General features: G+C 43.4%; 2 protein-coding genes and 1 long non-coding RNA gene across 11 annotated transcripts; 2 read left to right on the top strand and 1 right to left on the bottom strand.

The window, feature by feature from the left end:
• Positions 1–599: 599 nt before the first annotated feature.
• On the top strand, positions 600–4,256 carry LOC118964629. The gene is made up of 2 exons (XR_005051822.1): positions 600–2,856; positions 2,990–4,256. It is a non-coding gene; the product is annotated as an uncharacterized LOC118964629 (long non-coding RNA).
• A 13,045-nt stretch (positions 4,257–17,301) lies between these two features.
• On the bottom strand, positions 17,302–21,578 carry LOC110524186 (sphingosine 1-phosphate receptor 4). The gene is made up of 2 exons (XM_021603594.2): positions 20,921–21,578; positions 17,302–20,105 (listed from the first exon to the last, which is right to left on the bottom strand). The coding sequence occupies exon 2, from the start codon at positions 19,955–19,957 to the stop codon at positions 18,758–18,760; it is 1,200 nt and encodes a 399-aa protein (XP_021459269.2). The 5' UTR covers positions 19,958–20,105; positions 20,921–21,578; the 3' UTR covers positions 17,302–18,757.
• A 27,383-nt stretch (positions 21,579–48,961) lies between these two features.
• On the top strand, positions 48,962–143,858 carry LOC110524184 (unconventional myosin-IXb). Of its 9 annotated transcripts, none has more exons than XM_021603586.2 (43): positions 48,962–49,075; positions 89,815–90,721; positions 107,379–107,473; positions 111,828–111,890; positions 113,016–113,115; positions 115,204–115,304; positions 115,615–115,744; positions 116,239–116,328; positions 116,455–116,571; positions 116,829–116,963; positions 117,051–117,172; positions 117,361–117,502; positions 117,709–117,904; positions 118,486–118,561; positions 119,563–119,655; positions 121,189–121,302; positions 122,365–122,404; positions 123,594–123,716; positions 123,879–123,959; positions 124,567–124,677; positions 126,695–126,820; positions 127,021–127,170; positions 127,415–127,572; positions 127,809–128,948; positions 129,094–129,163; positions 129,352–129,507; positions 130,436–130,536; positions 131,599–131,708; positions 134,324–134,475; positions 134,638–134,745; positions 134,840–135,010; positions 135,412–135,453; positions 136,079–136,190; positions 136,335–136,408; positions 136,529–136,721; positions 136,944–137,072; positions 137,322–137,427; positions 137,563–137,694; positions 138,905–139,028; positions 139,295–139,345; positions 140,405–140,523; positions 140,725–140,852; positions 141,218–143,858. In XM_021603586.2, the coding sequence occupies exons 2-43, from the start codon at positions 89,882–89,884 to the stop codon at positions 141,277–141,279; spliced, it is 6,483 nt and encodes a 2,160-aa protein (XP_021459261.2). In that variant the 5' UTR covers positions 48,962–49,075; positions 89,815–89,881; the 3' UTR covers positions 141,280–143,858. The 9 variants fall into 9 exon arrangements, with proteins under 9 accessions (XP_021459261.2, XP_021459260.2, XP_021459262.2 ...); XM_021603585.2 differs by having other exon boundaries at positions 48,965–49,365; XM_021603587.2 differs by having other exon boundaries at positions 48,965–49,365; positions 140,725–140,865.
• The last annotated feature ends 321 nt before the right edge of the window (positions 143,859–144,179 follow it).

Raw genomic sequence — 144,179 nt, 5'->3', positions numbered from 1 at the left:
CGAGGGTGACCCTGGGAATTTTCCTCTGGAAGAAAACAACAGCAATAATGATACTACTTACATGACATTCCTCAAACAGCAGGGAAAGGAAGTTGTTAAAAGAGTTGAGTTTGTTTTCTTTTCCCGCCAAGTTACGCCCACGAACTTGACTGTTCTAAGACACTACAGAACTTGAAGCTTTTTGGACGTTCTGCTAATCTCTGTTCTATGACCAAGGTTGAAATCAGGTGCTACTGTATCTGTATCTAGAACCTAAAAGGGTTCTTCGGGTGTCCCCATAGGATAAACCTTTGAAGAACCATTTTTGGTTCCAGGTAGAACCCCTTTGGGTTCCATTTAGAACCATTTCTACAGAGGGTTCTACCTGGAACCAAAAATAGGTTCTCCTATGGCACAAGTCAAACTCATTCCATGGAGGGCCGAGTGTCTGCGGATTCACACTTCTTCCGTGGACTTAATTGATGATTTAAGGTCACTGATTAGTGAGGAACACCTGGTTGTCTAGGTCATATTTGAAAGGAAAAAACAAAAACTAGCAGACATTAGGCCCTCCATGGAATGAGTTTGACACCCCTGTCCTATGGGGACAGCTGAATTCTGTTCTACCTATGTGAAGTGTTTTGGGACAACTTGTCTTTACATAATATATGTCTTATGTCTACGGTATGTTTCATGTCCTGTTTTTCTCTAGTTCTGGTGTTATTGGGAGTATTGATGTCCAGTAGCAATAGAGAGTGCTCCAGCCATCCCAAACAAGAACAATGTTTTCCCTCTGAGTCACTCCAAACAATGAGCCTTGACTGAACAGCTGTGTCTGCATATTCCAACCAGCCTCCACATCTGCTGCTTTGCCTGCTTCTCTCTGACGCAAACAGCATGCAACCAAAGTCTGCACAGCCATTCCTCATGTTCACTTACTTCATCAAAACCGCCTTTCGTTATGGAGATCAGACTATTGTCTTCCATATCAGTCTCATCTGTATTGCATGGTGAACAGTAGGTCATCTTTTCCCCCGGTCAGTGCTGAGGTGGTGACGGCTTCTCTCCCCTCTCTTTCTCCCTTCAGGGTTGGTCTGACTTGGGAGCAGCCAGAGGACAGCCAGAGGACACTCCAGATGTCTGGGGAGACATCTGGAGGCCCCGCCGCTGCGGGCCAGGGACGGGCACCCGGTTACGCTCGCTACCAGTCTGGCTGTGGTGGGGAGGGTTCCTGGCACAGTGATTTGGTGCACAAATATAAACGAAAATCACATTGCCAGGGATTTCCACCCTTACACAGGCAGCTCTCCAGGTGACCCAGGTGGCATCGGTATGTTCTGCCCGTCAGGGTACGTCGTTTCTGTTTCCCGATCTTGGCCCTCTATGGTCTATGGAAACAAGATCATGTAAAATAATACTCAACTCCAGATAAAAGCTGTTTTCAGCTCTCACACAGGGATTTACAGATTACTTCCTGGTATTAGCTCCTTACAAATGGGAACTGTGGGAAACTGAGCCTACTTTGGCAGCCTTTACTTATAGACATAAGGAGTGGATAGATCCAAAGTGCAAAGAGTGTTTTACCTTCTATAGAAGTCTACAAAGTACTTCCAGCCTTAGAGGAATCAATCAACGTTCCTCCAGACTGCCAGTAAAAGTCTATTTTCCTCATGTGCATCCTGTAGTGAGCAGCCACTTGCTAAAGGCACAGAGCTTAGCTAATTGGTGAGCATTGATCCCTCTTATGTGTTGTTCACAGTGGCTAAGTTCAGTGCCTGCGGTGAAATAGTTGATGCAGCAGGATGTGCTCCAAACGATGGCGATGAACGAGTACTGGCTGAGTTCTGAGATGTGAAGACGAAGGAAGAAGGTGGGAAGAGAGGGAGAGATAATGATGGAGGAGTGAGGTGTTGCGTGGGCATGGAGACAGAGGCAACAGCGGGATACAGCACGATCCCCGTAAAGAGCAGAGGAAAGAAGGCTGCTGGGGGAATGTCAGGCCAGCCCTGGCATGCCCAGTTCCACACTCCATCTCAGTCAGTCAGTCAGAGCACAGCGCCTGGCTTTGGCACTCGGCACTGGCACTGATTTATGTGGCAGAGGATGGGGCACAGCTCACCTCACCTCCTCCCCAGAGCTGAGCTGGTGTGTGGGCTATGCTGCACTCTTGTCACACTCTGAGCTGGTGTGTGGGCTAGGCTGCCCTCTTGTCACACTCTGAGCTGGTGTGTGGGCTAGGCTGCCCTCTTGTCATACTCTGAGCTGGTGTGTGGGCTAGGCTGCCCTCTTGTCACACTCTGAGCTGGTGTGTGGGCTAGGCTGCCCTCTTGTCACACTCTGAGCTGGTGTGTGGGCTAGTCTGCCCTCTTGTCATACTCTGAGCTGGTGTGTGGGCTAGGCTGCCCTCTTGTCACACTCTGAGCTGGTGTGTGGGCTAGGCTGCCCTCTTGTCACACTCTGAGCTGGTGTGTGGGCTAGGCTGCCCTCTTGTCACACTCTGAGCTGGTGTGTGGGCTAGGCTGCCCTCTTGTCACACTCTGAGCTGGTGTGTGCGCTAGGCTGCCCTCTTGTCACACTCTGAGCTGGTGTGTGGGCTAGGCTGCCCTCTTGTCACACTCTGAGCTGTGGGGCTTGGTACTTGGTATAGAACCATACCAAGCTACCATGCAACTCTGAGGCCAAATTACGAGTGTGTGGAATTCACTTTATGAGTTGACATACATGCAAAACATCTTGTGGGACAGTGGTCAACCCATTTACGTGAGGCACATTTGTGTTTGTGGTTATCTCTGTCCCCTTGTCCATTGGTCAGTTGGTTAATTGTGGGTCATTATTATAGAGTTCTTATGGCCTATTGTAATGTTGTTTTGTCAAGAGGTTTAGACCCATTTACGTGAGGCACATTTGTGTTTGTAGTTATCTCTGTCCCCTTGTCCATTGGTCAGTTGGTTAATTGTGGGTCATTATTATAGAGTTCTTATGGCCTATTGTAATGTTGTTTTGTCAAGAGGTTTAGACCTCTTGTGGTAACTGCTTAGTAAGGCCTTAAATTGAAAGTTTCTCAGGGGTTACCCATCAAATTGGCTACAGTTTGTTCTGTGGTTTCCATTCGGTCTCAATGTAGAGTGGTAGAGTTTCTAAAGGGATGGACGTGGAGGGTTTAAATACTCTATGGTTGGGGCTGTGCCCTCCTGTGCCTACTGAACTGGTATCAGTTTGAACTCTGAGTACTGGCTCAGTTCAGCAGGAACAGGAGTGGAGCCCACTGTGTGCCATTACGCCCTCCAATCAGCATGCAGAAAGACATCCAGTACCGCATTAGCCCTGCCCACCAGACCCCCAAGGGCTTGTGCCATTGGCCTTGATGAAACCCAACATTCCTGTCAGCATTAAACCCTGAGACATCAGACAGAGGCATTGCAGCCTGTGAGAGTTGAATGTCCCTGCTTCAAGCATGAATGTTTCATAACCAGATTTATCATTAGGAACTGGCAGGCAGCATGGAGAAGGTACATTGAATTTGCTGCATACTGATGCAGTTATTCTCCTCAGACTTCATGTTTATTTCAGTATGGCTTTTTTCCCCTTGACAATGCCGCAACCAAGCACACACGCACTCTCTAGCTCTCTGAGCCGTCAGAGGGCAAACGGAGAAACTGAAGTTCATTGTGCGGTAATCCAAGCGAAATGTCTGCTATGTCCATGTAATTGACGTTACCTAGAGAGCCTCATTTTCAGCTGATTGGGAATGTCTGCTATTTTACTTTATGCTCCCCTGCCACAGAGATAATGTCGCACGTTATAAATCAGGACTTTGGAAACATTCTTCATCTCAAGATTTTTCACTCGTAGGATAAAAGAGGTTCATTAACCACACGATCAATCTCAGCTCGTCCAATGGGCCGTGGATTGTAGACGGCATTTGCCGCCTCTTGACATTTTTGCAATGACTTTTAACCTTGAAGAGATTACCTGAATGAAACCTAGTTTTGTAATATGACAAGACTGGTGGATTCTTGTCCTCCGGGCATTGGTCCAAATTCATATATTTTTTTTTGTATCTATTAGGGGTAAAAACTAGCCTAATCCATCAGACAGGGGATTAACATCAAGCTACTACTTAAAATGTCGCATTTGTGGTTTCTTAACTCTGAGGCATGCTGCTCTTCCTTTGTTGTCACAGGTATGTCTTTCATGCTGTTCTGTGAGTCACCACTTTTGCTGTAAATCTCATGTAATCCTACCACAAAATCCATTAATAAAAAAGTATTACTTCATACAATGTCTGCTCTAGAATTTCTTCATTCTGAAGGTTCCCAAGGTTTTCTCTTGCTTCTATGTGGGTGTAGCGACAGATGATGATCAACACCAGCCTTTTATCATCATAATGTCATTGCTTAGGTTTAGGTTTTTACTTGGAACATGAAAGTGTCTTAAATGACACCCAAATTATTTCTCATGTAATTGCAGGTCACAGGTTCAAATCCCCACCAAGATTACACTTGATCCACCCAGTGGGCTGCCTACAACCCACACTAGAACCATAATATGACAATACACACTCTCCAGCCCTCTATATGGTCTTCCGAGTGGCACAGCGGTCTAAGGCACGGCATCTCAATGCAAGAGGCATCACTATAGTACCTGGTTCAAATCCAGGCTGTATCACATCCAGCTGTAATTGGGAGTCCCATAGGGCGGAGCACAATTGGCCCAGCGTTGTCTGGGTTTGGCTGGAGTAGGTTGTCATTGTAAATAAGAATTCGTTCATAACTGACTTGCCTAGTTAAATAAAAACATATATATATGCACAATCCTAAATGGGTTACCCAGACCAAAGACTCGGCTCTCCCCAGTACTCCTATTTTAGTTTCCATAGCAATGTCAAAGTCATTTTATCGGCCTCCTCAAAGGCTGACCAGATTTCATGATGTGGCTGCTTTATTTGGCTTGATTCTCTTTTGTTGCCCCCTCCACTATTTAATCAGGGTCCTTGTGGTCCTGGCCGTGGCAGCGTGCAGGCTGGGTAATTGGCTTAGGCTGAGCAGTACCAGCTGTGCTACAAAGCCAAGCCCCAGTCCACTCTGCCTCATAGCTTGTAAATGACAAGCTTGGAGAAAAACCACGGAATCGGGGGTACTGCCTGTCGGTCCTCCCAGCCACAGGTCACGACCTTGCCAAAACCCAACTCTCAGTGAAGAAAAGGACATCTCTTTGAAAAAGTATGCGGTGTGAAGTCATGCAAAAATTACACCGAATTTCCTATGAGTATTCTTTATGAAGTTCATATGTGCAGGACTTGAGGGGGAGCAGCTATTGGAAGGGAAGGATTTCTTCACATGTCATACCCGTGTCCTCGTATATCACCTAATATGTCATCATGCATCATCTGGTGTGTCAATTGAGCTTTACCTCAAGAATGCTTTTTTTCTTTCAGAGAAAATATGTCTTCATTTAAAATGTACGCAGTGTCATCACCCTTGAAACATCTTTCCCAACACAATTAGTTAAGTGGCAACAGTGCTCAGCCAAAAGAATAAGGAGAGGATAAAAGTCCAAACTTGCCCAGATTTGCTCACAAGGTTAAGGACAAAGTAATTGTTGCTGGACTAAGTCCAGGTTTAAGGAACGTTAACTTATTTTGAGTAATAATCTTTTTTTACTCAATGAATGAGTGAACTCTCAGTACCCTGCTCTCAGTACCCTGCTCTCAGTACCCTGCTCTCAGTACCCTGCTCTCAATACCCTGCTCTCAGTACCCTGCTCTCAGTACCCTGCTCTCAGTACCCTGCTCTCAGTACCCTGCTCTCAGTACCCTGCTCTCAGTACCCTGCTCTCAGTACCCTGCTCTCAGTACCCTGCTCAAGTTTCTCAAAACTAGGGCCCGTAGCTTTTCCTCGACAGACAACGTGGACAAGAGAATTCCTGGTCCTACATAACCTCTGTCTTGTCCTCCCCCCTACATCTTCTGATCTGGGAGCCAGACTGAAGCTATAGGGAGATCTGAGGCTGATAAAGGAGAGGGAAACAGCTGAGGAGTACATCTCCTCTGTGCTCTCATGCTCCCTTTTCCTCTCCAGATGTTTTTTCCTACACCGTGTCAGTGCTGACCTCAGCTTCTTAGAGGCCAGCTTGTGTGTGTGTGTGTGTGTGTGTGTGTGTGTGTGTGTGTGTGTGTGTGTGTGTGTGTGTGTGTGTGTGTGTGTGTGTGTGTGTGTGTGTGTGCCCTCACTACAGTTACAGTACATATTTCCAAACTTATATCAAAACTAAATCAAAGCTGACAGGACTTACAACACAAGAACAACTGAATATACTGAACCAAAAGTACTCCAATTCCTCAAGGCAAGATCCCATTGCCAGGTGCGACAGACAAATTCAATGGCAGCAATGGTGTAATATGCAAATAATGCACTGTATGGACAAGCTGTGATTACGCAGCTACGCCCTTCCCTTGCTTTGTTCTCTGTGCTGGCAGGAGCATGGTGTCAATGATCTGACGTTAACTGGAAAGGAAAAGGCAAGTGTTGTGATTGATTGAATGAGATTGTATCAACAACACTCACTAATTAGATGGCATTCAGTAATGGCTTAATGCGTAAGCCTAGTATGACCGCTGAATGCGAAATTCCTGATATATGTTCTCTGAACCACTTGGAGGTGTTTGGAGGCACTTCCAATATTGTCAGATCGGCAGTTTATGAAATCATCCATCTGAACACTGAAAAAGAACAGATAGCCAGTGACCTCCATGACACCGTCATCCATTACCTCAGACTCCAAACACCTTGAAGCTTATTTTCTCATTGCTTCTGTTTTGTTCCTTCACCACAGTCAAATCCCCTTTACCCACTTAAAATTTGCATCAGAACCATGGAGAATGATGCAAATGCTCGCACGCTCCAGACCACATCCACCTCCTGGCCTGTTGTCCTCATTTTACAGTGTAGAGAACACATCATTTTATAACTCACTCAGGTAGCTAGCATTCAGGCGGGTTCATGAACTGCAAGTGGAAAAGGAGCGGGGGAGGAGAGGAAAGGGAAGAGAAGCCAGAAGGAGTGTAGTACTGGAGCGGTTTCAGGGCCCATCGTCATGTCAGACAGTACATCATTGGCTGTCTGCTGAACACCTGGAGGCAAAGTGCTGGGTAATTAAAGAGGGCACGGCTGCGTCTGCACGCAACCACCATTAACCCATCGCACCTCAATTGGAGCAGAGAAGGGCCAGTTGTGGGAGAGAGAGAGCTGCTGTGAGTGGATTAGCCCTTGACATGTCAAATATGATACAACAAACGGCTAAGCCCTGGACTAATAAAGCCTAGAATTTTCCCCCTATTACTATAAAGTGCAGGAATTTGTATGAAGAAGTAGAGCGACACTTGAAATCAGTTGTTTGCTTCAACAATATAACAACAACAACAACTGTAAAGCCACAGAAGGCCACAACCCAGCTAGCAAACGTGGTTCTTTGGAAGTTGTCGGAACGTATGTTTTTGGTTTCACATTAGTTGTGGGAACGAAGCTATACGTTTCTTGTAAAACAGAACAGAAGTGAACATTTTGCCTGTTCCGGAAACTTACATTTTTTGGTTGCTTAAAAAATGTTTACTCTGGTTCCTTGAGGGGCGGGGGCGTATGCCTCATGGCCAACGTGACATGGTGTGATGAAAGAAACATACAGGAACTCAAATCCTTCTGTTCACCTGATTTAGAATTCCTCACAATCAAATGTAGACCGCATTATCTACCAAGAGAATTCTCTTCGATTATAATCACAGCCGTATATATCCCCCCCCAAGCAGACACATCGATGGCTCTGAACGAACTTTATTTAACTCTCTGCAAACTGGAAACGATTTATCCGGAGGCTGCATTCATTGTAGCTGGGGATTTTAACAAGGCTAATCTGAAAACAAGACTCCCTAAATTTTATCAGCATATCGATTGCGCAACCAGGGGTGGAAAGACCTTGGATCATTGTTACTCTAACTTCCGCGACGCATATAAGGCCCTGCCCCGCCCCCCTTTCGGAAAAGCTGACCACGACTCCATTTTGTTGATCCCTGCCTACAGACAGAAACTAAAACAAGAGGCTCCCACGCTGAGGTCTGTCCAACGCTGGTCCGACCAAGCTGACTCCACACTCCAAGACTGCTTCCATCACGTGGACTGGGAGATGTTTCGTATTGCGTCAGATAACAACATTGACGAATACGCTGATTCGGTGTGCGAGTTCATTAGAACGTGCGTTGAAGATGTCGTTCCCATAGCAACGATTAAAACATTCCCTAACCAGAAACCGTGGATTGATGGCAGCATTCGTGTGAAACTGAAAGCGCGAACCACTGCTTTTAATCAGGGCAAGGTGTCTGGTAACATGACCGAATACAAACAGTGCAGCTATTCCCTCCGCAAGGCTATCAAACAAGCTAAGCGCCAGTACAGAGACAAAGTAGAATCTCAATTCAACGGCTCAGACACAAGAGGCATGTGGCAGGGTCTACAGTCAATCACGGACTACAGGAAGAAATCCAGCCCAGTCACGGACCAGGATGTCTTGCTCCCAGGCAGACTAAATAACTTTTTTGCCCGCTTTGAGGACAATACAGTGCCACTGACACGGTCTGCAACGAAAACATGCGGTCTCTCCTTCACTGCAGCCGAGGTGAGTAAGACATTTAAACGTGTTAACCCTCGCAAGGCTGCAGGCCCAGACGGCATCCCCAGCCGCGCCCTCAGAGCATGCGCAGACCAGCTGGCCGGTGTGTTTACGGACATATTCAATCAATCCCTATACCAGTCTGCTGTTCCCACATGCTTCAAGAGGGCCACCATTGTTCCTGTTCCCAAGAAAGCTAAGGTAACTGAGCTAAACGACTACCGCCCCGTAGCACTCACATCCATCATCATGAAGTGCTTTGAGAGACTAGTCAAGGACCATATCACCTCCACCCTACCTGACACCCTAGACCCACTCCAATTTGCTTACCGCCCAAATAGGTCCACAGACGATGCAATCTCAACCACACTGCACACTGCCCTAACCCATCTGGACAAGAGGAATACCTATGTGAGAATGCTGTTCATCGACTACAGCTCGGCATTCAACACCATAGTACCCTCCAAGCTCGTCATCAAGCTCGAGACCCTGGGTCTCGACCCCGCCCTGTGCAACTGGGTACTGGACTTCCTGACAGGCCGCCCCCAGGTGGTGAGGGTAGGCAACAACATCTCCTCCCCGCTGATCCTCAACACTGGGGCCCCACAAGGGTGCGTTCTGAGCCCTCTCCTGTACTCCCTGTTCACCCACGACTGCGTGGCCACGCACGCCTCCAACTCAATCATCAAGTTTGCGGACGACACAACAGTGGTAGGCTTGATTACCAACAACGACGAGACGGCCTACAGGGAGGAGGTGAGGGCCCTCAGAGTGTGGTGTCAGGAAAATAACCTCACACTCAACGTCAACAAAACTAAGGAGATGATTGTGGACTTCAGGAAACAGCAGAGGGAACACCCCCCTATCCACATCGATGGAACAGTAGTGGAGAGGGTAGCAAGTTTTAAGTTCCTCGGCATACACATCACAGACAAACTGAATTGGTCCACTCACACAGACAGCATCGTGAAGAAGGCGCAGCAGCGCCTCTTCAACCTCAGGAGGCTGAAGAAATTCGGCTTGTCACCAAAAGCACTCACAAACTTCTACAGATGCACAATCAAGAGCATCCTGGCGGGCTGTATCACCGCCTGGTATGGCAACTGCACCGCCCTCAACCGTAAGGCTCTCCAGAGGGTAGTGAGGTCTGCACAACGCATCACCGGGGGCAAACTACCTGCCCTCCAGGACACCTACACCACCCGATGTCACAGGAAGGCCATAAAGATCATCAAGGACATCAACCACCCGAGCCACTGCCTGTTCACCCCGCTATCATCCAGAAGGCGAGGTCAGTACAGGTGCATCAAAGCTGGGACCGAGAGACTGAAAAACAGCTTCTATCTCAAGGCCATCAGACTGTTAAACAGCCACCACTAACACTGAGTGGCGGCTGCCAACACACTGACACTGACTCAACTCCAGCCACTTTAATAATGGGAATTGATGGGAAATGATGTAAATATATCTCTAGCCACTTTAAACAATGCTACCTTATATAATGTTACTTACCCTACATTATTCATCTCATATGCATACGTATATACTGTACTCTATATCATCGACTGTATCCTTGTGTAATACATGTATCACTAGCCACTTTAAACTATGCCACTTTGTTTACATACTCATCTCATTTGTACATACTGTACTCGATACCATCTACTGTATCTTGCCTATGCTGCTCTGTACCATCACTCATTCATATATCCTTATGTACATATTCTTTATCCCCTTACACTGTGTACAAGACAGTAGTTTTGGAATTGTTAGTTAGATTACTTGTTATTACTGCATTGTCGGAACTAGAAGCACAAGCATTTCGCTACACTCGCATTAACATCTGCTAACCATGTGTATGTGACAAATAAAATTTGATTTGATTTGATTTGAAAGTTTTCTTGGGAGATTTTATTCTGAGAATGGAAATTATAGGTTATTTGTAGGTTTTTGAATAACTTATTTAACTTGCAATTAATGTTTGAATAACACTTTGAATAACACTGCTAGCACAGATAGGACACATGGAAAGGAATTTCCTTGGTCATTAATTATACGAACACATTTATTATTTATTGTGACCTGGCATCAGTGAGACTCGAACATACAGTGCCTCCAGCAGGTATTCACACCACTTGAGTTGTTCACCTTTTGATGCATTACAGCCTGAATTTAAAATAGATTCAATATGATAATTTTTCTCACCCATCTACACACAATACTCCATAATGTTCTGAGTCACACACATTTTTATAACATTCCCAGAATGTAGTAAACACATGACATTAAATAGAAACACATGGGAACTTGTGTGGAATCTTCTGTGGGAAGAACACAAAAGAAGAGTGTTTCTTAATCTTCTCGGAACAATTTGAGAACATGACTTTAATCAGAGACATGAGGAGACAATATGCTGAGGTACTGAAATTCCAACAGAAGAATGTTATTTCTTAACACGTTATTTCTTAACATTCTCGGAACAATTTGAGAACATTACTGTTACATCTGCTCCTGCCACGCCCTCTACTGCTCATCCTGTGTCTCCTTGACCTGCCGCCGCTCCTCCAGTGCTCTCCCCCTCTCCCTCTCTCTCTCTCTCTGTGTGTGATTGTGGGGGTGGAGACAGGTGTCCTGGAGTCCCCCGCAGGGGGCAACCTGTTTCATAATCAAGACCTCTGCAAATACTCAGTCCTGCCACTTCGTAATCTCTGCTCAGTCAGTCTACGTTTCTAGCCGTTTGTCACTATTTAGATCTTGTTATCCTGTTGTGCTTGTTTTCCTTGCCTGACACGGTTTTCCTCTCCGCTACAGTTCTTCCCGCTCTGACTCTGGTCCCTGTCTCCTGTCCCACTTCTCCTCATCCTGTTACTCAGCCTTGGATTCCCCTCTGGACCTGCTTACCCTGTCCCAACCCCTCTCGCTCCAGCCTCAGCCTCCACACCTGGTTTCCTGCAACCCACCCGAGCTTCCCCTGACCTGCACTCCATCTTATCCCTGTGTTTCCATTATTACCTTGGTTACTTCATCCCAGTCTCCTCGTTTGAGTCTGCTCCGCAATGCAGGCAACTCTTGTTATTGAGCCTGTATAGCCGTTCCACTGGAGACAACCCAGCTCTGCCTAGTTGCATAGGCTCGGGAAACGGTGACTCGGCCGTCTTCTGCGACTCTCGGGGAACCTCGGGTAGCCTTGGGTTCTCTCAACAACGGGGCCGTCTGGGACTTCCTTGGACGGGCGAGCAAAATCGAATCCCCTTTCCCTCTGTCGTTCCCATAGTCGCCCATCAATCCTGATGGTCAAGGCGATGAGGGAGTCGAGATCTGTCGGTAATTACCTGGCTGCAAGCTCGTCCTTGACCTCCTCCGGGACTCCGTGTAGGAACATGTCGAACAGCGCTTCCTGGTTCCAGGCATTCTCAGCTGCCAACGTGCAGAAATCCACCGCATAGTCTGCCACACTGTGGGAGTCCTGCCGAAGCTGGAGGGCTGAAGTTCAAAGATGAGAGCACACTGAGCTAGAAACGCCTGACAGATGCCCGGCTCTCCATTAAAGCGTTCCGGGGAGGTAAGCGGGGCTCCTGGGAAGGCAGAGTGACCAGTGAGGGTGTGTTGTTAACAGCTGAGTTACTGAGGGGCTGTGAGGTTCCGTAGTAGTAGTATGCCTCTCATCCAACCCACGGAATAGCTCCAGCTAGATGTCCAACGCCCGGTCATGGCGTTCGGCCAAGGTGTGGACACCGTCCATAAGGCCACGAAGCAATTCCTCGTGCCTACCAATGGTGGCTCCATGGGAGGAGATGGCGTTGCGCAGCTGGTCCGAGGGTGCTGGGTCAGTCATGGCCAGTTCGTACTATCACGTTTCAGGTAAGACCGAGATGCAGATAAAGTCGAAGTAGTTTATTAATCGAACAGGGGCAGGCAAAAGACGGTTCTAGGGCAGGCAGAGGTCAGTAATCCAGATAGGTGGGGCAAAGGTACAGGACGGCAGGCAGGCTCAGGGCAGGCAGAATGGTCAACACCGGGGAAACTAGGAAACAGGAACAATCGAGAGACAGGAGTAGAGGGGAAACCGCTGGTAGGCTTGACAAAACAAAATTAACTGGCAACAGACAAACAGAACTCAGGTATAAATACACAGGGGATTAACGGGGAAGATGGGAAACACCTGGAGGGGGGTGGAGACAATCACAAAGATAGGTGAAACAGATCAGGGTGTGACATTAGCAGGACAGGAAAATTGTCTAATTCACACACTTATCAAGAGAACATCCCTTGTCCTCCCTACTGCCTCTGATCTGGCGGACTCACTTAACACATGCCTTATTTGTAAATTATGTCTGAGCATTGGAAAGTGCCCCTGGCTAACTGTAAATTTAAAAAACAAGAAAATGATGCCGTCAGGTTTCTTTTAATATAAGGATATTAAATTATTTATACTTTTACTTTTGATACTTATGTATATTTTAGCAATTACATTTACTTTGATATTTAAAACCAAATTAGTAGTATTTTACTAGATGACTAACTTTTACTTTGGTAATTTTCTTGTAAGCTATCCTTACTTTTACCCGCTGGGCATACACTGGTTGAATCAATGTTATTCCAACGCAATTGGCAACATATTGTGACGTGGATCAAAGTGGAAAATACATTTGACTTGAAAAAGTAATCAACCAGAACTCTTTTACCCTCATTTCAACCAGCACTGTAAACACTGAAATTAGGGTAAAACTTCAACTTAAACACATTGACTTGAAATTATGTTGAATTTACTCACTGAAGTGCATTACCCTTCATATACCAGTAGGAGTCAATGTTCATATTTCAATATACCTCTTTGTTTAGGATGAAAGCAAGATGTTGATTCAAACATACCATTTTACTACCAACATTGAAACAAGGTCAAATAAAATATGTCTAATAAAATTTGAAATTCAACATACTTTCTGCCACCCAATATACAGTGTATTCGGAAGGTATTCAGACCCCTTGACATTTTAAAACATTTAGTTACGTTACAGCCTTATTCTAAAATGTATTCAATAGTTTTTTCCCCTCATAAATCTACACACAATACCACATAACGACAAAGCATATTTTGCAAATGTATTACAAATAAAAACCGGAACTATCACATTTACGTAAGTTTTCAGACCTTTTACTCAGTACTTTATTGAAGTACTTTGGCAGCGATTATAGCCTTGAGTCTTCAAGGGTACGACGCTACAAGCTAGGCACACCTGTATTTGGGGAGTTTTTACCCATTCTTCTGTGCAGATCCTCTCAAGCCCTGTCAGGTTTGATGGGGAGTGTCACTGCACAGCTATTTTCAGGTCTCTCCAGAGATGTTCGATCGGGCTCTGGCTGGGCCGCTCAAGGACTTTCAGAGACTTGTCCCGAAGCCACTCCTGCGTTGTCTTGGCTGTGTGCTTAGGGTTGTTGACTGGGGTGAAGGTGAATCTTTGCCCCAGTCTGAGGTCCTGAGCGCTCTGGAGGAGGTTTTCATCAAGGATCTCTTTGCACTTTTCTCCGTTCATCTTTCCCTCGATCCTGACTAGTCTCCCATTTCCTGCTGCTGAAAAACAACCCCACAGTATGATTCTGCCACCTCCATTCTTCACTGTAGGGATGGTGCCAGGTTTCCTCCAGATGTGATGCTTGGCATTCAGGCCAAAGAGTTCAATCTTGGTTTCATTGCACCAGAGAATCTTGCTTCTCATGGTCTGAAAGTCTTTAGGTACCTTTTGGCAAACTCCAAGCGGGCTGTCATGTGCCTTTTACTGAGAAGTGGCTTCCGTCTGACCACTCTACCATAAAGGCCTGATTTGTGGAGTGCTGCAGAGATGGTTGTCCTTCTGGAGGGTTCTTCCATCTCCACAGAGGAACTCTGGAGCTCTGTCAGAGTCACCATCCGGTTCTTGGTCACCTCCTTAATCAAGGCCCTTCTCCCCCGATTGCTCAGGTTGGCCGGGCAGCCAGCTCTAGGAGGAGCCCTTGTGGTTCCAAATGTCTTCCATTTAAGAATGATGGCGGCCGGGGACCTCCCGAATGGCGGAGTGGTCTAAGTGCTCGCTGTGCTACTAGAAATCCTAGTTCGAGTCCAGGCTCTGTCGCTGCTGGCCGCGACCGAGAGATCCATGGGGCGGCGCACAATTGGCCCAGCGTTGTCCGGGTTATGGGAGGGATTGGCCGGTCGGGATGTCTTTGTCCCATTGCGCTCTAGCGACTCCTGTGGTGGGCCGGGCGCATGCACGCTAACACGGTCGCCAGATGTACGGTGTTTCCTCCGATACATTGGTGCGGCTGTCTTCCGGGTTAACGAGTATTGTGTCAAGAAGCAGAGCGGCTTGGATGGGTCGTGTTTTGGAGGACGCGGGGCTCTCAACCTTTGCCTCTCCCGAGTCCGTACAGGAGTTGCAGCAATGGGACAAGACTGTAACTACCAATTGGATACCATGAAATTGGGGAGGCAAAAAATGAATGATGGAGGCAACTCTTGGGGACCTTCAGTGCTGCAGCCATTTTTTTGGTAGCCTTCCCCTGGTCTGTGCCTCGACACAATCCCGTCTCGGAGATCTATGGACAATTCCTTTGACCTGATGGCTTAGTTTTTGCTCTGACATGTACTGTATACTGTGGGACCTTATATAGACAGGTGTGTGCCTTTTCAAATTATGTCCAATCAATTGAATTTACCACAGGTAGACTCCAATCAAGTTGTAAAAACATCTCAAGGATGCTCAATGGAAACAGGATGCACCTGAGGTCAATTTCGAGTCTCATAGCAAAGGGTCCGAAAACTTTTTTATTTGTAATAAATTTGCTAAATTTTCTAAACCTGTTTTCGCTTTGTGATTATGGGGTATTGTGTATAGATTGACAAGGAAAACAAATAATTTGATCAATTTTAGAATAACATCACATATATTTTTTGGGGAAAAGGTCAAGGGGTCTGAATACTTTCCGAAGGCACTGCATAACTCAATATTAGGAAGATGTTCCACATTTTTAGTATACATGGTGTATATTTCATATGTTCTCACCTAGTGATTTGTTTTTTCATTTCCACATGGAATTTTCAGTTGAAATAAATCTATGAGGCCCTAATCTATGGATTTTACAGGACTGGGCAGGGGTGCAGCCATGGGTGGGCTTTGGAAGGCATAGGCCCAGCCACTTGGCAGCCAACCCACTAGGGAGCGGACTCTTATTGTTCCCAGCACAAGGTACACCTGTGTAATGATCATGCTGTTGAATCAACTTCTTGACATGCCCTATCTTGGCATAGGAGAAATGCTCAATTTAAAGAGATGTAAACAAATTTGTGCACACAATTTGAGAGAAATAAGCTTTTTGTGCATATGGAACATTTCTGGGATTTTATATTTTATCTCATGAGCCATGGGAACAACACTTTACATGTTGTGTTTATATTTTTGTTCAGTGTAGATTGATGTAACAACCTGTTGGCCAGGTTAAGTCCATGTATTTAAGTTGAAGTTTGACCCTAATTGCAATGTTTACAATGCTGGTTGAAATTAGATGAAAACAGTACTTGTTGATGACTTTTCTCAAATCCAATGTATTTTCCATGTTGATTCCATGTCACAATGCGTTGACATATTAAGCTGAAACAATGTTGATTCAACCAGTGTGTGACCAGTGTCCTTCCTCACCGCTGTATGACTGATCAAAATGTGCTGGGCCAATTGTGCGCCGCCCTATGGGACTCCCAATCACAGCCGGTTGTGATACAGCCTGCATTTGCACCAGGGTGTCTGCAGTGACACCTCAAGCACTGAGATGCAGTGCCTCAGACCGCTTTGCCACTCTGGAGCTATGTTAATATGTTCTCACCTAGTGACAAAACAAACTGCACGCACCAGAGCTCAGACAACTCAGTACATGGCTTAGGGGTAACTTCCAGTTATCTCCCCTATCTTTACACGATGTCAAAGTCTTAATTAATGAATTAAATACCTTTAGGCGTTTCGTTTCAACTCTCACCATTGCACCTCACTCACAGATCTGGGGTCACAAAACAAAGAGGTTTTCTGGACATACTGGAAATTCAGTCATTCAAAAGAAATATGTTGCTCGGAGCCAGAAAATGATCTTAAAAGGAATACATTCTCTGCAAACATAGTTACTCTTGTCACTTCATATCTCACATGGAAGGAATCTGTACATTTTCTAATCCTAATGTCTGGAAATGTTGGCGACGTGTTGATATCCATTTCTATGCATGACTCATGAGTTAACCTCATCAGATGTTAAGTAGCTCAGAGATCACTGTTTACTGAATTCTATGTTTCTGTGACTATGCAAGCAGCACTGATGAAACTTGCCGTTGGAGGTGAAGCAACATCTTCACGCAAGCTCATGGTAACATGTCTCCACCTTGAGGTAGATGTTGCTAATTGCTTATGGGAGTCAATGGTTCATTTCCATTTACCCAGTAGTGATCCAGTAATACAACTGGACTGAGCGTTTCCGTTGCTGTGCCATCCCAGCCAAGGTTTACCTGCTTAAGAGTTAATTGTCTACATCTGCTGTTTATTGAGTTTTAATATTCAAATGTAGGTTGTAATTCAGCATGTTGCTGCCACTCGTACAATGTTCTGTTGAAAAACAGTTTAAAAAAAACTCTCTTTCCACAAGACACATATTTTGTTAAAATATTTATTTACACATTGTCAATGTACAAAATAACAGAAATATAATCCTCTTTCAGAATAACAGCAATAGTAAAGCGTTCAACAAATGTATACTCTTAAAAACAACATTATATAAATGTTTAACCAATTGAAAAAAATGTATTCAACTACCATTCTGTACAATGTACGCTGAGTGTACAAAACATTAGGGACATCTTCCAAATATTGAGTTGCTTAAAAATCCTTCTTTAACCCGTCTCCTCCCCTTCATCTACACCGATTGAAGTGGATTTAACAAGTGACATCAATAAGGGATCATAGCTTTCACTTGGATTCACCTGGTCAGTTTTTGTCATGGAAAGAGCAGGTGTCCTTAATGTCTTGTCCACTCAGTGTATGTATAAATAATATTGCATTTTCTAAATATATCTACATATTTTTTGTTGTTGTTTTTAATTCAGTTATATTTAAGTGGTGCAATAAAAAAGCACCCATTTCAATGAAAACCATCTTCACAGTAAAAGAGTATCTGTTTCAAGGCTGAAACAGTGAAACAAAAGCAGCTTCCATGGTGCATCTTTTATGATAAATCTTGAACGAGTTTGAACTCCTTTTTTAATAAAAAAAAAAAACTTTTTTGGAATGCATAAAATGAAACAGATTGGTGTTGCTCTACAGAAACAGAGAACCACAAAGATGCTCTTTCGTCAGTGTACCAGGTCCTGGGCTGATGACAATGAAGACAATGAACAAAACCAACAACAGAGAAAACCGTTAGACCTGGTTGTATCAAGGCCACATTTGGGTGGAGCTAGATAATGGAGGAACTGCATTCTCTGTGGTAACACACACACACACACACACACACACACACACATGCACACACACCAGCGGCAGTTAGTGCCCTTTCAGATTTGGGAGGACAATATTTTTCTTATGAGCTTGGCCTTATTTCTATTTCAGCATATTGGATGACTATTCCATTCATCCAGCTCAATGTAACATCGATAGGTTTAGGCTACTACATGATACTAGAATTTGCCCTATACCTACCTTGACCCACTGGGCACAAACTGTCATTAGTCATTAATATGTTGGATTCATGTCTCCTTCTCAACCAAAAATCTAAGTTAAAGAGTAAGACTAAATCAAATTAAACTTTACTTAAATAGCATTTAAAAAAATAGGACTAAATCAAATCAAACTTGATTTAAATTGCATTTAAAGTTTGATTAGATTTAGTCATATTTTTTTGACTTAGTCTGGCTTTAATTGCAGTTTACTACAAATTAATAATTGATATTTGTATTTTTAATATTTTTACTTTTATGAAACTCCCTGAGTAGGAAGGTCCCCCCCCCCTTCCTCCTCTGAGGAGCCTCCACTGACTCTCTCTCTCTCTCTCTCTCTATGTCTCTCAAAGACACACACAACTACGCCTGCCCCAGGCAGCCCGTTGTGGTCTAACCGCTTGACACAGACAGGCAGGTGGTGGTGGAGCTCAGGCGGCGGCTCTTCTTGGGGGCATTGGGTGCAGGCGGGGGACTGACAGTGAGACTCCTGATCTTATTGAAACTGTTCCTCAGGCTGCTGTGCCTGATGCTCCCGGTGCTGCTGGTCTCCTTGGACACAAAGGTGTCAGGGTGACAGAGGCCTGCCCTGAGGCAGCAGCAGCACAACAAGCCGGCAATGGCCTTCCTCAGCTCTGTGCTGCCCAGGGTGTAGATGACCGGGTTCAGGGCCGAGTTTATCACGGCCAGGGCGATGACCCAGTCGGCGCTGAAGAGCGGTGCGCACTGCCGCGACACACAGAAGAAGTCCACCAGCAGCAGGATGAACAGAGGCCCCCAGCATATGATGAACACACCCACGATGGAGATGACTGTCTTCAGCAGCCCCAGGGAGCGCTTGCGGCTGCGCTGGGAGCCCAACTTGGAGCTGCTGCGCACGTGGCTATAGATGGCGCCATAGAGCACGCCGATAGCCAGCAGTATGAGGGAGAAGATGAGCAGGGAGAAGAGGATGTAGCTCTTGGAGTAGAGTGGCAGCAGGGTAGAGCAGCTCTCCAGGCTGCACACGCAGTTCCAGCCCAGCAGGGGGAGGAAGCCGATGGCGAAGGCCACGATCCAGCACAGCGCCACCAGGCCGTAGATACGATACGTCTTCCTGGCCGACTTCTGGTGCAGCGGCTTCATCATGGTGGTGTAGCGCTCCACAGCTATCAGCAGCAGGCTGAAGATGGAGGCGGCGAGGGCCACGAACAGTACCCCCTCCCTGAACAGCCACAGAGCCGGGCTCAGTCTGAACGTCTGGCTGCCCGACATCCAGATGTTGACCACGTAGGCCGCCCCGGCCAGCAGGTCGCTCAGGGTGATATTGGCGATGCACACGTAGACCCAGCGGCGGCTGTGGAGGATCCGGGAGAGCACGGCCACTAGGACCAGCAGGTTCTCCAGGATGATGAGGACGCTGATGAAGAGGGAGAGGACCGCTGCTGAGCTCAGGCCACCCTGGCGGGGCACGCGATGCTGCAGGCGCCCTGTGTGGTTGTAGTGCTCCAGGATCACATCAATGTTAATAGCGCTGCTGTTGGTGGTGTTGCTGGCCCAGAGGTACAGATGAGAGCAGGAGGTTGAGGAGCTCAGGGAGGACAGGGCATCCATGGCTGGGTAGTGAAGGGCTTGGCAAGTCAGAAAATGGCTGGGTCGGGTTGGACAAGGCAGGACTTGGGTGAGTGTAGAACTCCTGATGTGGGCTCAGACTCAGGCTAAAACAGTCTCTCCACTGGAGCTCTGCTGTCTCACAACCCACCTAGCAAACACAGGAAGATGTTTGATATGAAAAGATGTCTGATATGCGATAATATGTTCTAAGCTGTTTGTAGGGCATAAACTGCAGGTAATGAAAATAATGTGTTTTTTGGTCAAATTGCATTGTTTATAAATGTATTGTGAAAAGCTGAAAGAAATCCCCCAAAATCCCACAAATACAACAAATGTTTAGACAGTGAGATGACATTTTGTCAGTTGACTGGCATGGATTCTCATCATAAAACTGCTTGCCTCCACTAGCAGGCATTAGGGCCATTTAAACCTCTGTGGTGCTGTTTAAACCACCATGTGGTTAGTTGAGAGGAGCAGCCAGCTGCGGCCAGGAAGGGGGTTTAAATCTGCATGTGAAGCCAACATCTTTCAAAGTTTGAAAACAACTATTTCCAAATCCCTGTTAGTAGTAATGACTGAAAAACAACATCCTACTCTCCCAAAATTGCTAAGTATTAACTGTTTTCCACTGTGGAGTGAAATAAAAAGTACCATATTACATATATATAATATTTATATAATATTACATTTATAACACACCTTTATAACCTTTACATTTCTAGATGTTCTTTTATGCATAATTAGTGTTGTAATTTGTTGCATGGGAGCAAAAGCTTGTACATGACAGCAAATACCTTGCATATTTACGGCTACAGTTAAATTAAATGTGACAATACACCTGGCTCTCCATCCCAATCATTATCTGATTGTATCATTTCATATGAATAGGCTAACACATAAAGACAAATAATGTATCCTTTTGATTTTAACACAATAAACACTTGAAGAACAAATGTCACTTACTGGTGCAGCGATGCTGTTGGTAGTGATGCGGTGTGTGGACAGCCACCCCCTATGTGGGCTGGTAGTGCAGATGTGTTCCACTCTATAGAAGCGATGAGGAAGGAAGCCCTACACTCAGAAGGTTACTCACATGACACCACACCCAAAGCGACCAACACAGACACGAGAAGCAAGAGATTATTGACACTGAGGGGGTGTTTCGTCACTGGCCAAAAGAAAACACACCAATTGTGAAATGCTTCAGAACGTGATTATTCATAGATGGATGCCACCCAATCAACGCGTTAATTGCTAAATAGATATAGGCTAATCCACACTTGCATAAGGTCACCACAATGTTGTTTTTTAAATATATACATTATATATATTTCCCCCCTGTAATTTTCCACATGTCAAAGGTCAGACTTAATCTCACTGATGTAAACACTTTTCCCATCCACTACTTGCGCCCTGCTTTTGACCGCTGCAATACTTGAATCCTATTGCTCAAGTTGCCCCATGATGATTACGGGAAGAGACTTTCATAATGTTTTCATGGTACATGTATGTCGAAGTGGTTGGACCATGATGTTTTCTAGGATGTGTCACAAGAGACTGTTTCTACTAGGAGGGCATCAGGCCAGTGTTTACAGTTGAAGTCAGAAGGGTACATACACTTAGGTTGGAGTCAATAAAACTCGTTTTTCAACCACCCCACAAATTTCTTGTTAACAAACTATAGTTTTGGCAAGTCGGTTAGGACATCTACTTTGTGCATGACACAAGTCATTTTTCCAAACAATTGTTTACAGCCAGATTATTTGACTTACAACTCACTGTATCACAATTCCAGTGGGTCAGAATTTTACATAACCTAAGTTGACTGTGCCTTTAACCAGCTTGGATAATTCCAGAAAATGTCATGGCTTTAGAAGCTTCTGATAGGCTAATTGACATAATTTGAGTCAATTGGAGGTGTACCTGTGGATGTATTGTATTTCAAGGCCTACCTTCAAACTCAGTGCCTCTTTGCTTGACATCATGGGAAAATCAAAAGAAATCAGCCAAGATCTCAGGAAAAAAATTGTAGACCTCCACAAGTCTGTTTCATCCTTGGGAGCAATTTCTAAACGCCTGAAGGTACCACGTTCATCTGTACAAACAATAGTACGCAAGTATAAATACCACTGGACCACGCAGCTGTCATACCGCTCAGGAATGAGACAATTTCTGTCTCCTAGAGATGAATGTACTTCGGTGCGAAAAGTGCAAATATATCCCAGAACAACAGCAAAGGACCTTGTGAAGATGTTGGAGGAATCAGGCACAAATGTATCTATATCCACAGTAAAACGAGTCCTATATCGACATAACCTGAAAGGGCGCTCAGCAAGGAAGAAGCCACTGCTCCAAAACCGCCATAAAAAAAGCCAGACTACGGTTCTCAACTGCCCATGGGGACAAAGATTGTACTTTTTTGAGAAATGTCCTCTGGTCTGATGAAACAAAAATAGAACTGTTTGGCCATAATAACCATCGTTATGTTTGGAGGAAAAATTGGGAGGCTTGCAAGCCTAAGAACACCATCCCAACCGTGAAGCACGGGGGTGGCAGCATCATGTTGTGGGGGTGCTTTGCTGCAGGAGGGACTGGTGCACTTCCCAAAATAGATGGCATCAAGAGGTAGGAAAATTATGTGGATATATTGAAGCAAATTCTCAAGACATCCGTCAGGAAGTTAAAGCTTTGTCGCAAATGGGTCTTCCAAATGGACAATGACCCCAAGCATATGTTGTGACATAATGGCTAAAGGACAACAAAGTCAAATCAAATCAAATTTATTTATATAGCCCTTCGTACATCAGCTAATATCTCAAAGTGCTGTACAGAAACCCAGCCTAAAACCCCAAACATCAAGCAATGCAGGTGTAGAAGCACGGTGGCTAGGAAAAACTCCCTAGAAAGGCCAAAACCTATGAAGAAACCTAGAGAGGAACCAGGCTATGTGGGGTGGCCAGTCCTCTTCTGGCTGTGCCGGGTGGAGATTATAACAGAACATGGCCAAGATGTTCAAATGTTCATAAATGACCAGCATGGTCAAATAATAATAATCCCAGGCAGAACAGTTGAAACTGGAGCAGCAGCACGGCCAGGTGGACTGGGGACAGCAAGGAGTCATCATGTCAGGTAGTCCTGAGGCATGGTCCTAGGGCTCAGGTCCTCCGAGAGAGAGAAAGAAAGAGAGAAAGAGAGATTTAGAGAGAGCATACTTAAATTCACACAGGACACCAGATAGGACAGGAGAAGTACTCCAGATATAACAAACTGACCCTAGCCCCCCGACACATAAACTACTGCAGCATAAATACTGGAGGCTGAGACAGGAGGGGTCAGGAGACACTGTGGCCCCATCCGAGGACACCCCCGGACAGGGCCAAACAGGAAGGATATAACTCCACCCACTTTGCCAAAGCACAGCCCCCACACCACTAGAGGGATGTCTTCAACCACCAACTTACCATCCTGAGACAAGGCCGAGTATAGCCCACAAAGATCTCTGCCACGGCACAACCCAAGGGGGTGCGACAACCCAGACAGGAAGATCACATCAGTGACTCAACTCACTCAAGTGACGCACCCCTCCTAGGGACGGTATGAAAGAGCCCTAGAAAGCCAGTGACTCAGCCCCTGTAATAGGGTTAGAGGCAGAGAATCCCAGTGGAAAGAGGGGAACCGGCCAGGCAGAGACAGCAAGGGCGGTTCGTTGCTCCAGAGCCTTTCCGTTCACCTTCACACTCCTGGGCCAGACTACACTCAATCATATGACCCACTGAAGAGATGAGTCTTCAGTAAAGACTTAAGGGTTGAGACCGAGTTTGCGTCTCTCACATGGGTAGGCAGACTATTCCATAAAAATTGAGCTCTATAGGAGAAAGCCCTGCCTCCAGCTGTTTGCTTAGAAATTCTAGGGACAATTAGGAGGCCTGCGTCTTGTGACCGTAGCGTACGTGTAGGTATGTACGGCAGGACCAAATCAGAGAGATAAGTAGGAGCAAGCCCATGTAATGCTTTGTAGGTTAGCAGTAAAACCTTGAAATCAGCCAGCCCTTGCCTTGACAGGAAGCCAGTGTAGGGAGGCTAGCACTGGAGTAATATGATCACATTTTTTGGTTCTAGTCAGGATTCTAGCAGCCGTATTTAGCACTAACTGAAGTTTATTTAGTGCTTTATCCGGGTAGCCGGAAAGTAGAGCATTGCAGTAGTCTAACCTAGAACAAAAGCATGGATTCATTTTTCTGCATCATTTTTGGACAGAAAGTTTCTGATTTTTGCAATGTTACGTAGACGGAAAAAAGCTGTCCTTGAAACCGTCTTGATGTGTTCTTCAAAAGAGAGATCAGGGTCCAGAGTAACGCCGAGGTCCTTAACAGTTTTATTTGAGACGACTGTACAACCATTAAGATTAATTGTCAGATTCAACAGAAGATCTCTTTGTTTCTTGGGACCTAGAACAAGCATCTCTGTTTTGTCCGAGTTTAAAAGTAGAACATTTGCAGCCATCCACTTCCTTATGTCTGAAACACATGCTTCTAGCGATGGCAATTTTGGGGCTTCACCATGTTTCATTGAAATGTACAGCTGTGTGTCATCCGCATAGCAGTGAAAGTTAACATTATCTTTTCGAATGACATCCCCAAGAGGTAAAATATATAGTGAAAACAATAGTGGTCCTAAAACGGAACCATGAGGAACACCGAAATTCACAGTTGATTTGTCAGAGGACAAACCATTCACAGAGACAAACTGATATCTTTCCGACAGATAAGATCTAAACCAGGCCAGAACTTGTCCGTGTAGACCAATTTGGGTTTCCAATCTCTCCAAAAGAATGTGGTGATCGATGGTATCAAAAGCAACACTAAGGTCTAGGAGCACGAGGACAGATGCAGAGCCTCGGTCTGATGCCATTAAAAGGTCATTTACCACCTTCACAAATGCAGTCTCAGTGCTATGATGGGGTCTAAAACCAGACTGAAGCATTTCGTCTGGTTACATTGTTTGTCTTCAGGAAGGCAGTGAGTTACTGCGCAACAGCCTTTTCTAAAATTTTTGAGAGGAATGGAAGATTAGATATAGGCCGATAGTTTTTTATATTTTCTAGGTCAAGGTTTGGCTTTTTCAAGAGAGGCTTTATTACTGCCACTTTTAGTGAGTTTGGTACACATCCATCCGGTGGATAGAGAGACGTTTATTATGTTCAACATAGAAGGGCCAAGCACAGGAAGCAGCTCTTTCAGTAGTTTAGTTGGAATAGGGTCCGGTATGCAGCTTGAAGGTTTAGAGGCCATGATTATTTTCATAATTGTGTCATAATTGCGTCTCTCTTGATCCTAGGTCCTGGCAGAGTTGTGCAGACTCAGGACAGCTGAGCTTTGAAGGAATACGCAGATATAAAGAGGAGTCCGTAATTTGCTTTCTAATAATCATGATATTTTCCTCAAAGAAGTTCACGACAGCCAATAGCTCCCGGTCCCCCACATCATAGTTTCGCTCCGCCGGGCTGAGCTTCTTCGAGAAGAAGGCACTGCTGTAGTGAAAGCCATCCTCTCTTGGAGAATGCTGCTTTTTAGTTAGCTTTGCGACAGTATCAAAAAGGAATTTCGGATTGTTCTTATTTTCCTCAATTAAGTTGGAAAAATAGGATGATGGGGCAGCAGTAAGCGCTCTTCGCTACTGCACGGTACGGTCTTTCCAAGCTAGTCGGAAGACTTCCAGTTTGGTGTGGCGCCATTTCCGTTCCAATTTTCTGGAAGCTTGCTTCAGAGCTCGGGTATTTTCTGTGTACCAGGGAGCTAGTTTCTTATGAGAAATGTTTTTAGTTTTTAGGGGTGCAACTGCATCTAGGGTATTGCGCAAGGTTAAATTGAGTTCCTCAGTTAGGCGGTTAACTGATTTTTGTCCTCTGGCGTCCTTGGGTATACAGAGGGAATCTGGAAGGACATCAAGGAATCTTTGTGTTGTCTGTGAATTTATGGCACAACTTTTGATGTTCCTTGGTTGGGGTCTGAGCAGATTATTTGTTGCAATTGCAAACGTAATAAAATGGTGGTCCGATAGTCCAGGATTATGAGGAAAAACATTAAGATCCACAACATTTATTCCATGGGACAAAACTAGGTCCAGAGTATGACTGTGACAGTGAGTGGGTCCAGAGACATGTTGGACAAAACCCACTGAGTCGATGATGGCTCCGAAAGCCTTTTGGAGTGGGTCTGTGGACTTTTCCATGTGAATATTAAAGTCACCAAAGATTAGAATATTATCTGCTATGACTACAAGGTCCGATGGGAGTTCAGGGAACTCAATGAGGAACGCTGTATATGGCCCAGGAGGCCTGTAAACAGTAGCTATAAAAAGTGATTGAGTAGGCTGCATAGATTTCATGACTAGAAGCTCAAAAGACGAAAACATCATATTTTTTTTGTAAATTGAAATTTGCTATCATAAATGTTAGCAACACCTTCGCCTTTGCGGGATGCACGGGGGATATGGTCACTAGTGTAGCCAGGAAGTGAGGCCTCATTTAACACAGTAAATTCATCAGGTTTAAGCCATGTTTCAGTCAGGTCAATCACATCAAGATTATGATCAGTGATTAGTTCATTGAATATAATTGCCTTTGAAGTAAGGGATCTAACATTAAGTAGCCCTATTTTGAGATGTGAGGTATCATGATCTCTTTCAATAATGACAGGAATGGAGGAGGTCTTTATCCTAGTGAGATTGCTAAGGTGAACACTGCCATGTTTAGTTTTGTCCAACCTAGGTCGAGGCACAGACACGGTCTCAATTGGGATAGCTGAGCTGACTACACTGACTGTGCTAGTGGCAGACTCCACTATGCTGGCAGGCTGGTTAACAGCCTGCTGCCTGGCCTGCACCCTATTTCATTGTGGAGCTAGAGGAGTTAGAGCCCTGTCTATGTTGGTAGATTAGATGAGAGCACCCCTCCAGCTAGGATGGAGTCCGTCACTCCTCAGCAGGTCAGGCTTGGTCCCGTTTGTGGGTGAGTCCCAGAAAGAGGGCCAATTATCTACAAATTCTATCTTTTGGGAGGGGCAGAAAACAGTTTTCAACCAGCGATTGAGTTGTGAGACTTTGCTGTAGAGCTCATCACTCCCCCTAACTGGGAGGGGGCCAGAGACAATTACTCGATGCCGACACATCTTTCTAGCTGATTTACACGCTGAAGCTAGAAGCTATGTTGCGCTTGGTGATCTCTGACTGTTTCATCCTAACATCGTTGGTGCCGACGTGGATAACAATATCTTTATACTCTCTACACTCGCCAGTTTTAGCTTTAGCCAGCACCATCTTCAGATTAGCCTTAACGTCGGTAGCCCTGCCCCCTGGTAAACAGTGTATGATGGCTGGATGATTTGTTTTAAGTCTAATACTGCGGGTAATGGAGTCGCCAATGACTAGAGTTTTCAATTTGTCAGAGCTAATGGTGGGAAGCTTCGTTGTCTCAGACCCGTAACGGGAGGAGTAGAGACAAGAGAAGGCTCTGCCTCTGACTCCAACTCGCTGCTTAATGGGGAAAACCGTTGAAAGTTTCAGTTGGCTGAATGAGTGACACTGGTTGAGCATTCCTACAGCATTTCCCTCCAGAAACCGTGAGAAAGTTGTACGGCTGCGGGGACCATGCAAGGGGATTTATACTAATGTTACTATCTGTACTTACTGGTGGCACAGACGCTGTTTCATCCTTTCCTACACTGAAATTACTCTTGCCTAATGATTGCGTCTGAAGCTGGGCTTGTGGCACAGCTATCCTCGACGTAAGGCGATCGTTTCCTGTATATTATGAGTACAGCGACTGCAATTAGAAGGCATCATGTTAATGTTACTACTTAGCTTCGGCTGTTGGAGGTCCTGACGAACCATGTCCAGATAAAGCGTCCGGAGTGAAAAAGTTGAATGAAAATAAAAAGTTGAGGGAAAAACAAAAAATATAAACAGTAATTAAAAAGTAAAAACCGTAAAGTTGTCAGGTGGCAAAGTAAGGTTGTCAACAAAACGCACAGCAACACGTAAACAAGTCAGACTACCTTTACACTGGCACATGTACTGATCCTTATCCCAGCATCCATCACCTTCTCATTAGGTAAAAAAATACATTGTCAAGGTATTGGAGTATTGGAGTGGCCATCACAAAGCCCTGACTTAAATCCTATAGAAAATCTGTGGGCAGAACTGAAAAAGCTTGTGCGAGCAAGGAGGCCTTCAAACCTGACTCAGTTACACCAGCTCTGTCAGGAGGAATGGGCCAAAATTCACCCAACTTATTGTGGGAAGCTTGTGGAAGGTTACCCGAAATGTTTGACCCAAGTTAAACAATTTAAAGGCAATGCTACCAAATACACTCAATTAGTATGTCACGACTTCCACCGAAGTTGGTCCCTCTCCTTGTTCAGCGGTGTTCGGCGGTCGACGTCACCAACCTTCTAGCCATCGCTGATCCATTTTTCATTTTCCATTGGTTTTGTCTTGTCTTCCTTCACACCTGGTTTCAATCCCATCAATTACATGTTGTGTATTTTACCTTCTGTTTCCCCTTATGTCTTTGTCAGTGATTGTTTGTTGTATATTTTGTGCGAGTCATGTTCTGGTGTGTGACGGGTTTTGTACCCTTTTATACGACACTCATGGAGCTGGGAGGGGCGGTGCGCAGGGAGACCGGAGGGGGTTCCCGCTCGTGCACCATCTGTGGCCGCAGAGGTCACACTGCCTGTCGGTGCCGGGTTGGTTCCTCTACGAAGCGAGGCAGCAGGCAGGGTGCTCAGGCGTCACCCCAGGTGAGCCAGCACCATTCTCACCCAGAGCCCTCTGTTGCACAACTGTTTGTCTTTGTCACTTTTCCTGAGTTTTCCCCGCATTCCCAGCATAATGCGCTCGTCGATTCAGGCGCGGCTGGGAATTTCATTAATAGAGCGTTAGCCCATAGTTTAGGGATCCCCATTGTTCCCATGGATGTGCCTTTCCCCGTTCACACCTTAGATGGTCGACCATTAGGGTCAGGGTTGATTAGGGAGGTCACTGCTCCTTTGGGCATGGTGATGCAGGGGGGAGGGAATTAGTTTTTTCCTAATTGACTCTCCTGTGTTTCTCGTGGTGCCGGGCCTACCCTGTTTAGCTTGTCATGACCCCACTGTTTCTTGGCCACAGAGGGCTCTCACAGGGTGGTCGCGAGAGTGCTCAGGTAGGTGTTTAGGGATTTCTCTTGGTGCTACTACGGTGGAGAGTCCAGACCAGGTCTCCACCGTTCGCATTCCCCCTGAATATGCTGATTTGGCTCTCGCCTTCTCCAAAAAGAAGGCGACTCAATTACCACCTCATCGATGGGGCAATTGTGCGATAGATCTCCTGGTAGACGCTGCACTTCCCAGGAGTCATGTGTATCCCCTCTCACAGGCGGAGACAGAGGCTATGGAAACATACGTCTCCGAATCCCTGCGTCAGGGGTACATTCGGTCCTCCACTTCACCAGCCTCCTCAAGTTAAATTTTTTTGTGAAGAAGAAGGAGGGAGGTCTGCACCCGTGTATTGACTACCGGGGTCTGAATCAGATCACTGTGAGGTATAGTTACCCACTAGATCTCAGGAGCGCTTACAACCTGGTGCGTATTCGAGAGGGAGACAAGTGGAAGACGGCTTTTAGTACCACCTCGGGGCACTATGGGTACCTCGTCATGCTGTAAGGGTTGATGAATGTCTTGCTGTAAGGGTTGATGAATGTCATGCTGTAAGGGTTGATGAATGCGCTATCAGTCTTCCAAACCTTTGTAGATTAGATTTTCAGGGACCTACACAGGCAGGGTGTGATGGTGTATATTGATGACATTTTGATATACTCTGCTACTCGTGCCGAGCATGTGTCCCTGGTGCGCAAGTTGCTTGGTCGCCTGTTGGAGCATGACCTGTACGTCAAGGCTGAGATGTGCTTGTTCTTGCAACAGTCTGTCTCCTTCCTAGGGTATCGCATTTCCACCTCGGGTGGAGATGGAGAGTGACCGCATTTAAGCTGTGTGTAATTAGCCGACTCCCACCACGGTAAAGGAGGTCCAGCGATTCTTAGGGTTTGCCAACTACAGCTCCCATTACCTCACTGCTGAAGGGGGACCCGGTGCGCTTGCAGTGGTCAGCTGAGGCGGACAGGGCTTTTAGTCAACTGAGGTCTCTGTTTACCTTGGCTCCCATGTTGGCCCATCCGGATCCCTCTTTGGCGTTCATAGTGGAGGTGGACGCATCCGAGGCTGGGATCGGAGCTGTGCTCTCTCAGCGCTCGGGTACGCCACCGAAATTCCGCCCCTGTGCCTTCTTCTCGAAGAAGCTCAGCCCGGCGGAGCGAAACTATGATGTGGGGGACCGGGAGCTATTGGCTGTCGTCAAGGCCTTGAAGGCATGCAGACATTGGCTTGAGGGGGCTAGACACTCTTTTCTCATCTGGACTGACCACCGCAATCTGGAGTACATCTGGACGGCGAGGAGACTGAACCCTCGCCAGGCAAGGTGGGTCATGTTTTTCACCTGTTTTGTGTTTACCCTTTCTTACAGACCAGGCTCCCAGAAGGCAGACGCATTGTCCCGGCTGTATGACACAGAGGAGCGGCCCATGGATCCCACTCCCATACTCCCCGCCTCTTGCCTGGTGGCGCCGGTAGTGTGGGAGCTGGACGAGGACATTGAGCGAGCGTCATGTGCAGAGCCCGCTCCCCTCCAGTGTCCAGCAGGGCGTCTGTACGTTCCATCTGCTGTCCGCGACCGGCTAATCTATTGGATCCACACGTTACCCTCCTCTGGTCATCCTGGGATCGGTCGGACGGTACGCTGTCTTAGTGGGAAGTACTGGTGGCCCACTTTGGCAAATGATGTGAGGGTTTATGTTTCCTCCTGCTTGGTGTGCACCCGGTGTAAGGCTCCTAGGCACCTGCCCAAAGGTAAGTTACAACCCTTACCCGTTCCACAACGGCCTTGGTTGCACCTGTCGATAGATTTCCTGACCAATCTTCCTCCTTCACAGGGTAACACCACGATCCTGGTCGTTGTCCTGTTGTCTCCTTCCTTTGTCCGGTCTCCCTACGGCCCTACAGACTGCGGAGGCCCTGTTTACACACGTCTTCCGGCACTACGGGGTGCCTGAGGATATAGTGTCTGATCGGGGTCCCCAGTTCATGTCGAGGGTCTGGAAGGCGTTCATGGAACGTCTGAGGGTCTCGGTCAGCCTTACCTCAGGTTTTCACCCCGAGAGTAACGGGCAGGTGGAGAGAGTTAACCAGGATGTGGGTAGGTTTCTGAGGTCTTATTGCCAGGACCGGCCAGGGGAGTGGGCAACGTTCGTGCCCTGGGCAGAGATGGCCCAGAACTCGCTCCGCCACTCCTCCACTGGCCACTCTCCCTTCCAGTGTGTATTGGGGTATCAGCCGGTTCTGGCACCTTGGCATCAGAGTCAGACCGAGGCTCCTGCGGTGGATGACTTAAAGTCAGTTGGTGCAGACCGTCACCACACCGGGGGACCGGGTCTGGCTCTCGACCCGAAACCTGCCCCACCGCCTGCCCTGTTGGAAGCTGGGTCCGCGGTTTGTGGGACCATTTAAAGTCCTGAGGAGAGTGAAAGAGGTTTGTTACAGGTTACAGCTTCCCCCCGATTACCGCATTAACACCTTGTTCCATGTGTCTCTCCTCAGGTCCGTGGCTGGCCCGTTCCAGGAGTCTGAGGAGCGGGTGGTTCCTCCGCCCCCTCTGGACATCGTTCGTCTCATACTGGATTCGAGACGTCGGGCAAGGGGCATTCAGTACCTTGTGGACTGGGAGGGATGTGGTCTGGAGGAGAGATGCTGGGTTTCTGTGGAGGACGTGTTGGATCCTTCTATGCTGAGAGAGTTCCATCTTCTCCATCCGGATCGCCCTGTGCCTCGCCCTCCGGGTCGTCCCCAAGGTCGATATCGCACTGCTGGAGTCTTGCATCAAGGGGTACTGTCACGACTTCAGCCTAAGTTGGTCCCTCTCCTTGTTCGAGCGGTGTTCGGCGGTCGACGTCACCAACCTTCTAGCCATCGCTGATCCATTTTTCATTTTCCATTGGTTTTGTCTGGTCTTCCATCACACCTGGTTTCAATCCCATCAATTACATGTTGTGTATTTAAACCTCTGTTTCCCCTTATGTCTTTGTCGGTGATTGTTTGTTGTATATTTTGTGCAAGTCATGTTCTGGTGTGCAACAGGTTTTGTACCCTTTTATACAATTTTTGTATATATTGGTTTTCTACTGGGTTTTTTTAGCATTTATTCAACTGCTCCGTTTATACCAAGTTCACTCTCCTGCGCCAGACTTCCCTGCCACCAGCACGCACTGTCACGCCCTGACCTTAGTCATCTTTGTTTTCTTTATTATTTTGGTTAGGTCAGGGTGTGACGAGGGTGGTTTTTGTATGTCTAGGGGTTTATATGTCTATGGTTGCCTAGATTGGTTCTCAATCAGAGGGAGCTGTTTATCGTTGTCTCTGATTGGGAACCATATTTAGGTATCCATATTCCTTGGGTATTTTGTGTGTTCTTATTCTATGTTTAGTTGCCTGTCTGCCCTAGCCATATTAGCTTCACGGTTCGTTTTGTTGTTTTGTTCAGTGTTCGTTATTGAATAAAGTAAGAATGTACGCTTACCAAGCTGCGCCTCGGTCTCCTCCATATGACGACCGTGACACGCACCTATTACAGTGTATGTAAACTTCTGACCCACTGGGAATGTGATGAAAGAAATAAAAGCTGAAATAAATAATTCTCTCTGATATTATTCTGACATTTCACATTCTTAAAATAAAGTGGTGATCCTAACTGACCTAAGACCGGGAATTTTTACTAGGATTAAATGTCAGGAATTGTGAAACTTAGTTTAAATGCATTTGGCTAAGGTGTATGTACAGTGCCTTGCGAAAGTATTCGGCCCCCTTGAACTTTGCGACATTTTGCCACATTTCAGGCTTCAAACATAAAGATATAAAACTATTTTTTTGTGAAGAATCAACAACAAGTGGGACAAATCATGAAGTGGAACGACATTTATTGGATATTTAAAACTTTTTTAACAAATCAAAAACTGAAAAATTGGGCGTGCAAAATTATTCAGCCCCCTTAAGTTAATACTTTGTAGCGCCACCTTTTGCTGCGATTACAGCTGTAAGTCGCTTGGGGTATGTCTCTATCAGTTTTGCACATCGAGAGACTGAAATGTTTTCCCATTCCTCCTTGCAAAACAGCTCGAGCTCAGTGAGGTTGGATGGAGAGCATTTGTGAACAGCAGTTTTCAGTTCTTTCCACAGATTCTCGATTGGATTCAGGTCTGGACTTTGACTTGGCCATTCTAACACCTGGATATGTTTATTTTTGAACCATTCCATTGTAGATTTTGCTTTATGTTTTGGATCATTGTCTTGTTGGAAGACAAATCTCCGTCCCAGTCTCAGGTCTTTTGCAGACTCCATCAGGTTTTCTTCCAGAATGGTCCTGTATTTGGCTCCATCCATCTTCCCATCAATTTTAACCATCTTCCCTGTCCCTGCTGAAGAAAAGCAGGCCCAAACCATGATGCTGCCACCACCATGTTTGACAGTGGGGATGGTGTGTTCAGCTGTGTTGCTTTTACGCCAAACATAACGTTTTGCATTGTTGCCAAAAAAGTTCAATTTTGGTTTCATATGACCAGAGCACCTTCTTCCACATGTTTGGTGTGTCTCCCAGGTGGCTTGTGGCAAACTTTAAACGACACTTTTTATGGATATCTTTAAGAAATGGCTTTCTTCTTGCCACTCTTCCATAAAGGCCAGATTTGTGCAATATACGACTGATTGTTGTCCTATGGACAGAGTCTCCCACCTCAGCTGTAGATCTCTGCAGTTCATCCAGAGTGATCATGGGCCTCTTGGCTGCATCTCTGATCAGTCTTCTCCTTGTATGAGCTGAAAGTTTAGAGGGACGGCCAGGTCTTGGTAGATTTGCAGTGGTCTGATACTCCTTCCATTTCAATATTATCGCTTGCACAGTGCTCCTTGGGATGTTTAAAGCTTGTGAAATCTTTTTGTATCCAAATCCGGCTTTAAACTTCTTCACAACAGTATCTCGGACCTGCCTGGTGTGTTCCTTGTTCTTCATGATGCTCTCTGCGCTTTTAACGGACCTCTGAGACTATCACAGTGCAGGTGCATTTATACAGAGACTTGATTACTCACAGGTGGATTGTATTTATCATCATTAGTCATTTAGGTCAACATTGGATCATTCAGAGATCCTCACTGAACTTCTGGAGAGAGTTTGCTGCACTGAAAGTAAAGGGGCTGAATAATTTTGCACGCCCAATTTTTCAGTTTTTGATTTGTTAAAAAAGTTTGAAATATCCAATAAATGTCGTTCCACTTCATGATTGTGTCCCACTTGTTGTTGATTCTTCACAAAAAATACAGTTTTATATCTTTATGTTTGAAGCCTGCAATGTGGCAAAAGGTCGCAGAGTTCAAGGGGGCCGAATACTTTCGCAAGGCACTGTAAACTTGACTTCAACTGTATTTTTGGCTTCCCATAAGCCGACTCCAATGGCAACATCTAGTCTTACTGGGGTCTGACACATAACGAAAAAGACAACACAGACAAAATAATTGACATTAATTACATTAATATGCAGTGTGTGTGTGTGTGTGTGTGTGTGTGTGTGTGTGTGTGTGTGTGTGTGTGTGTGTGTGTGTGTGTGTGTGTGTGTGTGTGTGTGTGTGTGTGTGTGTGTGTGTGTGTGTGTGTGTGTCAGATACACTTCCATATCAATACATAAACACAGCAAATAGGTCACATGGGGAGAGGTGTTACTTTATTTGTTTTTTTAAACCAGGTTTGCTGTTCACTTGCACTATACGAGATGGGAGTTCCATGCACTCATGGCTCTGTATAATACTGTACGTTTCCTTTTTGTTCTGAACCTGGGGACTGTGAAAAGACCCTGGTGGCATGTCTGGTGGGGTAAGTGTGTTCTGAACCTGGGGACTGTGAAAAGACCCTGGTGGCATGTCTGGTGGGGTAAGTGTGTGTGTCAGTGCTGTGTTTATGTTGACTATTAAAAACATGAGCTGGCACACACCCAGAGAAAATTATTTTATGTAGAGGTGCTGATGAATGGCAAATAAGCTATAAAAATAAACTCACACACTGTATATAAACTCCCAGTAATTTATTGGGTAAATCACCAATGTTTCGGCATCACTGTGCCTTCCGGGTCTGAATGTTGACTATGCAAACAATTTGGAATTTCCAACACATTGTTTCTTATAAAAACAAGAAGTGATGCAGTCAGTCTTTCCTCAACTCTTAGCCAAGAGAGACTGGCATGCATGGTACTGATATTAGCCCTCTGATTAGAATGAAGAGCAAAACGTGCCGTTCTGTTCTGGGCCGGCTGCAGCTTAACTAGGTTCTTCTTTGCAACACTTGACCACATGACTGGACAATAATCAATTTAAGATAAAACTAGAGCCTGCATGACTAGAGCCTGCAAGACCTCTCAGCAAAAAAAGAATAATGACATGAAGAAAACAGGAACCTTCTGATCAGATGTGTAAAGGGACCCTCCCTTTGGTTTCTCTACTACAGAGGTACAGCTATGGTTTCACACATCACTTCACCCAGCCGTGCCAGACCATACTCCTGCCATAAAGACCTACTTGGTCTACCTAGTGGGCCCCAACCACTTACCATAAGTGGCTAAAGACATCACACACTCAGTAGTCAAAAATATCATTACTGATTAAAAAAAAAAGAAACACCATCCCATTTGCTGGCTCTACATTCCAGCATTTTGGATCAGATGTTTTGTATGAGACGACAGTACAGAATGTCACTTTTTATTTTAGGGTATTTTCATACATATCTGTTTTACCATTTAGAAATGAAAGAACTTTATGTATCTAGTCCCCCCATTTGAAGGTGTCATAAGTATTTTGTAAGTATTTAGTGTATTAAAGTAGTCCAAAGTTTAGTATTTTGGTCCCATATTCCTAGCACTCTCCAAATTTGTTGGATGCATTTCCTGTTTCTTTTGGTTGTGTTTCAGATTATTTTGTGCCCAATGGGAACAAAATGGTGAATAATGTAGTGTCACATTGAAGTCACTATTATTGTAAATAAGAATAGGTTTCTGAACACTTCTACATGATTGTGGATGCTACCATGATTACAGATAGTCCTAACATGAATTCATGTTCGGGGTATGATCTTTGTGAAACCCAGCACATAAAGATGGTCAATCTGAAAATCTTCTCAATCAAGTGATGCTACAAAGGCTGTACCTGTTTGTGGTCCTAAGAAAAATTCTCAAAAAAATTCAATAGAAAATAACTGCATCTTTAAGTGTCAACAACACACTCAGAACTGTTGAAAAGACAGTCTCTGAAAATACCACTAAAACCACAATGTGGTTAGCTTACAAGGAAACTGTAACTATGAAATTGTTTACCTTCTTTCCTCAACATTCTATTTGACCTTTAAAGCTAGAGTCCTTAATTGAAACAAGCGGTCTCACTGCCTCTGTTTTGGTACAAAGCTGAGGGATGGGCCTGGAGAAATATGGCGATTCTTAAGTTCATAGACCATCCATGATATCAAAATTATAGTTTTAAAAATGTTTTGAGGCTATACAGTGTTTGTTTACATTTACATTGTTTACAAACATTGGAGCTTATATTTTGGGTTCTGATGGGGTATGACAGTTGAACTAAGCTCATGAGGCATTTATAAGTTACAGTCTTCAAAAATCAATGGGTATTTAGCATTAATTTAAAATAAAATGGATGTAGCAACTCTAAGGATTATATTTTTAGTATGTGAAACATATACAGTATGGGCAGTATGCCAAATAGAGTCGACAAGTTGCCCTTAAACCACAGATACAGCAGGATATGGTTATATTTTTGGAGGTAGGGTAATCTGATGCTAGATATTTTTGTTAAGACCAAATTCTACCTCAATTGAGCATTTATGTGACAGATGCATATCGGTTGATGACCTACTAAGGGCATTCAAGGTCAACGCTACATTCAGTTACCAATGATATAGTTTTACTTGCACTGAAGCTAGTGGTCTACCTCAGTAAATAAATCACATAATAGTTTACACCTACTGTAGGTCAATTACTGTTGATATATGGGGCAAGTACTATTATCCCACAGACTTCTATAAAGATCTAACCCGATACTAATTATTGTCTGGGAAGAGCTGCATCAACACCTGTTGGTCATTTAATAAAATTGCATCTACTACTCCAGACACAAAGTTGTAAGTGAGAGATCTTCTTTCTTCATGTCGAGTATAATGGTGTTCACACAATTTTAATGTCCATTCTGCCACCTACTGTACGGGTAGTAAACTGTTGGGGGGATGATGTTATAGAAAGAAAAAATATACATTTAAAAAATAACATCCCACTCCTTCAGTCACAGTCCATTCCAAATCAAATCTCTACAAAGGCTCAGGGGCCTGGGAAGCGGGAACATCTTAATTCAGCATTCCCTGCAATGCTTCGGCTGTTAATCCCTGCAGGACCCAAAAACCTTTCAGCCGCACCAACAATTATGTCCAGTTTCTTAGACTTCTTGTTTGGGCAGTACAATGAATCACCTGCTAAATAATCGCCACAAAAAAAAACCTTCTTTTCAATCACTAGCTATGCTTGCATTAAGTTGTCCAGTGATTTTTTTGTTGACATTTAGAACGTTTGCATAGAAAATCGATGTGTAGTTAGATATGTAGTAACCGCCATGCTTCTTCTTCTTATTAATCAGCTCGCCTCGCATTCGCTGTCAAATCGTGCAGACAGCCTCCATTCCGCACACACAGCATGATGGCACCAGCTGTTCCGGGCGACTGTGTGATCACACTCTCCGTAGCTGATGTGAGCAAGACCTTTAAACAGGTAAATATTCACAAGGACGCGGGGCCAGAAGGATTAGTATGACGTGTACTCAGAGCATGCGCGGACCAACTGGCAAGTGTCTTCACTGACATTTTCAATCTCTCCCTGACAGAGTCTGTAATACCTACATGTTTCAAGCAGACCACCATAGTCCCTTTGCCCAAGAAAGCAAAGGTAACCTGCCTAAATGACTATCGTCGGTCGCCATGAAGTGCTTTGAAAGGCTGGTCATGGCTCACATCGACACCATCATCCCGGAAACCCTAGACCCACTCCAATTCGCATACCGCCCCAACAGATCCATAGATGATGCAATCTCAATTGCACTCCAAACTGCCCTTTCCCACGTGGACAAAAGGAACACCTATGTGAGAATGCTGTTCATTGACTACAGCTTAGCGTTCAACATCTTAGTGCCCACAAAGCTCATCACTATGCTAAGGACCCTGGGACTAAGCACATCCCTCTGCAACTGGATCCTGGACTTCCTGATGGGCGGCCCCCAGGTGGTAAGGGTAGGCAACAACACATCTGCCACCCTAATCCTCAACACGGGAGCCCTCAGGGGTGCGTGCTTAGTCCCCTCCTGTACTCCCTGCTCACCCACGACTGCGTGGCCAAGCACGACTCCAAATCAAATCAATTTGATTTTTTCAAGTGCACCGAATACAACAGGTGTAGTTAAACATGTATTGCAAATATTTATCAGCACAGCATTATGACAGCATTTTCTAAACTGCAGAGGGGGTTCTTGCTATTATTTTGTATGTATTTCACCTTACAGTGAAATGTTTACTTACAAGCCCTTAACCAACAATGCAGTTTAAAAAAAAAAGTGTTGAGAAAGTATTTACTAAAATAAACTGAAGTAAAAAAAATTTAAAAATTAAATCTATATTAAAAATAAGAAAAATAACAAAACATTAAGGAGCAACAGTAAAATAACAGAAGCAAGGCTATATACAGGGGATACCAGTACAGTGTCAATGTGCGAGGGCACAGGTTAGTCGAGGTAGTTGAGTTGTATGAGTTGTATGAGTTGTATGTGTACATGTCGGTATGGGTAAAGTGACTGTACATAGATAATAAACAGCAAGTAGCAGCAGTGTAAAAACAAAAGGGGGAGGGGTGTCAATAGTCCAGATGGCCATTTGATTCATTGTTCAGCAGTCTTGTGGCTTGGGGGTAGAAGGTGTTAAAGGAGCCTTTTGGACCTAGACTTGGCGCTCTTGTACCACCCCCATTTTTACGCTGCTGCTACTCTCTGTTTATTATCCATGCACTTTACATCTACCTACATGTACAAATTATCTCGACTAACCTGTACCCCACACATTGACTCGGTACCAGTATATGTATATAGCCTCATTATCGTTATTTTATTGTGTTTTTATATATTTTTTATATTTAGTAAATATTTTCTAAAAACGACATTGTTGGTTTAAGGGCATGTACGTACGCATTTCACAGTAAGGTCTACTACACCTGTTTTATTCGGCGCATTGTGACAAATAACATCTGTTTTGAACACACACATACACCCATGGTCCAAACTGGGGAGAGGCTGAATGAACAATGAAGTTGAGCAATTTAAGATATATGTGTAAATCTTGTGACAAAGGTGATTTTATAGCCTAGAATATAATGACCAAAAACTCGAAAGACGCCCCCTTTCAAATAACTAATCATCCCGAAGCGAAGATGTAGGTCTGACTACCCACAGCTTGAAAAATGCTGACCGTCGAGCATCCCGCGGTAATGCAGCCTGCTACTCCTATGCAATGGCCAGGCTACCCCAGTGAAAAATTCATGGCACCGCTGCTGAGCAGAACTGTGGGGTTCCAAGAGGCAGGCTAAAGGATTTGCTCATTGGTGGTGGTGGTGTTGGTGTTAAGACAAATAAAAATACTCGGCTTTCAAACATCCCAGTTTTTTTTAATAGGCATACATTTGTGGGCAGGCAAATTAGCCTACTTCTATATGCGTGCTGAGGATGCTTGATTACACTCAACATGTTTTCATTGACGCAGGTTAATTCGCCATAACAAATGTCGCCCCCCAAAAAATATAGTGACATGTGTAATGGAAACGGCAGCTAAAGGAGAGATTTTCTAAATATCAACCACAATCGTATACTTTTCTTTTGTCGAAAGCGGTGGAGTTTTCTTTGGTCGAACTTTATTGCGACAAATGATGATGGAAACGGTGTTTTTCCGAATAAACGATGATTGCCGAATAGCTTCGTTTTGAAGGTATGTGATGTCATCACGTAACTAGAAACTCCACTCCACAAGACGACTGCTTGCCAAATCATTTTTTTCAACTATAAAAAGTATGTTTATTTGCAGGACAAGGACTGTCCTAAGACTGTCCTAACTTTCAAGAATGCCTGAAAGTTTCACCATGGCGATATTTTTGACACGTTATAATTATTAGAATATGCCACAAATTAGTAAATTCATTATTGCATTACATAGCCTCTAGGCTTTCGCGGGCTGTAGGCGTAAATTAGTAAATTCATTATTGCATTACATAGCCTCTAGGCTTTCGCGGGCTGTAGGCGTACCTGAGACATGATAATAAGTAGGGGGCGCGGTAATTTATGTATTTGTTGTACGGGTTAATATAAATATTGCTCCCGTTGATCACAGATCAGAACTCGTATTTTTTGGCGTGATTGTGTTTTAATCACGCTGCCTCATTGCGAACTAGTGGAATCATGAACAGTGCTTTGTTCGCCAGCGTCCCCAGATTTACCTCCCAGTTTGTCTTTTTAGTGTCACATTCACTATTTCAAAGTCTGACTCCGCTCTCCGGTTGCACATTCGGAGAGCCTGGCGTGAAAGGAACTTCCCTAGCTCACAGTCGAGACGCTGCAGACATTGTGTTTTTCGAGATGCCGGACAAAGGGCAATTATAAAACCGTCCCGTGACTCTTGTGGTGTCTACCGACATCCCCCAAACAAAAACCGACCCCCGGAGAATGAATGCACAATTCATAAATAAAAAGTCGCTAATATATATGTTAGGGCGTTGGCTAACTGCCAGCAGTGATTTATATTGCAGTGATGTTGAAGGGCTCTGGCTAGAATTAATCGAAGGATGAAATAAAAAGCAAACGTTAAACGAAGCCTACTTCAGCAGAAGCAAAAATACCCTACTAAGTTCTCATAACTGCTTTACATAGAGTAGTCTACTGTGACCGATGTGGCGAGGCTGGCTGAAATGCATGCAGAGAAGACCGAGAGCGAGGTTAGTAGGATACAGTGGTTCCCAAACTTGCGGTCTGGCCCCATGTGGGCTCCTCTGAGGAAATCTTTACAAATTTTATCAACAAACGTGTCAAAATGAACATCTCCACATGGCTTATCTTCCCTATAGGCATACATTAACATGCAACCAATACCGTCCTAAAAACGTCATGTTTGTTTCTTCGCTGATGCTACATGTCCGTGTGAATCATTTCTCACATTTTCCCTCTTTCAGGGTTACAACATTACAATTGTATAGTGTTTGTAGATCAACTGAGGTGAACCTACAGCAGCCAAACCTGGTTACAGCCCTGTATATATATTAAAGGCATTTACATATTTTTCTTTAGAATGGTATTTTTTTTAGTTAATTTCATACTTCTCTACAAATGCAAAGGCAAAACATTTTTTGCTAATGAAAGTGCATATGCCTACAAGTTTGCTTTATGCAAAGACCAATTTAACCTTTATTTAACCAGGAATTTTACCTTTATTCAATAGATTGGTCTAATTGAGATTAACATTTTCTAAAAGTGTATGCAATATTTTTTGTTTGTTAAATCAGAGCGAGCAAAACATTTAATCTCATGCAAGCAACCTATAGCCTACAGAAATAAACAGAGTTGATATTTTCTGCAAGCTGGCTGCAAATACAACTTCTCTTGTTTCATTAAACCAGGGCTCTCCAGCCCTGTTCCTGGAGAGCCACCCCTCCTGTAGGTTCTCATTTCAACCCTAGTTGCAACTAACCTGATTCATTTTATCAATCAGCTAATTATTAGAATCAGGTGTGCTAGATTAGGGTTGGAGCAAAAACCTACAGGTAACTGTTCAGAGACAGGGTTGGAGAGTCCTGCTTAAACTGAGTTATTTCCATGATATTGTAAAACTTTGTTCCTTTAAACTGTACAAAACAATTTATCTCAAACATATAGCCTGGCGTTGCACACATGGCTACAAACACAGGCCCTTAATTAATGAAACTATTTGAAGATCCTGTTTTCATAATTCGTTTGAATTAACTGTATATAGGCCTATATAAAATTGTGCAAACATTGCTTTATTTTAGGATTTATGTGTAGGGATCCTGTCTATAGAAATGGCAGAGACATTTAATTTCATTGTCAGCAAAAATGTTGGCCTTAGGACTATATGACTATAGACATTAGCAGAATATTTGTAATACGACAAAAAATACAGAGTAGCCTGGCACTGACAGGTAGAATTCGGCTACACATCACTAGCCTCTCTCTTTCAGCTGTTCCCGTGTGCAACAGGCTATGTAAGCCTCTCCGCCATAAGCCATTCCTCTTCTGGTGAAATCCCAGGAAAAGCTATAGGCTACAAAAGTTATAGGACATTTTGATATATTGTTTTATACAATGCCTATTGGGGAAAGGATCAGGCTTGCTCTTCCTAATTGCAACATGTAAAACAGGCCTACAGCATAGAACATGCATGTAGGGGAAAGTTGAGGAGAGAAAGTGCACTGGTGTGATCACTTTTGTCAGGTTATAATATTGTTGCGCTGATGCATTGCAAATAGTTGCACAGGACAGACGGAGAGATGAGCTCAATGAAAAAGACTCAAAGGACTTGACAACCATTCGAAAAATAGAAATCACTTGCAAACCACTTGAACAATGAGGCAATGACATGCTGTAAAAGATATGCAGGCTAAACAGCGTTTGTTGTTGAATTACTACATTTAAATACAAGTTACTATATTCTTTTTCATTAGGCCTACATGTACTGTACATTGAAGTAGTACTTGCAGTTGTCACTGACAATGAACATGCACTGAATGGTCTGTACCAGTGTGTGTTAGGGATCTTATGAATGGTTTTGTTACCACATTCATGTAGGATGCGTTGATCAGTTGATTGACCGGTGTAGGACTAGAATGATAAACGATCAGCTTTCCTCTAATGTGGATGATTTTTATATTATTATTATTATCACAACAGAACTAGCCTACTAGTAGGTCTAGCTCACGTAAGCAAATTTGAACCCATCACTTCCATTGTTTGGCTGTGCCCATAGTAACTTTTGAAAATTAGGTGGATACTAAACAAGTTAAATGTTTCACCTGTAATTAAGTGTTTTTCACACACATTGCTACATGTTGCTTTCTTGGACACCGGGTCCCCTCATTTCGCACGCTGAATTGCCTGAAGCCACAGGGCTCTTCTTGCAGGCTATATTTCCCTACATTGGAGCATTGCGAAGCGTAGGTTGGGATTTTTGACCTGGTTACATGTACATTGAACAACACAGCTTTTCGGCATGTTGGCTCTTTTACACTGGGGTTCAATGAGAATGAATGGTTGTTTCCCCCAATTTGTGGGTGGGGTCGAGGGGAATTAATTCCTTATTATTATGTGAATTGCAACTCGGTGTATAGAGTACAACAGTATGAGTCATAATACCCATAAAACCTAAAGGTCAAACAAGGAAATGTTTCCAACTGTTTTTCCACCATCAAATTTTCCCATAGGGGATTTTAGAAATACTTAAAACAAGGGCTGTGTTTTGTAAATCTATCTAGGACAAGGGGATTTTGATCAATATACTGAACAAAAATATAAACGCAACAATTCAAAAGATTTTACTGCCCTAATCTATGTATTTCACATGACTGGGCAGGGGTGCAGCCATGGGTGGGAGGGCATAGGCCCACCCACTTGGGACAGAAATACTCCTCAGTCTCCACAGCTGTCTGGGTGACTGGTCTTAGACGATCCTGCATGTGAAGAAGCCGTAAGTGGAGGTCCTGGGCTGGCGTGGTTACACGTGGTCTACGGTTGTAAGGCCGGTTGGACATACTGCCAAAATGACGTTGGAGGCGGATTATGGTAGAGAAATTAACATTTAATTCTCTGGCAACAGCTCTGGTGGACATTCCTGCAGTCAGCATGCCAATGGCACACTCCCTCAACTTGAGACATCTGTATCATTGTGTTGTGTGACAATTTTAGTGGCCTTTAATTGTCAGTATATGTTTTCCTGTATTTACCCCCCCCCCCCCCCCCCCCCCCAAAAAAAAAAAATGCTAATGTGGCTATCATGAAGAATTACAAATGCCATAATGATCTGGACAAGACTGACGAATCAGGGAAATGGTAAGAGACCTGGATGACATATCTAATTTTTGCTAAATGTAGTAATGAATAACTTGGCAACATTTTAAATGGACAATTTTGTGAACTATCTTGTGGAAGTTTTAAATTGACACAACACCAGTTAGCAAAGGTGTCAGCCAGAGATGACGTGCAGGAGCTTGCAGGGATTTGTCGTCTTGCATGATGTCTACTTTGATGCTAGCATTTTCGAAACTGAGTAAATGGAGCCGAATGTATTGATAAAAGTCACTTTGTTCGAGAGAGATTTACATGGTTATCAAAACGTCGCTCCTAGAGTGTACGGCTCTCTTTAATTTTCAAGGTTTCTAATCCGCTAGCCAGCACCACGCCTAAATAGGTGTGCGTTTCTTTTCTTCTAGATTATCAAAATGTCACGCCAGGGTAAGCCTTATTTTAAGTAGGGAGGCACCGATATGACAGTTTTGGACAATACTGATATTTTCCTTGCCAAAAAAAATGATACCGATATTTAACATTTTTGCAGCCTTTTAAGCATTCTAGTACAGTTAAATAGTTGAAACACACACACATTGACCAAAAGTTATTTTGTTGGCATTTACGTATGTCCCTATTACTAGTAAAACATAATCAAAACCAATTTCTTTCACTTACTTGCTGTGCTGTTTCGTTGTTCATTTGTTCAGTCTCAACCAGGATATCATCATAAATGTAAAGCAGTGAAGTTTCAGCTCTGTCTTTTCGTGGCTTCTCTTCCTCGGTGCGCACTGTCAGTGTGTCCGTTTCCATCTTGTCCAGCTGTGTCTAACATTTCACTTAAACCCTGTTTCTTGTCTGCATCGAAGTAGCAGTCCTTGTACCTAGCATCGAGCATGGTGGCAACACAGTAGAGGCTCAGAGAGAATGTTCCCGAATCACTTGTTCACAGCCTCTAGTAGAGTACCTTTCCAAGTTAAGCCGACGGTCTGTGTTCGTATTTTTGTTGAGCAGGCGTTTCAATGCCATGACAGAGGGTATCACGTCTGCTGCAGACACAGTTGAGCTTATTTCTCGAGTCAGTTGTTCGAATGGATCTAGGAGTGTTCATGTGTCAAACATGTTCTCAAATGCAATTGAAATGGCAGCAGCGGTATGAGAACCAGCACATTATTGAGCATGGAATACAGCTTTCCTCAGTATGAAATCCTCATGGACCCACTGTGCTGTCAGACTCATAATGCTCATGTGGCTGACATCGCTGGTCCAAATGTCAGTTGTGAAGCTAATAACAGTGACTCCCATAGCAAGTAGCTCATGGATGTGAGTTTCAACAATACTGTATAACAACATTTGAAAAACAGTGCCTACTTGGTAGTGTGTACCGGTGCCTGACCAGTCGGCGAAAGCCAACATCATCTACGACAGAGAAAGCTAGATTGTCAAGGGCAATGAATTTCACTATCTTGGTGTTAATGGATTTCGCCTTTGAGTTGTCTAGACAAAAGACTGCTCGATCCACAACAGCAGACATTGTGGGCTAGGTTAGGAATGCTGTTGCACGTGTTGCGCCTTATTGTTTGTGGCATCACTACGTCATCTACCTACGTTATATAGGTATGCACATCAGCTTTGACACCGGTTTTGCACATCGGCATTAAACTATACATCGGAACGATGCTGATGTTGGCATTTTTAGCCAATATCGGACAATTCTTACTAATATATTGTGCATACCTAATTTTCAGTGTTTCTAAAATTCCCTATGGGAAAAATTAATGATGGGAAAACGATTGGAACCATTTCCCTGTTTGACCTCTGTTTTCTGGGTATTGAGGTTACAGGGTTAAGGATTAGGTTAAAAATCACATTTTAAGAGAAATTGTAGAAATAGGTGGGGTACGACCAACACCACCGAGGTGAAACACCATTGTAATAGTTGCATCTATTTGATTTTATCTCTACTAGACAAATAAAAGACAAATCAAACTAAGCCGGTTTCCACTTTCGTCTGTGATGTTACAACTGTACTCAAGTGCATCACTCATCTAATATCTGTAGAGGGCGCTGAGCAATTTAATTTTTGGTGCAACAGTGCTTTGAATGGAATATCGCTTGCAGCTTTTTCTCAACTTTTTCCCACCGCGCGTAGCCCGCTAGAGAGAACCGTTCTCCTAGCAGCAGGATATTATGATGAAAGCACAATCGGGAATGATCTTTTCTAAATAAGAGTCCCCCTGCAAAGACATGCTAAACTGAGAATAGCTATTTTTTTTAGCCATCTCCTGCAATACTACTGTTTTTCACAGCATTGCAAACAGTGGTGTAAACATACCCCCAAAAAACTACTTAAGTAGTACTTTAAAGTATCTCCTAAAGTATTTACTATTTATATTTTTGACAACTTTTACTTAATTACATTTCTTAAGAAAGTCATACAATTTTTAGTCAATATATTTTCACTGACACCCCAAAATACTTGGACTCTTTTCCAGTCCTTCAAAATGTAACAATTCTAAGGAGATGATTGTGGACTTCAGGAAACAGCAGAGGGAACACCCCCCTATCCACATCGATGAAACAGTAGTGGAGAGGGTAGTAAGTTTTAAGTTCCTCGGCGTACACATCACAGACAAACTGAATTGGTCCACCCACACAGACAGCATCGTGAAGAAGGCGCAGCAGCGCCTTTTCAACCTCAGGAGGCTGAAGAAATTTGGCTTGTCACCAAAAGCACTCACAAACTTCTACAGATGCACAATCGAGAGCATCCTGTCGGGCTGTATCACCGCCTGGTACGGCAACTGCTCTGCCCACAACCGTAAGGCTCTCCAGAGGGTAGTGAGGTCTGCACAACGCATCACCGGGGGCAAACTACCTGCCATCCAGGACACCTACACCACCCGATGTCACAGGAAGGCCATAAAGATCAAGGACAACAACCACCCGAGCCACTGCCTGTTCACCCCGCTATCATCCAGAAGGCGAGGCCAGTACAGGTGCATCAAAGCTGGGACCGAGAGACTGGAAAACAGCTTCTATCTAAAGGCCATCAGATTGTTAAACAGCCACCACTAACATTGCGTGGCTGCTGCCAACACACTGACTCAACTCCAGCCACTTTAATAATGGGAATTGATGGGAAATCATGTAAAATATATCACTAGCCACTTTAAACAATGCTACCTAATATAATGTTTACATACCCTACATTATTCATCTCATATGTATACGTATATACTGTACTCTATATCTTCTACTGCATCTTTATGTAATACATGTATCACTAGCCACTAACTATGCCACTTTGTTTACATACTATCTCATATGTATATACTGCACTCAATACCATCTACTGTATCTTGCCTATGCCGCTCTGTACCATCACTCATTCATATATCTTTATGTACATATTCTTTATCCCCTTACACTTGTGTCTATAAGGTAGTCGTTTTGGAATTGTTAGCTAGATTACTTGTTGGTTATTACTGCATTGTCGGAACTAGAAGCACAAGCATTTCGCTACACTCGCATTAACATCTGCTAACCATGTGTATGTGACAAATAAAATTTGATTTGATTTGATTCACACGCTTATTAAGAGAACATCCCTGGTGTTCCCTACTTACTCTGATTTCTCGGACACTCTAAACAGTCATGCTTCGTTTGTAAATGATGTCTAAGTGTTGGAGTGTGCCCCTGGATATCCAGAAATAAATCAATAAAACATGGTGCCGTCTAGTTTGCTTAATATAAGGAATTTTAAATTATTTCGACTTTTACTTTTGATACATGAGAATATTTTTTGCAATTATATTTACTTTTGATACTTAAGTATATTTAAAACAATTGTTTTAGACTTTTACGCAAGTAGTGTTTTACTGGGTGACCACCACTTTTACGTGACTCATTTTCTAGTAAGTTATCGTTACTTTTTTCTCAAGTATGACAATTAGGTACTACTTCCACCTCTGACTGCAACTACTTTTGACAAAATAAATTAAGAATTTGAAGTATTTTATCCCAGCATTTCTTTTTGAAGGTTACACAAATACTGGTATGCTGAAATTTAAAGAAATACACTTTGAAAAAACAAACAAATATATGTTATTGGAATTACTTTATGGAGGGGGTGGAGAACGAAGTGCTGCTGAATATGTACAAAATAGGTCTCCCTCCAAAACGACACCTATTTGGTTAGTATAGACCCTACTGAGAATTTCCCACCCCACTTTAGCTGAGACAAGTAGATTTGGTTTTCCCATGTAAAGTCTATTACAGTGTATTCCATTGGAGGATATAGATGGGGTGGAGTGAAAAGCCAGCAGCAGGCCGTGTGACAATCCCCCTAAACAACAAACCATATTTTGTTAGTAGAGACCCTAATGAGTATTTTTCCACTCCCCTTTAGCTAAGACAGGTAGAAAAGTTCACTCTACAGCCCAATTTTCTCAACATGCCAGCGTCAACATTGTATTTTTTCATTATTGGTCTTTAAAAAAATGTCAACCTTATTTTGGATTTGTTTTCATAAATTACTCATCGACATTTCTTGTTGGCACAATAAAAGTGTCTGCTGATAAAAATATATATATATATATTTGTAATCAGTTAATGATATTGGAATGTGTTGAAATGCGGGCTTTTATCTATATATTTTTTTATTGCCATAACTAAAGTGACGTTATCATTTGTGCTGCTGGCAGAATAGTACTTTGCTAGAAAAAGGAAGTAGAGTAGCTGGCTAGCAGTTATTAGTCAGCTCGATAAACCAGCAAGTAGGTTTGAAAAGGATGTACAATTCAACGTATTTTACTACAAGACAGGTTTTAATATTCGGGTAAGATAGCAATAGCAAACAGGTACACCACCTTGTAGATACATAACTTTGCGGGTTGCTTATGTTTTTGACTGTTAGCTAATTTAATTGCGTAATTTTACTGCTTGATTCTGAACGACAACGTCCTTAGCTAACAGGCTAACGTTAGCTGAATGTATTTGGTTAGCCAATCTTGATTTAATCAACAAGGGAACTACAAAAGCAGCTTTTTAAATTATCCGTCAGTTGTATGCGGGAAATACAATAAGGAAATGAGTCATCTTAGACGATGAGAAAAACAACTGAACAAGGTAAGATAATGTATGTTTATCTAGTAACAATGCTTGTTCTGAACGTAAGTTTGTCAATGAACAAATCAATGAAATATGGGAAGCAGACCCTAGACAGAATTGTTGTGCCGTATCCAAATCATTTGGTGTAGGAGTTTTAGGGAACGAAGTGTCGCTATAGTAATCAATAGTGATAAGACATTTCACTGCAGTTCATTGATGTCTATAATTCAAGTTACCTCAGTGTCTACTTCCTCTTTTGATTATCATTCCAATGTCCAAAAAAAGCAGCCAGACAAGTTGGTAGTGAACTTAACAAAACCCATTTGCCTCTATGCATTGTGACAACGAGTGCTCTTGCTCATTGTCTGAGCTTTACACATACAAGTGTCGCTGACATACGTTTTATGACACATCTTGGAGCAAAAAAGAGTGGGGTAGCCAAGCTTCAAAGTTAGAGGACTCTCTCCTCTGTAATTCAGTCCCACGTCCTTTCACCTCCACCCAACCACATTGCTGCCAAAATCCTCCACAGCATTGTAGCTACATTACTAATGTATGACCTGTGGAAAAACTTAATCACAAACAGAAAAAGACCAAATAGGAACAAGGTCGTTCCATGTCATTTCAGCAAGCCCTGACACCCATCATCTCTTATTACAGAAACAAATTCAGAACAGTTAGAAGATAAGCATTCTGGAAACATTATTTTGTTGAAATATAATTATATCTGAGAAATTAAGGTAATTGATTGCACCCATATTGGCCATTTACATTTTTTAAGATTCATATAATTTCAAATAAATATAGTACCCAACACATGATTTGGACCAAACTTTTTTTCTAATGAGTAAGACAACCATGGTACCACTTTTTTTTTTTTTTTTTTGCATTTGTGGACCAAATCCAATGAATAGGAGGGATTCTTTAAAAAAAAACCCACCTGGAACAGCACCATTTAGTGGTCAGAACCTGGTAAAATCAGGATGTAAGCTGGGACATAAACCCAACAACTTCAATTACTAATTTCTCTGGACAGGGGGGGGAAAACATCACCAAATTCACTGAAAATACATTACGTAGGATGAAGAAACAATACTCAGAGCCCCAGCTCCATACTACTTGTCAAACATAGAGAACTAATACTATATACTTGTTGTTGGGGTGGGATGTGGGTGTCTTGACCATTTCTTTGGGTTCCTCATGTCTAACTCATTGTTAGAAAATGTTTACTCCAACTTGGATTTTAGGTTATATTTTTAATATAATAATCCTATACATTTTAAATAGCCAACTTGTGTGCAATCAATTAGCTGAATTATCAGTGATCAAATTCAATTCAACAAAATAATGTTCCTGGAATACTAATCTCATCTGTTTCTAACATAAAAGATTTCAGAACAATCTGAGATGGGGAGTGCCAATCGTCTTTCTTGTGCTTTTTAAGGTGCAAGATCCCAACAGTGAAATTAGGTGTATGTTTAGCTGAAGTCTGTCATTCTTGAACTTGCTATTTGGTGTTATTCCAGTGGGGGTGTGTAATGTGCAAGTCATTTCCTTCTGATGAAATAATGTATTTACACTTCCCTCTGTAAGCTGCTCTGTTTGCCATGTGTCTGCATTTAGTGGCCCTTACAGCTTCAACTTCTTTGAAAGAGTTCTGTGCTGAACAAGATACAGCGACCATTTCGACCCCTAACTCTGATTAGTAAACCTGATTGGGGAACAGGAAACCAATGTAATAAATAGAGACTTTGTTTCATAGCTGACTCAAATGCCTTGGAATGTTAAAGATATGAAAGACAGGGTTTCATTTGAATAATTTTCTTCTGGATCCACTGCAGAAAGCACACTGGATCCACATAAAGTTTTTTTTTGTTTGTCTTAAGGGCCATATGGCCCCTGGCTCATACACCATTGCCCTACTGTTGTCAGGCTACTGGTGTTGGAAAAGTGGGAGGGTTTAAAGCTCAGGGTGACGTTCCATTTTTAGGAGTCGGGAGTTCTAATTGGCCTAAACAGCCTGGCGGATGCAATTGAGTGGAACTGTAGGTGGAAAGATGATCAACGTAATTTCTTTATCAACCAGATATGTCTTGATATTCACTCCATTTACAACACTTTGATAAAGGAATGCTTTGATACCTCATTTTACAAGCAGTCTATTCTCTCTGATGATAGGCTAATGTGATAGAAAATATTTGCAGTACATAGGCTAACTCAGTACATAGGCTAACTTAACAGAAATCCACACTTGTGTTGACTTCATCCACAATCCTTTTTCCTATTTGCACAGGCAACATTGCTTTTGCATAAGCAACTAAGCAGATGGAAAGCTCTTTTCAGAGAAGTCTCATCAGTTTGATTAATTCACCAAAACTAAACCTGTAGGTCTAGCACTTTAATACAGGAACTGTTGTTGTTCCCTGTTTTATGTCTTATCAAGCACACAGCATGTTACACAACTGCATTAAATGTTTACAATTTTTTAATTAGGTTATTTCCTAGGCCCTACATTTCTTAGTCTCATACTATAGCCTTAACGAATGATGCTACTTTACAATGAGTGTACAAAACATTAAGAACACCTGCTCTTTCCATGATACTGACAGCTATGATCCCTTATTGATGTCACTTGTTTAATCCACTTCAATTAAGGGAAGGTGACAGGTTAAATAATAATTTAAGCCTTGAGACAATTGAGACATTGATTGTGTATGTGTGTCATTCAGAGGGTGAATGGACAAGACAAAATATTTAAGTGCCTTTGAACAGTGTATGGTAGTAGGTGCTAGGGACAGCGGTTTGTGTCAAGAACTGCAACACTGCAGGGTTTTTCATGCGCAACAGTTTCCTGTGTGTAACAAGAATGGTCCACCACCCAAAGGCCATCCAGTTAACTAGGCACAACTGTGGGAAGCATTGAAGTCATCATGGGCCAGCATCCCTGTGGAACTTTTTTTTTTACACCCTGTAGTCCATGGCCCAACGAATTGAGGCTGTTCCGAGGGGGAGGGGCACGCAACTCAATATTAGGATGGCGTTCCTAATGTTTGGTGTACTCTGTGTATGTCGGAGGCTTGAGTGTAAGCCATTGACTGTATGGTGTAGGCCTATTGTGTTTTTAATTGTGCGGAAATGTGTTTCTTATTTTTAGATGATGACTCTCAGAAGTGGTTAAGCAAAGTGATGTATATGGGTGGGTGCGTTTAGTGAAGAGATGAAAGCTGTCTGGGAACCATCTCTAGCCATCTTATCTCCCAAGCCTGTTCCTGACTGTGTCGTTCTGAGTTTCTCGAATAACTTGAAGTCACCCTCATTTTTCCACGCAGGCCCTAAGCAATGATGACTCATGGCTACTTTGCGAAATTAGGTCAGAGAAAGTATACTGAACAAAAATATAAACACAACATGGAAAGTGTTGGTTTCATGAGCTGAAATAAAAAATCCCAGAAATATTCCATGTGCACAGAAAGCTTATTTCTTTCTGATTTTGTGCACAAATTTGTTTAAATCCCTGTTAGTGAATATTTCTCCTTTGCCAAGATAATCCATCCACCTAACAGGAGTGGCATATCAAGAAGCTGATTAAACAGCATGATCATTACACAGGTGCACGTTGTGCTGGGTAGAGTAAAAGGCCACTCTAAAATGAGCAGTTCTGTCACACAACACAATGCCACAGATGTCCCAAGTTGAGGGAGTGTGCACTTGGCATGCTGACTGCAAGAATGTCCACCAGAGCTGCTATTCAATGTTCATTTCTCTACCATAAGCTGCCTCCAACGTCATTTTAGAGAATTTGGCAGTACGTCCAACAGGCCTCAATCATTAGGCCCTAATCTATGGATTTCACATGACTAGGCAGTGGCGCAGCCATGGGTGGGCCTGGGAGGGCATAGGCCCACCCACAAGGGAGACAGGCCCACCCATGGCTGCACCCTTGCCCAGTCATGTGAAATCCATAGACTAGGGCATAATGAATTTATTTCAATTGACTGATTTCCTTTTGAACTGTAACACAGTAAAATAGCTGCCTGTTGCATTTTATATTTTTGCATCGTTTATAATTAAGTAGGCCTATGCATGACACATTCACTTTTTGTATGTGACTTCATAGATTTGAAACCATTCTGGTTTAATAGGTATCCATGTTTGGACTTGGAGTGTGGAGAAGGATGTGTATCCCAGTGCTGGCATTGCAGTGTTCTCTGTAACAAACCCTGAACAGTCCCTCTGCACTTCCATGGTCAGATTTTTTTTATTTTTATCCTCCAAATGGTAAAGAATATGATTTGGGAATCTGATCCTAGATCTGTCGTTCTTGTTAGAAACACTAATGAGTCTCCCAGCTCCCCCAGTCTGTTTATATGCTGCCTGGTCTACCTGTAGAGGTAGTCAAAGCCACCTGCCCTCGCATGATACTATACAACAGTCTCAGCAGTTATTCGGTGGCATTGAAATTATTTTAGAAGATGAAAGGACTTCAACTCACACAATTGCAGGATTCGAGACTGCGACCCAGTAGACCCTTTGACATGGCGATGCGACATCAATTTAAAATTGGTCGCTAGCGCTATTGTTTTCATTGGTCACATTTGTTTTTTAGTTTACAATTTGCTTTTTAAATTTTTTTATCAAGATTTATTAAAACAGCAATGGGTATGCAAACCAGGTATAAAAGTTTGTTCTGAAGTCATATTTAAATCTTTGCGATGGACAATTCAGTCATGAACTGTTTAAATAAAACATTTCTAAAGGCTTTACCAAAACTTTCCCAATTAAATGTTGTAAACTCTGCCATTACATTGTGAATATATATATATATCTCTCTCTCTCTCTCAGCAAAAAATAAACGTCACTTTTTCAGGACCCTGTCTTTCAAAGATCATTCGTAAAAATCCAAACAACTTCACAGATGTTCATTTGTAAATGGTTTAAACACTGTTTCCCATGCTTGTTCAATGAACCATAAATAATTAATGGACATGCACCTGTGGAATGGTCATTAAGACACTAACAGCTTACAGATGGTAGGCAATTAAGGTCACAGTTATGAAAACTTAGGACACTAAAGAGGCCTTTCTACTGACTCTGGAAAAACACCAAAAGAAAGATGCCCAGGGTCCCTGCTCATCTGCGTGAACGTGCCTTAGGCATGCTGCAAGGAGGCATGATGTGGTCAGGGCAATAAATTACAATGTCCGTACTGTGAGACGCCTAAGACGGCGCGACAGCGAGACAGGATGGACAGCTGATCGTCCTCGCAGTGGCAGACCACGTGTAACAACACTTGCACAGGATCGGTACATCTGAACATCACAACTGCGGGACAGGTACAGGATGGCAACAACAACTGCCCGAGTTACACCAGGAACGTACAATTCCCTCCATCAGTGCTCAGCCTGTCCACAATAGGCCGAGAGAGGCTGGACTGAGGGCTTGTAGGCCAGTTGTAAGGCAGGTCCTCACCAGACATCACCGGCAACAATGTCACCTATGGGCACAAACCCACCGTTGCTGGACCAGACAGGACTGGCAAAAAATGACTCAACGAGTCGCAGTTTGTCTCACCAGGGGTGATGGTCGGATTCGCGTTTATCGTCGAAGGAATGAGCGTTACACTGAGGCCTGTACTCTGGATCAATTTGGAGGTGGAGGGTCCGTCATGGTCTGGGGCGGTGTGTCACAGCATCATCGGACTGCACTTGTTTGCCTGCCTGCAATGTCATCTCAACACTGTGTTACAGGGAAGACATCCTCCTCCCTCGTGGTACCCTTCCTGCAGGCTCATCCTGACATGACCCTCCAGCATGACAATGCTATACTGCTTGTTCTGTGCGTGATTTCCTGCAAGACAGGAATGTCAGTGTTCTACCATGGCCAGCGACGAGCCCATTGAACACGTCTGGGACCTGTTGGATCGGAGGGTGAGGGCTAGGGCCATTCCCCTCAAATGTCTGGGAACTTGCAGGTGCCTTGGTGGAAGAGTAGGGTAACATCTCACAGCAAGAACTGGCAAACCTGGTGCAGTCCATGAGGAGATGCACTGCAGTACTTAATGCATTTAGTGGCCACACCAGATACTGACTGTTACTTTTGATTTTGTCCCCCCCTTTGTTCAGGGACACATTATTAAATTTCTGTTAGTCACATGTCTGTGGAACTCGTTCAGTTTGTCTCAGTTGTTGAATCTTATGTTCGTACAAATAGTTACACATGTTAAGTTTGCTGAAAATAAATGCAGTTGACAGTGAACTTTTTTGTGTTTTTTTGCTGAGTTACATATTGCTATGCAAAAATGTGTGTTTTTTTTTATTTGTGAGTGAATCTGATTTAAACTCTGATACCTGGAACAATAATTTGCATGGGCCTTCAGATCTTCAGTTTCACAGATGCACCATTGAGAACATATTGACTGGCTGGTGGTTGAAGGTGGTGTGTACGGCCCAGTACGTCACTGTCGGCGAGCTCCCTGCCATCCTTTGCCTAGCTAGCTCAACTGGTAGAACATGAGACTCTAAATCTCAGGGTCGTGGATTCGTGCGCCACATTGGGCGCTCTGTTTGGGGCTCCTGAGTGGCACAGTCATCTAAGGCACTGCATCTCAGTCACTACAGACCCTGGTTTGATTCCAGGCTGTATCACAACCGGACGTGATTAGGAGTCCCATAGGGCGGCACACATTTGGCCCAGGGTTGTTAGGGTTTGGCCGGGGTAGGCCGTCAATGTAAATAAGAATTTGTTCTTAAATCACTTGCCGAGTTAATAAAAAAAAAAAAAAAAAAATTGTATGTATATACCTCACACGTCAGAGGAAGGACCTAAAAATTGTCCGACTCCACCGAAGTCATACTGTCCTCTCTGCTACCGCACGGCAAGCATAACTGATGCTCCAAGTATGGAACCAACAGGACCCTGAACAGCTTCTACACCCAAGTCATAATACTGCTAAATAGTTAACCAAATACCTAGCCGGATGATCTGCATTGACACCCCCCCCCTGGACTAACTCTTCTGACTCGTCACATATGCTGATGCTACTGCTTATTATCTATCCTGTAGCTTAGTCACTTTGCCCCTACCCATATGTACAGTGCCTTCAGAAAGTATTCATACCTGTGGACTTATTCCACATTTTGTTGTTAGTCTGAATTCAAAATTGATTTTGTCACCCATCTACACAATACCCCAGAATGAAAAAGTGAAAACATATTTTTAGAGATGTTTGCAAATGTATTAACAATGAAATAGAGCTCTCTTTCACTATACTTTTGTAGAAGCATTTAAATTATGCTTTCCCGGGCCAGTATTCTTGTCATTTGGGCTAGTAGCTTTCAGTTGGCACTGGCAAATGTACCTGAATGTCAAGCCCTGCAAGGGCATGCTAATTTAGAAGATGGCTAGTCATTATTAGCCTGGTTCTGTATAGAATGCAGGTACATTTATGGGACACAGGTCATTATCGTTGCACAGTGTCAAAAAATCGGTATGACCAGATCAAGAGCTGGTGCCATCAACTGGAAAAAGTTTGTTTGGAACCCTGACTTGGAGAGGAGCTGCTGCCTTGAAATGACAGTTCTGTAATAAATAGGCTAGGCCAAGTTGTGACTTTACTTTGAAATGACATCTAAATCTAATGGAACTGTTAAGTCACTAGATAAATGAGAATGAATCAGCCTTAAGTTACTATGTGATAATATTGCTGAGGACATTTCTTGGCATGAAGGTCGTGGACACGTAGAGGCCTGTCTTTGTGTTTTTCAGGGAGGCTGTTTTCTTCCTGTCTCCTGTTGAAGAATACTGGGATGGGCAGGGAGGAGTGATCCTTTGTTAGTGTAGTTTACCTTTAGGCTTTCATTGTAAATAAGAATTTGTTCTTAAATGACTTGCCTAGTTTAAATAAAGGTTAAATAAAAACATTTCAGTTCCCTTACCAAGTAACTCATTCACTGTCCATAGGCTAGTGTTCAAAAAAGGTGACAAGTTGTCATTATGTAGGCATATTACAGTAATGCACTCCTTTAAGAACATCTGTCCCAATTTATATTTGCATTAATTCCAAGTACAGTATAGGAGTTTGTACCAGCAGTTTTTTTTGTTTATTTGAACACTAAGCCATTGGTTCTTATAAGCTCAGCAGGTTGCCTTGAACTGGTAATTTCTGAAAAGTTTGTCCAATATAGGCTAGAATATGGAGTTGTCCTTGCAGGTGTTGGGCCCAGGTCCTCTGTGTCTCTGTCTGTGATTGGCTGAGATTTTGGTCAGAGCGGGCCTCTAATCCAGAGGAGCCTTGCCTGCAGTATATTGACAGGAATGCTCCTGGGTGTGTCGTTTTGTGGGGAGAAAGAAGAAAGCGCTTTGAATTCTGCAGTGAGCAGCTAACCAAGCTATGTGGTGCGGATTTGGCGACAACGTGTTTTTTTTGGTACTTTTTAAACGTATGGAAAACGCTTAAGCTGGAGACAGAACTTGGACGGCACTCCACAATCCTGCTGGCAACTCTGCTCTCTCAATGTGGGCAATCTGAATTTATTGCGAGTTTATAAATAGATGCAATTGCAGTGTATAAGTGAAAAAGCAAGACTGTCAATTTGAAGGGATATATTTGTTTGGGGCTGTTGTGCTGAGCCTTCATTCAGGCCATCATAAAATAACATGCACATAATGAAGTAAAACATAATGACGTCATGATGATGAATGATCAAAGACTGAACTAGGTGTTTAGCTGGAGTTTTAGTGTAGCTTAATGTTCATCCACAAAATGCAACAATTTTCTAGCAGAGTGACGTGTGAAGTGTGTGAGTCATGGACAGGTGACTGCATTTAAAAGCCACTTGTCGCATCATGCACGTCAAAGAGCTATCCCAGAAGATGGCGTAGGCTTAGACAACATCTTAATATGCACTTTCAAAGACCACATCACAGGTTTAGGGGCAGCCCCTGTAGACATTTTCCTTGGTTGTCTTGTCCAGACAGGGAGGGAGGTACCCAAACGGGTACTGGTAGTGTTTTTAAATATTCTATTCCTGTAGACTAGGCCATTCTACATTATAAATAATATACTGTAAAATTAGTATCCCAGGTCAAGTAGAGACTATTGGACCATGGCTCTACACCCACCCACTAGCGGTTCGGTCCCTGAGCTTAGCTCTCTCAGGAAGAGCGCTGTCTGGCCGTGTGTGTGGTGTGGACAGGATGACTGGTTGTTTGCCCTGGTGAGAAGTAATGCATTCCCCCTCTATCCTTTGTGGTCAGTGAGCCAGGCCCAGAGACATGACAGGCACTCCCCTGCACCAGACCCAGTCCTAGCATCCACCTTAAACCTGGCTACTCCAGAATCGCAACGATCGGTCAAGGCCACCCTTTTTTCTCCATTTCCTCTGACTAGCAGTACAGGTCCTGGGTGCGCTTTGGTTTCCTGTTTTAGAACATTAGCCTGATATTGATGCTTCATAAACTTTAGAATTGCTATAATATGTCCATGGCTAAGTTAATTGAATTGGTTGCGATGTGAAAAGTTACGTCTATGAAGTGATGTGAATTCCCCCGCTGCTCCTCATGATGGTGATGATGAATATCAGTGGCCTGTTCCAGTGCCACAGTTCCAAGGTTCCTCTGGAGACCAAGGCCCAGTAAATAAACACTGTGTACGAGAGAACACTGAGAGAAAATAACACGAGGCTAAAGAGACCCGTTCATAATGGAGCTCCCACCCACCATTTTGACTGGACGATTAATGACGGGACAGGCGCAAAGGAGGGACATTTTTGAAAAAATAAATAAATCAGCCAGGCGAGGCAATAATAGTGACGAATGATTCCCATTGAATGTGCCAGCTAGTCCAGCAACGGCAGTCAGTGTGACTGAACTGAACTCGGTATATGTTCCAGGCTGCAGCTCGAGCTGGCTGCGTAGTGAGGGATGCCTTAACGATTATGGTGAGTGATGGGTGGGAAAGAACAGAAGACCTAGACTCAGTGTTTAGTATTGCCCGGGTTCACCTGGTTGCGTTTGCTTGTAATCTATTTTTACCTTTGTCCAAGTCTGTCTGTTCACGGCTGAATGTCTCCAAATGTATGTTATGTTTTCGTGGAAGATTCTATCTTGCTGAATGTTAATATAAGACATTCTAAGGCCATTTGGGGCGGCCGGTAGCCTAGTTGCAAGATCGAGTCCTCGAGCTGACAAGGTAAAAATCTGTTCTGCCCATGAGCAAGGCAGTTAACCCACTGTTCGTTCCTAGGCCGTCATTAAGAATTTGTTCTTACCTTTATTTAACTAGGCAAGTCAGTTAAAATCAATTTAAAAAAAGGATCCATATGGAAGTGGCACTGTCAGCAGGCCTAGGCTGTAGGCCTAGACCACATTTTATGGTTCGGGGCAACATTGTGGTTTTGAGATGGCATTCTAGTTCAGCAAAATTAACTGACTTACCAAAACAATGTGCCTGAAGCCGTTTAGATCATAGTTTGTCACTTTACTGACCATCTGTGGATTTTCAAGGTGAGAAAGGAGTTATCCTTTCTAAAATGGTTGTAGTCGCACCTTTTTAGTGCAGGAACCCGACAGGGCACCCAAACATCACCAGGGGCACGCCACAGTGAAGACTGCTCCACTGCCCTATAGGAAGAGATTACACAAGCCCTCCTTGGTAACAGACAAGCTCCTTATATCAACATGCTATTTTATGGCAATCCCGGTTGAACACATGGTTTAGTCTGATGGGGTGTGGTCCGGGTTTAGTACTTGACCTTAAGCTCCTGTCTTCAGAGCATTGTCTACTAGGAGTAGGAGTGAGGGAGTATGGGAGGGCTTTAGCAAGGGGGGAGGGAGAAGTTAGTGGCTATTCTGGTGCCACAATGGAGTCATGTGTTTTTAGAGCAGAGGCCCACATGAGTGCTCCCGCACAATATCCCCTCTGTCTGCCTCCTTGCCACAACTTCCCATTCACCTCTTGAGTTCTGCCACTTGACGCTCACAGCTGCTCCCTCCATGCCTCCCCTATTCTTGCCCACGTCTTGAGAGAAGAATACCCCCCCCCCACCCCCCCCCCCCCCCCCCCTCTTTGCTCGGGCTTATTCAGGAGGGATGCAGCATTACAGAATGTAGACATGTTTCGATGGGATGTAGATTGAACAGTTGTCAGCTCCAGAGGCCTCTAACTGTAAATAGTCTGCTCTATGGTTTATTTCTCTCTTCAAAATTCTGCTCCCCACTGACCTAACCCCCACCAGGTCTGAGCAGTTTTAAGAGCAAAAGGCAGGATGTCCTGAGCCATGGAATGCTCTGGATTTCCTTATTGTAAAGGTAATGTTTCATGTGACCGCATTGAGTTGTTTCGACTCATCCGCCTGACTGAAGGCACATTTCCCCTTTAACGCCGTCATCCCCATCCATTCAAGCTGCCTTCTGGTTAAAATCATCTTCTGCTGGGAACTCCTCTATTCTCATGCATGCAGGTCCTCTGGATTGAAAGTTGTGATTAAACCTCGTTGGTCTGCTGCGTGTGGTTTATAGACTTGTTAGCTGACAACGTCCCAAACGATGGGGCAGAAGTCTGTGTTATGATTCTGGACGGTCCGATAACTGGCAACAATGACAAGAAGTTTCTATGTTGGGAATCGTAGGTGGCTTGTTTCAGCTCATTGAATCTTATTGATACCTTGTTTTGACTCCTGACACATCTATACTAATATGGCAAATTCACTGCTAACCAACAAAATGTGATGTCTCGAATGCATCACTACAGTTACTTGTCACATGCATTATAAACAACAGGTGTAGACTAACAGTGAAATGCTTAATTATGGGTAGCGCTGTTTAGGTGACCGTATAACCGCCACAACGGCGGTCACGAGTCATGACTGCAGTCAAATTCCACTTCACTGTTTAGTCATCGTAATTGGGCTTCTCCAAGAGCTGATGCTGCTGATGGTCATTATTAGCCTACCAAACTTGCTAACTGCCTGGTACTCAGCACTACATTTGATTTATTTAACCTTTATTTAACTCGGCAAGTCAGTTAACTTCTCACGGGCAGGTGGGATGCTACCGTCCCATCTCGACAACTTCCGGTGAAATTGCAGTGTGTGAAATTCAAATTATAGAAATATTTAACATTCATGAAAATACAAGTGTCATACATCAAAATAAAGCTTAACTTATTGTTAACCTCTTGCTGTTAGGGGTCAGTATTTTCATTTTTGGAAAAAAAACTTTCCCGTTTTAAACGGGATATTTTGTCAGGAGAAGATGCTAGAATATGCATATAATTGACAGCTTTGGATAGAAAACACTAACGTTTCAAACTGTAAAGATATTGTCTGTGTATAACAGAACTGATGTTGCAGGCGAAAGCCTGAGAGAAATCCAATCCGGAAGTGCCCCAGGTTTTGAAAGTGCTGCGTTCCAATGACTCCCTATATGGCTGTGAATGTACCATCAACGAGCTTACGCTTTCTATGTATTCCCCACGGTGTCTACAGCATTGTGACGTAGTTTTACGCATTTCTGTTGAAGATTAGCCGTATGGGGACACATTGTGTAAGTGGTCACATGGTGGCTCCGAGAGATTCTCACGTAAAGTGCAGAGGTAGCCATTACTCCAATCGGTCTTAGAGAAAAGGAATTGTCCCGACGGATATATTATCGAATAGATATTAGAAAAACACCTTGAGGATGGATTCTAAACAACGTTTGCCATGTTTCTGTCGATATTATGGAGCTAATTTGGAATATTTTTCGGCATTGTGGTGACTGCAATTTCCGGGCGATTTCTCAGCCAACCGTGAAGAACAAACGGAGCTATTTCGCCTACAAAAATAATATTTTTGGAAAAAATTAACTTTGGCTGTCTACCTGGGAGTGTCGTGAGTGAAAACATCCGAAGTTCATCAAAGGTAAACTATTTAATTTGATTGCTTTTCTGATTTCCGTGACAAGTTTGCCTGCTGTTAGCAAGGCATAATGCTATGATAAACTTACACAAATGCTTGTCTAGCGTTGGCTGTAAAGCATATTTTGAAAATCTGAGATGACAGGGTGATTAACAAAAAGCTAAGCTGTGTTCCAATATTTCACTTGTGAATTTCATGAATAGGAATATTTTCTAGGAAGATTTATGTCCGTTGCGTTATGCTAATTAGTGTCAGATGATAACGTTCCCGTTCACGGGCTGGGCGTCACTACAGGTTAATCCAGCTGCTGTGTCAGATTTTAAAAAGGCTTTACGGCGAAAGCACACCATGCAATTATCTGAGGACAGCGCCCTGCATTCAAAAGCATGAAAAACATTTTTCAACCAGGCAGGTGTGCCACGAACGTCAGAAATAGCGATATAATAAATTTTTTTGGGGGATGGTTTGTCCTCGGTTTTTGCCTGCCATATCAGTTCTGTTATACTCTCAGACGTTTTAACAGTTTTAAAAACTTTAGAGTTTTCTATCCAAATCGACCAATTATATGCATATCCTAGCTTCTGGGCCTGAGTAGGCAATTTACTCTGGGCACGCTTTTCATCCGGATGTCAAAATACAGCCCCCTACCCCAGAGAGGTTAAGAGTGAATTAATATTTACAATGATGGCCTAGGAACAGTGGGTTAACTGCCTTGTTCAGTGGCAGAATGACAGATTTTTACCTTGTCAGCTCGGGGATTCGATCTAGCAACCTTTCGGTTACTGGCCAAACGCGCACCACACAGTCGGTGCCTGTATTTAGTTCATGCTAGGTCCGAGAATCCACTCTCTCATAGGTACGTGGTTGCAAAGGGCATCCATGTCTTAACAGCGTGATCGCAGCCCAATCCAGAAATCTGGCAGTGGCTTCTGATTTTTAAATTCAATTTTCACAGAACCGCTTGTTGCAATTTCGATGAGGCTCTCTTGTTCAGATATTGATAAGTGGACTGGAGGCAGGGCATGAAAGGTATACCGAATCCAGTTGTTTGTCGTCATTTTTGGAAAGTACCTGCGTAATTGCGCACCCAATTCACTCGGGTGCTTCGCTATGCCACATTTGACATTGCCCGTAAGCTTTGAGTTAATTTGCACACAAAATCATACAATGATGGAAAGACCTGTGTGTTGTCCTTGTTAATGCAGACAGAGAAGAGTGCCAACTTCTTCATCATAGACTCAATTTTGTCCCGCACATTGAATATAGTTGCGGAGAGTCCCTGTAATCCTAGATTCAGATCATTCAGGCGAGAAAAAACATCACCCAGATAGGCCAGTCGTGTGAGAAACTAGTCGTCATGCAAGCGTTAAGACAAGTGAAAAGTATGGTCAGTAAAAGAGAACTTTAAGATCTCAATTAAAACATGTTTATACTTTGCCCCTTGATAACCAGCACACTTCTGTATGTTGTAGAAGTGTTACATGGTCGCTGCCCATATCTTTGTAAGGTGCAGAAAATACGAAAGTTCAGGGGCCTTGCTTTAATAAAGTTAACCATTTTCACTGTAGTGTCCAAAACGTTTTTCAAGCTGTCAGGGATTCCCTTGGCAGCAAGAGCCTCTCATGGATGCTGCAGTGTACCCAAGTGGCGTCGGGAGCAACTGCTTGCACTCGCGTTACCTCTCCACTGTGTCTCCCTGTCATGGCTTTTGCACCATCAGTACAGCTACCAACATGAGCAGCAGCTACGTTTGGCTACATACGGACCGTTAGTGGAATTCCCGCGAGAGAGTAATGGTTAATAGGTTTGGATGTTAATTATTTGACTAGGCTACCTGTATTTGACATTGTGTTAATTCGTTGAACACTAGATGGTTAATTAAATTGTATTTTTGCAGTGAAACAAGGCTACTCAGGCGGGGGGGACGGACGGAAGGACGGACGGACGGACGGACGGACGGACGGACATCACCCAAATGTATAGCTCTGTTGGAAATATAAATGGACTTTTGAAATGTATTTAAAAATAAATATATGGGAATCTTACTTATTTGGATTACCCACGACGGCATTGCGCGTACCCCAGTTGTGGGTGACTTGTAGGCTTGTTCATTTATCTGACAAGATTTTATATTGAATGATTTTTATAGTAAGAAGAATAGAATTGTACTTAGCTGAATAAAGTAGAAAGGATATTTTTCCCATTCCGGAGCGAGTGCACATGAAGTGGCTCTGAGCATAAAAGTGATAATTTGAAACGGGTCCTATACGATAGATTTAGTTGTGAATGATACAGACCTTAATGGCTTAGAAATCCAAATTATATATATTAGGCTGCATGATGCTAGGATTTGAGAAATGTGCATGTCAACTAGAGGTCGACCGATTAATCGGAATGGCTGATTAATTAGGGCCGATTTTTCAAGTTTTCATAACAATCGGAAATCTGTATTTTTGGGAGCCGATTTGCCGAATTTTTTAATATTTTTTTTTTATACCTTTTTTATTTAACTAGGCAAGTCAGTTAAGAACACATTCTTATTTTTAATGACTGCCTAGTGGGTTAACTGCCTCATTCAGGGGCAGAACGACAGATTTTCACCTTGTCAGCTCGGGGCATCCAATCTTGCAACCTAACTGTTAACTAGTCCAACACAACAACGAGCTGCCTCTCTCTCGTTGCACTCCACAAGGAGACTGCCTGTTACGCGAATGCAGTAAGCAGAGGTAAGTTGCTAGCTAGCATTAAACTTATCAAGAACAATCAATCATAATCACTAGTTAACTACACATGGTTGATGATATTACTTGATATTATCTAGGGTGTCCTGCATATAATCTGACTGAGCGGTGGTAGGCAGAAGCAGGCGCGTAAACATTCATTCAAACAGCACTTTCGTGCGTTTTGCCAGCAGCTCTTCGTTGTGTGTCAAGCATTGCGCTGTTTATAACTTAAAGCCTATCAACTCCCGAGATGAGGCACTTTCCCTTCTGTCTGTTTTTCAATGATGCCTGGTAGGCTACTTCGGTTTAATTGTGGATACAGTGGGGTAAAAAAGTATTTAGACAGCCACCAATTGTGCAAGTTCTCCCACTTAAAAAGATGAGAGGTCTGTAATTTTCATCCTAGGTACTTCAACTATGACAGACAAAATGAGAAAAAAAAATCCTGAAAATCACATTGTAGGATTTTTTAAAATGAATTTATTTGCAAATTATGGTGGAAAATAAGTATTTGGTCACCTACAAACAAGCAAGACTTCTGGCTCTCACAGATCTGTAACTTCTTCTTTAAGAGGCTCCTCTGTCCTCCACTTGTTACCTGTATTAATGGCACCTGTTTGAACTTGTTATCAGTATAAAAGACACCTGTCCACAACCTCAAACAGTCACACTCCAAACTCCACTATGGCCAAGACCAAAGAGCTGTCAAAGGACACCAGAAACAAAATTGTAGACCTGCACCAGGCTGGGAAGACTGAATCTGCAATAGGTAAGCAGCTTGAATGCTGAGTTGCATCCAAAGAACACCATACCTACTGTGAAGGTAATTAATCCACCTGACAGGTGTGACATATCAAGAAGCTGATTAAACAGCATGATCATTACACAGGTGCATCTTGTGCAGGGGACAATAAAAGGCTATTCTAAAATGTGCAGTTTTGTCACACCACAATGCCACAGATGTCCCAAGTTTTGAGCGAGTTGGCATGGCATTGGAATGCAATTGGCATGTTGACTGCAGGAATGTCGACCAGAGCAGTTACTACATTACTTAATGTTAATTTCTCTACCATAAGTCACCTCCAATATCATTTTAGAGAATTTGGCAGTACATCCCACCAGCCTCACAACTGCAGACCACGTTTAACCATGCCAGCCCAGGACCTCCACATCTGGCTTATTCACTTACAGGATCGTCTGAGACCAGCCACCCGGACAGCTGATAAATTGTGGGTTTGCACAACTGAATTTCTGAACAAATTGTCAGAAACCATCTCGGGGAAGCTCATCCTCCTCACCAGGTTCTTGATATGACTGCAGTTCGGTGTCGTAACCGACTTCAGTGGGTAAATGCTCACCTTCGATGGCCGCTGGCACGCTGAAGAAGTGTACTCTACACAGATGAATCCCGGTTTCAATTGTACCAGCAGACGGCGTGTAGGGCTTTGTGGTGGCGAGTGGTTTGCTGATGTCAATGTTGTGAACAGAGTGCCGCATGTTTGCGGTGTGGACAGGCGCAAGCTATGGACGTGACGAGATCCTGAGGCCCATTGTCGTGCCATTCATCCTCTGCCACCACATGTTTCAGCATAATGCACTCCCCCATTTTGCAAGGATATGTATTCAATTCCTGGAAGCTGTCTGTTCTTCCATGGCCTGCATACTTACCAGAATTGCCACCCATTGAGCATGTGCTTTTATTTATTTTTTTTACCCCTTTTTCTCCCCAATTTCGTGGTATCCAATTGTTGTAGTAGCTACTATCTTGTACAACTCCCGTATGGGGCTCGGGTGAGACGACGGTTGAAAGTCGTGCGTCCTCCGATACACAACCCAACCAAGCCGCACTGCTTCTTAACACAGCGCGCATCCAATTCGGAAGCCAGCCGCACCAATGCGCCGAGGAAACACCGTGCACCTGGCCACCTTGGTTAGCGCCCAGCCCGCCACAGGAGTCGCTGGTGCGCGATGAGACAAGGACACCCCTACCGACCAAGCCCTCCCTAACCCGGGCGACGCTAGGCCAATTGTGCGTCGCCCCACGGACCTCCCGGTCGAGGGCCGGTTACGACAGAGCCTGGGCGCGAACGCAGGGACTCTGCCCTTAACCACTGCGCCACCCGGGAGGCCCTACCCATTGAGCATGTTTAGGATGCTCTGGATCAATGTGTATGAAAGTGTGTTCCAGTTCCTGACAATATCCAGCAACTTCGCACAGCCGTTGAGGAGTGGGACAACAGGCCGCAAATCAACAGCCTGATCAACTCTATGCGAAGGAGATGTGTCGTGCTGCATGAGGAAAATGGTGGTCATACTAGATACTTACTGGTTTTCTCATCCACGCCCATACATTATTTTCAGCTTTCTGTGACCAACAGATGCATATTTGTATTCCCAATCATGTGACAGCCATAGATTCGGGCCTAATTAAGTATTTCAATATGAACTGTAACCCAGTAAAGTCTTTGAAATTGTTGTTTTTGTTTTCTGTGTTAAAAAAAAATGTTTGACACCCCTGTTTGTAAGCTTTTAAATTCATTCTCAACTGTTTTATATTTTCCAGCGAGGGAGGTATGGTGGGGTATACAAAATGGCCAACTTTGAGCACCTTTCTGTCTCTTGAATGATTTGTCATTCTGGTCCAAAAATTCACTTTCTGACCCCTTCTCCAATGGGCAAATATGTATTGGAAGGTTTCTTTCAAAATGGGTTAAAGTTATTTAGAACCCTCTGCTCTAAAAGAGGGGAAGAATTTGGTGGGTTGACTGGGAGAAGGTAAAAACAAGTAGGCTTATTACCTAGTACACAGTAAGCATGAGCCCCTATAAAATATGCCATCATGACCGCGATGAAAACCATTTATGAAGTACCATTTTACACCGGCCTAAAAAAATGTTGTCACATACGTATGTAGCCTAGTGGTTAGCGCGTTGGGCCAGTAACCGAAAGGTTGCTAGATCGAATCGCCAAGCTGACTAGGTAAAAATCTGTCGTTCTGCCACTGAACAAAGCAGTTAACCCAATGTTCCTAGGCCGTCATTGTAAATAAGAATTTGCTCTCAGCTGACTTGCCTAGTTAAATAAAGGTTCAATAAAAACGTGTTTTACAGGGTCCGCCATAGTAGTACGGCGCCCCTGGAGTGAATTATGTTGAAGTGCCCTTAAGCATCACCAGAATTTTCATCTTGTTGACTCGTATTCAAACCAGCGACCTTTCGGTTACTGGCCCAACACTAACTGGCTACCTACCGCCCCTAGCCTACTTCAAACGGAGAAAAGGTTGGTTTAAAGCCATGAAAAGGAGACCGACCATGTTGTTTTCCTTCCTGGTGTGTGGACACGCTGTGGCCTGGCCTAGCACTCATAGCTTCTCTCCTGGCACTGACACCCTTTGCAGGGGAAACTAAGTAACTTGGCATCTGGACTGTGTTACTGGAGCAGTGCCACATGTGAGGCTGTGGGGGGGCAGAGCTCGGGAGCTCGTGCCAGGCCTGTCGGATTACCGACCTGCTGTGTAAATTACACAAAGGGGTTTTATTGAGCCCAGCTAAAATTGGTGTTGAATTCCCTGAGGAACAGAGGGAGAGGTTCGATGTACAGTCTCATCCCGGTGTCATGATCCAGTTATATATTTTGCAAACGTACTCCCTGCTGCTGCATGCATGCCAGTCAGCCCTCTGCGTGTCCCATGAAGACCTTGTATGAACACAGTGTTAGGTCTATGCCTGCCTTCAAGAGATGTGAGATTGTGACGGCAGCCGGCTATTTGTTTATCTATTGATCACTTGTGCATGTTTCTGCAGTACCTAATCAATACAGTGCAGTCTGTGGACCATACTCACTGGCATCCCATCGTTAGTACTCTTCCATTTGGTTCTGATGGGCTATTCCAGAGGAGAATAGCCCATCAGATGTCTGGCTGGCTCATGGTTAGTATTTCCCTTGTCTGTCAGCTTACTTTTATATGGAATATTTTACCAAATGTTTATTTAACATTTGAGTAATTTTGCAGACAATTACTTACAAAGACTTACAATTAGTGCATTTATCTTAAGATTGATGTGGTTGTCACTCCCAGCTGTCTTGGTGAGTACATTTTCCTTTGATAAAATGGCAATGTCCGTGCTAGTGGAGGTGGCAGAACGGGGTGTAGAGTTTGAGAATATACAAATCAAATGCAGTCAGGGATCCCTGTATTCTCCTATTTACTTTTCCCTGAACAAAGAAGCAGATTATTTTTGAACTCGTGTTTTGTTAATGACTGGCAAGGTTTAGGGAACCAAGTGGTGTTGGTGGGGAGGAGGGGGCTGCCTGCATCGCTCTTTTTTGCTGGCCCTTGAGTTTCTCTCTGCCCTGGCCGTCTGCTAGAAGAGTTAAATCTCTGAGGTGTTCCTTAAACAAAGGCAGTGTTTCTGTTTCAGCCACATGCTTCAGCGGGAGGCTCTCTTTCATTCAGACTGACTGGTTGCATCTGCACTCTATAAAAGGGACTCTGGCTGATTTTTCCACTGCAGGCCCTTCTTTTTGTGCCTGGGGGACAATCTGTTTTGCCCCGGGCCAACTCTACTGCTCATCCCAATCAGGCTAGCTGCTGATCGCCTCAATGGTCCTCGTCTCCTCTTCCCCCCCAAAGAGAATTAGGTGGTCTGCAGGAAGATATACTCTTCCTCTGAGACTGAGAGTTGCCTCTTAGCTAATCCTGTGTCACACTAATGGGAAGCCTAGCATAACCCTTACATTCATCATAGCATGGGAAGCCTGTACAGCATTTATCCTGCCCCTCCCGCTTGCGTCGTTCAAAGGGATTGTCTCCTAGCTCATGTCCTAGGAGACCAGGCCACTCAGAATTCACTTCCTGTGGGTTGACCCCCAAAGAGCTATAATGTTGTGTGGGGGTTAATGACCAAACGCCTTCATTGGTCTGTCTCAGTAATGGCTCATTTACTTCCTGCCAGTCACCCAGTGGTTGCTCAGCTTTGACTGGCTGCTCTGTGTTTGCAGAAGCCTGACAGCCGTCTGCAGTTCACTGACTAATGTAGCGAAATGCTCGTAATCTTAATGCTGTCATCTCGGTCATAAACCCTGAAAACAACTGTTCATAAAAGCTATAGCAAGACCCATTCATTGTGGAATGGGGTGGGATCCTCTCAACTGTATGGCACTTCAGGCTTTGCTCCCCCACTTTGGGTGGGGTTTATAGCTTTAAATGGCGTGGAGGAGTGAGTAACATGGCACAGTTGGCATTCCAGGCTAGGCAGTCAGGGAAATGCTGCCACTTGAGTGGTTTGCCTATCTCTCTGTGCCAAGTGGGATCAGTTGTTGATAAAATCTGTGTATGCGACGTGTAGTGTTTACAGATTTCTGTTCCTTGCCCCACATTGAAGCTGGCACTGCTATTTTGTTTCACCAGTGTTTCCAGAAACACACTCCTAATTTCCATCACAAAAGGTTTGTTTGGCTCTCATATTTTATGTGCTTCCAGTAAAACAGTTATCATTTGTGTGCGTGCATTTTATGTCCGTCTTGGTGACGTCATTAAGGTTCAGTAAAACTGAACTCTAGGGCTATTCGCCTACTCTAAGTTTTGAGAATGGAGCTCATTGAAATATTGGTCACATCACAAGTGATATTTGTTACGGTCCTTGGAGGCATAGGATTGAAAAGCCACAGCAAAATGTCCAGTGATGGAAATATGTGGTCTTACACAAACTGGCCTAGTTTACATCGCTCTAAGGGTGCTTTAACAAGAACTTTCATTGAAATCTTGAGACAGTTATCATTGTTTAAATGGTTAGGAAATGCTGTCTTTACTCTCAGTACCCTTACAAAAGGTAATGAGAGTAATCTGATTTAGGCCAGACCTAGGTTAAGCGTACCTATTAAGTCACTTAAATTTTTGATTCTTTAAAACCATTTTTTCTTTATTTTAATGTAGTTCTATCCATACGTTTTTATTCTAAGCCAATCAAATGTTTTTATTAAGTTATTGACGGTTGTGTAAATTCCAACTAGTGTACAATTTCAAAGCTGCAAAAAATACTTTTGGTGTGGAGGCGACCCTCAAACACATTTCCCAAATATATATATTTTTTGTACCTACTCAGTATAGCTTTTTGAGGTAGTTTCGGTTCAATTATTAACAAATACTCCGATTTTTTTTATTCTATTTTTTTACATTAAATGCGCTGCATTGTGCAGGTTGAATGCTGTGCCATGAGTGACTGCACATTACTGCTTATCACTTATTAACCATTTATTCACTTGAATAAAATTAATTTAATTGTTACTTTTGTTTTAGGCCTATTTGACTTTATTTCAATCCAAGTCGTATCTCTTTAGAGCTGCTGCCTATGCTGTCTGACAATAAGTATTTTAGTAGTTCAAAGTAAAAAGGCATACTTTTATAACCGCTGATTACCAACTATTAATCTTAAAGCATGTATTTTCAAGTAGATACCTTGTGAAGCAACTGGTCTCTATCCCTCTTGATTTTCTCTCCATTTCAGACCTGACAAATAGAGATTGGAATTAAATAATTATCATCAAATAAGCGTAAAACAAATGTAAACTGTGTACTACCGTTCAAAAGTTTGGGTCACTTAAATGTCCTTGTTTACGATTTTTTTTTTTTTGTCCATTAAACTAACATCAAATTGATCAGAAATAGTGTAGACATTTGATATTGTAAATGACTATTGTAGCTGGAAATGGCTGATTTAAAAAAATAATAATAATAAAAAATGTATGGAATATCTACATAGGTGTACAGGGGTCCATATTCAGCAACCATCACTCCTGTGTTCCAATGGTACGTTGTGTTAGCTAATCCAAGTTTATCATTTTAAAAGGCTAATTGATCATTTGAAAACCCTTTTGCAAGCATGTTAGCACAGCTGAAAACTGTTTTTAAAGAAGCAATACAAAAACTGGCCTTCTTTAGACTAGTTTGAGTATCTGGAGCGTCAGCATTTGTGGGTTTGATTACAGGCTCAAAATGGCCAGAAACAAATACCTTCTGAAACTCGTCAGTCTATTATTGTTCTGAGAAATGAAGGCTATTCCATGTGAGAAATTACCAAAACTGAAGATCTCGTACAACGCTGTGTACAGCTCCCTTCACAGAACAGCTTAAACTGACTCAAACCAGAATAGAGATTGGGAGGCCCTGGTATGCAACTAAGCAAGAGGACAATTGCATTAGTGTCTAGTTTGAGAAACAGACACCTCACAAGTCCTCAACTGGCAGCTTCATTAAATAGTACCCGCAAAACACCAGTCTTAACGTCAAGAGAGGAGACTCTGGGATGCTGGCCTTCTAGGCAGAGTTTCTCTGTCCAGTGTCTGTTCTTTTGCCCATCTTAATCTTTTTGTGAATCAGCTTTCAGATAACTTTCAATTACTTATGGTCTTTGCAAGTCTCCCCCCTGTTTTTGTTTTAATACATTTGATTTGAAATTTGATTGGATATGAGTGCAACTTTCATGAATAGTAATGATCAGTTTTTAAAAAATAACTTTTGTAAAAAAATTTTACATTACATTTTTTAACATTTAAAAAATAATTTAAATCATTTTAAGAGGTGGACTAATGTGGAACACCCAAGGGCTTAAAGGTACATTCTGTAGCTTTCTGGACTTTTCACATATTTTAAATATTTGTACGTCTTATTAAAACAAGTAAATTCATAACATCACATTAGAGAGAATGAAATATTGATCTAATTTTCTTACAGAAATTAGGGCTGTATATGATCGAAATGTCTAAACTTTGGGCTCAATAGGGATATTGGTCTCAGTAGGTACGTACCACAGGAGGTTGGTAGCACCTTAATTGGGGAGGACTGGCTCGTGGTAATGGCTGGAGTGGAGTAGGTGGAATGGTATCAAATACATGGTTTCCGTGTGTTTGCCATTTGCTCCGTTCCAGCCATTATTATGCGCCGTCCTCCCCTCTGCAGCCCCTCCACTGACACTTACCCTATTCCCATTGATAATTCAGAGGCGATAGGGATACCCTCTTCACCAATTAGCTACTTCTAAGGAGCTTGTTTGTTTTAATTCATTTTCTGCTCACAGTAAGCAGCTTAGCCTCCACCACACAGACAATCAATCCATTATCTTTATCTCTGGAATTCTGGGCATCCTCCAAGCTTCCAGGAGGTTCTGCGTTTGGCTAAAACATTCGCAGTAACCCTTTTCGACTGAGACCCCTCGCACGGCTTTGCTTCTCTGCTTTGAAGCCGGTGTGGGTATCAGTGGAAAGAGTTAAATTGACAGATTTAAACCAGACCAGCTCATAATGGAGGATAATGATAATGCTGTTTTTTGTGGTCCCAGTATTTTTGCATGCCTTGGCATTTTACAGGCTGGATTTCTGGGGTTGTGGTCAACAATTGAGTCACTGGCTGCTGTTTTGTAGCGATTTCCATTCTGAATGATTCCAGAGTGTCTTACTATTGATGCCCATCTCTGGCTATGGTCTCATTACAGCTTTGTTGCTGTTCTGTTTGGGAGCAATTTATAGTGAATGTGGAGAAGAGGCCTACATTTGGTAATGCAGGCTTTTTGCATGTTTACCAAGAGGAAACAATGGCTTTTAATATGTTTTGATTACAAAACAAACCAATTCCTCCTTTTGGGAGAGGGACTCGTTTTTGGGCATGTAGGTCGACATTTTTGTGTTTTACACATTGAAAAAAACTAACTCTGGCCTGATGACAGCAGTGATAAATGATGATTATGCGCTTACAGTAATTTACATCTTTCTTGTCTCTCTTTCTCAGGGTTCACTCAGTAGAGCCACCAAGTTAGGTTACATGATATGTTACCCTGGGCTATAATCATCTGTTTTCTGCTTTTGGTTTTAGCTCATTGTTTTATATCAATATTAGTTATAGATAGCTATATTATATTCCTTTGCTTTCTTCCTTTTAGATGTACTTGGATATGGGCAGATCCACAGTAACAGAATTACGAGACTAAGGCTGTGGCGGTCATGAAAAATTGTCACGCAAATAACTGCCGGTCTCACGGCAATTGAATGACTGTTAATTAGTATAAACACATTTAGCATCTTCTGGCTTCCACGCATAGCCTATAAGCCACTGATGCAGACCTTTGAAACATCTACTTTTTAAGAACTCGAATAAATCCATTTAATGTAGCCTAAACCATCACAATAAATCCATTATTTATTTTTAGACGGGTCTAAAGAAACATGAAGAAAATGTAGTCTTTCAGAAGAACCGACTAGCATACGGGTCAATGACCTGCCGTGAATATTTTGGTGTCTGACTGAAATATTTTCCAAAATCAACAACCCATTTATACCAATGTTAAGTAACTATGCCCTTTCTCTTGAGTCCTGAAAGAGTTGATGGTTGAATGTGAGAGAAAAAAACCCTGTCCCTTTCGGTGCTCTAAAGTTCAAAAAAGTAATACTGTCAGACTAATCATCAAATCAAATGTATTTATATAGCCCTTCGTACATCAGCTGATATCTCAAAGTGCTGTACAGAAACTCAGCCTAAAACCCCAAACAGCAAGCAATGCAGGTGTAGAAGCACGGTGGCTAGGAAAAACTCCCTAGAAAGGCCAAAACCTAGGAAGAAACCTAGAGAGGAACCAGGCTATGTGGGGTGGCCAGTCCTCTTCTGGCTGGCAAGATGTTCAAATGTTCATAAATGACCAGCATGGTCGAATAATAATAAGGCAGAACAGTTGAAACTGGAGCAGCAGCACGGTCAGGTGGACTGGGGACAGCAAGGAGTCATCCTGTCAGGTAGTCCTGAGGCATGGTCCTAGGGCTCAGGTCCTGAGAGAAAGAGAGAATTAGAGAGGGCACACTTAAATTCACACAGGACACCGAATAGGACAGGAGAAGTACTCCAGATATAACAAACTGACCCTAGCCCCCCGACACACAAAATACTGCAGCATAAATACTGGAGGCTGAGACAGGAGGGGCCAGGAGACGCTGTGGCCCCATCCGAGGACACCCCCTAATGCAATCTATATATGTTAATAAAACATCTCAAGTCATAAAACTGCCAAACGATTATTCTGGTATGATTTAAGGGTCTATTGCACTATACGTCTGTATGGTTAAGACAGTTTAGACAGTTTAATTTAGGAAAAATAGCATCATTTGGTGTGACCTACAGTCACTATTTTTGATCAAATCACATGATGGTACTCATGACAGGATGTGACATCATTAAGATACGCTTTGGTTAAGAATAAAGGTTAGCAAGTCTCTTGTACATCTTTAAGTTTACATTTCCACTCCCTTTCAGGTTTTACCCCAAAAATCTGATCATTCGTTAACTAATTAGAATGTAGAAATATCTGAGCCTTATTTTATTTTGATACTCAAGATGCATACTTGATGTCAAATTCAAGTGTTCACATGGGTGCATAAGTAGTTGCATCTAAAATGTGGTTATGTGAGAAGTCATATGGTGCAACCAAAATGATAATTTGGAATCTGTGCCAAACAACCTTGTTGGAGTCAAAGGAACCATGAAATTGCACCAGGTCACCTCCACAGTGGCAAGCGAGTGTCTTGCTTCTGCAGCAGACCAAGCATCTGCAACACCTGTTTCAGTACTGTGGAGGTGAACTTCAATGAAAAACACCATCAGGAGAAGATGATCACGGAGGAACAGCAAGATGAAGCTGTGGCCAAGTCAACACTTGCTGAAAATCTAGGCAGTTTTGTCATTGTCAGCTACGAAGACCGCCCCTTTTGTAGGCCAGGTGCTGAAGGTGATTGGGGAGAAAGTGCAGGTCACTTGTATGCAGCCCATGAAGTGAGGAATGTTTTTTTTTTTTTGTTTTGTTTTTTTTTTGTCTGGCCTTCTGTACAAGACATTACCTTCCACTGAAGGAGATGTGAAGTCTGATCAGTGAGCTCGAGCCCTTCAGCTCAAGAGCGTCTCGGCTGTCTGACACAGACTGGGCTGGTTTCTTGTCACGCTAGTGCAACAACATCAAAAGCACTGTTTTAAGTTTGATTTATTGGGAACTTCAATGAGTAACTTTTGCTACAAAGTGATCACTTCTTTGTCTTCTAATGTTTGAATCTCATGAATAGTTTGCACAATTAAACTCAATTTAAAGTTGTAATCTTGCGATGTTCTGCTCAAACTTAATCACAAATTATGTTTTAATATTAGTTTCTAATTCTGTCTATGCAATGTGGAGATTTTAATGTTAAGACAATGCACAAACATTTGACTATTACAATTGTAATGTAGAATGTTGAATTACTGTATTTCAGTAACTTTACTATTAATTTATTACAATGTTTCCAAAAACTGTTTTTAACATTGTTTTAAAAATGGAGTTGTCTATGTGTTAGGCCCTGATCTGTCTATGCCATGTAGCTGTGGGCTACACTAGTTCATTTAGCAGGCAAGATATCATTGGAATTCCGTGGCTTTATTAATATGAAGAATACAATTGAACATAGCTTAATAAAATAGGATATGTTCTCCAAACAATTTCAAAGGAAGTGCACATATGTGGCTATTTTGTGAGTGGTTAGCAAATAAACTGGTCCTCCTATATGCTTAATTTAGTTATTTATGCAACTTTAGTTGTGATACAAATGTTGGGCTATATGTTTAATACTTTCTAAGGCTGCATGATGGGACTCTAATGATGTAATCTCAAGCTGCACACACGTCATCAGTCTCTCATTCACAATTTGACAAGCGGTTGATAATATTCTCACCAGGCTGTAAATTTCCTTGCGGCATCCACCTTGTGTGGTTGTAATGCCTTTTGTGGCCAAAATAGCCATTGTGCCCTTGGGCTGAATGTAATAGGCTAATTATAATTCCCTTCTCCCGGCTGCTGTGCTCCGAAGAACCTCTCACATGGCCCTCTGATGTGGCCAAGGCTACAAGTGAATGAAGACTGACATATCGGGCATGCAACTGCGCACGTCCCTCTTATTGAATTCCGAGGCGCATATTGAAGATGTTACAACTGTCCACATTTGGCCTACTTTTCATCAGCCAACAAGGCCTAACGAACCGCGAAAGCACTAGCCTATGCCAATCTACTATCCCCCATAGTACAAAAGTTGACCTATTCTATTGGTCAACTTGTTCTTCTCTGCAAGAATTAAATATTCCAAGCATAGTTAATTGCATCAAAAAACATTTAAAAGCAATGCGGCTGATTGTTTAGCCTAAAATGTTGATAAACAGTGTAATCGCAATCTCCGTAGCTGACGTAAGACCATTTTTAAACAGGTCAATATTCACAAGGCCGCAGGGCCAGACGTATTACCAGGACGTATACTCATAGCCTGCGCTGACCAACTGGCAAGTGTCTTCACTGACATTTTCAACCAGTCCCTGCCCAAGTCTGTAATACCAAAACATTTTAAGCAGAGCACCATAGTCCCTGTGCCCAAGAACACCATGGTAACCTGCCTAAATGACTACCGACATATAGCATTCACGTCTGTAGCCATGAAGTGCTTTGAAAGGCTGGTCATGGCTCACATCAACCCCATCATCCCAGAAACCTCAGACTCACTCCAATTCACGTACCGCCCAAACAGATCCACAGATGATGCAATCTCTATTGCACTCCACACTGCCCTTTCCCACCTGGACAAAAGGAACACCTATGTGAGAATGCTCTTCATTAACTACAGCTCAGCATTCAACACCATAGTGCCTTCAAAGCTCATCACTACTCTCAGAACCCTGGGACTAAGCACCTCCCTATGCAACTGGATCCTAAATTCCTGATGGGCTGCCCCCAGGTGGTAAGGTTAGGCAACAACGCATCTGCCATGCTGATCCTCAACACGGGCCCATCGGGGGTGTGCTTAGTCTTCTCCTGTACTCCCCGTTCACCCATGACTACGTGGCCAAACGACTCCAACACCATTAAGTTTGTTGACGACACAACGGTGGTAGGCCTGATCACCAACAATGAGAGCCTATAGCGAGGTCAGTTACAACATCTCCCTTAACGTGATCAAGACAAAGGCGATGATTGTGGACTACAGGAAAAGGAGGGCCGAACACCCCCTCCCCCCATTCTCATCAAATGAGCTCTAGTGGAGCAGGTTGTGCACTTCAAGCTCTTTGGTGTCCACATCAACAACAAACTATCACCAAGACCGTCATGACGCGTGCACGACAACCCCTATTCCACCTCAGAAGACTGAGATTTGGCATAGGTCCTCAGATCATCAAAGTTCTACAGCTGCAGCATTGAACATCCTAACTGGTTGCATCACCACCTGGTATGGAAACTGCTGGGCCTTGGACCGCAAGGCGCTACAGAGGGTAGTGCGTACGGCCCAGTACATCACTGTGGCCAACTTCCTGACTTCTAGGACGTCTATACAAGGCGGTGTCACAGGAAGGCCCCAAAGATTTGCCAAAGACTCCAGCCACCCGAGTCATAGACTGTTCTCTCTTCTACCGCACGGGAAGCGTTACTGGAGCGCAAAGTCTAGGTCCAAAAGGCTTCACAGCTTCTACCCCCAACACTTCATGTTAATCCAGCCACAGTGTCAGATTTCAAAAAGGCTTTACGGCGAAAGCAGACCCTGCGCTTATCTGAGGACAGCACCCCGCATACAAACACATGAACATCATTCTCAACATCATTCAGAAATACACCGGTTCCAACTCGCCCAACATGACTACAAAGTATCTAATAAGTTACCTGTAAACTTGATCCAAACATTTCAAACAACATTCCTAAATCCAACCTAGGGTATCCTAAAATGTAAATAATCGATAAAATTTAAGAAGGAATATACTGTGTTCAATACCGGATAAAAACAACGTGAAGCGCGTTCCAGTTCACGCACACCAAACAGTAGAATCTATCTGGAGTGACACAAAGAGCATTTCTCAAAAGAAAAACCTCAACCAATTTCTAAAGACTTGACATCTAGTGGAAGCCATAGGAACTGCAACCAGGTTCCTTTTTAAATAGGTCTTTCAATAGAAAACCAATGGGAAATACTATGACCTCAATTCTTTTTTTCCCTGGATTGTTTGTCCTTGGTTTTGCCTACCAAATCAGTTCTGTTATACTCAGACATTATTTTAACAGTTTTAGAATCTTTAGAGTTTTCTATCCAAATCATATCCTAGCTTCTGGGCCTGAGTAACAGGCAGTTTACTTTGGGCACGCTTTTCATCCGGACGTGAAAATACTGCCCCATATCCCTAAGAAGTTTTAAACAGCTAGGCACAATATGGTGAAGGAGTGTGTTTTTATGAAATAAATCCTAGCTTTTGGCTTTAGGCTGATGGCCCATGCTATGATCTGACATTAGTGTTAAATAATATTTTCTGGACAGTTTGCCCTGTTTTTGCAGAATTCTCCATTTAGCAAACCAAATGCAAAGCTGGAGCTCTGAGCTGGATATACTGTAAGTGTTGATATGACACCAGTCAAAAAGTGAATTATCAGTTAGTGTGTGTGTCACAGCCTAAATATCAAAAGCTGTTTAGTGCGATTTCTGATGTCTATTTCTTGCTTGAGGTTTTAGGGCCTGCCCCATCAGCGATGAACTGCATTGTTGGTTAAGGGCTTGTAAGTAAGCATTTCACGGTAAGGTCTACTACACCTGTTGTGTTCGGCGCATGTGACAAATACAATTTTGATCTGATGACATTTTGTGTCAATAATAGACCGTAGAATTCTCATCGGCTTGTTCTATTCCAAATGGTTCTGTCCTCTCACCGTTTCATTTGGTGACGGCGTGGGCACCTGCTCAGTGCGCACACTTATGGCTTTTCTGTGCTTAGCTCTCGGAGGTGTAGGTTCAGGGTGAGGCTCAGAATTCTAAGAATACTCATCAGATGTCACGATGAATTTCTTTCCCAACATCTGAGTCGTTTTCATTCAGATGTTGTAGCAATGCTAACGAGTGCATCGTTTAGTCACGGTCTTCTTGCCATTGTAAATTACGCACGCTCTTGCTGTATACTCCAAGTAGGCCAGAGAAGACTTAGAGTACATAACATTTCAATTATTAGAATAGATCAATTATGCATTGTTCGCTTCCCTTCGCATCAACTCATCCATTATTCTACCTAAATTTATTAATTCCGGTATAGATTAGGCAAACTTTCAAAGCAATTATCAAATAGTTGAAGATGCTGTGCCTATCTGGAGGAGAGGCGCAAGCCCTACTGTCGGAAGGTGGGACATGTGTTTTATTTCATGAGCAGTCCAAATGACTGCTTTAGTGTTTCTATTGTGGGTTTTATAGTAACATGTAATTAACTGTAAAAATGTATTCACGTAACTTTTTTGATGTGGCATAAACACAACCAGTCATGTTTCCATCTGATGGTAAAACAACCTACTTTTTGAAGTGATTTAACTTCGCACATTAGTCCAAAATAGCATCGGATGTACTGAAACAGCGCTTCTCTTTCATACAATTTGTAGCCTCATGTATCTGATGCGGTCTGGCAAAAGAATGCTCATACTCTTTGGCCAGATAGCATCAGATACACATACTGAGACAGAGGCGCTGTTTCGCTTGATCGGATGACAGCACCAGCTGTCAAAGCAGCTCACAGATCACTCCACCTGTACATAGCCCATCTGTAAACAGCCCATCTGTAAACAGCCCATCTATCTATCTATCTACCTACCTCATCCCCATACTGTTATTTATTTATTTATTTATTCATCTTGCTCCTTTGCACCCCAGTATCTCTACTTGCACGTTCATCTTCTGCACATCTACCATTCTAGTGTTTAATTGCTATATTGTAATTACTTCGCCACCATGGCCTATTTATTGTCTTAACTACCTTATCTTACCTCATTTGCACTCACTGTATATAGACTTTTTGTTTTCTTTTGTTCTACTGTATTCATTGTTTTGTTTATTCCATGTGTAACTCTGTGTCGAATTGCAACGCTGTATCTTGGCCAGGTCGCAGTTGCAAATGAGAACTTGTTCTCAACTAGCCTACCTGGTTAAATAAAGGTGAAATACATATTTTTTAAATATTTTTTTAATTTTTACATCTGACAATGATGGGTGTTTGTGTCGGCGCGCATCTCGGTCAAATCCATTTTTTTTTATATTTAAATTGGACGGGGTAAGGATGTATGGTAGGGCGAGCCAGGATCAGTGTTCCCTTTTTTTTTTCTCGGCACTGAGCAAATTTCAGGTCTACTGAGAACCAACCTGAAAGTTAAGAAAATTCTGTGCAATTTCCAGTGTGCATTTACTGTGAACACTGAGGCTGTATCTGGTTTAAGTGGCCAAGTAGGCTACTGTGGCTATTTGATTGTAATGTAGGCCTACCTGATTGGCTGCCATCAAAAACAATGGAGAAAATCCATCCCATGACATTTTAACATGGCAATGGAACGGTTATCAATCAGCCTACAGTAGCAACTGCAGCCAATGTGTGGTGTTTGATGCAAGAAACCACTTTACAAAATAAAATGCATTATTATTCCCATACCATTATTACACGGAATAACACCAATTATGCTACCCTCTGCCATTAGGCATGTGCCATGCTCTGTTGTACACTTTTTACTGCAGGGTGCCATTCAAGTTCAAATAGGCAAAACTATGGTCTGTCACATGTCGTCTTAACCGTAGACGATGGCTGTCAACCATCCGTTGATTTACGATTCTATTGTAATATCGCACAACCCTAGTGTCAGTAAAAGCGGAGAGAAATGACAACTGGATAGGTAGTGAGAATGAGGGGTTGTCCAGACTTTTAGTCTTGCTTTGATCACAAGATAGTGGAAAGACAAAGTTATAAGCTCAACATAACAGTATGCTAGTGGAAGGGAATGGAGGACAGGACAGTAACAGGTGACCCAACTGTGGTTTGTGACTACTATGAGTTCCCATTCTTGCCAATTCAATTGCACTAATTCCGTTACTGATTTTCTTTGCTAATTCCGTTACCAATTTCCTAACAGAATTACGAGTTTTAGTCACTTAATAATTCATAAACTTTATCAGTAAAAGCACTAGCTAATTGGTAGGTCTACCTTTTTTAAATTGTTACTTCAGTGAACTTTATCCTCCCTCATGAGGGAGAGCAGTTAGAAAATATCTTTAAGATATGTGGGTTTTTGGTAGCGGAATTACAAGGCAATGTTTCTTAAACTTACAGAAGGCAAATCATTTCTCCAAAGCTAAATATTAATTTTGATAATAGTTGGCAGGAGTCTTTACTTCACATTGTGTTTTTATGTTTTTCTATTACCTACATACCTTTTCTGGTAATGTTGTCTCTGTTTGACTTGAAATCAAAGGTTTTGCTTGTTCCAAATTTTTGGGATGGAAATGGTTGAAAAATGTATATGCCTTCATTTCTCAAATATAGACTGTTAGCTTTAATTTGACATGCTCCTATGTACTTCACATGTTGATGCTCATAGGTCCTTTTACAACAAATGCCCACGTGTAAATCTGGTGTCTCAAGTTGACCTTGAGCCAAAAGCTATTGGCATCACCTTAACAAAGCCAGTCTCATCTGGTCAAAGAGCGAAGGAACCGTGGCATTTTCTAGTATAGCACAGCTCCATGCCAGTCTCTCCAGTCTGCCACTGTCAGCTTGTAGGAGGAGGCTGTGAAAGGGACTCTCTTCAATTAGATATACAGCTCCATTAACTAAAAGCTTTTCAAAATGTCTGCCTTTTAACTTCCTATCAATTAGCATAGTCTTAAAACCATTCCTGTACATTTTGTTAGGCGACATTGCGTTTTTATGTTGCTTGTGTTACTCATCATATTACTTTTCAAATTTCTTTGGCTGTCTTGTGGTCGACCATAAAATGCTGCCAAACGCTTGAGATGGTTAGTGTCACTTCCCTCAGGAAATCACTGATGTCTGAGTTTCCAGCCTGAACAGCTTCTCCACTGTTTCTGCTTATTGAATTTTTAGGGTTCATAATGTAGTACTACTGGAGCTCTGCCAATGTGGAAATGTAATCATCCATGAATGGGAAGACGACGTGTTTAACAGAGTGGGTGTCTGCGTGCGTTTCTTTAAAAAAAACATCTCTGTCGACCAAAAGTTGTCTTGTTATTTCGACCAATCGATTGGTACAAATACCTCGAGGGCGCCGGAGATATAGATAACCAGAAGAAAAAAAACCTGACCCCAGCTATTCTCCTGCTGGCTTTCTCAGATTCTTCCATTACTCTCCTGAAGTTGCTGGTAAATTGGCATTCCACATGAGAAAGGTAACCTATTATCTTACCATTTCTCCCAATCTGCGTGCCAGTTATGGTTTTCATATGCAAATTTCAGACAGTCAAGTACTTACAGGAAGTTAACAGGTAGGCCTATTTTATGACGTTTCCATTGGATCAGAGCATGACATTGTCCCCGTCCTCAGTGAAGGTTGCGTACCTGTGCAGAGCGGTTGTCAAGGTAGTGAGTTTGTGTTTATACAGGATGTACCGCCTAAATCCACCTACCATCAACAAATCATGTCAATGCGGAGCTATACAGAGCCCCCTCCGCATTGCTACAAACTTTGGGAATCGCATGGTGACGCGGTATGTAGCTTGTTTTGCGTCACACCCCCTCTGACCACATTTTGGGATCAAGCATAAATTGGTTTTAGGTCTATGCCGCCGCAATGGATTAGTTCACTGAGATGGGCGCATATCGTGTGTGTGTTAGTCGAGCAGTAACACATACAATCTCAGATGACCAACCGCTTAATAAATCCTCTTAGAGCTACCCCCCTACTTTTTTCAATTTCTGCCTGAAGACATACCCAAATCTAACTGTCTGGAGCTCAGGCACAGAACCAAGGATATGCATATTCTTGGTACCATTTGAAAGAAAACACTAAAGTTTGTGTAAATGTGGGAGAATGTAACACAATAGATCCTGTTTAGATAATACAATGAAAGACATTTTTTTTTCTTGTTGTATCTTTAAAATGAACAAGATAAAACAAACATTCAGATAGGATGATGGGGACAATTTCAGTGAAAAACATGAGGGCAACAGTACTTGTGCAAAGTTTCAGAATAACTTCCAAAATGAGTGTGCTACATGACATTTATCATGAAGTCACCCAGGTGTCCCACACAAGTAGCCCAAATGTACCCAAGTGGCCAAATTGGTGAAGTTATACATTTTGAATGGAATAACTATATACAAAATACCAAAATGGTATTCTAACACACACCCCCCAAGAATGGAGAAAAAACCTGAAAAAAAATATATACACATTTACAAAATAACACTTTCAATATTTGGAAGACCCTCAGTCCTCTACACAATATTATGCTGCTGATGCCAGGTGCCATAGCACATCCATGCCTGCAGAAATACATTTGGGCAGATGAACACCACTTGTGGCAGGAGCTGGATGAACCAGTTTCAGTGGGGGATGGACACCGTGGCACTGGGGGCTTCCATTCGGAGTCAGTGTCACTGTGAAAGAAAATGTTCAGTTAGAATAGTTTCACACATGAGCCCTGTATCAACAGGTATAATAAACAGATATGAGTACGGGGAACATAAGGTTGAATATATTATTATAGACCTGCTAGAGCTACTGTCTCATTTATATTATGACAGACCAGCTGTATCTGTCTCCATTTCACTTTGGCCATTGTGGGCCTGCCCTCCCCTCAACAGCCTCAAATAGGCTATTTCATTTCACAAATAATATTTTATATTATTAATTTCAAACAACGGCATTAACAAGAGAAGAACTTAACAGTCCAAAACGATGTCTCCCTCCGTTCAAAAAATATTCCTCCATTTGTGAATCGCTAAATGAATCATCCTCGATCAATTTCTTCTTAAATTGTGTGTACATCTAGATTGACATTTTCCTGACTTAGTCGCCATACTGATTGATACAGTGCCTTGCGAAAGTATTCGGCCCCCTTGAACTTTGCGACCTTTTGCCACATTTCAGGCTTCAAACATAAAGATATAAAACTGTATTTTTTTGTGAAGAATCAACAACAAGTGGGACACAATCATGAAGTGGAACGACATTTATTGGATATTTCAAACTTTTTTAACAAATCAAAAACTGAAAAATTGGGCGTGCAAAATTATTCAGCCCCCTTAAGTTAATACTTTGTAGCGTCACCTTTTGCTGCGATTACAGCTGTAAGTCGCTTGGGGTATGTCTCTATCAGTTTTGCACATCGAGAGACTGAATTTTTTTCCCATTCCTCCTTGCAAAACAGTTCGAGCTCAGTGAGGTTGGATGGAGAGCATTTGTGAACAGCTGTTTTCAGTTCTTTCCACAGATTCTCGATTGGATTCAGGTCTGGACTTTGACTTTGCCATTCTAACACCTGGATATGTTTATTTTTGAACCATTCCATTGTAGATTTTGCTTTTAATGTTTTGGATCATTGTCTTGTTGGAAGACAAATCTCCGTCCCAGTCTCGGGTCTTTTGCAGACTCCATCAGGTTTTCTTCCAGAATGGTCCTGTATTTGGCTCCATCCATCTACCCATCAATTTTAACCATCTTCCCTGTCCCTGCTGAAGAAAAGCAGGCCCAAACCATGATGCTGCCACCACCATGTTTGACAGTGGGGATGGTGTGTTCAGCTGTGTTGCTTTTACGCCAAACATAACGTTTTGCATTGTTGCCAAAAAGTTCAATTTTGGTTTCATCTGACCAGAGCACCTTCTTCCACATGTTTGGTGTGTCTCCCAGGTGGCTTGTGGCAAACTGTAAACTACACTTTTTATTGATATCTTTAAGAAATGGCTTTCTTCTTGCCACTCTTCCATAAAGGCCAGATTTGTGCAATATACAACTGATTGTTGTCCTATGGACAGAGTCTCCCACCTCAGCTGTAGATCTCTGCAGTTCATCCAGAGTGATCATGGGCCTCTTGGCTGCATCTCTGATCAGTCTTCTCCTTGTATGAGCTGAAAGTTTAGAGGGACGGCCAGGTCTTGGTAGATTTGCAGTGGTCTGATACTCCTTCCATTTCAATATTATCGCTTGCACAGTGCTCCTTGGGATGTTTAAAGCTTGTGAAATCTTTTTGTATCCAAATCCGGCTTTAAACTTCTTCACAACAGTATCTCGGACCTGCCTGGTGTGTTCCTTGTTCTTCATGATGCTCTCTGCGCTTTTAACGGACCTCTGAGACTATCACAGTGCAGGTGCATTTATACGGAGACTCAAGCTCATTACCATAACGCAACGTTAACTATTCATGAAAATCGCAAATGAAATGAAATAAATATGCTAGCTCTCAAGCTTAGCCTTTTGTTAACAACACTGTCATCTCAGATTTTCAAAATATGCTTCTCAACCATTGCAAAACAAGCATTTGTGTAACAGTATTGATGGCTAACGTAGCATTTAGCATTAGCATTCAGCTGGCAACATTTACACAAAAAAACAGAAAAGCATTCAAATAAAATCATTTACCTTTGAAGAACTTCAGATGTTTTCAATGAGGAGACTCTCAGATAGCAAATGTTCAGTTTTTCCTGAAAGATTATTTGTTTAGGACAAATCGCTCCGTTTTCTGCGTCACGTTTAGCTATGAAAAAACCCCTGTATCCAGGATTGTGTAAATCTATCAGCAAGCTCATTAGCATAACACAACGTTAACTATTCATGAAAATCGCAAATGAAATGAAATAAATATGCCATCTCTCAAGCTTAGCCTTTTGTAAACAACACTGTCATCTCAGATTTTCAAAATATGCTTCTCAACCATAGGAAAACAATCATTTGTGTAAAAGTAGCTAGCTAGCGTTAGCATTTAGCGTTAGCATTAGCGTTAGCATCCAGCACGCAACATTTCAACAAAAACATAAAAGCCTTCAAATAAAATCATTTACCTTTGAAGAACTTCTGATGTTTTCAATGAGGATACTCTCAGTTAGATAGCAGATGCTCAGTTTTTCCAAAAAGATTCTTTGTGTATTAGAAATAGCTCCGTTTTATACATCACATTTGGCTACCAAAAAAAATCTGAAAATTCAGTCCTCAAACCGCAAACTTTTTTCCAAATTAACTCCATAATATCGACTGAAAACATGGCAAACGTTGTTTAGAATCAATCATCAAGGTGTTTTTCACATATCTCTTCATTGATACATCGTTCTTGGACACATGGTTTCTCCCCTATATCAAATGGAAAAGTACGAGCAGCTGGCAATTGCGCACCGAATTCCACGCAGGACACCAGGCGGACACTTGGAAAATGTAGTCTCTTATGGTCAATCTTCCAATGATATGCCTACAAATACGTCACAATGCTGCTAAGACCTTGGGCGAACGACAGAAAGTGTAGGCTCATTCCTTGCGCAATCACAGCCATATAAGGAGACAATGGAAAACAGAGCTTCAGAAATTCTGCTAATTCCTGGTTGATGCATCATCTTGGTTTCGCCTGTAGAATGAGTTCTGGGGCACTTACAGACAAAATCTTTGCAGATTCTGAAACTTCAGAGTGTTTTCTTTCCAAAACTGTCAAGAATATGCATAGTCGAGCATCTTTTCGTGACAAAATATCGCGCTTAAAACGGGAACGTTTTTTATCCAAAAACGAAATAGCGCCCCTAGAGATCTAACAGGTTAAAAAAGTTTGAAATATCCAATAAATGTCGTTCCACTTCATGATTGTGTCCCACCTGTTGTTGATTCTTCACAAAAAAATACAGTTTTATATCTTTATGTTTGAAGCCTGAAATGTGGCAAAAGGTCAAAGTTCAAGGGGGCCGAATACTTTCGCAAGGCACTGTATATAAACAGCTGAATATGCGCTTTACCAAAACAATGCTGTGTGCAACATGCGTTGCTCCTTCCGGTATGAATCGTTATTGCGAATGAACCTCTTTACGCTGGAGTTTACTACATGGGTTGGTCTTCCAACACAAACATTACATATTGCCGTTTACCTCAGCTCATTGGCTATCTACCCAGCTAGATTTCAAGACGATGAGTGGTCATTGGGTTAAAATACAGTCAATCAACGAAACAGCGGGCAAATCATTGGTGCACAATGATGTCATTACTTGTTGTCTTCAAATCGGTTTCTTTCAGTCAATATGTCCCGCGAAATGACCCATCAGGTTTGGTTGTGTTACAAACAAAACAGTTGATTGCAATGAAACCAAACATGACTGGAAAAGTCACGTTTTACTGTGTGTATTTACCTCGAATGTGTCGTCAAATGGAATGAGACGGAATTCACAACACAAGCGGTTCACAAAATGTTTCGTGTTAGGCTATAAAAGTGGATTTTATCAAACAAAAGACCATTCATTGTGTAACAATGAGCATTGAGATTGCAAACAGAGGAAGATTGTCAAAGGTAAACAATTTATTTTATTGCAGTTTGTGATTTTGTTACGCCTGTGCTGGTTGAAATAGTTGTTTATGGGGCTCTATCCTCAGGTAATTGCATCGTATTCTTTCGCAGTAAATCTTAAAAAAAAAAAAAATCTGACAACGCAGTTGGATTAGCAAGATTCTAGGCTTTCGAAACACGTGAGACACTTGTATTTTCATGAATGTTTAATATGACTATTTATGTAGCGATCACCGTATGTTCTCGAATTTCATCCCGTTACCGGGTTCCGTGCGCAGCGAGGTTAATGACCAAACAATCGGCCTGTTGACTAATTGGGTCAGCCCTAATTTGGAGGCAGATGCTGAGGTGACAATATCATTTGACCTTTGCTGCTAACAGTAAAGTTTCTGTGGTGGTGCTATTTTTAGAGTAGGCCTTTCATGTGACAGCTACTGTAGGGATGTTGAAACATGAGTCATTATTATTATTATTATTATCATCCCATTAACTTCTCACATTTAGGCCATGCATGGGTGTCTGATCTGTGTCCAATGAACCCAAAGCCAACAGAAATCCTCACTAGTGGAAAATCGGGACATTCCATTGGGGAAATCAAATGTAGGCCAACTTTATGGTCAGGGAGATTTGAGACTGGGTTCTAGAAGCAGAAAACCAGAACATTAGTGTGTCAGATGGACAGTGGCACAAAACTAAAACTTGAATGTCAGTCAACAGTTTGGTTGTACTGGCCCCTACCCCTTGGTATAGCCTATATTTAGTCAGCATCTAATGACATAACCTTAAAATAAATATAGATGTTTACTTGAACAAAGAACCTTAAATGCATTGCATTTTCATCTATTATCAAAATTTTAAAGGAACTAATAAATCCATTTTTACTCAAGGTGTATTTTTCTAATTATCTTTCTCAAACTTTTGAATATTGTTCCATACAATAATCTTAGCTCTGAATTTAGTTATTCTACTGATATTACTCAACCATTAAGTGGAGGGAAGGATTTAGAATTCCCTTGATGGTAGTGTAAATTGCTTGATTCAAATAGTTGACGGATCTTTCAAATCCACATATTTGAAAAATAAATAATCATTCAGAACCAGTTTTCAATTGCCTGCCTATATGCTGTGATGCAAGTCACATGTCCACTCCAACTGCTTAGTCCAAGAGACACAGACGTTTGGAGTTTATACACACTCAAAATGCTCAAATCCAAGCTTTCCCTGTTGGCTGTGAGTCTTTCGTTTAAAACCAACATAATGCCATTGTGGCAAACTGTTTAGGCCTTTTGCGAGGCTGCAATAGGAAACTTCCACAATCTGGAATAGCTCAATGTCTTTCATTTAGCCTAAATTGAACTATTTTCTTAATTGAAGACTTTATCCCACATAGGGTCGTTTGTACTTTTAGCGTAGATGTGGCTAACCGTTTGCACCACAGCTCTTGTTGCTTTGTCAGCTTGTTTTCTTTCACCATATGAGCTTCAATGTAAAACTGTCTCTAAAAACAATTGTCTTCCTGTGCTCCCCAGGTGCTGGGTGGTGAGAGAACAGAAGGCAGTGTGGACGGCATGCTGAGGCGACTACACCTGCCCCAGAATGAGTGTCAATGATGGCGAAGGTGGAGCAGCTAGCAAAGATGGGCGGGCCTACAGCCTGCAGGTTTACCCACGGCTCTCAGCGGACTGCCCACCTTGCTGTTCCCTCAAGGTGCCCAAGGATGCCACGGCTGCCTCTGTCATCCAGGACGCAGCCTCGGCCCTGGGTGTGGACCCGCAACGCCTCTACGTGCTGGCCGAGGTGAAGGAGTGCGGCGGGGAGGAGTGGGTGCTGGAGTCGGGGGACCTCCCCGTCCAGAGGGTCCTGCTGTGGCCTCGCAAAGCCCAGGAGCAGCACCCCCAGAGCGAGGGCTTCTACTTCGTTCTCCAGGAGAGGAACCGCGATGGCACCATCCACTACGTCCACCTTCCCGTCCTCTGCAAGGAGCAGGAGGCACAGAGGTTGGCGGCCAGAGGCTTCCTCCCCCCGCGCCAGGAGGACTTTGATGACCTGTGCAACCTCCCAGTGCTCAATGAGAGCAGCATCCTGGATAACCTGCGCAACCGCTTCCACAAGAAAAAGATCTACACCTATGCCGGGTCTATCCTCATTGCCATCAACCCCTTCAAGTTCCTACCCATCTACAACCCCAAGTACGTCAAGATGTACGAGAACCATCAGCTGGGGAAACTGGAGCCACACATCTTTGCCATCGCGGACGTGGCCTACTACGCCATGCTAAGAAAGCGGGTAAACCAGTGCATCGTTATCTCTGGGGAGAGCGGCTCAGGAAAGACGCAGAGCACCAACTTCCTCATCCACTGTCTGACTGCCCTCAGCCAGAAGGGCTATGCCAGTGGAGTGGAGAGGACCATCTTGGGTGCTGGGCCTGTGCTGGAGGTAAGACTTTTTGTACGCATGTGCAATAGGGCTGGGAATTGCCAGGGACCTCACGATACGATGATATCTTGATACTTAGTTGCCACATTTGTACTGCAATTCTCACCATTCGAAATGTATTGCGGTTCGATATAATTTTTTTATTTGATGTTCCAAAAATGTTGCTCACTATAGGCTATGTCTGCTGCAGAGCAACAAGATAGCATTAGAACATTTTTGTTTTGATACGTCATGGAAATGAAAGGGCTGAAAACATGTTGGCTCGCTATTTAAAAAGATGGCTAAGAGTTTTGGTGCATGTACAGCCGACTAGCGCTAGCACTACCTAGCAAGTAAAAAATAATATTGATGTATCGTCCCCCCAAAATATTGTGATCTGTAACGGTATCTTTAAAACATTTTTTTTATCTGATCACTAATGTGCAATGAAGTTGGAGCTCATACCTAATATCATACCTCGTCTAGCAGGATGTCTGTGTGGTTGCAATGGGGTTAAGGATGTGTGTTTCTGACTCTCTGTCAATTGGTGTATGTGAACACTCATTCCCCATTATTTGTTCAGTCTCAGTCAAGGTTAGCAAGGAATTAAACCCATTGTGAAATTTTTTTAGCTGAGATCTCATTCCCAAGGCAGAGGATTCCTCTTCACAGGTGACTATTCTTGTCATGATGCATAGAAGATGCATGAGCCTGCACTCTGTCCACATGCATAATGCACGAAGCATGACGAGCATCAAACCTAGTTTTTCCAGAGGACTTTTGAGATGCTTCCCTTGTCAAATGTGTTTTCCTTGAGTCAGGAGTTGGAGATCTGTTAGTCGTCCGTCATGTGACCTGAAAGAGGATCTGAGGCTGATGTAGATGTGTGCAAAAGGAAGAAATGAAAGAAGATGTGGAGATATTGTCCCAGGCATCAGTTTAACCCTTTAGAAAATGTTTGTAAATATTCTCAAACAACTCCAAATTTTCTGGGTCCTGAAGAAAGATTTACTTAAATGATATGGTGTTTACGCATTCAACTTTGGCTTTCTGGCAGATGACAAGCTGCTATATCTGAATGTTTTTGCTCAATGATCCTGCTTTGTGATATACCCCCTCTGTTCCATATCCATATTGGGGCGGCAGGGTAGCCTAATGGTTAGAGCGTTGGACTCGTAACCGATCTGTCGTTCTGCCCCTGAACAGGCAGTTAACCCACTGTTCCTAGGCCGTCATTGAAAATAAGAATTTGTTCTTAACTGACTTGCCTAGTTAAATAAAGGTAAAAAAAAAAAAAGGTTAATATATATAAATGTTATGTGAGAATAGAGTGACGACTAGGAGTCATCGTCAGTTATGTTGAACAGCTGTGCAAAATAAAGGAAAGCTCATGGAAATACTTTCTAGACACAAGCTTTAGAATATCTCTGATTACTCTAGAGCTCCCATGTGGTTCATTATAATGTTCCAGCTTGTAGTCTAGAGCAAAATGAAATTGTACATTCTAATTGGATCACACACGTTATTGCAGAACAATGGCTACCATTCATTACCTATAATTGGAACATTTGAATCAATCAAGTTTAGGCCTACTGTAATACAAGTTGCAACAAGGGAACAACTAGCCGCATAGAGCAAATTGTGTGTGCCTGTGCATCATCAGTGTTTTGGATCAGGTCTCATCATGACCCTTTTACAAATAGGATTGTAGTAATGATCTTAACACTGCGGGATGTAGCCTATTTGACCTGTGGCCTGACAGGCTGACTATACTGCTCGTGTCGTGTGCGCGAGCGTTGCAAAATAAATGTAGATATGTATTATACAATCATTGCACCCACACTGCTCGCGCGTACCAATGAGTGTCTGCGTTGCCAAGGGCTAAAATATAAGTCGGTTCTATTTGTGACGAAGATCGCGCTGCAAGTCCTGCCTCTCCCATCTCCTCATTGGTTTATAGAAGCAGGTACCCACTTGCCATCTCCTCATTGGTTATACCCACGTGGGTGATTGAAAGATGAACTGTGTTGTCGGTCGTCGTGGTAATACTATGAAAGTTTAGATGCCAATCACCATATAAGTTCAATGAAGAAGAAGCCTGGAAGGAGGAGAGATGACTAGAAACGATTCGGTTAACCGTTTTATGTGTGGATTAATTGTCGGAGTAGAGGACCTTGTGCATTTCAGGTAAAATAACAACTCAATGTTTTATATCCCAGGACAAATTAGATAGCAACAGCAAGCTAGCTAAATAGGACAAATTAGCTAGCAAGGGCAAGCTAGCTAGCTAAATTGCTGTACATGTTTAATACATTTCGACCTGTCCCCAAATTAATGTAATTGGTTCAGTTTGTTTTTCTATTTTAACCTGCGTGTCGTGATTGCGCTTGGTGTGGGGGGACAAAATAAATGTATGCACAATGGCGCACGAGCGCAGCCGGTTTGGGTTCCATGTGAATAATGTGTTGTCAGTGAACTCTGGGCCCTTGGTCATGTGACGTTATGAAGCACTTCCTGTTAGAGGTGGTAATCGGACTGAGTCAGTCACAGGAGGACAGGCATGCTCTTCTCTGGGCCCCAGGCATCATGTCACATCTGAGTCCGCCTGGACATCCCAACACACATTTTTATTTAACTATGCAAGTCAGTTAAGTTAAGAATTCTTATTTACAATGACGGCCAAACCCTAAACCAGACGACACTGGGCCAATTGTGAGCCGCCCTATGGGACTCCCAATCACGTCCGGTTGTGATACAGCCTGGAATCAAACCAGGGTCTGTAGTGCCGCCTCTAGCACTGCGCCCCCCGGAAGCCCCGCATACCAGCTAGCAGAACTCCCTGCGTTTAACACACGCTCAGATCAATGGTCCTGTGTGGCTCAGTTGGTATAGGGTTCTGGGTTAGATCAGAGACACACAACTCAGCAGAATTGCCAAATGTCTAACCCAGATATCACACACACTGCTCATTGATTGTAAACGAGTGTGGAGCAAGTGCTGCTTTGGTGTTTAACTAATGGGCCCCAGCTCTAATATGGTATCAAATCCCTCTCACATACTTCTGTTTTATTCCTCAGTAATGTGGCTAAAAATAGGTCATAAACTGTCAAAGGCCTCAGGAGGAATGCAGTTTATTGGAAGTAAATGCAGCATTGTAACTTATCGGTATTAAATTCTCAGACCCCTTTGAATTCTAACAGTGTTCATTCTGGTTTCACACTAGAATGGCAGCATTTCTGTGTGAATGTCAACTGGTCTGGTCAATTTACTGCACTGCAGAATAGAATACAGTATCTGGCACACTATCCGTCAAACTTTCAGCTCTCTGCAATGCCTCATGACCCTTTTACAGGAGAGACTAGTCACTGCGCAATGTTCTAAGGCAGCAGCAAGATGAATAGATGGTCCCAAGGCTTTGGTTGGAGAGAACTGAAGATTTTTTCCCCCCCTCAATCAGCAGTCCTTGTCGCTTTGGCAGGCTGGATGAGGCTGGTTCTCTCTCTGCTCCATACAGCCCTGCTGCTTCCCCAGGCCTGTGGTCTGACGGGCAGACTTAGACTGGCCCGTGAAACAATCGAGACCCAATTCCTGCAGGACTCAGCCAGGACCAGATGCTCCATCCTGGCTCCGCCGTAACAGCCTTACCAGCCCTTCGGTAAAGCGCACAGACCTGTGCAAGCACCTACACACACACCGTTTCCTCTTGCTCTTGCAGAAGGCTCTGCAAGGTTTTTTAGAAGGCATAGCAAACTTTCTGCAACAAGCCCACATGATGGCTGACATGAAATTGAATTTTACAGAGGAAGTAATATCTTCTTAGAAGTTCTGTGTTCCTGTTTTTCAGACAAGTCTTACCGTTTCCTCTTCCAACAATTCCAACTAATGACTTAAATATGAGATTTCTTTCAATCTTTACATTTTGGCATTTGGTTGCATTGGCTCCTTTTTCTTGGAGGCAGTCAAAGTTAGACTGGGTAAAAGGTAAACTGTTTCCTCTCTGTCTGGGCTCTGAAGCTGTGCGGAATCTCTTCAGCTTTTGTCGCATTTTGATGAGGTGAGATCATTGGCGTGTAGCGTGACTCTTTAAATTACAGTGTGCTTTGTGGACTAGCTTAGCTTTTAGACAGCATTCAACATTTACCTCTTAAACACAACTCAATCATTTACCGCTTTCCCGTTGCCCAGTCACTTTATCCCTCCCTATATGTACATATCTACCTCAACTACCTCGTCCCCCAGCACATCGACTCCGTACTGGTACCCTGTGTATATAGCCAATTTAGCGTTACTCATTGTGTATTTATTCCTTTTGTTCTTTGAAAAAGAAAATCAACCTTTTCTCTTTTTTTTCTTTCTGCATGGTTGGGAAGGTCCCGTAAGCATTTCACGGTTAGTCTACACCTGTTTGGTATGACGCATGTGACAAATAAAATTGGATTTGCTCGATTACGTAACGGCCTATGAGTATCTGAACTTTAAAAAAAAGTGGATTTGTCAGTTAAGCCGAATACATCTTTAGACTTTACCGTGAAACAATACTCCCTCTAATTTTCTCCGGCACTGAGAAGATTTCAGGTCTGCTGAGCGTAAACTTGAACGTTGTGAAAATTCTGGCCAACTGCCAGCGTGTGTTTTCTGTGAACACTGACGCTATACCCTCTAAGTTAGTTTTAAGTGGATATGTAGGCTAATGTGGTTATTTGATCATAATGTAGGCCTACCTGATTGGCTGCCATCGAAAACAATGGAGAAAATGCATCCCATAAGATTTTAACATAGTAGTTCTATTTCCATCATTCAGTCTACAGTAGCAGCCAATGTGTGGTGTTCAATGTAGGCCTACATTCCATGAGACTTTTGAAGAAAAACATGCAGGGCTTGACATTAACCTGTTTATCTACTTGTCCTACAGAGAAGGAGGTGAATGAAAAGGTTGTTGTGTGATGCAAGAACCCTTTACAATAAAACATATATTATTTCCATACCCTTATTACAGAGAATCAGACAAATTATGCTACCCTCTGCCTACTGGCTACTTAGCTTTTCAAAGATGTCTAGAAATGTACATGTTTTGTGCTCTTGCAGGAAGCAATCCTCTATAACTGGGCTAATAACTCACTAACTAGCAAAGGATATGAACTATGTGTACACGTGGCTACATGCAGCTCTTGCTTTGATCTCCAAACAAGCACATCTACTCATGACCGCTCATGCTTTAAACACAGTCCAGTTCAAAGTAAATGGCACATCCATATATGGCAATGGTCTATTTGCATGTAATCCTACTGTAACTCTGACTGTTTTTGCTGCACCGGTCTGTATAGAGTAGTGTGTCAATGCAATAAAATCCTACTCCTATGCGTTCTGCCTACAACAAAATCTCTTGCAGTTTGTTTTGGTATGTTGCATTGAAACGGGCAAATATTGCATTGACTTGATCACAATTGCCACAGTAAAGGGAAATGTGTTTTTATTTTTTAGCAATTAGGTTTGTGCAGTGAGCTATTGGCCAAATACATTATCACCGCAGATTGGCTTTGCTTGAATTTCCCTGCCAATGCATTGTTCGGGACATTTTTTTTAAATTATATTTTTCAAAATTTGAGGTTGGCTATATGATCACACCGGTAATAGATCTGTTATATTACTTGTGAAGCACAGCTTAGGGAGCATACATTTTAAATAATTAGCTTTTTATTGCAGGAACAGTCTCTGCAGAGGGAGAGAGCAGCAGTGGTCTGCCTCTCAACATCCCTTCGCTTTCCTACACTGACTCTGACCAAAAAAGGGACACGGCCTTCCAGTTGATGGCCAAACTCAAGTCGCACCGCATTATTTCTGCCTCACGCACAAATTCGTGTTACTCCTATGAACAGAGAAAGTGAAATATTCCTTGCTATTAAGAAAGACCCAAGCCGCTAACAACAACGCAAGCATATAGATGTACTTTCCTATTAATTTGTTACTGCTGCAGTGCATGTTGTAGCACTAAGTGGAAATGGGAAGAAGGCACATTTTATGGCTTATAAAAGTGTTGAATTCAAAGTGAACTCAATCATAAATCAGCATCTCTTTTTTTGTATTTGTTGACAGTCTCTCTCTAGTCATGGTTTTACCATTTTGAAATCTCACAGTATCAACTTTGATGTAGCTTTCTTTTACGCCTGCCACATTACTGCAGACACGGTCATCTGAGCCATCTGATTTGCCAGCGGTAGGCCTATAGTGCACTTGATTTGCTCTCTGGGCCCTCCTGGGAGGCAGCGTTTGTACCTTCCAGACAAATGAAATGGTTCAAAATGGCCTACCTGGCGCAGGGCAGTTGAATCGAGTGCACCTACTGCCAACAGCCGGAGGCAAAAAATAATTTGCCTGTAGATGTAGATTTTTCTTTGTCACTCCTGTATGTATACACACTAAACATGGAAACATTTTATAGAAAATTGGCTGCAAAATTCTCTCCACCAACAAGAGGGGTGTGAATAGTTTCTCATGAACAGTGCTTGTGCGTATAGAAATATAGGCGTGTGGGGGTGGCTGTTCTCTAATGTGGGAAGGGGGGCCTTGAGTGAAAAGGTTTGGGGGCCCCTGTACTGGAGTAGAAGGTAGTTGGGGTAATTTAGGTAATATCTACATTTCGGTTAGGTGATTGATTTGAAGTACCATGTACATGTAGGTTTAAAGCAAAAGGTCCGGGTAGCTGTTTCATGAACTGTTCAGCAATCTTATGGCTTTGGGGTAGCCGCTGTTCAGGGACTTTTTGGTCCCAAACTTGGCACTCTGATACCTCTTTCTGTGCGGCAACAGACTGACATTGGTGGCTGGCTTCTTTGACAATTTTTAGGGCCTTCCTCTGACAGGTCCTGGGTGATAGGTAGTGCGTACAGCCCAGTACGCACTACCTATCACCTCTGTAGGGCCTTGCAGTCTCTTGCCTCAGTCCAATGTGCACAAACTGAAAGCCTGCTCTAAAACTTGATTTGTTCACACAACTGGTTATACAGGTACCTCTGGTTCACCTGTGTGTTCTCTCATGTGCTTTGAAGAGCTGTTTTAGACTGGTCCCTTTTACAGAGAGCCTGATACAGGAAGATGTCACTGCTCCTGTTCTTTTATTCATGTGTCGTATTCTCACTGCAGGGCTAAGACTTGAACATAAACAATTGCAGTAGAACGTTTAACTCTTGAGGTAATTTTGGCTTGCATACTTTTGACACTGAGGTAGATTTGAAGGTTTGTTTTACTGCGAATAACCACTGGGTGATTATCAGTACACACCATCTCTAGATCTGCAAGTCAAGTCTAAACAGTATACTGTGTGCTGACAGTGTTCTCATGCCACGCCTGTATTATTAGCTTAGACTTTCAGATCAACTCAGTTAATCTTGTAATATAACATGCAAGAGCACACTTATTGTTTTTTGTCACGTGCAGCAAAAGTTCCTATCCCTCTGCAGGAGAGTTTGTATTACTGCAGGTTTTGCTCAGGGCTGGTCACACTGTATGACATCATTGTGGCTCAAATAGCACTGTGTGAATTCTGCCCTGGGCTCAGGAAGCTAGCCATCTACCCACCACCGCTCCTCCCCTCAGCCTCCAGTCTGAGACCTAGCCTTAGCCAGCCAGACTGTCGCCCATTTCTTTATCTTTACTCTCTGTGAGAAGTTTTTGCATAAAAACATTTCTATGGCTTAGTGTATATGCCGTTCCATGAAATGAGTCCCTTTTTGGTTAGAATAACTTTTGATTTAGACCTAATTTTAGCATTCGGTCATAAGGCGCAGAAGTTCAACTTAATGAACTTAGCAACAAAACTGACACGTGCGCAACTATGGGGCAAACCAACTGAGTTGGCTTATTGTTGACAACATGTAAACTATATTTTGTCTCAATGTTTATTAAAAACAAACATTTGCACAATGAGCACATTTTTTCTTTCAAATACATTATGGTTGTTGGTTAGCTAGCTAGCGAATGTTTGGTTTATAGGGTGTCCGAAAATGTGCTTTTGTGAGGAAATGTCACTTACGTTATAAGGCTTTTTACCAAGACACATATGATTATTCATGTTCTGAATCGTTCAGCGGGATCTTTCTCTAACATAGCATTAACATTATATCCAAAATCTCAGGTTCCCTAACATAACACATCCCATAATAAGCATCGAGCTCTGTTAAGATCACTGCCACTTTCTCGCAGTAACTTTTGAGAATTTTACATGTGGTGGTCATCTGCGACAGTTATAAAGCAAAAATTGTCATGACACAAGCTAAATTAAAAGGGAAAGGCTTTTAATAAAATAAAGCTTGCGGTACGCTTAGTGCTCTGTTGACATTTCAGATATAAGCTTGTTTTTGTGTAATCATTAATGAAATGAGTCACTAATCACATTAATTAATTTAAAAGCAACATGTAACAATTTCAAAGATTTTCCTGAATTAGTTTATATAAGGAAATCAGTCAATCGAAAAATAAATTAATTTGGCCCTAATCTATTGATTTCACATGACTTGGAATACAGATAAGCATTTGTTGGCTACACATTCATTAATTAATTCATTCATTCATTCAGATCAATGGGTGACATGTCTAGGGAGTATGCAGGCCATGGAAGAACTGGGACATTTTCAGCTTCCGGGAATTTTTTTACAGATCCTTGTGACATGGGGCAGTGTTTTATCATGCTGAAACATTGTTGATGGCGGTGGATGAATGGCATGACAATGGGCCTCATGATCTTGTCACAATTTTTCTGTGCATTCAAATTGCCATTTAAAAAATGGAACGGTGTTTGTTGTCCGTAGCTTATACCTGCACATGCCATAACCCCACAGCCACAATAGGGTACTTTGTTTACAACATTTACATCAGCAAAACTCACCCACACGACACCATATACGTGGTCTGCGGTTGTGAGGCAGGATGGACGTACTGCCACATTTTCTAAAACATTGGAGAGGCGACTTATGGTAGAGAAATTAACATTCAATTCTCTAGCAACAGCTATGGTGGACAATCCTGCAGTCAGCATGCCATTTGCACGCTCCCTAAAAACTTGAGACATCTGTGGCATTGTCTTATTTTATCGTCTTATTTTCCCCAGCACAAGGTACACATGTGTAATGATCAAGCTGTTTAATCAGCTTGATATGCCACACCTGTCAGGTGGATGGATTATCTTGATAAAGGAGAAATGCTCACTAACAGGGATGTATTCAAATTTGTGCTATTTTTTTTGTTGAGAAACTACTTTTTTGTGCCTGGAATATTTCTGGGAAATGTTATTTCAGCTCATGAAACATGGGACCAACACTTTACGTGTTGCATTTTATTAAACAGAACAACAATATCTTCATAACTGACTGTCATAGAAACAAAATAACTAGGGCTTTACAATGATGGTGAAAACTTGGAGACATGTTTGGGTTAAGTGGGAGAAAATCTTCCTAGAAGTCAAAGGGTGCACAGATGGACAAAAGTCTGAATGTTGGTACTTTGGCAAGTCTTTATTCATTTACAAAATCTGATGTATTGAATTTTCCATGTCTATATTAAAGGTTACTTCATTAAATATTACAGGCTTTTAAAATGCAATGTTGATGTCAGGGTGGGAATTCAACAACAGCCACCAGCCAAGTGCTGGTAGGACTCAAATGTGACCTCTTTTTGGATAATACAAATTAGTTGGTTCATTGATTTGATTGGCTGATGGGCCGGCCTAGCAGAACGCCCAGAGTTAAGCCAGGTTTTAAGTTCTACCAGACTCTGAGCCAGTCTAACCAACCATACCCACCCCATGCCACACACAGTCTCCAAGCCCAGAGACAGGAACCTCTTATTAGTGGGCTAAAACTGCAGACTCTAACAGGAAGCAGCAGTTTTATGCTACAGGAAGAGCTAGCTGCAGGAGCCTCCCCTCGCCATTGGCCAATCGGCCCACTAGGCGTGTCGACAGACGCCGCATTGTTGCTCAGGAAGTATAGAGGAGTCGCGGCCATTCTGGGTGCCTATTGTTTATCTCCCAGCCTGCCTGCGTTTTCACTCTTCCTTGGCTATATTTGGTTAGGCTGGATGCCCGGTGGCACTACAGTGGGTTGGTGGTGTGGGACTCTGGCTCCCTGGCATGACACACAATGGCCTCAGCTCCTGTAAGACCAGTTCTTTTGTTTTGGCCATTCATCAGCAGCTACGTAGCAATTTGTCATTCATCTACTGTGAGCTCAGCTACGTCAAATTAGCCTAGCTCTCAAGGGGTGTGATTGTTTGCTCATATTGTAGGTCATATTTGTATTCTTGCACACCATACTAGTTGACTCTTCTCCGGTTAGGAACATAAATGGCTGTCTTATTTTCCAAGTTACCAGCACAGGTTCTCAAGTAACAGGCCAGTTGTACAGTATTCATGGCATTGACCACAGACTTTCTTGATATGGTGCCCTGGGTGTGGCTCCTGGAAATGGGACCAGTCTGGTGAACCATGGCATTGGAGCGAGACTCCCTGCAGCCCTGCCTGGCTCCAGTACACTGGGTCCTGTACTAATATGTGGCTAGTCATCCTCTGACTGCAGTAGAGAAGATGCATATTGAAGCAATTTAACCGGAGACCTCTCCAATCAAATCTCTTTCTTATTTCCACTGACCTGGCATTCAACCCCTTTTTTTTGTTTATTTTCTACTCAAGGCAAATGAGTGCAGCTTGTCTGTAAGATTACTAAGGTCTGTTAACGTGTTTATCTGAGATAGGGTGGGTTCTTTTCCAGCATTGATTTCTGCACAGTTTTACAGTGCAATGATATCCCACAATGTATAGTGATTCACACAGTTAGAAATGATCATTCTAATTCGATGTGATTCACACAGGGAGACCCTTATCACATGCCACTTTCAGTACTGAATCCCCATCAATGTTCTCTAAGCACTAACACTGCCTAACACTACACATACAGTCGCATAACAAAATGAATGATTGGATGCTCAGTTGACCTGTGCCTGGATACCTTTGTCTGGTTAGCCATAGAGATGACCTGTAGCACGGCCAAACCTACAAGATAAGTTGCAGAGTTATATTTAACTAGCATCTGAATGTCCCACAGACAAAAATGAATTAATTTGTCTGCCACAAATAAAAAAATGTCATAATCACTTTTTTAATAAATCGTAAAATGTATTAGTTTCACATACGGTCATGAGGGTTGGCAACTATGCCACATAAAATTACAAATAGTTGAACAGATTTTTAATGTCCCAAAATCATGGCATCGGCTTTATGAATTGATATACAAAACAACAATTCTCGCTTTGAAAGAATGCTCAGTATATGGGGTATTCAACTGTCAGACCGGTGCAGACTGCCACGCGGAAACCTAATATTTTGGTGCTGTCCACCGGTGGCTTGTTTTTGGAGTCAGGTCCAAGAATTGTGGTCATGCCATAATATCCGGGTGCGGTTGGATCTGCAAACTGTATTGATGGGGGACTTAAAGGACCAGTCAGTAGGAAATATTGTGGTTTTTGGTAAAATGTTTATTTTTGGGGCAATTTGGGCGCAATGGGGGAATGCAGTGCGAGAGGAAATTGTAGAATTAGGATTTATTGGGAAAGATGGGTTGATCTGTGACTGTCTGAAGGGTGGAATTGATGAGTGTTGGAAAAATGATGTACAGTATAAACGTTTGAGGTCCTCCAATCAGGGGTGAGGGTGGGGAAGGGATTATTTAATATTTTGTTTTTCAATTATGTTTTGTGATTTTGGTTTCATGCTGTGAGTGGTGTGTGCTGGTCCTGGTAGTTAAGAGTGCGCTCGCTTCCATGCTTGGTTTTTCCCGCCCTTGGAAAATCCCTTTTGGCCTGGGGTGGGGCATTGCTTTGCCGTGTGTGTGCGCACACACACTACCAGTTGGACACATCTACTCATTCAAGGGTTTTTATTTTTACTGTTTTCTACATTGTGGAATAATAGTGAAGATATCAGCATTATGATATATCGCATATGGAATCATTTAGTAACCAAAAGTGTTAAACATTTCAAAATATATTTTGAGATTCTTCAAAGTAGCCACACTTTGCCTTGATGACAGCGTTGCACAGTCTTGGCATTGTCTCAACCAGCTCCACCTGGAATGCTTTTCCTTCACTCTGCGGTCCTCCCAAACCATCTCAATTGGGTTGAGGTCGGGTGATTTGTGGAGGCCAGGTCATCTGATGCAGCACTCACCACTCTCCTTCTTGGTCAAATAGCCCTAACACAGCCTGGAGGTGTGTTGGGTCATTGTCCTGTTGAAAAACCAAAATGATACTCCCACTAAGCACAAACCAGATGGGATGGTGTATCGCTGCAGAATGCTGTGGTAGCCATGCTGGTTAAGTGTGCCTTGAATTTTAAATAAATCAGACCATGGCACCAGCAAAGCACCATCACACTACCACCTCTGTTTCACAGTGGGAACCACACATGCGGAGATAATCTGTTCATCTACTCTTGAGTCTCTCAAATACACGGTGGTTGGGACCAAAAATCTCAAATTTGGACTCATCAGACCAAAGGACTGCTCGTGTTTCATTGCTCGTGTTTCTTGGCCCAAGCAAGTCTCTCTTATTGGTGTTGCAGCAATTCGACCATGAAGGCCTGATTCACGCAGTCTCTGATGCGTGTGTTACTTGAACTCTGAAGCATTTATTTGGGCTGCATTTTCTGAGGCTGGCGAGTAATGAATTTATCGTCTGCAGCAGAGTTGAACTGAACTTGAGGAAACTTTCAAAGTTCTTTAAATTCTCTAGATTGACTGATCTTCATGTCTTAAAGTAATGCTTATTTGAGCTGTTCTTGCCATAATGTGGAGTTTGCCCTATTTGGTAAAAGACCATTTAACAAGGCACACCTGTTAATTGAAAGGCTTTCCAGGTGACTACCTCATGAAGCTGGTTGAGAGAATGCCAAGTGTGTGCAAAGGTGTCATCAAGGCAAAGGGTGGCTACTTTGAAGAACCTCAAATATACAATCTTTTGATTTAACACTTATTTGGTTACTACATGATTCCATATGTATTTCATAATGTTGATGTCTTCACTATTATTCTACAATGTAGAACATAGTAAAAAATAAAGAAAAACCCTTGAATGAGTAGGTGTGTCAACTTTGGACTGGTTGAGTGTGTGGGGAGCCAGCATGCAGGCATTCTGACCCCTTGACTTTTTCCCCACATTTTTGCTAAGTTACAGCCTTTTCTAAAATGGATGAAATTGATGAGGGGGGCATAACAATCTACACACAGTACCCTATAATGACAAAACAAAAACTTGTTATTACTTTTTTTTTTTAAATAGTTTTGCAAATTTATTAAAATGTAATACTGAAATATCACATTTACATAAGTATTCAGACCCTTTACGCAGTACTTTGTTGAAGCACCTTTGGCAGAAATTACAGCCTCTCGTATTCTTGGGTATGATGCTAGAAGCTTGGCACACCTGTATTTGGGGAGTTTCTCCCGTTCTTCTCTGCAGATCCTCCCAAGCTCTGTCAGGTTGACTGGGGAGTGTTGCTGCACAGCTATTTTCAGGTTTTTCCAGGGATGTTCGATCAAGTTGAATTCCGGGCTCTGGCTGGCCCACTCAAGGACTTTCAGAGACTGGTCCCGAAGCGACTCCTACGTTGTCTTGGCTGTGTGCTCAGGGTCGTTTTCCTGTTGGATGGGGAACCTTCGTCCCAGTCTGAGAACCTGCTCCAGAGTGCTCAGGACTTCATCAAAGATCTCTGTACTTTTCTCCATTCATCTTTCCCGCGATCCTGAATAGTCTCCCAGTCCATGCCGCTGATAAACATCCCCACAGCATGATGCTGCCACCCATGGTGCCAGGTTTCCTCCAGACATGACGCTTGACATTCCGGAAAGAGTTCCATCTTGGTTTCATCAGACCAGAAAATCTTGTTTCTCATGGTCTGAGTCCTTTAGGTGCCTTTTGGCAAACTCCAAGTGAGGGTGTGTCATGTGCATTTTAATGAGGAGTGGCTTCCGTCTGGCCAATCTACCATAAAGGCCTGATTGGTGGAGTGCTGATGAGATGGTTGTCCTTCTGGAAGGTTCTCCCATCTTGCTCTGTCAGAGTGAGCATCTGATTCTTGGTCACCTCCCTGACCAAGGCCCTTCTCCCCCGACTGCTCGGTTTGGCCGGGCAGCCAGCTCTAGGAAGTGTCTTGGTGTTTCCAAACTTCTTTCATTTAAGAATGCCACTGTGTTCTTGGGGACCTTCAATGCTGCTTAGATTGTTTTTGCTACCATTCTTCAGATCTGTACCTCGACACAATCCTGTCTCAGAGCTCTACAGCCAATTTGTTTAACCTCATGGCTTGGTTTTTGCTCTGACATGCACATCTGTGGGACCTTATATAGACAGGTGTGTGCCTTTCCAAACCGTGTCCAATCAATTGAATTTACCTCGGGTGGAAACGTTGTAGAAACATCTCAAGGATGAGCAATGGAAACAGGATGCACTTGAGCTCAATTTTGAGTCTCATCGCAAAGGGTGTCAATACTTATGTAAATATGGATATTTGTTAATTAATTTTTGCTAATTTATTAAAAATAATCAAACCTGTTTTCACTATCATTATGGGGTGTTGTGTGTAGATGGCTGAGATGTTTTATTTAGTCCATTTTAGAATGTCTCACATAATGTGGAAAAAGTCGATGGGTCTGAATACTTTCCCAAGGCACTGTGTGTGTGTGTGTGTGTGTGTGTGTGTGTGTGGTTATTTATTTATTTATTTATTTATTTATTTATTTTATTTATTTATATATAATTTAGTGTTTTGTCATTATTCTCGTAAGTACCATTTTGGTTGTTGTGGTATTGGTGCTATCACATATCAGCCTCAGGTTATGCAGATAGAGCCTGACTCTTAGTGTCAATGCATTTCCTATGAATGTGGAAATGTTCGTCGTAATAAGCAGCTTAGGAATCTATTGTGCATGTAGCCAAGTGGTTGTGAGGTCAGAGCCTGGCGGTGATACTGGGAAACAAATATCAGTCATTTAAACCAAGGATCTTTCTTCTGAGATGCCTGTCCGTACAATGACGATTAGCGTGTAAGGCTGTGATTAGTAAGGAGAAGTGGTAAGTCTGAGGTGGCCCGCTAAGGGACTGAATGGGGAACTGAGCCTTGGGCTTCTGTAGTGGAAATATACAGGGGGGCCGGCTGCCAGGGAACGCTAGAAAAAGGAGCCAGTCAAGACAGTCAGGCGTCGTATATTAAATGTGTGTGTACACTCTCGCTTAACACTGTGGAATCTTAAAATCATCTCCCCCTCCTTTCTCTTCCTCTTTCGATCTTCTACCTTTGCTTTTCCTCGCTCTGTTCCCCCAATCCCCTTGCTCTCTCTCCATCTGCTTTCTCTTAACCCCCTCTTTCTCCATTTAACAAAAAGGGGGGGGGTCAGCCTTTTATTTCGCTCTGCTTGGGTAGCCAAGCCGTTGAGCCACTTCCTCTTAACTGATGTGCCTCTCAACCAATCACAAAGGCTGCATAGAGGGCTGTTTGAATGTGAATGGTGCTGTGACACATTTTAGCATTCCCTCCATGGCAGAGAGACTGAGCACAGGGAAGCGTTCCCAGGGTCTGCTAGCCTTCACCCTGGGACAACCGTTTGACAACACTAGGCACCATTCAGACGGATGGGTGGTCAATGCCAGCTGACAGTGCCTTAATTAACCTGGCCCTGTGTCAATGTGATCGCCCCCTCAGTAACACACACAACCATACATTGACACACACTAGCATGAGGATACAGTCTCCTGGGAAAGAGGAGTCCAACAGGTTCATGTTAAACCACATAATCCTGGCCATGGATGATGACATTTCAGACAGACTTTTCGTCTCCCCACTGTCAACTCCTGCTTCTACACTCTATTTGCTTCAAGTTTTAGTTATTTTCCTAAAGTTCCAACTATTTTCTGTGCCCTCAAAAAAATGTAGTTTATTATTCTTCCAGCAGCACTCATCCTGGAGCTCAAGTTGATATAGTGAGTGTATTTCTGCTCATAAATTGAGCAATAGGTAAAGACTGCATAATACCCAGGCAGCCACTCTATTGGAACAGTGGAAATGGGTCAACGGTTCACTGTAAGGAATCTTACCCCCTCTTTGAGGACCCCCTCCCCTCTAAATCTATTCAACCACCACTGTATCAAATTCAGACTGCTCCCTGTACAATGTGGCTCCTATTTAAAATGCACTGACTCAACTTCCCCTGTGGCTGCCTTTTGTTGCCTGTGTGCGCAAACAGGGCTCCCCATTCAGACTGGTGGCAGGGCTGGGTTTGTGTCCCTGGCTGGGGGGAGGCTTCTAGACCTAAGTCCCCCCATACCCTCAGCAGTCTCACTGGCCTAGTGTCATCCCCTGGACTTCTGCAAGAGAGAAGAAAGGAGGGTGAAGGGAGGGAAAGTGAGGAGTCGTCATCCCCCCCGTCTCTCAGCTGCTGTTTTCATTTAGTGTTGACTACTGGACTCTGAGGCCCGTGTGTTGTCATTCTGAGCAGACTGTTGTTGGTAACATTGGCAGCTTCTAATAGCCCCAGTATTAGCATAAGTGTAGTTATTCCTATTTCTTAACTAGACTCATTTTATGGTCCACACAGTGAAAGTAACCATCTCGACCTCTCTCTCGGTCTCTTTCTACCAGGCGTTTGGGAATGCCAAGACGGCCCACAACAACAACTCCAGCCGTTTTGGGAAGTTCATCCAGGTCAACTACTTGGAGAGCGGGGTGGTGAGAGGGTGAGTACTGACGGTTGGCCCACACTATGTGTTGTGATGACACAGTCAATCCTCTGTCTGTCTGAGTAACCCTGTAAACACACACTACATTCCTCCTGTGTGGATGTTCCTGAGTATGTTTGTAAAACTTTATAACACACACACCCACACCGTACTCTGCCCCTTCAACACAAACAACATCCTCATCAGCACACTCACACACCGGCACTCAAAGGCAGCCACAAGGCAGTTACCGTTGAAATTCAGTAGAACTGTAATGTGACTAGCAGAAACCTCCGTGACAGCAGACAGCGGCTGTTACTTCCATCATACCATACAAGGCTAGTGAGAAGTGTATTAGTTGTCTTAGGTTGTTTCTGTTTGAAGCCTGCTGGCCCAAGTTAAAGCAGAGCCTCCTTCCTCTCTCTGCCTGCAGTCTCTCTGGTTACCGCCTGCGTCACACACTGCTCTGCTCTGTCATTTCCTCTCTAACAGAGGCGCTGCTTCCAAACGTTTCAGTGAAGATATTACAAACGCTACACCATGCCCATAGACGTTCGTTTCTTCTCCGCAATGCGTCGGAGTCTCCCAACGATTTTCAGAACAGGAACACATTCTAACCATTCTGATTGGCCCTTGAGACCAATGGTCAGTTCAAGTGTTCAGCAGTCTGATGGCTTGTAGAAACCAACAGGCCCTGAGACGGTTTCAGACCTCCTGCTCCTATACAGTCAGCCTGCCGATAAGGGAGAGAACAGCTTGTGTATGGGGGTCCTTGATGCTGCGTGCCAGTGATGTACTGGGCCTTGCATTCGTGGACCAAGCAAATCCCGTACGAGGCAATGATGCAAATGGTCATGGCACGGCGGTAGTATTTGGAGAGGACCCGGGGGCGGCATGCCAAATTTCGTGAAATGTCACGCAGTCGTTGGTGTACATTGTACAGCAGAAGACTGAGGACACACCCTTGGGGGGCCCCTGTGTTAAGAAAGTGTGGAGGAGGTGTTGCGAATCCTCTCGGCCTGTGGTCTACCCGTCAGGAAGTCCAGGATCCAGTTGCAGAGGGTGGTGTCCAGACCCAGGGTTCTGAGCTTGGTGTCGTGCTTGGAGGTAACAATAATGTTGAATGCTGAACTGTAGTCAATAAAAAGCATTCTCACACAGGAGTTATTGTGTTATGGCTGTGTGAATAGTGATAGAAATGGCATTTTCTGTGAATCTGTAGGCAAATTATTGGGTCCAGTGTGCCTTGTGTGCCATGACCAGCCTTTTGAAGCACTCCATAATGACCGAGGTGAGTGCGACGGGGTGACAGTCATTTGAGCATGTCACATTTTTTTATTTTCTTTCTTGGGCACTGGGACAATGGTGGTGGTCTTGAAGCAGTTGGACTATAGCCTCCTGGGACAGGTTCAAAATGTCTGAGAAGATGCCCGCCAGCTGGTCAGCACACACTGAGGGGTGATAGTCATTTGGGCATGTCACTTTTTTTTGGCCAGGGATGCCACCTGGGCCATCGGCTATGTGAGCATTCAAGTCTTGAGTTTTCCTCACGTCGGCCTCTGAGAGCAAAAGCACCTGGTCGTCTGGAGCAGGGAGTGAGCATAGAAAGTGTTAAGTGCTTCTGAGAGGGAGGCTTCGGTGGGCACCGCACGGCTGGATTTGCCCTTGTAGTCCTTGCCATATGTGAAGCGGGTCTGAGTTCTCGAACATCAATTCAAGAGTCTGTATGGTCTTTGTGTCCCTAATGGATTTGCGAAGCTCATACCTGCTTTCCTTGTACATGTCGCGCGCCACCAAGTCATCAGGGTTCATTTTGCTGACATTGAATGCTGCAGTACGAGCTCTCACCATTGTATGGATATCTCTGTTTATCTAGGGTTTTTGGTTGTGGCATGTCCGGATTGTTGTTGTGGGTAAAACATCAATACATTTCCTAATGAAGCCTGTGACTGACCATCTATATTCCTCAATGTAGATGGAGGAGTCCTGGGTGGATTAATCTTTTGAACATAAATAATCTGTATTCTCAAAACAATCCTGCAGCACCACAAACGACTTCAACGATGGCAGTGTCAAACTGAAGTATGTAGCGAACATAGAGCAGCGGAATAATTTAGTTTGAGTTGTCAGGCAACCTAAAACAGGGACACATTGCTTTTATTGAATTGCTTAGCTTGAGAGGGGTCCAAGTAATTGAATATAGATGGCTGAAATGTTGCCATTGAGACTTCAGTGGCTGAGCTGTAGTAGTACTGGTTGAGCTTGTTATGCTTGTAGTTGAGGGTCTCGGTCTGTCAGTCCGACGCCATTGATTACAGCTAAACAGTTGCTGACGTTCTGCTGAACAATGGCTTGCTGAGCAGCAGTGAATGGAGCAGCAGAGGAACGCATGTACTGTAGCGTAGTGATTTAAGAGTGTTGGGCCAGTAACCGGTTCGAATCCTGGTCCGTCTAGGTGAAAAATCTGTGCCCTTGAGCATGGCACTTAACCCTAATTGCTCCTGTAAGTCGTTCTTCACAAGGGCCTCTGAAGATAATGTATCATAGGCAGTAGCCCCTTAGCTTGGTTGTGGTAATGCATTAGTACACATTCTGGCCTGGCATTGCTTTCTATTAGATCAGCTCTATAAAGAGTCAGCGGGCCAGTTAGTGAAGTTTCCATGCCCAGCACTGGGCATTCTGCCTGCCTGAGCTACTAGTGTTAACCCTTGCCACTCACAGCACCTGTCATCCTGTAAACAGTTGAAAATGCCAGATTGTCTTTGAGAAGTGCCTACATTGGAACACAGTGGCTGTACGATAACATGCTATACACGTCAGAGCTCAGGTTTTCCGCTCCAAAGCGCTGTATGGGTTTTGACTAACGGACGTTATAAACTTGAGCACCGCACGCGTAACAGGAAGATGCCACAAATGACGAAAAGGCCTGCTAATTGCGCTACTTTTCCTCATTTGTTATCCGAGTGTGGGGAAATTCTCTACGTCGAGAGGAGTCTGTTCCGAAAGATGAGACGTTGAGCATTATAATGAATACCGCTTGACGTCGTACAAGCAAAACCACACACCTAGAAGTCCAAATGTGTACTTCTCATTTCCATGTTTTGAAAACTCATGTCATTTACAGTATCAACCTTGATGATCACTGTTTGCTCCACAGTTGCGAGGATGACATGCATTATACCCTGGGTTGTCCTGAACACAATGAGCCTGTGTTTGTTTGTATTGTGCAGAAAAGTATCCGTGGAACACGCACGTGAATGCACTCACGACTCCATTCTGTGCGGACCAAAATGTACAATCGGTCTGAAGTGCCTTTTTGAAAGCATAACACTATAAGATCGTATTTTATAACTTAGCTAGCTAGCCATGATGCCCACCGGACCCAGATTGAGATTTATAATGAAATGTTTTTTGGATTGCGTAAACAACGACAGTAATTGTGTGCCGGTGGGGACGCAGGGCTGTGTTCCAAACAAAACTGTGCTTGCTTCACTTCCTCAACGGCAAAGTTAGAAGAGCTAAAAGCACCTTATAGTTGAAGGCTCTCTCCTTGAATCATAAGTGTACTGAAATGACTTAGGAACTGTGCCCAGTTTGGAGAGGTGTGTGGCCACTTGGAGACACTAGTTAGACCTCACTCAAACCCTAGTTTTTTATTATCTTGTACCACCTACCTCAATTTCAATGACTACTCTTATGTTATACTGACAAATGCTGTGAAAAGTACAGGATATGTAAAAATGCACAAAATCAAGTGTAATATTTTAGATTCAGTCTTGTCAGGTGAACTTTTGGTCTGATCATTTTCCCCATCAAGTGTTTCCCTTTCAATTTATACCATGGTATGTATGCTTTTTATAGTTATTCTGCTAGAAACATTTCATTTTGGCCCTATCCATGTAGGTCAATTTCCACGAATGTAAGGGGTTAATATACACACACCACTCAGCCATTGCCCTGACACTCTATTTTTAGTTTGTCAATAAACAGGAAGATTAGCTTAATGTTTTCCATATGCCTGAAATTTAATTAGAGCCGTTTCAAACTCTTGCTCGTAGTGGCTATTTTGATGCACGTTAACATGACCATGCCACTATGCACCCTGCTAAGGCTGTCCATATCTGGACTCTTTGTTCAAGTCTTTATTGTTCCACTGACCATCTGCCTTTGCTTCCCCTCCTCCTCAGTCACTACCATCCCGCTTTTACGACCCTTACACATGAACTCGCCCGTGCACGCACGTACACACGAACACGAGACACAGAGCCAAGTGAAAGGACCAGACTAACTCCAGTGTGACTTGATTGATGTTTTCATTCTCTCTCCCCTCTCCCCTTTCACCTCGCCCCTCTCCTCTCTCTCTCATTCTCAGGGCAATCGTGGAGAAGTATCTCCTGGAGAAGTCTCGCCTGGTCTCCAGAGAAAAGAATGAGAGGTAAAGGGCAACAGCAGGGGTCATGATCTTTGACCCCTATTGACCTGTGGAGGCCCTCTGTACAAACAGAGGGACGATCCCCTGGGTGCCTTTTTCATATTCAGTTAACATGCCATGTCCAAGGGTGACTTTCGGGCCTAGACACAGAGCTAACTTTTTACCCAGACAGAATATGTGCCAAAGAGTTGCATCAATGTGTGAACTGACTCTATTTTTTTGAGGAATAAAAATGAAATGTATAATTTATTTACCCGTGACTAGCACCGTAGTAGGGCGGCAGCGTAGCCTAGTGGTTAGAGCGTTGGACTAGTAACCGAAAGGTTGCAAGTTCGGATCCCCGAGCTGACAAGGTACAAATCTGTCGTTCTGCCCCCTGAACAGGCAGTTAGCCCACTGTTCCTAGGCCGTCATTGAAAATAAGAATTTGATCTTAACTGACTTGCCTAGTTAAATAAAGGTAAACTAAAAAGTGCTACTATTTCTACTACAAATGCTTTGGTTGGGGTTGGTATAGCCTATAAACAGAATGTTTACCCTTGTTCTCACTAGATGTGTCTGAGTTGTAGTTACAGGAGTTGTAGTATTATAGTATCATGCACTACTCATGTTACTCATATGCCAACACGTCTGTTGAAATGAGCTTCTGTTTTGATCACGTCTGCCTGTGTGTGTGATGTCAGCGAGACTCAGTAGTAAACATGGAAACTCATTATGTCCGTGTGGTTTTACAACAATGCAAGCTGACCGGCCACCTGATGGCAAGACTGGAACAACTGATAGCAGCATTCCCGCTCATTACTAGGCTTGCACCTTATAGACACAGAGTAAATGTTGGGTGGTGGAAACTAATACTACCGCAGTGTTGACTTCTGATTGCTAGGAACACAAGTGTTTCGCTACACCCACAGTGACATCTGCTAAATATGTGTATGTGTACTAATAAAAAGCGATTTATTTCTCAATATAAGAAGCACGTTTTTAAAATTAAATGAATGATTTATTTATTGCCACCTTAAAATATATCACCTTCACCAAATAACAAAATATAAAGCCGAAAACCACACTGTATCCACACGCAAAACAAATTTTACTGAACGCACTAAACATGGTTTTGTGTTCCTGTAGGAACTACCATGTGTTTTACTATCTACTGGTGGGAGCGTCCGAGGAGGAGCGCAGGGAGTTCAAACTCCTGCAGCCTGAAGATTACCTCTACCTCAAGCAGGTACCACACACACACACACACACACACACACACACACACACACACACACACACACACACACAGGTTGGTGGTACCTTCATTTGGGAGGACGGGCAAGTGGTAATGGCTGGAGTGGAAAGTTATCAACATCAAACACATGGTTTCCATGTGTTTGATGCCATTCCATTCACTCCGTTCCAGACATTATTATGAGCCATCCTCCCCTCAGCAATGACACACACACACACTGGTTTTACGTAGTTACACTACACTAGTAATGTTTTTCTTAGCACAGTACATGTATTTCTCTACCTCAAGCAGTATATATCCAGTTACTGTATACACCACTACTAAATCTAGAGCCACATCCCCATTAGTTAGTTCCCTAGGTACTGATCTGATTTTCTGCGGTGTTCTCTTCTGTACAGTTCCTTTTATTATCGTCCCTTAACTACATTCAGAAGTTTACATACAATTAGGTTGGAGGCATTAAAACTTGTTTTTCAACCACTCTACAAATTTCTTGTTAACAAACTATAGTTTTGACAAGTCGGTTAGGACATCTACTCTGCATGACACGAGCCATTTTTCCAACAATTGTTTACTCACAGATTATTTAACTTATAATACACTGTATCACAATTCCAGTGGGTCAGAAGGTTACTTATACTAAGTGCCATTAAACAGCTCTGAAATGTCATGGCTTTAGAAGCTTCCGAGGCCTACCTTCAAACTCAGTGCCTCTTTGCTTGACATCATGGGAAAATCAAAAGAAATCAGCCAAGACCTCAGAAAAAAAATTGTAGACCTCCACAAGTCTGGTTCATCCTTGGGCACAATTTCCAAATGCCTGAAGGTACCACACTCATCTGTACAAACAATAGTACGCAAGTATAAACACCATGGGACCACGCAGCCGTCATACCGCTCAGGAAGGAGAAGCGTTCTGTCTCCTAGAGATTAACGTACTTTGGTGCAAAAAGTGCAAATCAATCCCAGAAGAACAGCAAAGGACCTTGTGAAGATGCTGGAGGAAACAGGTACAAAAGTACCTATCCACAGTAAAACGAGTCCTATATTGACATAACATGAAAGGCAGCTCAGCAAGGAAGAAGCCATTGCTCCAAAACTACCATAAAAAAGCCAGACTACGGTTTGCAACTGCACATGGGGACAAAGATCGTACTCCATCCCAACTGTGAAGCACGGGTGTGGCAGCATCATGTTGTGGGGGTGCTTTGCTGCAGGAGGGACTGGTGCACTTCACAAAATAGATGGCATCATGAGGACGGAAATTGTCTTGATGTTGCTTCAACATATCCACATCAGTCAGGATGTTACATTTTGGTTGCAAATTGGTCTTCCAAATGGACAATGACCCCAAGAATACTTCCGAAGTTGTGGCAAATGGCTTAAGGACAACAAAGTCAAGGTATTGGAGTGGCCATCACAAAGCCCTGACCTCAATCCTATAGAACATGAAAAAGCGTGTGCGAGCAAGGCCTACAAACCTGACTCAGTTTTACCAGCTCTGCCAGGAGGAATGGGCCAAAATTCACCCAACTTATTGTGGGAAGCTTGTGGAAGGCTACCCAAAACGTTTGACTCAGGTTAAACAATGTAAAGGCAATGCTACCAAATACTAATTGAGTGTATGTAAACTTCTGACCTACTGGGAATGTGATGAAAGAAATAAGCTGAAATAAATAATTCTCTATTCTGACATTTCACATTCTTAAAATAAAGTGGTGATCCTAACTGACCTAAGTCAGGGAATGTGTACTCAGATTAAATGTCAGGAATTGTGAAAAACTGATTTTTAAATGTATTTGGCCAAGGTGTATGTAAACTTCCGAGTTAAACTGTATAATCCTTTGTACCCTGATTCTCATTCTATTCCTGGGTTCCGCATGTCTTAATAATCTCTTTCCCTGTACTTGAACTAGCTCAAGGTAACATTCCCCATCTGATTCAGTGGTAGTAAACCTGGTATGCGGTGTCATTGTTATGCAGTGAATGGCCTGCATATGCTCTGTTCTCCTAGTTTCTTGCCCATATGTGCGCTGCATGTTAATGAACTGCTCTCCCCATTCTCCTGTCTCTGTGCAGGAAAACTTTAAGATCGAAGATGAAGAAGACCTGCGTCATGATTTTGAGAGGCTGCAGCAGGCCATGGAGATGGTGGGCTTCCTGTCTGCCACTAAGAAACAGTGAGTGAACATGCCAATGGGCAGTCAATCTCCACTACTTCAAGGGCACCACACCCCATTTGATCCATTAATTGGCTGTCTAATGCGAATGGGTCATATAGATTTGCGTATGCTGTAGTCGGTTGGCGTTACTTGGATCCACTTGAATCTCCTGCCCAAACGTAGCCAGACAACCCTTTCCTCTGATGCAGTTGTTCCAGTAGTTGGCAGTAATGTGCATCCAATATGGCAGAAAAATAGAAATACTGTAGAAGGAAGGCCTGTTCTATTCATTGTGGTTCTATGATAATGACACGTCTGTCTGCTGCAGGATCTTCTCTGTGCTGTCGGCCATCTTGTACCTGGGCAACGTGACGTACAGGAAGACGTCTACAGGCCGAGACGAGGGACTGGACGTGGGACCACCGGAAGTCCTTGCTACCCTCTCAGACCTGCTCAAGGTAACAATGGCTCTGCTGCTCCTGTCTACACATCAATGAGCGAGTAGTCTTTACTCTGGGTCCTGGAGGGATGCAGTATGTGTGGGAACACTGATTCAGCAAAAAAAAATAAAAAAAATAAGCTAAGCGTCTGTGTAGGAGTGCTGTGATCTAGGATCAGGCCCCATGTTAATTTATTATGATCTAAAATGACAAACTTATCCCTGCTATAGGGAGACAGTTCAAATGGGCCCAACTACATTTGTCTTAGTGGTCCACTGAGACAAATGTAGTTGAGTTTAGAGCTTTGTAAAAATCTGAACATGTGGCTGGTTATCCGTTTCATCCCCAAACAGTGAATGTGTTCTATTATTGTCCACTGACGAAGCCTGGTTCTCCCCAATGATTATACAGGAAGCCTCCTCTCCACTAAATGTATGTATTTTTGGTCCCTAGTAATGTCGCAAGCTTTGAGAATTGTGAGTGTAATGTCATCTCTCTGTGTGACCTCCCAGGTGGAAGAGGAGTTGCTGGTCGAGGCACTAACTAAGAGGAAAACGGTGACAGTCAATGACAAGCTGATTCTGCCCTACAGCCACAGTGAGGTAGGCAACCATAGACTGATATTCAGGGCCTATCATTATCTTGCTGGATTTCTTCCTTGGGATCATTGTGCGTCGGTCTACTCCCATTCACCCTTCTCTCTGTCTCTCTCCCATTCTGTCTCTCAGGCCATCACTGCGAGAGACTCCATGGCCAAGTCTCTGTACAGTGCACTGTTCAACTGGATTGTCCTGCGCATCAATCATGCACTGCTCAACAAGAAAGACATGGAGGAATCTGTCCCGGTAAGAGAACACACACACACACACACACAGCACAGACCTAGGAATGCAGCTTAGAGTTCCCCTCTCCATGTTTCGTCATTGTCAAGGCCAGACATGTCGGTAGTTCTCCAGAAATAACTAGAAAAAATTATATTTTTACGCAAATAACAAAAAAAAAGAATAAACTAACCAGAGCTCTAGTATGATATTGGTGACATTATTAGGCCATCTTACCTACATTTCGAACTGACCTACTGTATGTATTTGTTCTGTTCCAGTGTTTGTCAATAGGGGTCCTGGACATATTTGGCTTTGAGGACTTTGAGACCAACAGCTTTGAGCAGTTCTGTATCAACTATGCAAACGAGCAGCTTCAGTATTACTTCAACCAGCACATCTTCAAACTTGAGCAGGTGAGTTGGCCCTATGGTGCCATAAGGACAGTATAACAGAGCTGATCCTATGTCTTTAGCTCTGACCGTGTTATTGGTCCGTTACAGGAGGAGTACCAGGCGGAGGGCATCACCTGGCACAACATAGACTACACTGACAACGTGGGCTGCATCCACCTCATCAGCAAGAAGCCCACTGGTCTCCTGTACCTACTGGATGAGGAGAGCAAGTAAGGACTTCACGCTGCCAAAAATGTGTTGATCTTCATGTGCCAGAAGTGACTGCAGCCTAAAGATTTGCTTTGCTACATCGTTGCCTGTAAGCGGCAATAAATGACATTTTAGATGAGATGCAGGTTCAAACGGTATACGTATCCCCCCTTCTCTCACGCCCTCCATTTTCTCTCCTGCTCTTCAGCTTCCCCCATGCCACTGATAAGACCCTGCTGGCCAAGTTTAAGCAGCAGCACCAGGAGAATAAGTACTTTGTGCCCACGCCTGTGATGGAGCCTGCCTTTGTCATCCACCACTTTGCTGGGAAAGTCAAATACCAGATCAAGGTAGGGATGGACAACCACCCACCAACATAGTCAGACTCCGTGTTTACTATCATGTAATGTCTAGGGGGTTGGGCGAGGCTTCTTGCATTTGTGTAACTGTTCATTGTTACTGACGTCTAATTATTGTTCAGTGCGTTAATAATCTTAGCGGCGACTCTAAAATGGCCTCAACATCCTTAACCGTCTCCTTGTGACTCTCCTGGCAGGACTTCCGGGAGAAGAATACGGACCACATGCGTCCAGACATTGTGGCTCTACTGCGCAGCAGTGACCGGGCCTACGTGCGTCAGCTGATCGGGATGGACCCTGTGGCCATGTTCCGCTGGGGCATCCTGCGAGCCACCATCAGGGGGATGGCTGCCTTCAACGAGGCTGGACGTCGCTGGGCTGCCAAGACCGCAGGTACGGGTACAGCTGGGAGCAGTGGTACAGTGCGTGTACAGCTGGGAGCAGTGGTACAGTGCGTGTACAGCTGGGAGCAGTGGTACAGTGCGTGTACAGCTGGGAGCAGTGGTACAATGGGCGGCTGATTGTATAGGTGTACACATGCTTTAGACACTATAGGAGTCTACAGCCATGTCTCAGAGTTAGAACTGTACTACCTGAACTGTAACATGCACAGTAACCAATAATTGCAGTAGGCTTACTTGTGTTAGCTTAATTAGTTTAGCAGGGCTTGGGGGGGGGGGGGGGGGGGGGGAACATGAGGCTTTTGAAATGTCAGGTTTTTCCCTGCAAGCTTCAGTCATTATCCGCCAGAAGTTTTGTGTTGACTAGATGAGAAAAGTGGCCCATTGACGTAAGAGGGTATTTTTATAGGGATTAATGGTATTAAATTGAATCAAGGAAAAACAAAGCAGGGAAATGGCCCCTGGAAGGACTCAACTGGATTATTCTGATTTCTGACAGGCAGGAGTCATGTGGTGCAGTCTTCGTCTTTTTAGAACCTATATGTGTGTCTGATGTTGGTTTGTGTTTAACAGGTGTGCAGCGCCCCACTTCCAGGACTCCTTTGGGGGAGCTGCAGAGGTCCAACACGCCTGTAGAAAGGATGTACCGGTAAGGCACAGACCTCTGACGGAGAGGGACACACAGGGAAGAAGGGAAACATTTGTCCCAGTATCCACATTTCTGTACCACTTAGAAAGAAGTGATGTATTGCCCATGCATAGGGCCCTCGTGTGTTTTTCCTGTTAGGTCACAAAAAATGGCTGGCCCTCGCCATGCGTACTAGATAGTATGTTAATGTGGAAATTGAGATATACTCTGGTAGCGTTGTGAAATGGGCCATCTTCCTCTACTGTTTTGGGTGTGATGTCGTGATTGACAGATGGGTCTCTCTCTCTCTCCCCTGAGGCACAACGGCAGGTGTTCACAGTGATTACAATCTACCAGAGTGCCTTTGGCGTTAAAGCCCACGGGCAATGCCTCAGTTTTCCATCAGAAATCCACTTTAAATGCACAAACCCGACTACCTTGATCCAAGACCAAGTCATCTCACTGAATCTATACTATACAGACAAAAGATTTGTATTTAGGATGAACCAGAATAACTTCAATCAGTTTGCCTTACAATAACAAGCCCCTTACTAGTCCCTGATTGGGGGGCCTCTCTCACAGAGAACACGTTGTGATTTGGTCATCAATCTCCATTTTATTTGTAAAAGTATTTTTAAGAAATCCATTTGTCACAAAGATGACAAATGAAAGGGTGAGCACCTGTACTGTGGGATCTGTGTCCCAGCGCCTAGGATTACATGAAGCAGGATCAGACAGTGTTATCATGATTATAAATCATAAGATTGTTCAGGAAGTGTATCTGTACTGGGAGCCAAATAGAACTCCCACTAGTCCCCCGGTAAATGGAACTGAATGAAACAGTTGGCTCCCATGTGTGCTTCCTGGTCGCTTGTATGACGCAAGCTCTGTCAAATCCATAGAATCAAATCCATGCAATAATATCTCTATGGTGGAATGAATCCTCCTTCATGTCATCCTGGCCCCTGCGTTTTCTCCCCTGCCCCTGGGTGACGCCGTGTGCTGTTCTCTCCCCTCCACAGACGGGCTTCTATGCTCGATTTCTACTTTGATCACTCTGACGAGCGCCCACTAGAGGCCTTCGAAGACATCTTTGCTAGCTATGAGAGTAAGAAGTAAGTGGACTGGAGGAGAGCAGGAAGAAGGATGGAGGGAGGTCAAGCAGGAGGAAGGGACAGTATTGTTTTTACGGGCAGTTAGCCTCTGGCTCATTCCCGCTCTGAGTTTGCTCATATTCATCATGTCAGAGATACACGAGAGACTCTACGTCATGAAGGTTTGCAGCAGGCATAGGTTTCTTTAGTTTGGAAAGGGAAGTCCTAATATGAAACATGCAGAGTCAGACAACAGAAAAATACTTCATATAAACATCAAACACTGCAAACCTTTTCCCTTATAATCATCAGCATCTTGTTTTGTATTCTCTTCCCCCCGTTCTAGCTCTCTATTTTCCACCACATTGCGCTTGTTACTGTCTCCCTTTCTTTCGCTCTTCATCTCTCGACCACGGTAATCTGTCTCAACATCCTAGTTTATTATTGTTAATGTAGAACACAGGAAGGTCTTAGTGCTGCCCTGCTCTGATAATCTACTGATTTTACTGGGAGGAAACAACTGGAAAGGCTGGGCACACTAACATATGGTTAGTATAGCATTTAAGAACGTGTGCACACTAATAAACAGTAGTAGTAGTAAAGTTTAGTTAATGATACAGGTCAGGGCAAGTGCTATACATCTCAGGTCCTGGAGTACTAGTGATGAGGTCGGAAATGTAATAAACAATTGCCGATGGAGAAAGTGAAATGCATCATTGTAGTTTCTAAATGGACCAAAAGCCCCTGTTCTAATATGAGCATTCTCTGAGAGGAACTGAGCAGTTGTGTTTAAACCACCCCTAGCTCCTTCCTTAGGGCCCTACCCCTTGTGTGTTTGCAAAGAGTATAGGTAAGATGGGTATAGCTCCACCTAGGCTTTCGATTAGCTTGGGGGAGTTTCCACCATACTGCTTCCCCCTATCTGGTCCCTTCAGACCTGAAAATTCTGACGACGTCATGTCTAGGGGGCGTTTTTTCTATGGTACCTTATGGGCCCGTCCCTTCCTGCCTGACCTCCCTTGGTTTATTGATCAGAGTGGTAAGTACAGTAATGCATGGATCCAGAGGAACAGCCATCTTAACAACACCAGTCCACCCCAGTTTACCACCAGTATAAAACCAATCCCAGTCGCCAGCAGTGTAACACCAGCATGGAGAAAAGATGTCAACCACTGAAGCTTTGATTCAGGAATGCATGCTCACAATACTTACTTACAGGAGTATGGCGTGTGCGAACATCCACACCGTGCACAACCTCTCACTTTCTACTGCAGCAATGGCTGGGTGGTCTGAACTGAAGTGGCATTGTCCCACATGTTAACCAGAAGTTTTACTTGCTCTCCCGACTTCAGACCTCTAACGGTTGTGTGTGTGTTTCTCTTTGGAAGTGGGTTCTTTGGTGGTGGGGGGTTTTCTGTCGTTTGAGGTGTCCTAACAGCGGTGTTCCTACATCCCCTGCCCTCCCCTTATGCCCCGTGCCCAACCCCCCCCCCTTATCCCGTCTCCTCCCCACCGTCCTCTTCACCCACTGTGGCCCTTGCTGGGTTGAATCAGGGACATGCATGCCCAGATAATCAGCTCCATTAAGGACTTGCAGCTGGATGGTGAGGACCCTCGCAAGCTGCTGCAGTCCTGGGGTCGCCTGCGGTTCCCTCGACACCTCCTTCAGTGAGTCTGTAGCCCTGGCCCCTTCCAGCTCAGTCCAGCCCAGCTTGGCCTAGCAAGTCCAACCCAGCTCGAACAGTGTTCAACCTTAGTCCTCTTGAGGCATCCCCTTAGTTGCACATTTTGTTCCAGCACTAGCACACCTGATTTGACTACAAAAAAATGTCTTCACCTCACATGGTTGTTAAAGCTCTCAACCCGTGACAGACAAGCTAGGTAATTAGCTGTTTGAGACCACACCTCATGAAAAATGCACCTACGAACAAAGACCTCCTCACAGGAATCCTAATTATTTGCAGAACGATGCCCAACAACACAAGGCTGCTCGTGATAGTGAAATGCAAGGCCCAGATAGACTGGGTCCCAATGTGATGTTGATTAGCATGAGGCTGATGTTGTAGTGCAACAAAGCTTTTGCCCATATGGGTTTTAATGGAAATGCAGAGGCCTTGATAAAAGCTGAGGATGCACTGATGGCTTGAATATCAGCTGCTGCATGAACAAGGACATTACTCACCTGAATGCTTTGGCTTCTAGATGAAACTGTGTATGACTGTGAAGTCAAAAATAACGTAAAAGTTTGTTACAAATTATTGTTTCTTTTAACTTATATAAAACTATAGTTGTTGGGTATAGTCTATGCAAGTATTTTCAACACAGTCAAACAAAGCAAAAGTTGAGTGTTGACCTCACAAATAACACACTGTCAAGCAGTGTAGTCGGGACATGGCAACAGTTCCACTATAAACCGAAGGCTTATATAATGCTCTATATGTAGTGATGAAAACAAGATAGCTGGGGGAACACGTCTCGTAATCCTATAGGTCGTATGGGTCTTGGCCGGGCTGGCTGATTTTGGTTGGCCAGGTTCCCCCTTCCTCCATCCCGCAACCTCCCTCCATCAGCCCTTGTCATCCCACCCATACTCCAGGTGCCAGCCCTCACGCCTCACTGACTGAGCATGACTCACCATACTAACACGGCTCGCCCCCATGCTCACCCGTAGACCTTTTCAGCGACGTCTCTGAGCTGAGCCACTCTCACTAACCTATCCTTTCCCCACAGGAAAAACAAGAACGCGAAGCAGAAACAGATTATACCCAAGGTAAACTTCATACACCATACATACGCCAGCTATGTGCACGCCTATATTAATGTCTATTGCCAGAATGCTAACAAAATTTGCACAAGTAATAGTGAATTTCCATGGAGGCTGCTAGCTAGATATGTTAACAAGCGCAAATGAGAATAAACTAATTGCAAAGACAGGCAATCCAGCTCATAAAATTATACATATATAGGTAGGAGCTAAAAAATGTAATTTTTGTTGAGTTTGGACATAATACAAGTGAATGAGCTGCATTGTGCAAATGAACAAAGTTTTGACATGCTTGTCAGAAGGAAAACGATACTCTGGCTCTGGAGCAGCATGTGTACACGCTGTGTCTGTGTGGAGTCTGGAGTCGCTAGGGCAATGGGCCTGCCTGCTGTGCTCTGAGAAGATGGGGGAGGAGCAGACGGGTCAAGAACGGAGGACAAAAAAACGCAAGGATATCAAAAGATGGCAGTGGCATCTGTACAGAACTCACCCAAAGGGCTTTGACTCAAGCACGGCAGAAAGCTAACACAATATGATGCCCCTTCACCTTATTAATTAAACCACTTACTTGGATAACAAGCAAGGTAACTTAGGGATCGCGTTACTGCAGAATTCTTAGTTTTTTTTACGCAGGAAAATATAAAACGCATAAGGAATAGCTTGCTGCGTTTTGTGAACAGATCTAAAATGCTTATTATTGTAATTTCTGCTTGGCATCAGACTGATTTTGTGCTTGTGTGAATTCTCATCCGAGTGGAGAAGTGCAAAACGGGCAATCTATCAACAGACAGCGCTCTGACTCGGTGTAGCCATCCTACTTTTCTCTGGTAAAATGCAAGATTAGCTTTAAGCAAAACATTAGGAAATGTATCTGCTACATTTCACTAATGTACACTGAACAACATGTAAACACAACATGTAAAGTGTTGGTCCCATGTTTCATGAGCTGAAATAAAATATCAGACATTTTCCATATGCACAAAAAACATATTTCTCTCAAATATTTTCTCAAATTTGTTTACATCCCTTATAGTGAGTATTTCTCATTTGCCAAGATAATCCATCCACCTGACAGGTGTGGCATATCAAGAGGGTCTTGTTCCTTCAAAATATTTCATTTAACTCTGAGTATCAATGAGACTGTTGTGCTATCTGCAGACGTTTAGAACTCTGTGGTGTTGATGCTGTTCCTTAGAGCCTGCTGGACTCTCGCTCCCTGAAGTTCATCGTCGGTCGGACCATCCACGACCGCTCCACCAAGTCTCTGCATCACCTCAACAAGAAGAAGAAGACCCCCAGCATCAGCGCTCAGTTCCAGGTCAGCTGATCTCACCAGCAAATACTGCAGCCAGGCAGCCACTAACATACATGCACCTAAAAATACATAGTCTCACTTCATACAATGCAGATGCAGAACACGGGGCATGTTTATTTGTTGAGGTAAGTCTTAATTGACATGAAACCTCTTTTACATTGACAGACCTCTCTGACAAAGCTGCTGGAGAATCTGGGCAGAGCAGAGCCCTTCTTCGTCCGGTGTATTCGCTCCAACTCTGAGAAGGTAAAGTCACTTCACTAAAAACATGTTTTACCAGAGTCGGCGTTTTGTTTTTTTATAAGTGTCCATCCACAATGATACAATACAATACAATACAATACAATACAATACAATACAATACAATACAATACAATACAATACAATACAATACAATACAAAATACAGATTTTAAAAAACACTTTGTGGACAACTCATAGTTTTGTGACACTAAAAGCAGTTATAGTAAAACATGGTACAGTTCCATTAGGAGTCATATAACACATGAGCATCAATACATTATTGGTATCAGTTATTATACATTATGTTATTTGTACATGGATATGCATAAGTAAATAACTTTTATTATTTTATTTTTTTACCTTTATTTAACTAGGCAAGTCAGTTAAGAACGAATTCTTATTTTCAATGACGGCCTAGGAACAGTGGGTTAACTGACAGATTTGTACCTTGTCAGCTCGGGGTTTTGAACTTGCAACCTTTCGGTTACTAGTCCAACGCTCTAACCACTAGGCTACCCTGCCGCCCCACTAGGCTACTACTTACAACCAAGATGAGGAAAATGATTGCGTTGGTTCCTCTAACGACGTTCTCTCTGTGTGTGTGTGTACAGAAGGAGATGTGTCTGAATGAGACCCTGGTGCTGCAGCAGCTGCGCTACACAGGCATGCTGGAGACTGTTCGCATCCGAAGGTCTGGCTATGGAGCCAAGTACACCTTCCAGGTACGCTGCACCTGTTCACTGACTCAGATAGCCAGCAGACACCGGGAAGGAAGCAATCTGTTGTTGATTATTTACCAATAGCTAACTGTGTAACTCTGACATATATACTGAACAGAAGTATAAATGCAACATGTCCCATACTCACAAAAAGCTTATTTCTTTCACATTTTGGACATATATTTGTTTACATCTGTGTTAGTGAGCATTTCTCCCTTGCAAAGATTATCCATCCACCTGACAGATGTCTTGCATCAAGAAGCTGATTAAATAGCATGATCATTACACAGGTGCACCTTGTGTTGGGAACAATAAAAGACTACTCTAAAATGTGCAGTTTGTCACACAACACAATAACACAGATGTCCCAGGTTTTTGAGGGAGCGTGCAATTGGCATGCGGACTGCAGGAATGTCGACCAGAGCTGTTGCTACATAATTGAATGTTCATTTCTCTACCATAAGCCGCCTCCAACATTGTTTTAGATAATTTGGCAGTATGTCCAACCGGCCTCACAACTGCAGACCATGTGTAACCATGCCAGCCCAGATCCTCCACATCTGGCTTCTTCACTTCCATGATCGTCTGAGACCAGCCACCCTGACAGCTGATAAATTGTGGGTTTGCACAACTGAAGAATTTCTGCACAAACTGTCAGAAACCGTCTCAGGAAAGCTCACCTGCTTGCTTGTCTTACTCACCAGGGTCTTGACCTGACTACAGTTTGGTATTCTCACCTTCAATAGCCATTGGCATGCTGGAGAAGTGTGCTCTTCATGGATGAGTCTTGGTTTCAACTGTACCGGGCAGATGGCAGACAGTGTATGGCGGTGTGTGAACAGAGTGCCCCATGGTGGCATGGTATGGTCAGGCAAAGCTACAGAAAGCAGACAATGGCATTTGACTGATGGCAATTTGAATGCACAGAGATACCGTGACAAGATCCAGATGCCTATTTTCATGCCATTCATCCGCTGCCATCACCTCATGTTTCAGCATGATAATGCACGGTCCCATGTCGCAAGGATCTGTACACAATTCCTGGAAGCTGAAAATGTCCCAGTTCTTCCATGGCCTGCATACTCACCAGACATGTCACCCCTTAAGCAAATTTGCTATGTTCTGGATCGACATGTACGACAGTGTTCCAGTTCCCACCAAAATTCAGCGTCTTCGCACAGCCATTGAAGAGTGGGGCAACATTCCACAGGCCACAATCAACAGCCTGATCAACTCTGAGAAATGTCATGCTGCATGAGGTAAATAAATGTTTACACCAGATACTGACTGGTATACTGACTGTGACCAACTGATGCAGATTACTATTCCCAGTCATGTGAAATCCATAAATTAGGGCTTAATTTATTTCAATTGACTGATTTCCTTATGAACTGTAACTCAGTAAAATCGTTGAAATTGTTACATATGTGTTTATTTTTGTTCAGTATAAGAGGGAAAATATTTATTGGGCATTGTCTGTCTTAATGTAACCCACTATCATAAATTATTGTGAAGTAGAAATTCATGACGGACACAAATAAAGTACGAAAATAATTGTCCTCCACACGATTTTGTATACAGTCCACTTCAATCACAGATAAAGGCAGTAGGTTACTTTATACAGAAATGATAGGAGGGAGTTTGGTCTGGGAGGATGTGTGTATAACGTGAAGGTCTAGCAACCCAAACGCATGTGTGCAAATCACATGATAAAAAAAGTTGTCTGATATGCGCTAATCCTGCCCTCTCCCCTCCAATGGTTATGTCTGATCGTGTACATTGGCGTGGCCAATTACCGTAACCTATAATTCCAAGACCCTAACAACAAATTGGAATTCATTATGAAGAAAATCGTGTACTGGACAAGAATGTGTTATGAAAAAAAATGTGCGGTCAAAGTCATGTGGTGGACCCCAATTTTTTTTGGTGTGTCTGTTATGAATTTCAAATAAGTAGTTTGTCTATTTCATGAAAATCTGTGATTGTGTTGGTCAATGAACTAAGTACCTTCCATAAATAGGAATTCATCGAGCAATTCCGAGTGCTGCTGCCCAAAAACGCCACACCCTCCAAGCCAGAGGACATCTCAGCCTTGTTCCAGAGGATGAATCTAGACCACACCACCTACCAGATAGGCAAAACCAAGGTTAGACAAGTGCTCCTTCACTCTTTTTACTCAGAAACCTCACTTTCCTATGATAAGTTAAAGATATAGGCTATCGTGGTGTTACTTTCTAAACTATTAGCATAAGGAAAAGGAACAGGTGGCCTATGTTCCCCAAAGAGATATATAATAAGAGTTTTCCACTTATGTGTCTCTTGTATCTCTTCAATTGTGATCCTCAGGTTTACCTGAAGGAACTAGAGCGTCAGCAGCTGCAGGACACGCTGCACAAGGACGTGATGCGTAAGATCATCTTCCTGCAGCTCTGGTTCAGGGCGCGCCTGGAGAGGAGGTACTTCTTGGAGATGAGACAGGCGGCCATCTTGATCCAGGTAAGCTGTGTGATAACCCTTCCTTTATGTGTTCCACCATAACACTGTCTGTACAGAAAAGGCACTGATGTCAGTTCAAAGATATTACTTTTCCCTGTATGGAATGCCTTGAATACTATCATTTTCTGTGTCTATTTCTTACCAAGAAATACATATAAATTGTCCAATAACCTTCCTATATGAGACGATCATATTTCTGCAGACAGGCTAATAATGTGTTCTTGCCCCTGTTCGTCCCTTCCAGCGTGCATGGCGTAGGCAACACAAGGAGAGACGGCGTCAGGCGGCCACGCTGATTCAGGCCGTTTGGAGGGGCTCTAGACAGAGATCACAGTACCTCCGCAGGCGGACCAGCATCAAGAAGATACAGGCTCTGGCCAGAGGACACTCAGCACGGAGGAGGTACAGCACCAGGCCACACCACTGAAATACTTCATGTAGTATTTATAACGTTTGAAATGCCTCGAGATACTGGTAAACAGCGACTAAGTTATTATTAACAACATCTCATGAATTCCGGTACTGGTGTTGCCAGAATCCCCACAGTTATTTGTTATAAATACTTAGAAAATTGTAAGAGATGCCTAACATTGTGATATGGATGTTGAACAACCTCTGAATCATGTTGGACTTTACAGGTGCCATTCAATACGGGAGGACAGGAGGAAAAAGGAGGATGAGGAAGAGGAGGCCAGGAGGGAGGAAGCTGCAGCTAGGCTAGTGAGAGAGGCAGAGGAGGCAACCCAACTGGAAATGGATGCAGAGGAAGAGGCGTTCAGGAGAAAGAAAGAGGCAGAGTGGGAGTCCGCGGAGAGGAGGGCGAGGGAGAATGAAGAGGCAAGGCTGAGGCAGGCAGAAAGCGTCAATGAGGAACCTGAGACACAGGAGGAACTAGAGGCACAGGTGGTAGCTGAAAGGACTCTAGATGAGAACCGGCATTGGGACAAAGTGCCTGTCCAGGACAAGGAGGAGCAGAGGGAGGAAGTGGAAGATGGAGAAGCTGCAGCTAGTTCACCTTCTGAGAAGGTGGAAAAGGGGAATGCTTCTGCAGTCTCCCAGCCTGATAAGGGCATCAGTATACAGGCTGAGGCTGGGCCCCAGCTGGAGGAGGAGAGCCAGGCTGTGGAGGAACAGGAGCAAGCCCACTCCGAGGAGCCCGAGGAGGAGGGGACCACAGAGGCAGCTGCCCCCCACTCACCAGAGAGACACAAGGGGGCTCAGGCGGCTGCGGAGGCTACCCCCTCCGCAGACCCCCAGTCGGGGCAGAAGAAGCTACGTCCTCCCCCCCTCCACAAGGTCACAGCCTCCAGGAGCCAGGAGAAGAGGGAGCTTCGGCGCCAGCGGGGCCTGGAGCACAGCCAGAGAGAGAGTAAGCGGGTCGCCTCGGCAGCCACCAAGGAGGAGCCATCCCCTAAGGTCATAGATCAGGAGGCAGCCAGCCGAGCTGAGGAAAAGCCAAAAGGCCGGACGGATAGCAAGGAGATGGACCAGTACACCTTTGTAGCCTGGAAGAAGGACGACAAGGGGAAGAAGGAAGCAAAAGCCACCACCCCTGCTCCTATACGCCCCAGCACCTTACCCCTGAACCCCCCTGAGCCAATGGCTAACAGGAACGGCCATGAGGTCCTGGGTCCAGGCAACCTGACTCGGTACAGCCAACAAGACGCTATGAAGGAGAAGGCAGAGAAATGGAAGGAGGGGAAGATTGATGTACAACAACCAGAGAGTACCAGTCCTCCTGAGGCCCACAGCAAGGACAGGATAAAAAAATATTCACAGTACGACATTTCATATCCTTCTGATATCTACACTATACTTGCTTCAGGATGTCATTGTTTTTGCAACATGAGGAAGGACTGATGATTCCCCCAGTTATGAGCATGAATTTCCCTCATCTCTGTATCGTACTTACTTTATTTCCAGGAGTGTTGGAAACTCGTCATCTTTTGATGCTATGTCCCCTGGATCGGCTGGTGCTACGTCAAACAGAGAGGTAACATGCTTGTTGCTCTAGTATTATACCCACCATGTTATGTGCCTTGCCTTTTCTTATTAACTGTTTTTTTTCATCAAATATGAGGGCAGCACATCAGATCTGAACAGGCTGAAGCTAGCCAATCACATCCTTCCTGCAAGGCATCTGAATGGAAGCTCAAAGTGTCGTTGTGCTTTTCTGGCTAGGTCAGATCACGTTACCGTAAACGTGCCAAACACAAACGTCGGCTAGCTCGTAGACGCTCGCCTTTTAAGAAAAGTGCAGAAGTGGACTATTGGACCTGCTTCCCTTTGTCCCCTGTGGGCCCAAGCAGGCCCTTGCACTCAAAGTCCATGGATAAGGTATAATCACAAAGCCAGAGCACAGCTTGCCATCTCAGAGAAACTGAGCCCTGCCAGCCAAAGCAAACCTGGTGCCTCCTCGCACACCTTTGGCTCTTTATCTCTGGACTCCATTTTCTGACCTTTTCTGCCATAGTGTTTAACCCCATCATCATACACTTCCTTAGATGTAACACAGAACATAATAAAGAGGCTTCGGAGTGTATACACTTCAGGGTTGGTCAACTCCACAATGAAAACCTTTCTGGTCGACCGTCATGATTTTGCTGTTTCGGCAAGCCATGTGTGTCATAATGGGCTATTTCACCCAGCAGTTAATCTTCTTTTATCAAATGTCATGTCCATGGCAGCAAAAAAAGAAGTAGTTGTAACGTAGCTACCTTTTTGCCAGGCTCTTACTGTAAGTGTGTTATTAGGCAATGACTTTCCTGTGGATTACTAACGCAACTCTCATTTTTCAATTGAATGATTAATTTGTTACTTAAATAACAAGTGGTCCTAGATTATTTGTGGACTCAATAATTTGGCTTTCCCCAAATCCACCACAAAAAAAGGTCAATGTGCTGATGGGAATAAACATGGGTGTATTTTTCAGGTAATAAAATGAGAACGTCATCCATAATTTGTGTATCAATTATGAGAAGTGGTGAACTTTTAAGGTAATTGTCGCCAAGATTGGGTGTTTCTGGAAGTTGTGTAGGTGGGGTTCTCATGGAAGTTTATTGGTTGCTATTTGGTTGGGGCCATTCTTGATTGCTGGAAATGTTATCTCTTTCCTATCACATCTGAAACAAATGATCTATCACCATTGAGTTTCTAACAAGGCCTTATCTTCTCAAACTGTGCTTTTGAACACCTGCTCAATGGGAATGGAATTGTGTAGTTTGATTCCTCACACTGTTCTTATTTTTTCTCCCTGTATCGCCAGTCTCCTACAGAGGATGGGTCAAAGGGCAGCATGAAGAGGAGGACCCATGACACATCAGGCCACCAGGACACTGTCCATACTCATCCTTCCACCCCAGAGAAGTACGCTGCTTCAGGGAAACTAATGGGAGATATTGTACAGCAGGATGGGGAACAGAATAGTCCTGCCTTGATTCATGGCTGTTTCCTTTTGGGTTGTGAAAAGAGACTGGGTTGGACCTAGAAATATTGGTTTTGTTTATTTGATGAGTCATAAGAGCTTTTGGCAGGTCACAGCATAAAATGGTTTGGGAACTAGTGGTGTAGATTAGAACCATACTTGGCCAATATTATGGTTTGATGCCTTGGGTTTGGATGTCAAATCGCATACTTATGTCCTAAGGGTCTTCCGGATAACCCCAATGCTTGTGTGATGGTGATGGAAAGAGGCTAATATAGTAACAGTGGAGGAAAACACTTCAGCAGACGATTTTGTCCACCCAGGCAGTCTGAGTCAGATGGCCCATGGGAAAACACTCTTTCTTGTGTAATCAAACTGTCCAGCTCCATGTGGCTTGCTGCACAAACAAGAGTTTCCCATATATAGCTATAGAGACAGATTATTGGATGGGATAAATTCTTTAACTTCATTTACTCTTTCATTAATTAACTTTTTTTGAATGTGCTGTGCCATGACAAAGTTATCGGATTGGAAGATCGAATATTGCGCTTTGTTTTGATTTAGCTTTGGATTGTTACCATGGTTCTCAGTGAGCGGAGTTGTAAACTCTGAAAATATGTGGTGCTGGACTGTAACGATGAGAAAATGTAGTACTGTAGTCTTGAATACATAAACCCTCACAGGTCTGCCTCTTGATATTCACACTTCATAAAGATTCAGCATTCACATCTCACACATCTGTTCACTAAAACAAAGCATGTTCTATCCAATTCTCATGCATGGTGGCAGATGTGATCTATGTCTGAACAACAGGTACTCTTGTAATTGTTATACATGTTATTAGGATTAGACACATTACTCACCTGTGCCTATTTACTTTAGTGCAGTCTTGCGCCAATAATTAGTCAACCCCATTAAAAACCATAATACACGTTAATAACCCATGTTAGACTTACAGTGCATTTACGTTGACTGAGTGCGGTTACAGTTTGATTGTGCTGTAGACCCACAGGGTTCCTGAGGAAGATCCTGAAGAAACGTCCCCATAAGGAGCCTCAGACCCCTGACGATGTAGAACTGACCATGGCCCAGGCCCTGATCGAACGAGGAGAAGGTAAGAGGCACCTGGTCGCAGCCTTGAGGGACACCAAATATGTGACCTGACCAGGAAAAACTCTGTCCTAGTTCTACAATAGGTTATACAATAAGGCTCACATTATTTGTGCTGATCTGGTCTGGAATTGTCAGTGGTTTTAATCATGTGAAGGTGCTGGAAAAGTGCAGTGACGTAGGTAGGGGTGAACCAGGGTCAGCCACTTCCTGAACATGGGACCCAGAGAGAAAATCCAGGTGTTTGCTTTCAGGGTAAATAATGAGGCAAGTAGGATTAAGCTCTTATCAAAACAAGATAGTTTGGACCTTTCATGAATTTGGCTCGAGCCTCATGCTATGGCAGTGCATGAGTTTGCCGTTTAAGAGGGGTAAAAAGGGATGTTATATCTACAGTGATATGAAGAACCCCGTAAAAAAAAACTAATTTGGAATGAAGTTAAAAGCTTTCATTTCATGGACAAAACTAAATATATTGAACAAAAATATAAACGCAACATGTAAAGTATTGGTCCCATGTTTCATGAGCTAAAATAAAAGATACCAGAAATGTTCCATACACACATATATTACTTCTCAAATGTTGAGGCCAAATTTGTTTACCTCCTTGTTTGTGGGCATTTCTCCTTTGCCAAGATAATCCATCCACCTGACAGGAGTGGCATATCAAGAAGCTGATTAAACAGCATGATCATTACATAGCTGCTCCTTGTGCTGGGGACAAAAGGTCACTCTAAAATGTGAAGTTTTGTCACACAACACACTGCCACAGATGTCTCAAGTTTTTAGCGAGTGCGCAATTGACATGCTGTCTGTAGGAATGTCCACCAGAGCTGTTGTCAGAGAACTGAATGTTCCTTTATCTAACATAGATAAAGCCCGCCTCCAATATAGTTTTAGAGAATTTGGCAGTACTTCCAACTGGCCTCACAACCGGAGACTACGTATAACCACATCAGCCCTGGACCTACACATCCGGCTCCTACACCTGCGTAATTGTCTGAGACCAGCCACCCGGAAAGCTGATGAAACTGAAGAGTATTTCTGTCTGTAATAAAAACCCTTTTGTGGGTAAAAAACGTATTCTGATTGGCTGGGCCTGGCTCCCCAGTAGGTGGGCATATGCCCTCCCAGGCCCCCACCCATGGTTGTGCCCCTGCCCAGTCATGTGAAATCCATAGATTAGGACCTAATGAATTTATTGACTGATTTTCCTTATATGAACTGTACAGTGGCTTGCAAAATATTCACCCCTCTTGGCATTTTTCCTATTTTGTTGCCTTACAACCTGGAAGTAAAATGGAATTAAATTTTTTGGGGGGGGTTTGTATCATTTGATTTACACAACATACCTACTACTTTGAAGATGCAAAATACTTTTTTTTTTGTGAAACAAACAATGAATAAGACAAAAAAAACAGAACTTGAGCGTGCATAACTATTCACCCCCCCCAAAGTCAATACTTTGTAGAGCCACCTTTTGCAGCAATTACAGCTGCAAGTCTCTTGGGGTATGTCTCTATAAGTTTGGCACATGGAATTTTTGGCTATTCTTCAAGGCAAAACTGCTCCAGCTCCTTCAAGTTGGATGGGTTCCGTCCAGCTCTGTGGAGTGTACGGCTTCGTGGTCCTATGGACAGATACTCCAATCTCCGCTGTGGAGCTTTGCAGCTCCTGCAGGGTTCTCTTTGTTGCCTCTCTGATTAATGCCCTCCTAGCCTGGTCTGCGAGTTTTGGTGGGTGGCCCTCTCTTGGCAGGTTTGTTGTGGTGCTTAATAATAATGGATTTAATGGTACTCCGTGGGATGTTCAAAGTTTCAGAACTTTTGTTTTATAACCCAACGCTGATCACTACTTCTCCACAACTTTGTCCCTGACCAGTTTGGAGAGTTCCTTGGTCTTCATGGTGCCGCTTAGTGGTGTTGTAGACTCTGGGTCTTTCAGAACAGGTGTGCGTACACACACACACACACACACACACACACACACACACACACACACACACACACACACACACACACACACACACACACACATATTAATCAATCATATGACACTTAGATTGCACACAGGTGGACTGTATTTAACTAATGTGACTTCTGAAGGTAATTGGTTACAGCAGATCTTATTTAGGGACTTCATAGCAAAGGGATGAATACATATGCACGCACCACTTTTCCCTTTTTTTTTTCTTTTTTTTAACAAACTATTTTTTTTTTTAAATTTCACTTCACCAATTTGGACTATTTTGTATGTCCATTACATGAAATCAAAATCTATTTAAATTGCAGTTTGTAATGCAACAAAATAGGAAAAACGCCAAGGGGGATGAATACTTTTGCAAGGCACTGTAACTCAGTGAAATTGTTGCATTTATATTTTTGTTCACTATATATTAAATGCGCCCAGGTCCCATCAATCTACATTTTACAGCTTGTTGTACTTCCTAGTTTTAGAGCTTTGATGGCTGTCAGATTCTACAGCAAAGTTAGATATCTTTATTCCAAGCACTGTTTGTTTTCAAATAATGTATTATGGTATTTGTACATATTGACAACACTGCTCTCTCTCTCTCTTCCACACAACACCACCTCTCTCACACATCCCGCTCCCACCCAGACCCAGCTAGTGGAGGTCGGGCGGTGAGCCGGAACCCCACCATCAAGATCAGCCGGGCCACACGGGTCTCAGAGCAGTGGAACGCCTCACTGGACCGGGAGATTACCAACGCCAACGAGCTCCGACATCTGGATGAGTTCCTGGGGAATCAGGTCGGACTGCTTTTCTGCTTCTTCATACAGCTAAAGCCTAACTGTTATGAGGGTTGTTCTCCGTGACACACCTTGTGTAGTTTCCAGATGCATAGAGCTAAAATACACTTATTGTATGCTCCGCGATATTTTCAATTGACCACGTGTTTAATCTCTCTGTAGGTGAATGACTTCCGCTCCAGGGGGAAGCAGTTGTCGGCAACCGAGCACATCTTCGTCACAGCCACCATGCAGTTCAGAGAGACCATCAAGGGAATGTACTCTCTCCCAGTATGTGGACACACACACTCACACACTATGGATTATGAATGGGTGATGCTTTATGCATTTCTGACTCTCTCTCTTTCTCTCCTGTGGTGGACAGAAACCCCACATTGGCTACAACGGTCTGATGCGTGGCTACCAGAACAAGGTGATCAGCCTGGCCGGAGACAAGCAGAAGGGTGAGGTGCAGCTGGTGGTCAACCTCTTTCAGTCTGTCCTGGACGGCTTCATACGGGGAGAGATCAAGAAGGAGGAGGCAGAACCAGCTAAGGTGAACTTGCTTATTTTGTCATAGGGCTATTATCAATGTTTTTTTCTGTGTCAAAAAGAGGCTTGACTTAGGTGGTGGGTGTGATAGGGGGCGTGGCAATCTACCCATCAGCGCGGCTAAACATTTTAAAGGCCACCATCTTGACGGTGTAGGCATTTTTAAGGCAATTTCCTGCAATTTTTCACATTTTGCCATGGAGCGGAGAGAACATTTTGCAGTTTTAAAGCTAATTTCCTGCATTTTGCTATGGCTAATGCTGTGTTCTTTTGCTCAAATAGAAAAACCAAATCACAACCATTTAAGGCTTTTGTAAAACCAGTGCCTCACTGTATGATAAACACAGCATTGATAGATATATGGGTTAAATAAATTGGGTATTGATGTGTTTGTCTGTATTTCAGCCTGATAAAACTCGGAAGAAGAGGCGCAAAAAATACAAGAGTGTAAGTACAAAGGATCAGCCCTAAATTCTTTCCACTCTGTTCTCAATATGGCATGAAACAGGTAACTGCCAAAATAAAGGAAACACCAACATAGTGTCTCAATAGGGCGTTAGGGCACCACGAGCCAGAACACCTTCAATGCACCTTGGCATAGATTCTACAAGTGTCTGGAACTCTATTGGAGGGATGCGACACCCTTCTTCCATCTAAAATGTGGTGTTTTGTTGACGGGAAAACGCTGTCTCAGGCACCGCTTCAGAATCTCCCGTAAGTGTTCAATTGGGTGGAGATCTGGTGACTGAGATGGCCATGGCATATGGTTTACATTGTTTTCATGCTCATCAAACCATTCAGGGACCATTCGGGCCCCGTGGATGGGGGCATTGTCATCCTATAGGGGCATTGCCATGGTAGCCAAAACAATGGCCTGCCCAGAATTTTTATACATGACCCTAAGCGTGATGTTAATTGCTTAATTAACTCAGGAACCACACCTGTGTGGAAGCAACTGCTAATTTACTCAAGTGTTTCCATTATTTTTGGCGGCTACCTATTCAGGTAGGTATGTATTCAAAGAAATGACTCTCTAAAGATTTATATCAATGGTCCTGTGGTTATGGTTTAGATGGAGAACCCTTTGGACCATGTGTTCAGCACGTACCAGGTTAACATCATGCAGTCCTGTGACCAGTGCAGCTCCTATATCTGGGGCATGGAGAAAGCCTGCATGTGTAGCTGTGAGTACCACACACACACAAATATTCTGAAAATATTTAAGTACGACACTCCAAATGATTGATGTGAATGTTGAGAATAGTTTTTACATTCTTCTGAGCCCCACCGTGAACTCAAATGCTAAGATAATATTTGTATTCCTCCAGATTGCAAGATGGTGTGCCACAAGAAGTGCCTCTGCAAAATTGTCACAGACTGCTCCACGTTTTGTGTCAAAAAGGTAAACTTTTTAACCTCATTCTTGGACCATGACTTAGGTTGGCTGATGTCAAGTCAGGATTGGTCCCTATGTTACTCCTATGTGACTAACCTGCCACTGACGGTTGACGTCTGTATGCAGAGTGATGAGGAGTCTGGAGGCCTGCACTTTGGGGTGCGAGTCTGTCACCTGACCAGCGACAAGAACACTGTTCCCATGGTGCTGGAGATAATGCTGGAGCACGTGGAGATGAACGGCCTGTACACGGAGGGGATCTACCGCAAGTCTGGCTCTGCCAACCGCATGAAGGAGCTCCACCAGCTAATGGAGACTGGTAAGGACCAGCCATAGCATAAACAGTATAGCAGTGCTTTCAAGAGAGCTACAAAGATATTGAAGGCTAACACTTGAAGGGTTCTACGTAAGACGTACTTAACATGTAAGCACCAGCGTGTTTGTTTTATTTCATAATGCCTAAAGATCTTATGTATGACGTAAGAATGCCTCTTCATGTTCCCATTCCATGACTTGTGTAATGGTTGATGTTGTGTGGCAGACCCCCACGCTGTGTGCCTGGAGGACTACCCCATCCACACAGTGACGGGGCTGGTCAAACAGTGGCTGAGGGAGCTGCCTGACCCCCTCATGACCTTCATTCATTACAATGACTTCCTTCGGGCCGTAGGTGAGTCCTGTTATAACGCTAGGTTTAGACAAAACTCTGCCCTGCTAAAGACCATGGCTCTTCTCCAGGATTGAGAGAGATGGCTACTCTTTTCTTCTTCAGCCCCTATATTAGCCCATGTGGGTTATGCTCTCCTTTGTATATTCTACTGAGCTATTCTACTGCATGTTGAAATGTGGTGTAATATTGTCGAGTGTCATTGCGTTACATTTGTTGTTGATCCAAAATGTTGGTACTTTTCTCCTCCAGAACATCCTGAAAAGCAAGAACAGCTACATGCCATCTACAAAGTGTTGGAACAACTCCCCACCGCATGCTTCAACACCTTGGAAAGGCTCGTCTTCCATCTAGTCAGGTGCGATACTCATGGCCGGGGCTCTCGATTGGTTGAATAAAGGATTAATGACAAAAAACACCATGCTGGACGAATACAATTTGAAAGGACACATTTTTCCCCTCAAACATGAGTAACGTTTATTTCCTCTCCCAGAGTGTCTAAGGAGGAGTCTCACAACCGCATGTCTCCCAACTCCCTGGCCATCGTGTTTGCCCCCTGCATCCTCCGCTGTCCAGACAGCGCCGACCCGCTCATGAGCATGAGGGACGTGGCCAAGACCACCACGTAAGTCTCTCTCTGATCACTGCATAGACCGGAACCACTGTTACTTTATATATCTGGAACACATGTTTAAATCATTTAAAATGCCACGTTAAGCATCTCCAATCCAAAATGTAATCTAGAATTGGCTTCCTATTTCGCAACAAAGCATCCTTCACTCATGCTGCCAAACGTACCCTCGTAAAACTGACTATCCTACCGATCCTTGACTCTGATGTCATTTACAAAATAGCCTCCAACACTACTCAGCAAATTGGATTCAGTCTATCACAGTGCCATCCGTTTTGTCACCAAAGCCCCAAATACTACCCACCACTGTGCCCTGTATGTTCTCATTGGCTGGCCCTCGCTTCATATTCGTTGCCAAACCCACTGGCTCCAGGTCATCTATAAGTCTTTGATGGGTAAAGCTCCGCCTTATCTCAGCTCACTGGTCACCATAGCAGCACCCACCCGTAGCACACGCTCCAGCAGGTATATTTCACTGGTCATCCCCAAAGCCACTTCCTCCTTCAGCCGCCTTTCCTTCCAATTCTCTGCTGCCAATGACTGGAACAAACTGCAAAAATAACTGAAGCTGGAGACTCATATCTCCCTCACTAGCTTTAAGCACCAGCTGTCAGAGCAGCTCAAAGATCACTAACTGTACAAAGCCCATCTGTAAATCGCCCGCCCAACTACCTCATCCCCATCCTGTTATTTATTTTTGCTCCTTTGCACCCCAGTATCTCTACTTGCACATTCATCTTCTGCACATCTATCACTCCAGTGTTTAATTGCTATATTGTAATTATTTTGCCACTATGGCCTATTAATTGCCGTACCTCCCTTATCCTACCTCATTTGCACACACTGTATATAGACTTTTTCTATTGTATTATTGACTGTTTGTTTATTCCATGTGTAACTCTGTTGTTTGTGTCGCACTGCTTTGCTTTATCTTGGCCAGGTTGCAGTTGTAAATGAACTAGCCTACCTGGTTCTCAACTAGCCTACCTAGTTAAATAAAGGTGAAATAAAAAAAAGGGGGAAAGAAATACAATAAGATAAATGGTCCATTTTAGAATGAATTTGATTAATCTCAACCCTAGTCTTTGCTGTTATCAAGTGATTATTTTGTTCAGGCAACTAAGGACACTCACTCTATGAAGAACAATGCAGTGCCTTTAACACAATAGAATTGGATGACTAACATGTCATGTCTGTGTCCCAGGTGTGTGGAGATGCTGATCAACGAGCAGATCCGAAGCTACAACGAGAAGATGGAAGAGATTGAACAGCTGGAGTATGCCGAGGCTCTGGCCGTCAACCAGCTCAAACTCAAGAGGCAGAACACGGTACGCACAATGCTACATGCCTTGGTCTGTCTGAACAATACCCAGGGTTGGGCTCAATCTCATGTCAATTCAGGAAGTTAACTGACATTTCAATTTGTTTTTCTCAATTTCTGTTTACTTCCTGAGTTGAAATGGATTGACCCGTAGACTCACTAGGCAAACCAACCATAGTCACGAACTTGATGTACTGTTGGGCAGTGTTCTACTCTCTATTGTCCCATGTCCACCATGGGTTACTGCTCATTGTTTTGTGGTTCTCCCTTCAGCTGCACTGGCATTTGCCCCTCAGGTTTTCTGCTCCGTACAAAGGAGTGGTGGTACGTATCCACTTAGCTCCAGTTCTCCTGGTAGCTAGATGCAGTTTGCCATGTCCACCCGTCTGTGCATGACGTGTAGTAGTCGATGCCCCCCCTTCCCCTCCTTTTCATACTAACTGGTAGTATACAATATTGCAGTGGTCACCCAACTATGGTTTCGGAGAACTACAGGGCATGCAGGCTTTTGTTCCAGCCCAGCGTTAACACAACTAAGTCAACGAATGGTGGACCCAAGTAAAGACCAGAATCAGTAGAGTTGTTAGTGCTGCGCTGTAGCAAATTCCTGCGTACCTTACCTGCTCTTAGTAGCTCTCCGGGAACTTGTTAGACCCCTGTGATACTGCATATTTGTTTCAGTCCCCAGCGTCTGTGATGGGAAGGTTCTTCAGGGTGATGGTGTTGGGTTGGTGTTGTTGGTCTTTTCTACATAGGATTTTGTGTATGGTTTGACTTTTGTATGGTTGACTAGTATTTAGTGACATTTAACTCTTGATCATAACTCACTTGTGCTTTGTGGAACATACATGATTCCACACAGCACAACCACGGTTTTAGAGGGATGGTTTGTGGATTCTTCCTGTTCACCAGTACCAAGCATTGGAACTCAGGGAAATGGGGAATGCTTGACATGGGAATGACTTGTCTGTCTTGATGATATACTTTTTTCTCCTAGTGTAAAATAACCTTGTATCATTTGACATGACTTCTTCTTAGATTTGCAGTCTCAAGCTGCGTTCAATAGTGCATCAAACCCTTCCCATCCGATACCGTTTTCCTACATGTTGTGTGGTTGAATAACATAGTGCCTGTTGCTCCCTACTGATCGTGACACAACCTCCTGCCTGCCTTAGGGTATCATGGTTCCCTGGTACCTTATGCAACACTATGCATGATTACATAACACAGCCCCCCCCCCCCCCCCCCCCCCCTAACCCCCACACCACCACCATTCTCATTCATTCATTCATTCATTCATCCTCTTAACCGGTATGGTGTAGACTTGCCATTGCGATAGCCCAATCGTTGAGGTGTCCTGAATAACTGTGTGTTCTCTCCCAGGTGCATGAGAAAGAGTGCTCTGACCTGACTGTGGTCCCAGGGAACGATGTTCCGCTGGACTCCGATACGGAGGCTGAGAAGAACCTGATGGCGCGCATCAAGTCCATCAAACAGGAGAAGTAAGAACCGAGCAGAGCCTCTGAGTCACGCCTAGATTCACTACTGAATTAAGCACATTTTAATACTGTGATTTATACACTGGTTGTATTTATATACAGTGTTTATATCTGATTTGATATAGTTTTGGGTTGCGGATATCCACCAACCCTTGGTTACTTTTGTGACCCCTCTGTTCTCTCTCCCTCCCCCCTATTTTCCAGGGAGGAACTAGCCTACAGACTGCCAGAGCTGGAGCAGCCTGGTTCAGACCAGGAGAACCTGGATTCTGAGGCGTCGGTGAGCTCTGAGAGCCTGCTGGACGAGCGCTGCCACAACTCTGAGCCTGAAGGTCAGTATTAAAGGTACTGTCTCCCCCCCCCCTTTCCTACCTATTCACACACGTGTTTCTCATCGGCCTACCCGGCCCCGTCTGTCCATGTTGTCTCTGATGTAGGTCTAGACAAGCTGTGGAGAAACTGGTGGTGCATTTAAAGAGGGTGGCGGAGGTCTCCCAGTTTCACAAGCAACGTTTTGTGTGTTTGCATGAGTGTCTGTGTGGCACGCAGAGATATTGACCGAACTAACATGGTGTTTATTTGTGGTGATATTGAGCCCTTTCAGGATGGCTGTTACTCTCGAACTCTGAGTGGATGATGCTGTTTTTTCCCCTCTTAACACTTACTTTCTCATCCTCGTTCTCTCCTGCTGAATTAGGCCAAGTTGACCTTGCCCAGAGACCTAAGGCCCCAGGGGGCATTCCTCTCTCTGCAACCTAGTCTCCTCTGGCTCCACCTCCCGGCCACAACACCATCGCCCTATCATCCTCGGCACGGTAAAGCTGCCGCCGGGCATCCACACGCAGCCCCCCGCTGCGGCCCTCAACCCCTCCTGCCAGCCATGGCTTCAGCCTGCTCAAGAGGCAGAAACAGCCCGCCCGACGCAAAGACGGCACCCAGTCCCTGTACATCAGTCCAGACAAAGGCCTGTTCCCCTCTCCCACCTCCTCCTCCATCTCCTCCCTCTCTAGCTCCACACCACAAAGTCTCCAGGCCACCAGCAAGGCCCTCAGATGCTTCTCAGACCCCGACATCCCCTATAGTGACCCAGCTTGACACAGACAGGAGACAGAATAGAACTCGATAAGGAACTGGATATCTATGGTGGGCCCCCCTCGGTCTTGAGGATACAGTATGGAGTCTGTTATTGTCGCTGTTGCCATGGACACGGATCATGGATGTGTGTTTATATACTTGTGACTTATGCCTGGTAATAACAGGATGTGTCACCAAGCACTTTTTCTACACTTAATATATTGTTGTAGTTTTTTAAGAGACAAATTAAATCAAGTTTGCGCGGCCGCATGGACTCTATGGACAAATGTTTTCTTTTTTAAATACTTAGTTTTCATGAGGAAAAACTGCAGGCAATTGCACATTTCCATTCCACGGTCTCCTTATGAGAAGACCCAAACAGTTTGCTCAATGTAAAGTCAATAGTGCCTTGATTTGCACATTGTCAGTGTACAAATTCGTTGGTAATTTCTACTTTTAATATTCGATGAGGGGGGGTGTGTGTGTATGTATCTTTGTATGATACTCTTGTGCTGGTTCAAAGAAATTGTAGCAACTCGAGACATGCTCGAACGAGGACCAAAACACTTGTGATCCAGTTATGGGGCCTTGAACAGCCTTCTCGTGGGAAATGGATTAACGCCACGTTCTTCCCTCTCCCACCATTTCCTCCCTGTATAGGAACTGCTTTCATTTGTCAAAGGGGAAATGGGAGCAGCACTAGCCACTTTCCTCCTGGATGAAAACCCGCTAAACCCTTGTCAAGGTCTGCATGCCATGTCTTATAAATGGACCTTTTTTAGATTCTACTTTCTGTAACGTTTCTGCAGCTACATACATATGGCTTCAGTCAACTGTACTGTACCTGCCACTATGTCAATCGGAGGGTCAGGATCACTATCGACTACAGAGGACCCCCTCTTCAAAAGTTGTTTGACATGTAATACTAATGAGTGATTCCTCACGGAACCAGACCAACAAACAAAACATGCTTTTGGGGGGTTTTCACGAAATGTAATCTATGGAATAGTCCTTTGGAGGAAGGATTGTCATATATTTGACATTTTGTATCTAAAAGCATAATTTGAGAAATAATGAATCAAAGTTGGCATATGTATGTCATTTTGGACCTCACCTAGGCCTCCTTTTAAAGCTCCAGGATGTTTCATCTGTAGATGCGAAAGTAAAGATTGGTGTCATATGAAGCTCTACCTCTTGCTCTGTAATATGAGTAGTATTTTAATTTCAATAAGACATTTTTTACATTAATTGATGAATATTGACAAATTGAATATTGAAAATAGATTTTTTTGATTTGGCCTATTTATCAATATATTGTTGAACATACTTTAGTCTACATGCATATCAAAGTTCAAGAGTGGGATCTCTGCTAGTTTAAGTTATGGCCCGTTTTTATCCAGAGCAATTGACGTAGTAGGCATTGTAGCCAATCACAGCCCTCCTTTTACTTGTATCATTGCACATCCTGAAAATCACCAGCAGGAATCCATTTTCACTTTCACTCTGTTGGTAATGCTTACAAATTTGGATCATAACGCTAAAAGTAGCAGACACCCCAGTCTGGAACTTTGATATGCCCGCAGAGTATATTATGTTCAACAATATATGTATCGATAGCAATGATTCTCATCTATCATTGCATAATAATCACCGCTCTATCGGACATAACACCTAACACCTGTTTTTTTTTAGACCTTTGAGCTATTGCTCTGGGTAGGAAATAGTCCATGTGATAGCACAGGATGATAGCCTAGCTCCTTTTGCATCGCTAGAGCTATTGCTTGAGCTAATAGACGCTTGAGGGACCTGTATTATGAGTCTAATGCATTATCAAATGCCTCCTAGCGTGTAGAGGAGAACCAACACAATCGACCAAGCCATTGTTAACGTGATCATTGTGGGTACCTGTTTGGGGTTATTAGTAGGACCCCAGAGCAAAGCGTTACAGCTTCATATGACACTAATTGTTGCTTTGTAGCATCTACAGATTCAACATTATGGTGTGTTAAAGGAATAAAGACAAAATGTCAGAAATATCCCAGTAATACTTCTTCCAATGGATTACATTTTGTGGGGGGGGGGGGGGGGTGGAGGAATGTCTGGGTTTTGTGAGGAATCACACTGTCCTTCTGACTGCTGTTTGATGTTTGTGCCTGCATACTGAGAATGCCAATTTGGAATGTCTGGGATTGAATGGTGTGAATTGAATGATGTGAGCTGTAATGAATATTAACAGGACAATACAGTACATGCTTGTATCCCATGCTGTGGTCTTTTAATTTTGGGGATTTACCATTGATTCACCACTAGCCGGAGACAAAATAAGAGACCAGTGTAGCGAATCTGGATGTTAATTATTGAGAGGTCAGCCCATGTAGTGAGGCAGCTAATGATATAAGCATCCAATACAAGTGACTCAAAAGCAAAGGTGCTGTATGGTCTTCCTGATTTTTATACCAGTGTATGTAAGGAATCCTACTGGTGATTATTCTCTCTAAACTAAAAGCAGCATCTTGTATCACAAGACTGTTGCACATTTTGTTTTTGTCTGTCCTTACAGTATGAGGAAGTTATCAACGTGAACT

Source organism: Oncorhynchus mykiss, chromosome 5 (assembly GCF_013265735.2).
Source record: "Oncorhynchus mykiss isolate Arlee chromosome 5, USDA_OmykA_1.1, whole genome shotgun sequence".
In the NCBI taxonomy this organism is placed as follows: Eukaryota; Metazoa; Chordata; class Actinopteri; order Salmoniformes; family Salmonidae; genus Oncorhynchus; species Oncorhynchus mykiss.
Note: the sequence above shows the minus strand (reverse complement) of the source record. Positions and strands in the feature narration are given on the sequence as shown.

What these genes read in the sequence shown, in the direction of transcription:
- LOC110524186 (XM_021603594.2), bottom strand. Translation starts at nt 19,957, where the DNA reads ATGGATGCCCTGTCCTCCCTGAGCTCCTCAACCTCCTGCTCTCATCTG.
- LOC110524184 (XM_021603586.2), top strand. Translation starts at nt 89,882, where the DNA reads ATGAGTGTCAATGATGGCGAAGGTGGAGCAGCTAGCAAAGATGGGCGG. An exon ending in ACATCTTCAAACTTGAGCAG is followed by an intron (nt 116,964 to 117,050) that starts GTGAGTTGGCCC and finishes GGTCCGTTACAG; the next exon opens with GAGGAGTACCAGGCGGAGGG. An exon ending in TTCGCTCCAACTCTGAGAAG is followed by an intron (nt 123,960 to 124,566) that starts GTAAAGTCACTT and finishes GTGTGTGTACAG; the next exon opens with AAGGAGATGTGTCTGAATGA.